At 38.0% G+C, this 144,179-nt stretch overlaps 2 protein-coding genes across 4 annotated transcripts; one reads left to right on the top strand and one right to left on the bottom strand.

Moving 5' to 3' along the window:
• Window positions 1-30,088: 30,088 nt before the first annotated feature.
• On the bottom strand, window positions 30,089-91,626 carry OSTF1 (osteoclast stimulating factor 1). The gene is made up of 10 exons (XM_072597474.1): window positions 91,162-91,626; window positions 57,145-57,191; window positions 42,315-42,365; window positions 41,782-41,845; window positions 39,723-39,776; window positions 38,775-38,882; window positions 38,219-38,268; window positions 37,997-38,075; window positions 35,155-35,253; window positions 30,089-30,628 (listed from the first exon to the last, which is right to left on the bottom strand). Exons 1-10 carry the CDS (start codon window positions 91,193-91,195, stop codon window positions 30,570-30,572), a joined length of 645 nt encoding a protein of 214 aa, XP_072453575.1. The 5' UTR covers window positions 91,196-91,626; the 3' UTR covers window positions 30,089-30,569.
• Window positions 91,627-91,707: 81 nt separating this feature from the next.
• NMRK1 (nicotinamide riboside kinase 1) lies at window positions 91,708-122,338 on the top strand. Of its 3 annotated transcripts, XM_072597473.1 has the most exons (10): window positions 91,708-91,841; window positions 93,660-93,779; window positions 101,328-101,383; window positions 107,822-107,912; window positions 108,210-108,258; window positions 112,350-112,497; window positions 112,571-112,642; window positions 116,110-116,216; window positions 118,576-118,659; window positions 121,847-122,338. In XM_072597473.1, the coding sequence occupies exons 3-10, from the start codon at window positions 101,355-101,357 to the stop codon at window positions 121,897-121,899; spliced, it is 633 nt and encodes a 210-aa protein (XP_072453574.1). In that variant the 5' UTR covers window positions 91,708-91,841; window positions 93,660-93,779; window positions 101,328-101,354; the 3' UTR covers window positions 121,900-122,338. The 3 variants fall into 3 exon arrangements, with proteins under 3 accessions (XP_072453574.1, XP_072453573.1, XP_072453571.1); XM_072597472.1 differs by lacking the exon at window positions 93,660-93,779 and having other exon boundaries at window positions 91,712-91,841; XM_072597470.1 differs by lacking the exons at window positions 91,708-91,841; window positions 93,660-93,779 and adding an exon at window positions 104,248-104,336.
• The last annotated feature ends 21,841 nt before the right edge of the window (window positions 122,339-144,179 follow it).

Below are 144,179 nucleotides of genomic sequence, written 5' to 3'. Positions count from 1 at the left end.
TTTTGTAGGAGGGTCCCCGGTACCTTTTGTTTTTTTCTATTGAGGCACTAGGTCAGAGGGCCATGCCTTCTGGATCTGCAAAGTGTGTAAATACTATGTGGTGAGGTTTTACTTTGGGGCTTAGTTTTTGGAAGAAGGTTTGTGTGCCAGATAGGACTCTGGGAAGTACTTCCCTCTCTGGTAAAGTTGTATTATGTTAATGGTTTGGAAGAGCTGTCTGTTGATTATTGATTTCTCTGAAATTTTGATTTTGATTTTCTCTGATACCTGTGCTTGATTAAAGTGATTGTTAACTCCTCAAAAGTTGCCTTTCCTTTTAGAGAAGTAGATCAAAGAACCTGTGGTAATAGGCCCCTTTGTGTATGTTGGGTGCTTGCTGATACATGTGGCTAGACCACTAGGTGTGAGTAAAATTATGTGTAAAAAAACTAGAAAGATAAGCAGGAACCAGGTTATAAACAGCTTAAAATGCAGGAAAAAAGGGCTTATATTTGATCCTAAAAGTAATATGGAGTCACAAGTCTATTAAGTAGAGAGGTGACATGACTACACCTACCCTTTAGAAAAATCACTTAAGTGGGTGTATGGAGAATGGATTCAAGTGTGAAAAGATGAGATAGGAAGACAAGTGAAGAGGCTAATGCAGTAGTCTAGGTAAGAGGTGATAAGGGCCTGAATTTGGGAGAAGTCTGTAATGAGTGTATAGAGGAGAACAGATGCAAGATATTTTATATGGGCACTATAGAAATGACAGATTTGGCAACCAATTGGATATGTGGGATAAGTGAAAGAAGTGAAAGACTCATCCTTGAAGAGTCAAAGATGGCACTGAGGTTCAAACCTAGGTTACTACAAGAATGAGGTACCCTTGACAATAGCAGAGAAATTCAGAAGAGGGTGAGTTTAGGGGTAAAGATAATGAATTCTGTTTTGGGCATGTTGAATTCAGAATGCCTAAAGGAAATACAGGTCAAAATGTCCAATATGTAATTGGTGAAGTAAGACTGGAATTCAGGAGAAGAACTGGGGTTGGACATGAAGATCTGAAAGTTGTTGCATAGAAATGATAGTGAACCCATGATTAAGGGAGACAGAAAGAAAAAAAGAGCCCAGGATTTAATCTTGGGAGACATCAAAGTTGATAGACAGTAGAAGAATCAATGCGAGCAGAATCACAAAAACTTAGGATTTGAAAAAGTATCCAGAGAAGGAGATAGTCAACAGTATCAACTGTGGCAGAGAGGTCAAGAAGGATGAGACTTGAGAAAGTAGTTTTCAATTTGGCAATAAGTAACTCTGAAGAGAATGGAAATCAATTTGTAGAACATTTAGGAGAGAAAGAAAGAGAGTGACAGAGACAGAGAAAGAAGGAATTAGGGGCAAAAAGTCTAGATAGCTTTTTCAAGGAGTTTGCTGAAAAGATGACAAGGTAATGGGTATAGTAGCAAGATTTCCCTTTTGAGAGAATATAAACAGGTACTTCTCAGAGGAAGAAATCCAAGCTATATGGAAAAATACTCCAAATCATTAATAATTAGAAAAAAATTAAAATGACTCTGAGCTTCCATCATACACGTATCAGATTGGTAAAGATGTCTGGGGGGGCGAGGCTCAGGACAATAGCAATTGTTGAAGTTCATGGAAAGAAAGGCATACTAGTACACTGTAAGTGGATCTATGGATTAGCCATTCTGGAAAGCAGTTTGGAACTATACCTGAAAAAACCATTCAAGTGTGATCCTTTGACTCAGAGTAACCACTATTAGGTCTACAGCCCAAAGAAATCAAATAAAGAGAAAACAGACTCACGTATAAAAAATGTTTATACCTATAGCAAAAAAAAAAACCCCAAACTGGAAATGACCAGTTTATCCAACAATTGAGGAATGGCCAAACAAAGAATATAAATGCAATGAAATATTATTGCCCCATAAGAAGTGGCTAAAAAAGGACAGTTTCAGATAAACTTGGGAAGATTTGTATGAACTGATGCAGAGTAAACAATTTATACAGTGGCAATATTTTAATGTCAAAAAACTTTGAAAAATGAGAGAGGGGGGGAAGGAAAAGAGGGAGAGAGGAAAAGAAAGAAGACAAGGGAGTTAACTGAAGCATTTTTTTAATGTACAGAAAAGAAATTCAGAAGGAAATATAGAAAACAAGGACAGATTTGAAAGTAACATGTTTATTTTATGCCACAGTTTTTTTTTAAAGCAAGTTGCACGTCATTGATTCAGTTTTATATATACTCCTCTTTTTCTGTTCTACTTTGAAAAAAAAAAGGATGGCCTCAACAACAAAAATGTGAAGCAGAAATGTTTTCCTATGGGCTGGTCAATGTTAAAATTCATAGGCTATTTTATTTTATGGGTTTAAATGAAAACCAGGTAGCTTACCTAAGGGTATGAGTGTCAATCTGATATGAAGCTTCAGAGGTTCAAAGGAATCATATCAGGGAGATCCAGTGACGAGGAGTTCAAAAAGAGACCCACAGCAAAAAAGAAGGGGTACCAGTCAGGACAGTTGGTTGCAACTGGAACACAGACACTTTTGCTGGATAGAGAAGATTAGTTTAAAAAAACAAGTTTTTCTGGAATACAACACCCACTGAGCACTTGTTATATACAAGCCACTATTTTAAGTGCTGCTGCATGGCATTGCTCCACTTACAAATGAAAGAATTAAAATCTCGATGGCTAAATGACTTTCCTTAGTGCCTGTATAAGAAAATTCTGGGTGAAAATCTATGGAGGATTCTTAAGAACTGATACACAGGAAATAACTAACGTCTTAACACAGGTTTCACTAAATAACTATCTATTATGAAGTCTTTTGAGTAGACTGGTCCCAGGAGGCCTTTTGGAAACCTTATAATAACTTCAAATGAGCTTGAAATTTCAATGCCATTTTAATTTGCTTCATCTACATCATCCTGCCTTGCTTATTTTAATGTTCTGTTCATATTTTTATTGCAGTGTTAATAACAGTTTCACCTTAATTCATGTCTACTTAGAAAATCTCATTGTGTTGGAATGAGTTCATGAGCCCCTTCTACAGACACACAACATTAAACAGCAATTTAATACTAAAACCATAAAAATTTACTTCTGACATTAATTGATTTTTCCTATTCACCAAGAGACTACAACACACCTACTTTGGCATGGAAGTCATTTTCACTTTATATTTAACATAATTTTTATTGCTACTAAAAGCCACATCATCTTCCATGACTTCATAAATTCTTGGGTATGACATTTTGCCAGACCTGTAACTAAGGCGAGGAAGTTGGGGCTTTATCCCAGGGCACCAATTAGAGGACATAAAAAGCTTTGCAGTGCTTCAGCAGCATAGAAATAATAGAACTTAGCACCTAGTTAGTAGGAAAAAAATAACTGAATAGGAAACTGCTAGCTGGTTGACTTCCTTCCCCTTGTGGCCACAGCCTTGGTGAACTCCTCAGTCCCACCCTGCCCTGATAACTTAGGTCTCCTCTCACAACCTCCCCTGCACCTTATGGTGCTTCAGATTAAAAAAACGTATTTGAAGTGCCATTTGTTTCAAGTTCCAAATGCTGCCACAAGCATAAAAATTAAAAGTTAAGAGTTCTACATTTTACTCTCTTTGCTTTGTCTCTGTGGAGTTTCTTATAGTTACTTGGGGCTTTTTTCTACTCTCTGCATGTGGCTCATTTTCATAAAGTCCCCCAATGCTTCATGGGAGTGAACTGAGACCTGGTAAGTGAACATTGATAGTAGCACCTTACTTCTACACCTAGTGGGACATGTCTTTTATGAGACAACTCAACAAACATTTATGAGGTACCTAGTCTACTCAAGGAGCTATCAAATAGGGATATTCAAGATAGGCATCCAGTCTATATAAAATTAGGGCATAACTAGAGTACAAAAGGAAGAAAAATGTCTACATTAAAGAATATCTGTAGGAAATTGCCTTGCAACCATTTAACAAATAAAAGATCAATAGTACATATTTCTTCAGAAAGAATTTCCAGCTTTTTACTACATATGAAAAACTTAACGGGCCATCTAGGAATAGACAGATCATTGTACTGGGAGCTGAGACCTGGAGGTCTAATCTCAGCTTTGCTATCAATTCCCTGAATGACCTTAAGAAAGTCACTACACATCTCTGGACCTCAGTGTCCTCAGTTTTTTAAACGAGGGCTTACATTCTGGAAAGTAATTTGTAAATAAGCTAAAAAAAAAAAAAGGAACTTTAATTACCTAGAGAAAATACTGGCCATCAATTTATTTATCATTTGCTAGCCTAATTAATAAATTATTAATTACCTGGAAACTCTGTCTCTTGAGCTTTTCATTCATCATATTAAATATAGCAGCAAGTGACCCCAAAGAAGAGAGAGGAGGCTGTTTGGGCCAGGTGGGCCAAACCAGTGCCACCACCTTGACTGTCACTTCCTCTCAGACTCTAGTGGAGACAGCCTAGGATTCTGAGCCTAAAAGCTCCAGGAATAGAAGTGCCAACCTCTCTTTATCTCCAGCACTGGCCCTACTTCCAGTCTGGTTTCTGCAGCCATCATAAAGGAGAGAAACCCTTTTGGACAAATAGCCCACTATCTCCACCATCATAAACAGCTGACAACTCATGTAGGGAAGCCCTAGAGCCCTGGGGACCCCAGAAATAGATATAGTTATACCAATGGAAATAACATTTTAAAAGAAACACTACCATCTGAACCAGAAGAGTCTTTCCATCTGACTTGCTCTTAAAGTCTCCTATATGTGATATGCCCTCCCTATTAGAGGGTGAGCTTTTTCAGAACTAGCATCTTGCTCTTTTATTTGCATCCCCAGTGCATAATAAACAATAAATATCTTTTTAGTTCTTTCAGAAAGAGTTGTTGTTGCTCAGTCTTTCAGTCATGTCTGACTCTTTATGACCCCACTTAGGGTTTTCTTGGCAAAGATACTGGAATAGTTTGCCATTTCCTTCTCGAGCTCATTTTGCAGATGAGGAAACTGAGACAAACAGGGTTACATGATTTGCCTGCCCAGGGTCACATAACTAGTAAGTTTCTGAAGCCAAATTTGAACTCAGGTCTTTCTGACTCCAGACCCGGATTTCTCTTTACTATGCCATCTAGTTGCCCTTTCAGAAAGAAAGAACATGTAATTTTGATGACCAAACTTGACCCAATGAAGAGATGAAAAAATGTATCTCCATCTTCTTTGCAGAAGTGCAGGGTTATGAGAATGGAACACTGCTTGCATTGTCAAAGTTGACCAAATTGCTTTTTTCTCTTTTTTCTTCTTATCCTTTTTTTAAAAATAATATTTGGAGCTGAAAAGAACCTTCGAAGTAATCTGGTCCAGAGGTGTCAAACACAGGGTTATTGCACTGTGGCCTGCAACACTTCAGAGAGTGGCCAGACCCAGATTAAAAAGTAATTGGGAAATAGTTTACAAATTTTAAAAAATACAATAGAACACAAATAATATTACCATGTAGTTTTCTAAGCTAATATGGTCTCCACAGGGATCCATATTTATTATATATACCTCAGTGCTTCCCCATTCTATTTGAGTTTGATGCTGGAAAGGGGATGTGAGACCCCCACAAAGACCAGGGTACCAGAGGCAGGTCGTCTGGAGAAGAATTCACGGACTCAAGTGTTGTTGAGGTCAAGGTCAAGATGTATTATGATGTTCAGCAAGAAAGAGTTCTTAAGGAACCTGCAACCTTAGAGGGGTACAGGGAAAGTTTAGATAGGATAGTCTATAGCATCACTTGTGCCAAATATGCTAACTAGGTGTTTTGGGGTGGGATTAGGGAGTGGTTAAGGAGTGATCAGTTCTTAAAGGAACATGCACTTTTGGTATCTACTGCACAGGTATTTTACCCAGAATTCATCAGGAAATAGCCCAAGGGTAGAGGTGTGGTTTTAGGCCTGAAACATCATGAAGTCAACTAGTGGTCAGGGCTGGTTCAGAAATACCACGTTGCTCTTATCAATGTCTTGTTAGACAGGAGTATGGGAATATAAGTGTGTCTAGGATTCACATGATTTGTCAGTGAGTAGTAAATGTCATTATGATCCAGTGCACAGACAGTTCAGCCAGTACACAGCTGGTTCAAACTAATGAGTTCTACAAGTGCAGCTGGCTACTATAGCAGGAAGGGAGATAATGGTTGTTGCTAGGGCAGGTTGTGTCCTTGGGCTGGGGAGAAACTGCCTGAGATAGTATTTTGAGGCTAGGAGAAATGTGATTTTAGAGTTGAGGCCCAAGCACATGCACCTAAGCACCCCATTAATACCATTGATCTAGAACAAGCCCTGAACTTTACAAATGAGAAAACCAAGAATCCATAGAAGTTAATTGACTTGCCCAAGGTCACACAGTAGCAAAGCTGGGATTCCAACTCAGGTTCATTAATTTCACCTTCAATGCTATGTACACTATGTCACTCTGCCATTCATCCTTACACCATATTGCCTGCATGAGGGAAGGGATATATTTAGTTGCAAAGGTGATCTAAAGACAAAAGTTAACAATAAAAATTTAAGCTTAAAAAAAATGAGCAGGTATTCTGTGGTACAGGAGGAAGAACACTGATTCTGGAGTCAGAGGACATGTATTCGAATCCTAAATGTGACAGAATCTCCTTGAGTTATTGTTGGACATATATTTGGTCTCCTCCCTGGACCTTGGCTTCCTTGTATTTAAAATGATTGTATTGGACTAGCTGGATTCTGATGCTGCTTAGAACTTTATATATCCATGATTCTATGACACTATGTAGGGCAGCTAGATGGTAAAATGGTTAGAATATGAGACCTGGAGTCAGAAAGACCCAAGTTCAAATCTGGCTTCAGATACCTCCTAGCTATGTGACCTTGAGCAAGTCACTTAACCCTGTTTGCCTCCATTTCCTCATCTGTAAAATGAGCTGGAGAAGAAAATGGCAAACCATTCCAGTATCTCCATCAAGAAAACTCTAAAAGGGGTCATGAAGAGTCAGACACACTGAAAAACAACTAAACAGGAACACCAAAAATAAAGATACCATATAGCAAAATAATTACTGAATTGAAAGGACAATGATTAATTATTTCATTGTGTGAATTTAGTCTTGTGTGGCAAGAAATACAGCTTGGATTGTTTTAGAGACCAATTTAATTTAATGCTTAACTTAGGACTCCATGCCAACCTAACCCTAGGAAACTTTAAGGGCCAAGATTGACGTATGGAATTTTCAATTTCCTGATAAATATCTTTTAATTAATCTATGTGCAACTTAATTAATCAATGTGCTTTACTTGCAAATCCATTTGATGCCAACAAATCAGATGACTGTTTCCTTGCTTCTTTGTTTGAAACTAGTCCAATGTTGGTGAACAAGTCACCTATTCTGGCTCTCCCCTCTGCTGGAAGACTTAATAAACTTCTTCCTTAATTTCTTCGGTTCTCAGTTTTATTCTCAGTCAACATCTGTTTGGTATTCAAATCTTTTTACAACCTAGACCCTTCCTACCTTGCCTTTTTTCTACGTATCTCGCTCTTCCACGTACTCTCCACCACTCAAAAAGAAGCAAACCTCTGGTCCTATATTGACTTAGAAAATCACAAATTACCATTATCTATGTTGGATTATATTTTTTAAAACATTTCTCAATTACATTTTAATCTGATTGGGGCAGAACTAAGGAGTTTTGCCCTCTTCAGGCTGCTACTTTCCTCACTACAATACTCTCATCCCTATGCCTTTATACAGACTGCCTTCCTTAATGAAATGCACCTCTCTTCAATCTACCTCTTAGAATTCCTGGTTTTCTTCCAGAGTCATACTGAATCACCACCTTTTATATGAAAACTTCAATAATTCCCTCTACCCACCAGATGCAAATGCACTCTCTTTCAAAGTACATTATGCTAATTTTTGTATATATCAAGTACATGTATCACCAGCTAGGCTTGGGTAGTTCCCAGAAAGATCCTGTGATGACACAATTGCATATATGAAGGAGTATGTAACTCTTGCTTATCTGGGATGCTTCAGAGCCTATGATGCTCTATATATTCAGAGAGACTATGGAAAGAAAGAAACAGAAAAAAAGAATGAGGACCTCTCAAAGGTACATTTCCCTGGAGTTAAAGAAATGTGGGAAAAGCCAACCCTCTAGCACATCCTTTGATTTCTAGCACTTGAATCCCCAGAGACTACTGAGAATGAACTTTTTGGATGAGATCATACCTCTAGACTACAAATAGTTGATGTGTCATAATTAGAAGTAATTCTAGCTCAATATGATTTGGAGATAGGGACAGTAAGAATCATTGCCCAGTCATATTCACCACAAAGGTCAAAATCACAAACTCCCTCAAGTCAGTGGACCATATCTCAGATATTTATTGATCCATGCTACAAAGACCATCCAGGATCTCTGTGACACAGAGATACCTAGCTTCTATAAATACTTCTATACTGTCTCCCTTCTTTGAATATAAATTCTTTGAGAGCTAGCACTCTCTCATCTTTGTCTTTGGATTTATAGAGCTTATCACCTTGCTTGGTATTTAATAAATGCTTGTTGATTGACTGGTAAGAGAACTTTGAGGTAGCAAAAATCTAAAAACAAGATAAGTGACTATCAATTGGAAAATGGCTAAACAAATTACATGACATGAATGAAATGGAATACTATTGTGCCATCAAGATAAAAGAAATATGAGAAATTCAAAGCAACATGGGGAAAACAGAGAAACTAATGCCACTGTGACTATAATCTTGTAAACTATTACACAAAAAAAACAATGAAACTCTGGCTGAATTTTGATAAATAATTTCAGTACTGGAGAGTAGATTACAAAACACACTTTTCTCTCAGCAGAAAAGTGGGAACTATGGATGTGTCATATTCATATATGTGTTGCAAATACCACCTGGCTATGTTGTTGAGTCAGTTATATTTGCTTAAATGCTTCTTTTTCTATGAGGAACAATTCAATGAAGGGGTTAGGGTATGAGGAAATAGTGATTTAAGAGCAAGAGTCTACAAAACTTCTTAATTTTAAAAAATTTTTCAAATAGTAGGTTGAACTTGATGACTTCTTCCAGCGCTGGCAGGATATCCAGAGCTGGGGCCACAGGTGTCCAGATCCTGTTTTTAATGTGTTGAAGTTCCCAGGTCCTTAGAATTTCAAAGGATTAAGAATTAGCATCACACTCTACCCACTTTGTAGCCCATACACTGTTTCCTCCCCTAGCAATACTTCCTTCTTCACCCTATCTAAATATCAACACTATAAACTCTATTCCATTTTTCCCCATGAAAATCTGTATCATAGATCCTCAGCATTTCTGGGCTCTATCTTAAGCCTCTTGGAGACTTTGAAGACTGTCTTCCTTTCTGAAATTCTTTTCAGTATTCTGACACCTGACAGCATAAATTAACTGTTGTGTGTGTTCATCCTTTGCTGCCGAAGAAGACCATGACATCAGAGAAATGATGACATGACTTGCACTTGACTTTGCTTTAAGTGAGGGAGGGTTGTGCAAGATCACCAGCCTCACTTCTCCTCCAGAGCCATCTGGATCCACAGAAAGGGTGAAAAAAACTAAATTAGCTAACATTTATAAAGACACTGTTTGCTTTATAATTATTATCTCATCTGATCTTCAGAACAACTCCTTTTGATGAATGAGGAAACAGGTAGACAGAGTGACTGCCTGGTGTCTTGTCAAGTGACTTGCCTGGTGTCACACAGTAATAAGTGTCTGAGGCCAGGTTTCTCCTCAAGTCTTCCTGACTCCAGACCTGGCAAGTATTCTCTCTATTGCACCACTCAATTGCCTTCAGATATAGTATATTTATGAAGTATAATTGACTTTTATTTTGTCAGCCTCAAATACTTTTATCTTCTTTTAAAAAATAAATTTCAGTCTAAAAATATGAAGTGAGATTCTTATCCCATGAACCTCAGTGGGAGAATTATGATTTGGAGGTTGGGGAGATTAAGATTTATAAGCCATTACATGAATAACATAGCTATAATGTCATTGAGAGAACAGAATTTTCTTTTTGTGACAAATGCCTTGAGAGAAAATTAATATATCTATATTATTTATTTAGAAAACAAAAGCAAAACTTTTAGCAATCCTAATTATTTAGTATTAAAGAATTTTTTTCTTCTCTTACATTCAGGTTCATAAGGAAGTTCCTCCTTGGGATTATTTTAAGGCTATAGTATCCATTTTACTATCAATTGTATTTCATTTTCACTGAAATTTCTTGGGGATACCTATTTCAGAATTTTTCATGGATCCTTCAGAGGGTTTACAGACAGAAATCATGATTGCTGACATTTATATTGCATTTCCACAAATTATCTCATTTAACCTTCACAGTAAGCCTTTGAACATGGCTAAAGAGTCTTCTTGTGTTTCCTAAGTTGTGTTTCTCCATTTTCTATTGATGCTTCTAAAAAAAAAAAAAAAAAAAAAAGGAAATTTCACTACTCACTTGAAATTATAATTCTGCTATTCATATAATATGTTGCAAAACACAATCCCTCCAACTGTAATTCTCCCACTGATGTTCAGAAAATCCACTTCATATTGTAAGAGAGAAAATTATTGCTCTTCTTAATGAAATAAAATCAAGGATTTGTGGTTGAAAACAGAAAACTAATATACAGTTTAGTGCATTATTATTATCCCCATTTTACAAGTGAGGAAACTAAGATTCACAGAAGTTCAGTGACTTGTCAATAGTCAGAGAGGTCAAGTATCAGAGACAGAATTCAATTCCAAGTCTTTCCTATCTCCAAATCCTGGGCATTTTCTACTATGCCACATTATTAACTAATATATTCTCTTAAGTGTCTAAAAGGGAACTCAAAGATCATGTTCCAGTCCCCTTCTTTTTCCAAAATCAATTCTACAAACATTTATGAAGCACCTACTATTTATAGTCCTCTCCACAAAATTCTGTTCTGGTGCCTTATCATGACCAGGACATGACCAAGTTTTTACAAGACTTCTTGTTCATGTAGTTCAGTTGTGTCTGATTCTTTGTGACCCCATTTACGGTTTTCTCAGCAAAGACACTGGAGTGGTTTGCCATTTCCTTCACAAACTCATTTTACAAATGAGGAAACTGAGGTAAACAATTAAGTGACTTGCCAGAAAGTGTCTGAGGCCAGATTTGAACTTGGGTGGTCCTGACTCTACGCCCAGACCTCTATCCACTGCGTCAAGTAGCTGCCCCTATTGAAGGCTACATCAGCAGTGTGCAAGCTCTGGAAAATTCTGTCATGGTTGATGGGTTCTAAACTGAATCAGATTTAAACATTTTTAATTCAACTGAAAGAACAAGAGGTCAGAAATCTAAAGGGAAGTTATTTCTAAAAGTGAGAAGGAAGGGCTCCTTAAACTACTTCAGAGCAGTAATTCTAAAAAAAACAAACCAATTTATATAGGCTAAAAAATAGAAGAGATGAAGTGCACAGCATACAAAAGCAAATAAACCTAGTAGACTATGGTTGATAAAATCAAAGATTCCCGCTACTGGGAAAGGGACTAATTATTTGATGAAAACTGCTGGGAAAGCTGGTTTAAACCATTATCTCATACAATGTACAATGTACAAGATAAGCTCCAAATGGATACAGGAGCTGGATTTAAAAGGCATATCACAAACAAATTAGAGGAGCAAGGAGGAAATTTGCCTTTCAGATCTCTGGATAAGGGAAGAATTCATGACCAAACAAGGGTAAGAGAGATCACAGAAGATACAATGGACAACATTTATTGTTAAAATTTAATTACAAATGAATCCAATGCAGCTAAGATTAGAAAGGAAACAATTAACTGAGGAAAAGGGGGACATCTCTGCCGAAATTTCTCAGAACAACTTCTCACTTCCAAGATATACATAAGAACTGATTCAGATTTGTAAGAAAAAAAAATCTGCAAGCCAAATTGTCAATCAATCAATCAATCAATCGGTATTTATTAAATGCCTACTATTTGCCAGATACTGTGCTTAGAAGTGGGGAAATGGAAAAAAAACAAAAGACAGTGTCTGACCTCAAGAAGTTCACAATCTGGTGGGGGGAAAACATGCAAACAAATGTGTGTGTGTGTGTGTGTGTGTGTGTGTGTGTGTGTATGTGTGTGTGTATGTGTGAATATATATATATACATATGTACATATATACATATATATATATATATAGCAAGCTATATACAGGATAAATAGGAAATAATAAACAGAAGGAAGACAATGGTTGCCCCATCTGTAAAATGGGTATAATAATAACTGTGTGGGCAGCAGGCTGGATGAAATTATCTCACCAAGCTTCTTCTGGTTCTAGGGTTCCCTCTTGCATAGGTCAATATTCCTTCAGTGAGGGTCCTGATATATAGGAGGCTTCTTTAGTGTCCCAATGGTGCTCTGGGAAACTGGAACAGCAAATTTAGACACAATTCCTATTGTAATCTTCTTCCTGCTACAGTGCTAGCCTTCTTTAAAAAATTCAATTAATTGCAATTGAACAAGCATTTATTAAATATCTACAGTGTTCAGAACATTATGCTCTTCAGGGAAGATGAAGTTCAACATGACATTGTCCCTGTCCTCCTGAAACTTACAGCCTAGGTGGGGGTTGGGTGGGTCATTCAAAAATGATGATAATTCAGGGATCAAATGAGACAATACCAATAAAGCATAATTTGGCATTGTGCATGGCACTTGGGAGGCACTTAAAAATGCTTGTGCCCTTCCCCCACCTTCAATATGTAATTTTTATGGAAATACAAAACGAACCAATAGATGAGCTGAGAGAAAGAGGTCACTGCCAGACATGTGCTCCCCTATCAATTGGCTCCCTACTCCTCTTTCCTTTCTTATCTTTCCCATATTGTATGTGGTCTTAATCTCAGTTCACAGAGTAGGTGATGTGCCAGATCATTTCTTAAGCAGCCAAACCAAAGGAAGGACCCCTTTCCCTTTCTCAGCATCATAGAGAATCAGCTAAGCTTTCAGATGGTAGACAGGTGATTAGCAAAGTCATTCAAATCACTAAGGCTACTCTTGAGTGGATCCTGGCAAAGCTGTGAGGACCAGGCTATAGTTTATCTTGGGTTCCCTCTCTTTCACTGTCTTTCTCCCTGACTTAGGCAACACCCCCTCCAGGCATCCTGTACCCCCTTATTGCTTTTCTGGTTGCCCAGAGTAACATCCCAACTGGGACTGAGTTCTGGGGGCAATGCCTCAAAATCTACCCCCTCTCCTTTCTATTAAAACTTACCTTATACAGGTTTTTTCCCCCTCAATCAATCATCACATTGAAAAGTGATGGGATGAACTTATTCTTTTTCAGTGATTACTGATTGATAATGCTGCTTATATGTGGGACAGTTGCATTTTTACAAAAAAAAAAGCACTGGAAATTAGGTTTTTTTTCTCTGTAAAATGAGGTTAGAATAGATTCAAGGTTCTAAACCAGTGGCTCACAGGTAGATTTCAGGAGATCTATTGGTTTGGAAAGGGGGGGAAATAGCATCTGTATTTTTACCAACCTCTAATGAAAATTTAGCATTTCCTTCAGTTATTTAAAAATACTCTTTTGAGAAGGTCTCACCAGACTTTGAAAAGGGTCCATGCCACAAAAATCACTGAGAACCCCTGGACTAAATGATCTGTAGGACTTTTTTTTCAGTTCTAAGTATATAAACCTATGACAAACTAGAACAGTGGTTCTCAAATTTTTTGATCTCATGACCTCTTTACACCCTTAAAAAGTACTGGGGACCTCAAAGAGGTTTGGTATCTGTCAATAGATATCTGTATGTCCTCTATCAATAGATATTTGTAAACATCAATATCAAGTTTTTACATCTATCAATATTTGCCATATTAGACATTTAAACTGATACATTTAAAATATTTATTTATTCACTTAAAATAACAGTAAATCTCTTATGTGCTAACATAAAGAATATATTTTATGAAAAATAATTATATTTTCCAAATGAAAAAGTTAGTGAAAAGAGCATATTTTTGGAAATCTCTTTACTATCTGGCTTAATAGAAAGCAGTTAGATTCTCATATCTGCTTCTGCAATTCAGTCCGTTGCAATATGTTGTTTTGATTGAAATAGACAAAAAAAATCCAAGCTCACACAGATATGTAGTAAAGAAGCATTTTAATAAGCATATAACATCTTATATGTTATATATAAGTTATATATATATATGTATGTTTTATATATAACTTATAAAAAGTTTTGACTTCATGGACCCCTGAAAATGTCTTGGGCAGTACCCGGGGTCTGCAAACCACACTTAAAAACCACTGGCCTAAAGGAATTAATCTCTAATTGTGGAATTTCAGGGACTGAGGTAGGCAGTGGGGGAAGATATTCGTAGAAGATTTTAAGCTGCGGCTTAAAGGGCAAACAGAGTTTTTTAATAGATGGATGGGACAGAAGGACATTTTCAGGTAGCATAAGCAAAGAGACTAAGCTGGAAGAGGGTACTGAGACATGTTGGACTTCCCATCATTAATCATGGGAGGTGATCCAGAACCTAGCACAGGGTCTCCATTTAATGGAGAGAGGACAAGCATTTACCTATCCCCTGCTCACCTCTGGCTCTGAAAAGCTATATAGTACGTGCAGCAGCCACATCCTGTTTAAATCTTCTCAGCAGATAGGTTAACCCAGGTTGAGGTAACTGACAGGCCTCCAACCTACTGTGTATTAGGGAGGTGCCTATACCAAACATGTAAAGACTTCCTCTGGCAGAATGAGTGAATGAGAACAACTTATTCCAATGTCCATGAAGGTGGTTGAGATAGGTGCTATGGAACTTGGTCACACATCAAAGACACCAAGGTCACCTACTGTATCATGGGTCATTGCCCGGACTTTGATGGCTCTGGAAGACAGAATGAGGCTAAAAAGACTTTGCTCAACTCTGCCTCACTTAAATCCAATTCATGAGCAAGTCAAGATATCACTCCATGATGTCACTGGTCCTCTTCGAAAACGAAAGATGAACAACTCTGTTACAGGCACTCTGCTAAACATTTTATAAATATTATTTCAATTGATCTTCACAACGACCCTGGGGTAAGGGCTATCATTATCTCCATTTTACAGTTGAGGAACCTGAAGGAGACAGAAGTCAAAAGATTTGTCCAGGGTCACCCAGGTAGTAGGTGCCTGAAGCCAAATTTAAACTAATGTCTTCCTGACTCCACGTCCAGCGCTTTATCCACTGTACTACTTAGCTACCACAAGTGACGAAGTTGTACTGAATCAAATTTAATTTAATTCAAATTTTAAAGAGAGGAACTTTTTTTAGAGGGTGAGATTGACTAAGGTCATCAAATCATTTCACTAAGGCTAGTCTTTCAATATAAAAATTAGGCTCTGCCTCAGAGAATTTATAAGAGTATGAAGTTTATGGTTCAAACCTTGTCTTTGGCTAATAATCCCAGCTCTCTAGATGAGGCAATGTGGTTCAGTGGAAAGAAGACTGACTTTGAAATCTGAGGACCTGTTTTTAAATCCTGCCTCTGATGCTTCCTGCCTTGTGACTTGAGGCAACTCACTGATTCTTCCTTGTGTCACAGTTTCCTAATCTGTAAAAAGAAGAGATGAGTGGACTAGATGATTTTCGTGGTCCCTTCCAGCCTTTGAGCTATAAACTCTACCATGAAAGCTCTTTTGTAGGGAAGAAAACCTTTTGTTGAGAAGATCAGATGAGAAGAGACATCATACTAGAGGCAGGTAAGGTGAGAGTGCAGAACTTCAGTGTTTCAAAACCCTTGCCAACAGTGGCTGCAGTAGCTGGACAAAAGACAGACCATATATAAACATCCTGGGAAAGCAGAGTCCTTGTTATTAAAAGGTTTTCTTAGTCACTTCCATACACACAATACTCATAACGTCAGAAATGTCTAAGTCTGAAAGAAGGGGAAAATGGTAAGTGTTGGAAGGGATGTGGAAAAATTAATTCACTAATACACTGTTTGTGAAACTGTGAACTTATACAACTATTTTGGAGAGTAGTCTGGAATTATGCCCCCCAAAATAAACTATACCTTTTGACACAGCAATACCACTATTAGGTTTGTTTTCCAAGGTGATCAGGGAAAAAGAAAAAGAACCTATGTGTTCTAAAATATTTACAAGTTTATGTTCTAAACTATAAATAATTTTCTTTGTGGTGGCAAAGAACTAAAAATTGAAGGGATGCCCATCAATTGAGGAATGGCTAAACAAATTGTGCTATATGATTGTGATGGAATCCTACTGTGCTGTAAGAAATGATGAGCAGGGTGATTTTAGAAAAACCTGGAAAGACTTGCATGAAGTAACAGAGTATGAGAACGCTGCATACAGTAATAGCAATACTGTTTGAAGAATAACTACAAACAACTAAGCTATTCTGAGTATTATAAATATTAAAGTAAACTTCATAGGACCTACGAAGCATGATGCTATCTACCTCCAGAGGAAGAAATGATAAATAGTAGTATGCAAAGTATGGTTTTCCACATACACACAGACACACACACACACACACACACACACACACAAGAACACATTTATCTGTGTCAAATGCAGGGTGGGGAGGGACAGTTTTGAACTTAAAATGTAACAGAAAAATAATTAATTTTTAAAACAAGTGAACTGGAAAAAAAAATGCCAAAGTCAGAGTAATGGGGTAGGGATTGGGGGACAGGAATTGGTGGTACCTCTACCCTCTTGTTCAATTGGTGTGATTAATGAGGACAAAGTAGCAGACAAAGGAAATGTTAATGTGTGATGGTAAAAAAAAATACTCATCAGTGTCCTGTTATTTTCCTGAAGAAAATGGAATTTTCCCTGAAGAAAATGGAAGAACAGCTGCCATTTCGCTGGTACTCTTTGGTCAAAGATTAGCTGGATTCCAAGTGGGCTTTAAAAAACCAAGCCTACCAGCCCTGACAAGTAACTCTTTTGTGAAGTATAACCCCTAAATATCTACCAGAGGAGGAACAGGGAAGGCAGATTTTTCTTCTTCCTTTTCCCATTTGTGTTGGGATCTTGAGGAGCTTTTATTGTTCAGTCTTTTTCAGTCATGTCTAATTCTTTGTGACTCCATTCTTGGCAAAGATAATGGAATGGTTTGCCATTTCCTTCTCTAGTTCATTTTACAGAAGAGGAAACTGAGGTGAACAAAGTGAAGTGACTTACCCAAGGTCACACAGCTAGAAGTATCTGAGGTTGGATATGAATTTAGGAAGATGAGTCTTTCTGACTTGAGGCTGACACTCTAGACACCTAGCTGCCCCTATAGCACAGATGTAGACTCAAAGAGTCAAGTGTGTGAAGCAAGTTTAAGAAGTGGGTCCTCTTTCTATTGAGAAGGAAGTCAACTATGGATGTTAAGGAGAACTAATCTTAGCAGGCAAAAGTTGAGCTGCAGAGAGAAGCAGATCTGGGACTCACAAGCCAAAGACAATGAACCAAAGAAAATGTTCTTCAACTTTTTTGTATCTAGGACCCCTCTACCATTTTGATGATGCCTGCAGTTTCCTTCTGAGGTTTTTAAATATATAAAATAAAGTACATAAAATTACAAGGGAAAACAAATATATTGATAGAATCATCAAAATATTAAATGTTCCAAATTCACAGACTCCTTCTCTCCCACTCCCACCCCAAGTTAAGAAACCCTGGTTAAGAAAGGTATTGTAAAGACATAACAAGGTACCAAAAAACGAACAGTACTAGAGGCATGAATTGCCTTGGCCCATGTGTCCCCAACATGAGGACCTCAGCACCAGTGTCTAAGTTTGTGCCCATTTTCCCCAAATGTACTTATGGGAAAAGTGCTTCTCGAGTTTATAGAGGGAAATGTTTTGTTTTATTTTGTTCTTCCTGTCATGTTAGTAAATGTCCACTTTGAGCTGGTTATGTGTACTGGCTGACTATAGAAGGCAAACTTACCAGGGTTGTTCTGTGTTCTTGAAGAGGACTATAACTTCAAGATGATATGACTTGCATTTGACTTGGATTTGAGTAAGGGAGGGCTGGGCAAGGTCACCAACCTCACTTTCTCCTCCAGGGCCATCTAGGTCCAGTAACCAGATATTCATCAGGATGACTGGAGATGGCCCAGGAAGCAAAAACTCATCAGGGTGTTCATCTACAGAGTACCATGAACACTGAGGTACTAAGCAGTCTGTCCCCTGGGGCCCAAACAAATCTGCAAATCTGTGAAGAGCAGCTGGGCGGTCATTCCAAAGGAAGTTCTCCATAAGGAAAAAAGACAGTATCAGAGGAAACCTGCCTGCTGACATTCGTATCAAACACAAGAGAATTCAGGCTAAGGGGACTCCAACAGGGTCCATCGGCCATCCGAAGGTGTGGGCTGAACATTACAGTAGATCATAGTGTTTCTTGCCACAGGCATAGGGGATGGGAGGGTTGAAAGCTGACACTGCCACTGCTCATGGGATAAATCATAGTGTGAGGTTCTCAAAAGACAGGCTTTAACCTGATCTCCCCTGAAAAATTGATGGAGCTGTGACACCTTGTATTTCCACAAGTAGAGAGCTGACATAGCCTTATCTTCACTCTCCCCAAGACAGAGGTTTTGTGGTGTGGTAGAAATGAAAGCTGAAGCAATTAATTTCAAAATTATGCACGAAGTGAGGTCTAAAAAAAAAGCAAGCCTTATCATGCTCAGTCAAGATCCACTCTTATCAATTCTCAGGTTAAACGATTCCACATAGGATTATTTCTGCAGTTAGGAGGTTCAGTGGATAGAGTCCTGGGCCTGGAGTTAACTCCTGACCCAAATACCTGAGTTCAAATCTGGCCTCAGCCCCTAGCTGTGTGACCCTGGGCAAATCACTTCCCCTCTGTTAGTCTCAATCCACTGGAGAAGGAAATGGAATGGCAAACCACTCCAGTATCTTTGCCAAGAAAACCCCATGGACCATGGTTTGTTCCATGGGTTAGTATGGTCCATGGAGTCATAAAGAGTCAGACACAACTGAAGGACTAAATAAAAACAACAGAGTTATTTCCAAACATCCTTCAAGACTTGGGATCATCAGTGAAACCATCTATGTGGTCATTAAGGAAGACTCAATTCTTATATTTTGATTTTGCTATTGAAAATCAACCCCTCTCTGCCAAGTCCTCCATCATTGGCTGCACTGGAATAATAATAAATAACATTTATACAAGACTTTAAGGTTTGCAAAACACTTTACATGTATTATCTCATTTTATCTTTGCAACAACCATACGAGGTAGGGGCTTTTAATCCCCATTTTAAAGAAGAGGAAAGTGAGGCTGAGAAGTTGAATGATTTGTCAAGGGTCACAGAGCTAGTGTCTGAGGAGGGATGTGGACCCAGGTCTTCGGGATAATAATAGTAAGCAGCATTGTAAAAGGCTTTTACATTTTCTCATTTGATTTCCACAACAAGTCTGTAAGATAATGAGCTTATCCCCATTTTGTGGATGGGGAAACTGAGGCCGAGTGGTGACTTGACCAGGGTCACGTAGCTAGTATCTGAGGAAGCACTTGGACCCAGATCTTCCTGATTCCAGGTGAAGCGCTTGATCCATTATACCATATTGCCTCCCTGGAATGGGAGAATCTCCAAAAAGTTAACTTTTTTTTACTCCTGCCTTCCTGTGCAGTATTCAGGATGGGACAAGTAGAGCTTTATTCCAGGATTTGACATCTCAGAAGGCTTGGACAGCATTTACATTACTCCATCAAGGAGAAATAGAATTTAGCATTGTTAACAAGAATTAATGAGTTAATTATTATTAATGACTGGTAAAATAGAAACCACCAGTCCTTTTCTCATATATGGCATGGGGTTTTGGAATCTCCCTCAATTTAACTGTGTACTCAGGGAATACATATATATATATACGTATATATATATATTTTTTTGTGGTGCTTATGATGGTTACTGCTCTTGTTACCCCTAAAAAAGGACTATGTGACACTTCATTTCTATGTTCCTTCGTGCCCATGACTGAAATAATCTCAGTAGATCTTTGAGGCTGATTTTTTTTAAAAGCATGCAAAATGCTTTTAATTCTTAGGAAAAAGGTCGAATTTTTAAGAATGAAGTTTATATGAATAAATTCATGAAAAAATATCATTAATCATTCTGAAGAAATGTATTAGCTAGGGAAGAACATCTGAACGCAAACTAAATAGCATTCAAATTTCACATAAAGTACTAAATGTTTGATCCAGAATCTTTCAGACTCAAGAAAAACATTCCAAAGGAGGCAATAAAAAAAAATGGCAGAAATTTAGAGCTAGGATCCTCGTCTCTAATACTAATCACTGCCATTTCACGCTCACTTGAAAAGTGATTTTTTTTTAAAATGACAATAACCAGGCTTTTGTGGTCACATTCAAAAATACACTCAAGATATATAGTGTACTAGCAAAACATGGCCCCAAGAGTCAGAGTGCTGGAATTCCATGCCCAGCTCTGCTACTAACTAGCTGTTCAACTTTAGGCAATTCAGTTTCCATCTCCAGAAATTAATTGCCTTGTCTATGAAATGGAAAGAGGGGAAAGAAGGCTATAATGGAAGACCTTTCAAGGTGTCTTCTAGCTGTGATATTCTGTGATCCCAAGAGATTCTTCTTTTCACACACATACATACACATACACAGACAAACACAACTATTTCTAGAGAAAGTGTATTGGTTAACACTATCTTTAAAATGAAAAATGCCTCAATTAGGTTTTGCACCAGAAATGTGCATTATTTGAAAAGGGCACACCCATTTCTCTTACCTCTAGCTGTTCACTCTTTTCTCAGTCTCCTCTGCCCTTCCCAGCTTTGTTCACACCATTGGTTTTCCTCCATTTTTTTGTCTCATCCCAAATCTCACCATCTTGAATTGCCCTGGTGTCAAACATCTCACTTTGAACTAATCACTGAAGACTGACTTCATTGTAAGGCAGGCAGAAAACCAAGCAGCCCAGGAGCCCTGGGGCTACTAAGTATAAGAAAGTGAACAAGAGGAGCCTGGGAAAGCCCCTGATTCTTTTTTTTAAATTAATTTTTAGTTTTCAACATTCACTTCCATAAGATTTTGAGTTTCAAATTTTCTCTCCCTCCCTGTCATGTACCCTCCCCAAGAAGGCATGTGATGTTAATTAATGAGAGTTAAAGATCTTCCCCATCCATTAATGGGCCTGCCCATTAAAGGAAGCTTGATTAGGGGAGATTTGTTTGTAGCAAGGCCCACACCTTTTGTGAATTTCTAATGAGGCACTGGTTCTTAAGGGTTGTGATACCCTCTGGCTCTCAAAAGTGCATATATATATTCTGAGGTGAGGTTTTGTTTTGGAGCTTTCCTATTGAAAGTGTTTGTTTGGCCAGATGAGACTCTAGGTAGCCATTAAGGAGCCCACCAGCTTTGAAAACCCCGATATTCGAGCTTCTCTCTCTGATACCTATGTGTATATGTCTGTTGATCTGTGATGTATGTATTGCTTATGGTCAGACAGTTGGAAGCCCAGCCTGTTGGTCTTTATTTCTCTGCTTGTATCTTCTGTTGGTATATGTGTTTGAGTAAAGTGATTGTTGACCCCTCAAAAGTTGCTTTCCTTTTGGAAAGCAGATCTAAGAACCGTACAGCAGACCCTCCTGTGTATGTTGGGGCCCTTGCTTTTACACAGCATGCAATCTGACACAGGCTCTACTTATATATTCACATTAAACATATTTTCACATTAGTCACCATGTAAAGAAGAATTAGAACTAATGGGAGGAACCATGTGAAAGAAGCAGCAAAACAAAACAACAAAAGGAAAGCAAATTAGTCTGCTTCTATATGCATTCAGACTCCAAAGCTCTTTCTCTGGATGTGGAGAGCATTTTCCATCTTGAGTCTTTTGGAACTGTCATAGACCCTTGCATTGGAAAGCCCCTGATACTTTACATCATCTATTAGTTCATATCCCTCCCTAACATCATAACCAGAGTCATAAACTAGCTCTTCAGGTCCCTGAGATGAAGGGCCATAAAACCCATGGCAAAGGCAAAATCATTTGAGCTGCGGAAGTGGGGAGGTGAGACCTAAGGCTTTGTATAGGGACCCTGGAGTGGTGATGTCTCAAAAAAACTCCCCTTGTGAGACAGTCAGAGACTTCAGGGCACAAGGCCATGGTTAGGGGGAACATCACCAGGGGATAGGAAAAGGTAGAGCTAAACCTTGATTTTCCTGGGGCTCAGTCAACATGATGACATGTAGTAGCTTCCTATTTTGACTATTTACTCCTCTTAGTTAGATGCTAAGTATAGCTATTTCTAACTATTAAAGGAGTACAAGTTAATGTCTAAATTAAAGTACCCTGGAGGAAGCCCCAGTAGCCCTGTCCTGGTTACAAATCTAGTCATGGTTCTAAGGATGCAAAGTAATTTTGGTGTTTTATGACATAATATTTTTGGAGCTTCATTTCACCACTCAGAATGTGGTTTGACAAGGAAGTGGACTAACGTATTCTAGGACCAACATACTCTAAACCCAATTCTGTTTTTTGATCTTTTCATAGACCTATATAAATACCACCTACAACTAAGGGCATATACCTTTCTCATTCTGTCTATCCTAATCCCATTTGAGCCCCAATTCTTCTGCTCTTAATGTCAGATTTCTTTGCAAAAAAGTGGAATAAGTCCACACATGACCAAGGTATTTGGGCTAGAAAAAATTTCAGACATCATCTAGTTTTATGATTTCATTTTACTGATGAGAAAAATGAGGCATAAAGAGGTTAAATGATTTGCACTGAATCACAATTAGCAAGTAAGAACACCAAACACAGATGAAATACTTCAGATCTTCCCCAATTTGCATATGGTAAATCTACTGCCACTAAACACCCTGGAGATCCTGCAAGAACACGGGTTTCTAGATCTTTACTACCACAAAATAGATACACATCCACTGGAGAATGGCTCAAAAAATTATGGTTGATGAATATGATTGAATATTACTGCAACACAAGAAAAGATGAACATGTCAAATTCAGAGAAACATTGAAAGACTCTTGAACCAATATAGAGTAAAGTCAGCAGAATCAAGAAAACATAGTACACAGTAACTACAATCATATAGACAGAAAAAACAAATAAAATGAATATCGTATAACATAATCATCAACTTTGAACTCAGAGAAGAGTGGAGAAAATGTACTTTCCTTCTTCAATTGCAGAGATGAGGCACGGTGGATGTGGAATATTATATATGTCCTCATATATACGGGCAATATGTTGTTTGGTTTTGCTAAATTGCCTTTTTCTTTCTTTATTTTTTAATCTTTGTTACAAAGGGAAAAACAATTACAAAAACTGCTGGATAAAGGAAGGAAGGTATAGCACTAAAATAAACACAATATTAAAAGAGAAACTTCAAAACAACAAGTTAGGAATTGAATAGACAAGATGAGATATGCATTTGAATATGGACGTGAGAATTTGTTTTGCTTTAACTATACATAATTGTTATAAGGGTTTTGTGTTTGCTTCTCTTCTTAGTTGGGCATAAAAAGGAGAGAAAAATGCTTATTTAATGAAAAATAAAGGTTTTTTAAGCAATGTTTTATAAACTTTCAAAACATTATACTTATATCAGTTATCATTATTATTATTAATGACCCTGATGAAGCAAGCCAAGAGATGAGAGAGAAGGCACTAAAGGAAGACAGACATGAAGCTTTAGGGCCAACCTTAACAGGAATTTTTTTTTTAATAGCTATTAGTCATCATTATTATTAATAGCTATTAGCTAGCTGTTATGTACTGAAGGAAGATGGACACACATGAAGCTTTAGGGCCAACCTTAATGAGAATTCTTTTTAAGACCCTTGGAAATTAAATGTTCAGAATTTGCCTCCAAATGAGCAGTCTTTAGAAATGTCTACTCAAAATAAATAAAATGATCACTGTTTTATGTTTGCTTGAATCAACATTTTGAATAGCGTGAGCTAATTTATACTTACAATTCTAGTACTGCCGCTGCACAAGCTAAGTTAAAAAAAAAAAGAGGTATGTGTCTAATTAAAGAGAATTGCAGGAGACTGGAAATTCACTGATAAGTCTCATCCTTCTAGTAAATAAGACCCATAGTATTTTTATCTTTCACAATAAAAATAAACAAGTTAGTTTTTTTAAATTTGTCTGCTATTCATGATATACAGGAAATAGGCACAAATATGAGAAGATCTTCCAGAAGATAAAGTATGTTGTGGCCAAAGACTGTTGTGGCATTTAAAAAGTTTGAGAGATATAATTTCTGAGTAAGCTAGTCATTTTATTAATAACACCAGCATTTTAACAAAAGGAGGTCAGTGGCACTCTTGAATGCCAAAGACAATCATGGTGGTGGGTTCATGACTTATATGCTCTTGGAAGAGGGATGTTTCCAGAGAGTGGCAGTCAATGTTTAATATTACAATGAGGGGCTAGACCTATTCTAATGAACTTTGATTGTGTCATTTGCTTCTAAGTTGCCCCTGTCCTTGGGCAATCTATTCAAATAATTTATTCCCACCTGAGCAGACCTGGCTTCCCCACCTGGATGGGGTCTGAACAAGATTGTTAAGTTAATCCAGTCTCATTATTAGTAATGTCCTTTAAGAGAATGAATTTAAGAAGGCAGAAAAAAAGCCAGGAAGTTGCCTAAGCTCTCCCCCACTTCTCTCAGAAACAACACTAAATTAAGCCTCTAAATGGATTCTAGGGTGACAGAACCTACAAAAAGAGAGTGAAACATCCATCCAGCTTAAAATAATTTAGAAGGACTTCAGGAAAGGTCTGTCTCACTTAAGTAAAAGGTGAAGTGCAGTCAAGCCAGCAAGAGGCTCTTAGCCACAGAACTGATCCACAATTGAGGTCCCTCAGTCCTGGCTCACAAGACCAGCTATGAGACCACCAGTCCCAGGGCAGAAGGCAAACTGCTGGCCCTGGAACCAACAGTACAACAAGTGAGACTAGACCGGATCATCCCATTGCAGCACGGCAAGCCACCAGCCCTGGAGACCCTAGTGCAAAAAGCCAGTAAGCAGGCTCCTGATTCCCAGTGCAAGGAGCGTGGGACAGTGCTCACTGCACCCCAGGTGCAAAGCTTAACTTTAAAAGTCATGCAATAGGCTAAAAAATGAGCAAAAAACATAAAAGAGCCCTGATTACAGAAAGCTACTGTGGCAACAAAAAAGATCCAAACACAAACTCAGAAAAGGGTAACAATGTTAAAATGCCTACTTGCGAAGCCTCAAAGAGGAGTATGAATTGGTCATAAGCCCAAAAAGTCTTCTTGGAAGAACTCCAAAAGGATTTTAAAAATCAAATAAGAGAGGTAGAAGAAAAGCTGGGAAAAGAAATGAGAGTTACGGAAGACAGAGTCAACAGCTTGGAAAAGGAAGGACAAACACTGAAGAAAACTACTCTTTAAAAATTAGAATTGGGCAAGTGGAAGATAATGACTCTATGAGACATCAAGAATCAGTCAAATAAAATCAAAAGAATGAAAAAAAATAGAAGAAAATGTAAAATACCTCACCAAAAAACAACTGACCTGGAAAATAGATCTAGGAGAGATAATTTAAGATAAAGACCAATACTATGTATAGTGGGGAAAGTGGAGAGGGAGGGAAACAATTTCTGCAAGATTTTTAGCTAATTAGAAAATGGTTTACGGAACCTTTTTCAGCAATTCCCACCAAAATCTCAACTGTCTGATGCTTAAATAAATTAGAAACTTGATTACCCTATTTCGTACTGCTGTATTAATTACAAAGGGGCCAAACCAAGTCACACCTATTGTATTTACCCAAGACCTCAATCCACTCTAAAAGTCAGATCAGCAGTCTTTATTACTGAGAAATATTCTATTTAAAAGAATCACTAGTCAGTAAAACTGTCTGAACTTTAAGATGAAGAAAGCTTACATTATAAAACATATACCTGACTCATCTAAACTAACTTCAGATTCCATCCCTACTACTACCATTCCCAAATACAAAAGATCAAAGGAATAATAAGTCCCTATTACTGGGCTAATGCTTCAATTGCTTTGTTCCCTATTTGCTCTTTTATCAGGTAACAGATGCAAGGACTAAATAGAGAAATCTGGGACCTTCTGTGGTTATATGGCAGAGTAGATAGGGAGCACTATGAAAATTAAAAATGGTATCAGACCAATCCCAGAAATGAAACCTAACTTAGAAACCTCTCTCCTTTACATTAAAGTTGTAGCTGAAGAATAAATCCACTGACTGTCCAGAAGGTACTTTCTAAATGTCAAAGGGACCCTGATACTCAGAAAGTCTTGACTGTAACAACTTCCAAAATCACTTCCAGAAGATAAATCACAAGCTTTTGTTTGCCTTTGGCAGGGCTATCATTGCAATGCAGTTACTGGATGCTGGAACAGGTTTAGTTTGTTGCTGAATGCAGCACTCCCTTAAGCCTCTGTGAAAATCACAGATTTACTGGGAGATACCCATGAAAAGCCAAGTCAACACAAAAGCAAAACTAAATTTTCCCATGGTGCCTCAGCTGTAACTGGATGAAATCTGTCCTTTTTCACTCCTGAACTACTACATATATGAAAAGACAAACACGTGCATGCCTTACATGACATGACCTCGTTTTTCCCTGATTTCCTTTTTACTTGACAAACTATCACCTGAAGCAGTGGTCCCCACACTAGGATTCCCCCCCAAAGTCTTCATCTAAATATAAATACTTTCTTTGAATTTAAATATATTTATACATATATAAATATATTAACTATAAAGGTTGCACAAGTCTCATGTTTAAAATATTTTTACTACTACTACTACTACTACTACTACTATTACTACCTTAAGGGTAATTTTTTTCCCCTCTCCTCTATTCCCTCTTCTATCTACTCAAAATGTCCTTGGACTCAAAGTCTCTAAGAGCCAGGGGACACCAAAAAAGTATTAAGGGTTGTCAGATTTTTGTACGGCCACTAAGGAGGTCAAGGTCACAATTTGGAGATCTGCTTAAGGGTTACATAGGAAAAGGCAACATTTCAATCTTATAAAAATTTATTAAATACCTATTTTGTGTAGCCAACTGTGCTGAAGATGTTGTGTAAAGGGCCCAGAGAGTTTACAGTTCTTTGGACAGGGTTAAGGTAAGTACACAAATAGCTCTAATACAAGCAGGATGTGGTAAGCAGATTAAATGTCAGTGGTAAAAATGCAATTGTCAGACTTCAGAGAAAACAGATGATTATAGGGAGGTGGGAGAGTTAGAGAAAGTTATATGAAGGTATCATTTGAGCCAAGACTCACCAAGACCATAGGTGAGATTTAAACAGGAAGAGACGTGGAGGGCAACGCTAGTGATGGACTTGGGTATAGGAAGACTTGAGTTTGATTCCTGCCTCGGATACTTCTGTGACCCTTAACCTAGGTCACAGTTTCTTCAGCTTTAAAATGGAAATAATAATAGCACCTTTATCACAAAGTTGTTGTGAAGATCAAATGAGTACAAATGTAAAGTACTTTTGTAACCTTAAAGCAATATATAAGGACTAGTTATTAGGCAGTGAGGGGTGAGGAGGGGGAATGATGGCCAGGAGAGAGAACATTAAAATATGAAAGCAGAAAAGTGTTGAGTATGCTTACAGTGAGCAGTGCAGCTTGGCTGAAGTCTAGGGTTTGCAAAGTTGAGTGGTAAGACTGGGTAAGTAGGTTGGGGGCCTTGAATGCCAGACTGAATTTTGATTTCATTTAGTTGGTAATGGCAAATCACTGAAAGTTTGGGAGCAAGTTAATAAAATTATCTCTGGTAATGGCAGATGGGATAGACTGAAGAGGGGGAAGACTGGTGGGAAGAAGTCTGGTTAGGCTATTGCAAAAATCCAGTCAAGAGGCAATGAAGGGTTGAACTGTGGTTCAACTGTGGTACCACTGAGAATAGGGATGAGTACAAATGGGTTAATTAGATCAAGGGTTCTAACCATTTTGGGGGTCATGGTGACTTTCTCAGCCTGGTGAATCCTATGGACCCCTTCTCAGAATAATGGTTTATTACTTCCTGCATTTATTACAAGTTTGTTAGACATGTTATATAGTTATTATAAGATAAATCTCATACAATTACAAAGGAAACCAATTATATTGAAACAGTTATTAAAATATTTTTCAAGACAAAAAACATGCCTGAGGACCTCAGGTTAAGAATGCCTCAGTAAGAAAGAGACAGTGGAGGTAGAAGTGATAGGTCGTCCTCCTGACTCCAAGTTTGGTGCTCTCTCCACTACCCCGATATGATTACATACAGCACAGGTTTAATCACAAAGCACAGGTTTACTATCTCAGAGATAATTTCAGTTCACAAAGATAAAATGTAATTTTTCCTCAATTTCAAAATTTAATCCTATGACTTGTTACTGCCATTATACATATAGAATATTCATCAACTAGAATTTTGTTTGAGGGACTGATTAGGCATCAAAAATGTTTCCCTTCTCAAGACACTCACAGCAGACAAGGAAAGCCTTGTACCAGCAGTTACTTCCTGAGTTGGGTCACTTCCTTCTTTAAACATTTCCTTATCTTCATCAATGTGTTTTATGAAATTAGCATGACAGATCTATTACAAAATCAACTTGAAACAGCAGATTCTAACATTAGCTCCATAACACAGAATCAGATGATTATGTTCAACAGAACTATTACAGAGGATATCCTGTTACTCTAATTCTGTCTTCCATGAAGAATCTCCTGGTCACACTCACATTTTGGGAAGGTGTGAAAAACTGAATAAAAAAATCTTTCATGACTCATGTCCACCTAACACTAAAAAATAATAATAATAATAAAAATCAAACTGACGATAGAAACTCTCAGTTGAGAGACTGTCTTCTTGGATTTACTGAGGTGTCAGAGCCATTAAGGCTCAGATAACTGGACATAAATTAAAGATGCAATTATTTATTAAATTACACACCATTTTTTGAAACAACTTTTCCATGATCATTGCCTTGACATTAACTATCATGAAACTGCTCAAATTACATTTTTAAGAAGTTTGTAACTGGCATGTGAATTTACTGCTAGTTAAGCTGGGAATTGGGTCACCCACTTCTAGAAGAGCTTGGAATTATATAAGAGAGATTACTGATTTGTTCCTACTTTTTGACTCAGGGATTCCTCTACTGGGGATACATCCCAAGGGGGAAAAAACACACATGTATTAAAACAGTCATAGCAACACTATTTGTAGTAACAAAAAGCAGGTAACACAATCTGGGCTCAAAGTGGCTAAACAAAATTATTTTACGTAAATGGAATAGAATCGGGCAGCTGGGTAGCACAGTGGAAAGAGCAGAGTGGAGAGAGTTACGAAGATTCATCTCCCTAAGATCAAATCCATTTACTAGCTGTGTAACCCTGGGCAAGGCACTTAACTGTAAGCCTCAGTTTCCTTATCTGTAAAATGAGCAGGAGAAGGAATTGGCAAACCACTGTAGTATCTTTGCCAAGAAAATCTCAGATGGGGTCACAAAGAGTTGGAAACAACTTAAATAACAAAATGGAGCAGAATATTATTTTACTAAAAGAATCATAGATGTGGAGCAAGAAGGGACATTAGAGGCCACTGAGTCCAATTCCCTGGTTTCCTGATGAAGATACTGAACCCAGAGAGGGTAAACATCCAGGGTCCCACAGCTAGTGGTACTTGCATCTCAAAAGAAACCTCTGCCTCTGGGGAACTCCTCTGGACTTTTAATCAAATAAAATATTCAGTTTAGTGACCTGCTGCCCAAACTAATCACTCCCCCTTCTCATTAAATCATTAAATCAATCTGGTTTTTGAAGGGAATTACTCTATAAAAAAGTTTCTTCAGGCATTTGAGGGTAAGAAATTTATGACAAAACGTCCCAATAAATTTGAAAATAGAATAATTTGTTTAAAAACTTCTCATTAAAAAAAACCCACTAGGAGCATCCAAGGTCCATTTACTAGCAGACAACTTCACCAAAAAAAGACTACAGGCATAAAGTATCATAAAATATTTATTTTTGTCAGCATTAACTGACAACTTTCCAAAGAGATACTTTTGGTTTGTGTTTATAACAAGCATTTTCCCCTCTAAAGTTCATTCAAAATACTTCACCTCTGAGGTAAATTACAAACTTAAAAAATATACATATATATATTTCCACTCCCGAGTTTTCATTAAGCAAAAAAAAGTTTTTAATTCCTTAAGTAGGATAAATAAAAATTATTCTCTTTTGTGCTAATTTGGTGAACATAAATGCATTTTACACAGCAAAGGAATCTAGTGACTTATTAGCAAATTTAAAGTGAAGACAAGCCATGTACAAATTGTGTCCCAACAGAAGGCAACACTGTCTTTCTCACACACTCTTTTTTACAGTTACCAACATTCTTCAGGCAAAGGCAGGATTGTTTGGTTTTTTTCTTCCAATGGCCTAGACAGCAGAGGTTTCAGATCTCTACCATTCTGTAAAGATATTAATCTGAATCTTCATCATCAAGATAATCTTCGTCATTGCTTAAGGTCCGAACCACATCTAAAAGAGGAGACAAAGCAATCAGAAGTTAACACCTTTTAACCTTGCAAGGTCTATTTATTGCTTGTGGGTGAAGAAATAAGGGAGGTGGAGGAGAGAACGAAGGTCAGCCTAAAACTGGGAGAGACACTCATATTATAATGCAAAAGAACTCAAGATAAGTGCATCTCAAAGGCACCCAAATCATGCCCCCAGGTCCTCTTCCAAGATTCTGTTCTCAAACTCAACATCCAGCTCTAAAGAAGAAACTGCTCCCTAAATCTACAGCTTGCTACATTTTGGGTCACATTTCTCAAGAGATGTGCAAAAAAAAGGAAAAGGAAAGAATCATTAAATACTCCATCCCCTAAAAAATACACACAGCCTACATGTATCTCTACAAAGCATGTAGAGTGGGTCAGTTATATTGAATAATTATGCTCCCACATCTGCAGGTTTCAGTCACCCCATCATGGACAAATCCATGACTGTTCCATTACCTAAGGGCAAGAGAAACTCAAGAGCTTAAATCCACTAAAACCTAAGCTTTTTGAGGGCAGAGATGGGTTCCCTTTTGTCCTAAAATTCCAGCTGCTAGCATTGGGCCTGGAATATAGGCTTTGAAAAAGTGCTTATGGTTTTGCAGATAATGTCAAGTATCATGCACACAAGGGAGAGAGAGATAAATAATGGCCCAAAGGACTGAATGAACATAAACTTGCTCCAGTCAGGTTATACAGGCCACATAACCAGGTGGTGCTGTGGATAGAGGAGCTAGGCCTGGAGTCAGAAGACAAATTGAAATCTGACCTTGGACATTTACTAGCTGTGTGACTTTGAGCAAGTCACCTACTCAGTTTGCCTCTAATAATAATAGCACCTGCTTCCCAGGATTTTTGTGGAGATCCAATGAGATAACATTTGTTAAACACTTAGCCCATTGTCTGGTACACAAGAGGAGTCTAATCAATATTTGCTGTCTCCCCTCCCCTTGAAAATATAAGACAAAACTACTAGCCTAAGAAGAGCTACATTTGATCCTTACAACAATTATATTAAGCAGGTATTATAATCATCCCCATTTTATAGATGAGGAAACTGAGGCTGTTAAGTGAATTGTTCAGGATCAAATCACACATAAGTGTGTGACGTAAGATTCACGCTCTTCTTGACTCCAAGTCCTGAGCCAGCAACACACTGCCCTAGGGAATGGGAAAATAAAAAGAGATTCACTTTGAGCCCCACTAAAAGGTAGTACTCACTAGGACCAGACTTATACAAAATGGGGGCCTTCCTCTAGCCTACTCAACCTTTCCATTCAAATTCCTTCAGTCAAGCGCAAGAGGTGGAATTTTAAAGAGAAGGATGTGAAGACTGTGGTTAGGCAAATGTGATCAGGAAAGGAAGGGTGCAGGAAGGCAGATGGGGGAGGGATGAAGCCTATGCACGCTCTTTAGTGCTGAAACTCCCTCAGCAGACTTCAATTCATCTGTGTCACCATCCCACTCAGGGGAAACCTCTTCCCCGAGGCCCTGCTCTCCTGGTTGGTGACTCCTTTATGGGGATCACTATTTTATGAAGCAAAGACCCCAGAGAGTCCTTTACTCATGTCTCAATTCACTCAACACACTTCTCTTCCCCCCATCCTTCTCCCTTTTATGTGTCATCTTCAGATATTAAAATGCAAGATCAGTGAGGGTAAAGACTGCCTTGTTTGCTTGTATTTCTATCCTCACACTTGGCAAAGAGTAAAAATAAACACTTTAATAAACCCTTTATCTCAGAGTTACGAGTCAGAGCAGATAGAGCACCAGCCCTGAAGTCAGGAGGACTGGGGTTCAAATTCAAACTCACTAGCTATGTGACCTTCCATCAACCAAAAAAAAACCTCTTTGGTGATGTTGCAGTATGTATGGTAATTTGGGGCTCTTCTGGGGGTCCCATCCACCATGCTGCTGCACTGGGCAGTGACTGAGCAATTCGGGGAGGCCACCAGTAGGGCAGATGGAAAGAATACAACAGTCAGATTAATGTGAAAAGTGGCTTAGGCACCTTCTGCTGAAATGCAATCAGTCCGTGGTCCACCATCGACACAGCAAAGCTCTTCCTTTTATTTATTTCCTTCCTTTTCTACATTCTCTCTTCCCCACCCTAAACCCAGATACAATTTGCTTGTCCCCCTTCAATGTTATCCACGATATACATTTTAACTGAACGATCAATCAATAAACATTTATTAAATGCCACCATGTGCCAGGCACTGTGATAAACACAAGAGGCAAAAGAGAGTCCCTATCCTCAAGGCACTTACGGTCTAATGGGTGAGACAACACACAAACAAATACAAATATATACATATATATATATGTATAAAATACAGATAAATATGTATGTATAAAAATATATGTATAAATCAAGCTATATGCAGGGTAAATAGGAAATAATCAACAGAGGGAAGGCACTAGAATTAAGAGGGGCTGGTAAAGATTTCTTATAGAAGGTGGGATTTTAATTGAAAGCTGAAGGAAACCAGAGGAGAGGAGGGAGGACATTCCAGGCAAGGGGAATAGCCAGAAAAAAATTCCTGGAACCCAGAGATGAAACCTGCCGTAAATGGAACAGTCAGGAAGCCAGTGTCACAGGGTCGAAGGGTATGTGGGAGTAAGGTGTAAGGAAACTTGAAAGGTAGGAGAGCGCTAGGATATAAAGGACTTCACAAGCTAAACAGAGCAAGTGGAAGGGTAAAGTTGGGGAGAGAAGGGCCCTGAAACTTGGCTGCCACCTATGCCCCTCAAAGATGACCCTGCTGTTACAGATGACAGCATGCAAGCTTCCTATGGTACAAACCCCATTATCATCCCTTCACAGAAGGACTAATTGATGCTCCCCAAGGCAGAGGAGGTGGCAGGATTCTTTTCAACCACCTTTAAGTTGATGCCCAAAGGGAACCAGGAAAGGAAATGTTTCTGCTTCAATACAGTGTTATTATGTGTGAGAGGCTCATGAGATTCCCCAGAATACTTCATTTCCCATCTGTACCCTTGTATTGGCTGTCCCCTGCACTCCCTTCTCACTTCTGCCCCATATAAACTTCCTCTTCTTTCAAGCAGCATCTTCTACGGGAGACTTCCCTGACCCTCTCAGTGGCCAATACATCCCTTCTTTAACCACCTGGTATTTAACTGTTGTCGTTCAGTTGTTTCAGTTATGTCTGACTCTTCCTGACCCCTTTGGAGTCTTCTTGGCAAAGATACTAGAATGGTTTGCCATTTCCTTCTCCAGCTTAGGCAAGCAGGACTAAATGCCTTGCCTGGAGTCACGTAGCCAGTAAGCATCAACGGCCAGATCTGAACTCTGGTCTTCTTGACTCAAGGCCCTACACACTATTCATGGCAGTACTTCACAGCATTTACCACTCTCTGTTTATTCTGTATATACTGACATTTGTCCTCGGCGTACCTTCCCCCCACCCCCACATTAGAACATAAATTTCTTGTGAATATTATTTATTTTTATATTATTATATTAATTATTTATATTCTCAATAAATGCCTCCTGGTTGACTGAAGAAAAGGGAAAATTATGCCCCAGCACTCTTTCCCCTTTTGCCACCTGAGATTGTGTAGAAAGAAGGAAAAAGAAGATGACAGAGGAAAAGGAAGTGAGGACAGCTGTGGTGCTTGAGTAACTCAAACACATCCACAAGTGGAGGAGAAGAATTAAAGTCATGAAAGAAAAGACATACCATGATCTTTACCTCCCACTTTCAAGTGCTAAAGTAAGTGTGAATTTAATAGTGACTCAGGGAAAAGGCTCCAATGTGACTGGATAGGAATGCTGCTTTAATACCAAAGGCCAAATATTCTGAGGGATTATCCACAGAAAAACTGTGCCCTGAATGCGTTCAGTGTCTTTTCTTTTAAAACCACTGTGGACACAAGCTCTTTTCATGACTGTTATAACTTGCTCTCAAAACCCAAAAGAGATTCCTCTTTTAACACATGTACATAGACTTTGTGGAAATTCATCCAGAGAGCAATCAATAGTTTCTTTAAAGATAAAAATAGGACCTAAGCAAAGGTGTGGGTACTGCTACAAAATAATCAGAGACCTTGGAATAAATTTTGAAACTGTTCTGTACAAAAAGACTTTATGGGTACTTTGGTAAGCATGTATTTTAAATAACAGCTCTAATTATAAATAAGTATCTGTAGCAAGGAATAGGAAATACTATCTGATACTGAGGAGCACTGAGATAAAAGCTTGAGCATGGGCAGGGGAGAGATTGCTGGGGAAACCAACATCACCCAAACAGTAAATTAGGGGAATGAAAGGAGACATGAAATTAATCATAAAAAGCTCTGATTCATTAGATCGCTCATTTTTATGTGGGATTTTTTATTTTTAATGCTGCTAGGAATCCTACTCCTGTTAGAGAAAAAGAATCAATCTTAAGAAACCACCAAAACACCATTTTTGGGGGAAAATAATCTAACCTTAAAGTTTGAAAAGAAGGTGGAAAGGAAAGAAATAATAAATGGAAATACCTGTTCCTTGTTTCTTCTTAAGCAGAGCAGCACAGGCAGCATTGGTGGCCATGTCCAGAGCCAGTTTCTTTTCATTATTTCTCAAGTCTGTCCTAGCACCTTTCAAAATGAAAGACATGGTCATTTTTTGGGGGAGGGAAAGAATATCTATATCCTCAACAAATCCATTCCACCATCACCCCCTTGAAAGCCTAAAGGAAAAGGCAAAATCTTGTCTTTCCCCCCATTCAAATGACCACGTTTGGTCAGCAAGACAAGCAAGAGACAGAAAGAAGTATTATGGAACATAGAATCCAAAGAGTCCTTAAGAGGTCATCTAGTTCAAATTTCCTCATTTTACAGATGGAGAAATGACTTGTCTAAGGTCATAAAGGTGGAAGGGGAAAAGGTAGTTTTGGCTTAAGAGCATTTTGTTTTAGTTCAGTAATAAAACAATAATAAAAACAACAGACAGAGGTTGTAAGAGCATATTTGACACCTTCAGATAAGGAGCTTGGTGCTAATGGTCTTATTACAATCATTTGGGGATACAGACAAGCATGTGATCTGTTATTTCCTTCATGTAGGGCATTTCTGAGTGAGGAAATTCCTTCTACCACAGAAGACAGAACCTTTCTCTGCAACCTCTATCTAAAGCCTTATGGAGCTGCCCAGCAGCAGTGGGAAGGGCAGTTAGGTGGATAGAGCACCAAGACCTGAGTTCAAATCTGGCCTCAGATACTTCCTAAGGTGCGTGACCCATGAGCCTGTTTGCCTCAGTTTCCTCATCTGTAAAGTGAGCTGGAGAAAGAAATGGAAAACCACTCCAGTATCTTTGACAAGGAAACGTCAAACGGGTTCATGAAGAGTTCGATGTAACAACAACAGTAAGTGGTTAAGTGACTTGCCAGGACTAGCTGTCCTACAACCAGTATGTGTCTGAGCCAGGAACTGTTTCAAGGCCAGCTCTCTATTCACTGCTTCATGATGCTTCTTACAATCTGTTATTACTCTTTTCAAAAGGCCTCTTTTCTTGATATTTCTATCAAATTAAGGTTAGAAAATTTGGTGAGTAGTTTACTAACACTCCCCAGAGTAAATCCTACATCATCGGACACACTAAAAAAATAATAGCTATCATTCATGTAGCACTTTAAGGTTTGCACAGGATTTTACAAATATTATCTCATTAGATTCTTATGACAACCTGGGAGGTGGATACTAATATTACTTCCATTTTAACAAGTAAGGAAACTGAAGAAGACAGACATTAAATGACTTGCCCAGCTAGAAAGATCACACAGCTAGAAAGAATCTAAGGCCATATCTGAACTCAGGTCTTCCTGACTCCAGGCCCAGCGCTCTATCAATTGTGCCACCTAGCTACTAATTAGTTATAAAGTTTGAGATCAAGAATGACTGTTAGGATTAATTAAAAGGTGCCCCTTTCCCTCTCCCTTTTCAAGATGTTCACTGAGAGAGAAACGTCAGGGAGGATGGGGAGCGGATTTGATAGAGTGACATTTTACACCTGGAGGGTCTCAAATTAGATGAACTGATCGCACAACAAAATCCAGATGTCATTTGCTGTTTCACATAGTTCTATTGTCTAAAATAATTTATGCAATCATTCTTCAACTCCTCTTTAAAAATAAAATAAAACATGCCAAAAAAATAACACTTAAAGCCTAAAAAATAAACTTAAAAAAAAAAAAAAGTCGAGCCAGACAAAACAGTACATTTTAGGGAACCAGGAAATAAAAATCTCTTGGGCTTTGTCTTTTTCTCCTGGGCAGTTCTTAGTCTTATCTGCATCGAATTTAAGTTCTGTTTCCTTCTACTCTTTTACTCACTTCTGCTTTATATCAGATCTTCTTGTAGGATGCTGAGTAATTCAGATTCTACATGCCCAGAATGCTACTTGCTATCTTCCCCCAAACATCATTCCTCCTTCTTAACTTCCCCATTTCTGTTTAGGAAACTATCATCTCTCCAGTCTAGTATATTTACTGTTCCCCAAAGCCACCCTACTACCTCCTGCCTCTGTGCTTCTGGGAAGGCTGCACCTCTTCCACTTTTCCCCTCCCCAGACCTCTTCTTTAAATGTTTGACTTCTTCTAAGACTCAGCAGCCCATGTACCACCATCTATAGGGAAGTTTTCTTGATAGCTCTAGCTGTTAGTACTCTCACCATCTTTAAATAATTAATTGGACAAAGGCTTATCTGCTGATATGCTTTTTAATCTCTCTCCTCATGTAGAATAAAAGCTTCCAGAAGGCAGATAAAATTTGAGGAGGGGAGAAGCATGTCTTCATATCCCAGCACCTTGGACAGTGTCTTATATGCTCCTAGGATTGCACACTGGAAAGGAACTTAGAGGTCATCAGATCCAACTCTTCATTTTACAGATGGGGCTCATGGAGGTTAAATAACTCAGCTAGTAAGTTTTTGAGGTAAGAATTAGCCCTGGGTATTCCTGACTCTGAGTCTAGTCCTCTATCCACTACCTTCTACTGCCTTATCTTAGAGAGGTATGTAGTAGGTGCTTAATAAATGCATGTGGTATTGGAACAGGTTAAATGTTAGTTTTTTTTTCATAGTTAGTGAGCACTACAGAAGAGAAGGCCAGAAGGAATCTTAAACAGGATAGCTCTGAAAATAATACTGAATTTACTACAGACTCTAAAAGGGGAAAAAAAGTTCACAAAATTAAGATTCACTTTCATATACAATCCTCTTTTTTTGTTCTATTACACATATGGAAATGCCCATTTTGGTTATATTTGTTAAAGTTCGTTTTGTTTTGCTTTTTTAATTGGGAAAAAGAATCAAGTGAGTGCTGAACTCAACTTTTAAGTTTACCTTTTGCCAGAAGCATCTCTACAATGTCGGCATAACCCTTCCAGGAGGCAGCATGCAAAGCTGTGTCTCCCAACTTATTCTATGAAATTAAGAAAAAAAGAAATCTCCTCAAAATACAAGAAAAGAAAAATTCCAAGTCTATGACACAATTAGACTTAAAAAGCACACAGTTTACTAAAAAAAGGCAATTTAAAGGAAGAGTTACGGTATAAATTTCCTCACCTGCTGATTCAGTTCAATATTTGGTTGGGTAAATAACACTTCCACTACATCTGAAATATAAATTTAAAAGAATAACACATTTTAAAAGGAAATTGGGCAAAATAAACCACATAAAATAAAATAAGATGTCAAGAACAGCACTTAATATTTTATCAGTTAAAGAAAATCCATGTCATTTAAGTGCTTTAAGATTAGTCTTAACAGAAAAAAACTGAAAAAATGGAAAAACTCTGAATGAGAAAAAACTATTTTATCAATGTTACTCATCTAGATTTCCATAACTTGTACCACTACAATTTTTGACTTCTAAATTGAATTTTCACGTTCATGTCCCTAAGAATTTGTTTTTTATGTTTCTCAGTTTATATCCATACCCACACACATATATCTATGCTACAGTAAGATATGCATTACTTGGGACAAATTTGCAAAACTCTTCTTCTGGCTTTGACATAATTTGAGGGGACCAAGTTTTTCCTGTTCTGTTAAAGTGATTGTCTCAGGCTAAGCATGTCTTTCATAGCATGGAAACCTAAATAGCAACAACGCCTCATACCTTTGTGACCACCATGACAAGCCCAGTACAGAGCAGTGCTTCCAGCTTTGTCTAAGCCATTGACGCCAACTCGGTTATCCAAGCATTCTCTCAACCAGCTCAAGTTCCCTGAAATGACAGTAAAATGCAAATAAAGGAGATATTTGGTTTTATTTTTAAATCAATACCTTTTTACATACATTTCAGTTTGGAATGGATTAATCTACAAGACCCAAATCATTACCTCTCTAATAATTCTATCATTATGGGCTGTTTGTTTCTCAGTTGTTTTCAGTCACTTCTGACTCTATGTGACTCCTATTGAGGTTTCTTGATAAAGATACTAAAATGGTTTGCCATTTCCTTCTCTAGCTCATTTTGCATATGAGGAAAATGAGGTAAACAGGGTTAAGTGACTTACTCAGTGTCACAGGACTAGTAAGGGTCTGAGGCCAGACTGGAACTCAGGAAGATGAGTCTTCCTGACTTCAGGCCTGGCACTCTATCCACTATGCCATCTAGCTGCCCCTATGATATATTTTGTCAATTAAAGTCACTTATTTTAATGGTATGTTTATGAGAAAAATTGGTATAAAGGCTCCATTAAGTGTGTTCCTGCCTTCTAAATAAACAATCCTTTCCCATGGAGTGTAATAACATAAAAACAAAAGTAGAAGCCAAGGGAAAACAGCAAATTCCAGACTTGTGCCATTGTCAGCTCTTATTGGAAAAGTAGTAACTGTTCCCTTAAAGTAACAGGCCTGACCTGACAGTGCTAATCCAAAATAATAAACTCTAAATGCTCAGAATAATGCCTTTCGTGGACAGTTTGTGTGACCTAAAAAATACCAACTTATTAATAACTCTAGTTCACATTGGCCTGAAGTTATTACCTCCACATAATACCAAGCTTAAGAAATTTATGCAAATTTCTTTGAGCCCCCTCAAACCTAGCAAAATCACACCCACCTCTTTTGGCAGCTTCGTGAAGTGGATTATCTATGGACTCTGCCTGTTCAGCCACTAAAGTGGAAATGAAAAAGAAATACAAACACAAAATCAACTGACAATGCCAACTGGCCCAAATGCCAAACCTGTTAAATACAGCGTGTGGCCTGTTTAACCCAGACTGTCCTCTATCTAAAAAGTCACCGTCATCAGTCTTACGGTTTTCTTTCCTGTTTTATTTACTTAGCCAAAAGGAAGAGAACAGAACATTTCCCAGACACTTCCCCTCCCTAATGGTAATCTAATCCTTATGTTTAGCAAAAGCAACTCAAGTGAAAAGGTAATTATATACCCATTAATTAGGAGGAGAAAAAAATGAGATGTACCACAAATCTGGTCTTTCATCTAACAATAAAAAAGAAGTTACATAAACATCCAATGCCTGTAAGCATTTTTAGTGTCTGTAGCATCTAAAGTGGAAAGAACACTGAATTTCAGGGTGCAATTTAGATTCAAGTCCTAGCTCTTGCTACCTCTGACAAATCACTTTAACTTTCTCAGATTCAGCTTCCTCACCTGTAAAATGAGGAAGCTGGACTTCATGATCTCTGAATTCCACCACCAAATTCCATTACTATGACTTTTCTGAAGGTGTCTGAATATAAGAATTTATTTCTCCATTAATAATGAGTTATTTTCACTAGACAAAGGGATCTTCCTTCCTAATGGAAATACTAATGGCTAATAAAAGCCATGGTAACAATTAGTATGGGAAAAATGGATGCCTATTTTCTTATCTCTGACAACAGCAGTTTCACCTTTCAGAGGAAGATCTATTCATTGCACTCAGGAAGCCAGTAAAACCAACAGTCCAAATATCATCTCTGATAAGAGGTTATACTGTGTTGTGCTCTTTCAGCTGCAGGTGATCCAACACGGGGGCTGGGCTTAACGACCACGAAAAACAACCTGCAGACTCACAATTTATGGGGATTGGGGAGCCACAGAACATGGTGTCTCTAGGGGCTGAGAAGACTGGAAGGGAGAGGGAAACTTCTGTGACATCTTTCTAGAGGATGCAAACAATTCATTTCTTAACCAGAAAGCATGAAAGAACAGTAACAATTCACACCTAACCTCCTTTGTGGAACCCCCCAAATTGGTCATACCATTGTTTCAGTCATGCCAATAATGCCTATAAACCTTCTTCCCCCCTACCTTTCTCCATTGTCTCCCTGCCCTTGATTATTCGATACCTATATGTAAATTTTCTCAGCTCTAGGTGTTTATATATAGATTCTTGGAAAAGTTTTTCCACTTTAATTTATATGTATTTTTCTTTTACATCACTAGACGGTGGGGACCATGGGCCTGACTCCCTAACTCCCTACAACTCATCACCCAGGAGGTCATGGTAGTAATGACAAACAAATGGCACTTAGATAGTTTACCAACCTTAATCTCATTTGACCCGCACAACAACCCTTCTAGGTAGGGTCTTGAGGTATCATTATCTTATGTTACAGATGACAAAAGTGAGGGTCCAAGAATGAAGATGCTTTGCCTACAGTCACAGGGAGTGTTTGAGTCAGAACTAGAGCCCAAGTCTACTTCGGTTCACATCTGGTTCTCTTGCCACTGCCTGACATGGCTTCTTGATGTAGTTACAGAATGGAACTTTGTGAAAAGCACTACAAGATTAGGCTTTCCTTCCACAGATTTCAGGACATACAAACTAAGAAACAGTCAGTAATGCTGCTATTTGACTTAGCAACAGGAAAGTTTAGGCTTTCACATGGAAAGATGGCAGCGATGGCCATGAGATAATCTGTTCTCTACTTCATAACAAGACTTCTGTCCATGAGACAAACTCATTTGGACCACTTCAGGATGATATTATTTGATAAGCCCATCCACCACATTGGAAGGTGACCATAAGGAGTAAAGAATATTCTAGACTGGTATCTACCCTACTAATTCCTCAGTTATAGCCAGGAAAGGAGTCCATAAAACTAAGTCATTAAAAAGGAGGTTGAAATAATTATTCAGCTAACTGAAGCAAAACAGTCACAAAATTTACCATAGTTGCTTGGAATGAGTCCAGTCCTGCCCTTTGAGGTCCCTTTCCACCAGTTGGTATCACTCTAGGGGGCAGGTAGGAGAAAGAGTTAAATTATATTAAATCAATTTCAAATAAATATTTGATATTAAATGTTAATGTTCAATGACCAATTAAATTAACTATTATAATCAATAATAATTTGTAATATTAAATCAATATGCAAATCTATTTCCAAATCATTTGCTCTATAAAAATCTATTTGCTCTATGAAATATAGGCCTACCGATCCACATTTATCAAGGTCTCTTACATTATCTTTTTTTGCTCCCTAAGCCACTAGATTAGCAACATAAATACTTACCTGTAGCAAATATAGTTTTTTTCATAAAAGAAAGAAAAATGAGAGGTAAAAATACATTAATTTTAGACCAAATGTCCAATTTCATTTATGTCTTTCTAGTTTCTTTTGGTCCTTGTATGGACAGGTGCTATTTTATGGTTATATTAAATATAAAAGTCTTTACATCCAGCAGCAACTTATTTATGCTTACCATGTCAGAAATGTAGATAATATCACCTTCTTCAAAGTACAATTCATCAGGCTAAAGAAAAAGGGAGATAAAAGTCTGATTCCATTCCATAAATTATCTATGACTTTAGTTAAGAATAAATAATTCAGAATCCCTAAAATGTGGTTTTCATATGTGGAAAAATCAGCACAGAAGTCATATTACGGAATATGGGAATAAAAATGACAGATACACACAGATGAAGCTGGGTCATGTCTTAAAAAAATTTTGGTTCCTTTTGTATTCTTCCACAGAAGTCATTTGTATTTAAAATGGGATATAAATGAAATTTAGAATTTATAAAAGGTAAAATAAAACGTCTTCATATACAATTTATCTAGCTTAATTTAAGGGAATTTTTTTTTCAGAAATTTACTCTACCCCACAAATAATTAGTTCCCAATAATTATTCACTCATTTGTTTTCATTTATATTTTTAATGCCTATTTCTGCTCTTACAGACTCAGTTCCTCAGCTAGCATGCTACTCAAACTGACAGGACAGGCTTGGTGAGAAAAAAAAAAATCTACTCAGAATTCAATCATTTTGATCCAGGACTGTGATTTCGCTGATGAAGGGAACTCCAAAGTGAGGAAACTCCTTCTAAAAAAGCCAACTGGCTGCTGCTCCGCAATTAATAGCTATGTAGGGCTGCCCCATTAACAAAAGTTTTTTATCATCCAGAAGTTTTTAAGCACTTAGACTTTAAGTCAAAGTAACCATAAGCAGTAACATGGAATCAATCGGTCCTTTTCTGCTGCATAAGTATCAACCAAAGTCCAACCCAACAGGGTTGGAGGTTGTAACAAACTGCTCCCATTTATGGCTGATAGATTCTTATTAGAGGCAACTAGGTGGTAAAGTGCACAGAATGATGAATCCAAAGTCAGGAAAACCTGAGTTGAAATCAATATCAGCCACTCACAGGTCGTGTGACCTTGGGAACTCATTGCCTTTGCCAAAGTAACCCATTCTAACTTTGGACAGTCCTAATTGCTGGAGCTAAAAGCTTTTCCTCTGGGATTACTATTTACTGCTCCTGCTTATGTCTTCCGAAACAAAGCAAAACAAATCTAATCTCTTTCTTTGTAGGGCAGGTCTTCAAAAGTTTGAAGGCAGATCTCATCCCACCCCTACTCCCAACTACTTCCGTCAGCTCCTTTAACAGATCTTTATCTGGCCTGGTTTGCTAGGTTCCTCACTGTCCTTGTCACCCTCCAATGGGGATGCAGTCCAGCATAACAATGTCTTACTAAAATATGTCACTGAAAATAACAAAAATATTCCTCCATTTGTTATCGACATTACATTTTTTTCCCTAAGGAAACGATCCAAACTTTATCAGTCCATGTATAAGGCAGTAGAAGTCATTTTCCTTGTGTTTTCTTTTTTACTTTCTCTGATGAAAATTTAAAAGAATCTATAAAAGACCTCCAAAACGGCAGCTTTCTGGACATTAAGTTCAGATTGTTTCCTGGGGGAAAAAGTAGGGTCAATTACAAATAGAAGGGATAGTACTACTTTATTCAAACCTGAAACAGTTTCATCATTTTGAAGACCGTATTTTAGGAAAGAAAATGATTAAACTGGAGCATATCCAGCTGGGTGATAAGGATAGTGACAGGACTAACAACCAGGCAGCCAGGTGGCATGGTGGACAGAATCCAGAAGAGCTGAGTTGGAACTCTGCCTCATATACTTAGCAGTTCTGTGATCCTAGTCAAGTCATTTAACCACTCCCAGATTCAGTTTTCTCATCTATAAAATGGAAGTAATAACAGCATCTAACTCACAGGGTTGTTTGTTAAAAATCAAATGATTTAGTTTGTGTAAAGTACCCTACAACCTTAAATCGTTATCTAAACGTGAGTCATGAAGGCACTGTTCCAAGTAAACTTTGTTCAGGTGTTTCACACAAGTCTAGCTCTTTGCTGAGTTTAGGGTTTTCTTGAACTGGAGACATTTACCATTTCCTTCTCCAGCTCATTTTCCAGATGAGGAAACTGAGGTAAACAGGGTAAAGTGACTTGCCCAGGGTCACATAGCTAGTAAATGTCTCAGGTCAGATTTGAATCAAGGAAGATGAGTCTTCCTGATTCCAAGCCCAGCGCTCTATCCACTTAACTGCCCAAGTAAATTGTAGATTTATATATTTTATGGATCTCATAGAATTATGGAAAAGAATACCGAGCTGGAGTCATAGAATCTCTGAACTCTGGCTCTGCCATATACTATAACCTGTGCAGACCAATGTGGTACAGTTGAGTCAAGAAGCCTGGAGTCCAAACCTTGTCTCTGCTAATTACTTTCAGGCTGGGTTCTCTCCAGGCCTCATTTTCCTAATTTACAAAATAGGACATTATTTATGTCACTTCATTCTCAGGGTTTTGTGACAAAACAATGCAAATCTTAAATATACATACACATACACACACAAAGACTTACATGATATCCCAAAGACATTAAGATGTATGTGTATGTGCATGTGTGAGTGTGTATGTTATCAATGTGTTGGAGCTTAGCAGAATCTTAGACTTGAGTTTTCATTTTTGTCATGTTTTCTGGATTTTTAAATATATATATGTATATTTTTCATAAATATATATATACATATATATGTATTTCCTTTAGAGGGGGAAGAATGGAAGAAGATGAACAACATAAGAAAAATAAGAAAAGCTTCCTCAAAAAAAAAAAAGCCCATTTTTTTATGGTGAAATGTGACCTGGGTGGGTTCCATGATACAATTACATTTTCCCATGTCTCTCTTATTTGGAGACTAGGGGTAGATCAGCAATTTTCTGTACTCCTGACCACACACTTATTTCTTATAGTGACTTTTAAGCCGCAGGAAGCCGCATCTGCCTCACCACTTCTCTAACAGTCTGACCTAATTTCTAAGTCCTAAAAGACAAGTTTGCTAAAGGCCTCACATTAACAAGACTACCTTCCCAACCAGATGATCTGTGTTTGTTAGGGTGAATTGTCCAGATTATTACTGGATGAAAGGTTTTTTTTTTCCCTACAGTATAATTGCAGATAGATATTTAGATATTATATATTATAAAGATAGAATATGAATAAAGTCAGAGGCAAAAGAAGGTCAGACAGAACAGGAAGGGGACACAGAACAAAACCATTTTCTTTGCTTGTCTGTGAATTCATTTGGTTCTCTCTTATTAAATACTGAGGGATTTAGGTAAGATTTTACTCCTCAATTTTGTATCTGTATATGATTCTTTGTATTAAAGATTAAGCTTATAATTTTTAAAAAGGTTTTTATTTGCTAAATAAATGAATTCCGAGAGACAATGGGAAGGACAAGGCTAATTTACTTGAGAGATGAGTCATCAGGAATAACCTGGGAACATGGACAAAGCTGGTAATCTGAACCAGAAGGACCATTCACCAGGCTCAGTGATGGCACAATTATCTCTCTTGAGAGAAAGAGTCAAGTCAGTGCACCCTACCAAGTAGTCATTTAATATTTGCTGAATGAAGGTGGATGACTTGTCAGAGATACAGAGTTAGGAATGCAGGATCATATGTTTAAAATTGAAAGGGTCTTAGACGTTACTTTGTCCAATACTCTCATTTTTTATTGTGTCAGTTTGCCTTGTTTATATGTACTTCTTTGTAGCAAGAAAAGGTTCTATAGGGAAGTAGAGAAAGGAGGAGCTTAGAAAGGATAGTGATGTTTTTAAAAAGCATCAATAAAATATTTTTAAAGGAGACTAAATGGCAAGAATGTAGGCCAGGGTCTTCAGATGCATGTCAGTCAATTAATGTTCATTAAGCAGTTACGTGTTAAGTGCTAGGAATATAAAAGAAGACAGAAGATAGTCCGTCTGTCTTTGAGGAGCTCACAGTCTAATGAAGAAATTACACAGGGGGATTTAAGAACAGTTAAACAATGGGGCACAATATTAACATCATTTTAATCTAGAACACAGGATAGGTAAGGTGGCAGAGTGGATAAAGTGCCAGTCTTGGAGTCAGGAAGACTGTGTTCAAATCTGGCCTCAGACGCTTAATAGCTGTGTGACCCTGAGGAAGTCACTTAACCCTGCTTGCCTCAGTTTCCTCATTTGCTAAATGAGCTGGGAAAGGAAATGGCAAAACACTCTAGTATCTTTGCCAAGAAAACCTCAAGTGGGTAATAAAGAGTCAGACACAACCAAAAGAACCAAACGATAACAATGATGATGAAGAACACATATGCTGAAAAAATAATATAAAGGTATTAAAAAAAAAGGCAGTTGAGGGCCTAATTTTCATTAAAAACCCCTAGTCATTGGGGAATAAGATTACCTATAGGAAGGTACACAGGAGAGGTCCGTCACTAACAATGATATTTATGGAATACTAAACACAAAAAATAAGAGAATTAGATATGGCAAAGAAAAATCCATCTATCAGACAAGGAGCTGGGATAGAATAAATTCTTAGGTGTAGTGGAAAGATCCGGACTTGTCAAGTCAGAAGATCGGAATTAAAATCCTATTTTTAACACTGACATGGTCAAGTCAATCAACCTCTCTCTGAGCCTAACTTTCTCCATCTATGGAAAAGGATAACAACACACACACATATGCATATAAACTTAACTCACAGGGTTACTGTCATAAAACAGCTTTGAAAACTCATAAAGCACTTGGTTGAAATGTTATTAAGATCCCTTCTGACTATAAGATTCTATTACTATATTACCAGTACCATCCCGCAAACTGGAAACAGGAACTTACTGGGAAGTTCAAAAGAGACTCATGTTTGAAATAAGGGTAGGAGGAAGGAGGGGAAGTATTTGCTGCTGACCTTTGAAGGAAAAAAAAGCCACAAGGGAGAAAGGTTTCAGAGTGACAGAACTGACTACTAAAGTATCTGGTCAGTAAGAAAATTAGATCCAGGTATGAATTAAGGGCATAAAATATTATGTTTTATATCCAACTAATGAACGTACTTCTAGCAAACTCCAAAACAGAGAAATGAATGGGTCCAGGGCCCAGAGCTGCTACAGGGCATGGGTATTAGAAACAACTGCCAAGTCAGAATAGGGTGAATGCCCAGGGTGGGGATTACTGGGAGCCATGTAAGAAAGGATGCTTCTTACTCAGTCTAGTGTCTTTCAATCTAAGATAAGTCTAGGTAGCTGGTTCAAGAATCTCTGAGGTCTTATATTATCAAATCCACCTATGCCAGATATCTAGAAGCTTCATCTACAATCTAGCCTTACAAAACTTTGCACATGAGAACCCAGGAGACAAGAATTAAAAGACCAAGGCAATGAACAACAGGAAGTAAAAAAAATCAAGGCCTAGCTTCATATACATTGGGGACCAGGTCTCTCCAGGGCCTTTCTGAGCCCTCATGTGCAGAAAGAGTTAGAGATCAACTACTTTCATGTCTAGCCCAGGTGAGGGGAGTCACCTCTCATTCCCATCATCACAAATTCTAAGTAATCCATGGGTATGTTTGTATAATTCCTTTTAAACTACTACAATTGCAACTTCTTTCTCATTAAATAATTAGTTCCAAGCCCCTATCAGGTTATTATATATTATGTAGTTAATAAACTGGAGAAATTTCTTTTCACACAAGCTGTTGCCCTTTCCCTCTCTTACAAACACACACACGCACACACACATACACAAACACACACACGCACGCGCGCGCGCACACACACACACACACACACACACACACACCCCTCTAATCTTATGGGGTTAAACATAAAAATCACTGGATATAATGAGTGACAAATAAAAGAAAACAAATATTTATTTATAATTGTTCAAATACGAGAAAAATCAAAGTCACATCCAACCATCATTACATCTTTGAACAGCACCTATAGTCTTTGAGAGGACCCACTGAAGCTGATGTTCTATATTTTTATAACATCTTCTTGTTTATCAATTTAAGCACCTATGTATTTCTCTGTAGTCATATTTAATAGAGGGAACTTCAGAAAACTGGAAGGGCTCTGTGCTAATTTCAGAGCCACCTAGGTTAACTGGAATTGGAAACTCGTATCCCAGGATGAGAGAACCACCAAAGAAAGACTAGCCAAAATGATCCTGAGAAGTCACTGAACTAACTCTGGGAGACCAGTGTGTAAGAGAAAGGGGCTTCCTGAGGGAACAGCAAATGCCTTCTGAGGTTTGAGATCCAACAGGAATGGCACCACACCTTTGAACAAAGATGTCTTATAATTTCACAGGACTATAGTCAAAATTACAATAAAAAAATCTTTGCAAAAGTACTACAAATGTCATATAAAAATTAAAGCCTGATTATTTTTCACGATAAAAATTAATTTGAAATAGATAAAGCATGTATATATATTTAATGTATAGTCAAGTCATATGTATAATTAAAAAAAAAAAAGCAACATCATTAAAAACTCTAAAGTGATCAATACCATCTCTCACTGATGAGGAAAAGTGCCTAATTCTGAAAATGCCATTGAATAAGGTTATTATGGCATTTTTTTTTTAAAACATGAGTGTCAGTTTAATGCATGGAAGATGTGTCACTAGGTTTGGAAATAATTCATCTTGGGCAGCCATGCTACTGTCCATTTTTTAAAAAAATGTTTTTAAAGTCATCCTGTACTCCAGGCAAAACCACTGGGCAACTTATTCTCACCTTTAATGAAATAGTTCCCAAAGTACAATTTTTCTACTTATACAATTTCTTTTCAATGATCAGTTATTGCCTGGACAAATTAGAATAATGACCTCTCCTAGAGCCTGAGCAAACTAGATGTTTCAGATGGTCATTAACGCAAACAATGATTTAGACGATTTCATTACTTTAAAAATCCAAAAAGCTTTGAGGTATAAAGTTTGCATTCTCTACTGAGAAAACCCTCCTGATAGGTTTAGGGAACATTTTTCAATTATTCATTTTAAAATTTTTAACTTCAAATTTGTGGGTCAACATGGAAAAAAAAATGTCATAATAAGGCAAAACTGTTTCTAATTCAGTTCTGTTCTTTGGTTCTCTACATCCCTCTTCTCCATTATTCGTGATGAATCACCAGAAAGGAAAAAGAGGTAAGAACACATCATAAGACATTGGGGATGACTTGACTATATTGCGTATAACTCAAGAGCACTCTTCAAAGAATAATTACTTTCTCACAGTAGTCCTATATACTATTTTTTAAAAGTGAACTGCAGGAAAAACTTAGGCACACTGTAAGTTTTAGTTTTTTCCGTCAACTTAATGAAAGTAACCTCTATGGTTTAAAATAACACCAGAAGCATAGCTCTCTACAGAGTGACATAACACATGAAACTGTAAATTAATATTTATTCCTCTGGAAGTAAAAAAAAAAGAAAGAAAAATCTCCCCACCCCCAAAAATATGAAAAGATATTTACGGCAGCACTCTTTCTGGTAGCAAGAAACTGAAAATAAAGTGGGTGTTGATCTCAAGTCAGTCAACTATCAAGCATTCGTAAGCATTAAGGTCACCGTTCTAAGTGCTAGAAATATGAAGAGTCATAGATTTAGTGTTGAAATGACAGAACATGTAGCTCAACTTTCGCATTCTACAGTAACTGCAGAATGACTGAATAAATTGTAACATGAATATAATAGGATATTACTATATCAAGAGATAAGACAAATAGGAAAAATTTAGAAAAATTTAAGAAGACTTGTTTGAACTGATACAGAAAGAGTCTAATGACCATAATGATAGAAGAAAACACTAACAGACATCAGAATTAGATCAATGCACTGACCAGGAGTCAGGATAAAAAATACACCCCTCTGACTGGTAGAGTAATGGCAGACTATAGGTATGGAATGCAGAATATGCTATCCGAATTATAGATTTGGAGCTAGATAGGACCTTTTAGGATGCCTAGTCCAACCTTTCTCTCTCTCTTTTTTTTTTTTTTTACATCAATTGGTTTTGCTTACATATATTTCTTAGTAACAAATGAGAATTCTATCAAGGCAGCTCAGAAAGTGTTCCTGGGATATGATACCCATATTTTTAAAAACATCAAAAGCGGGACATGGATTAAGGAAGGTTTTCTAATATAACAAAAGTGGAACAAAAGGGCACAACGTAAATGACATTTTTCTTTAGATATCAGAGATGAAACATGAAAGTATTTAAAAATAAAACCCTACTGAGGGGAATCAATTTCCTTATTCTTTTATTTACCTAGATTATAGTATTCTCCCCTTGCGAATCATCCTTAATTCTGCCCATTCTAGGATGAGCTTATGCCTCAGCTCTTTCAGAAAGTCTTTAAATGCCACTCCAGCTCCAGGTAATCTTCTCCTTCCTCTAAATTAAGAGTACTTATTATCTACATACCACTCATTTGGATATCAAATGAAAATATGCATGTTGATACTTGTAACATTTTGTTCATTGCTACCTTATCTTCACATGCTTAAGTTACAACACAAAAAACAAAAGGCAAGTTGTCTTGCCTCCCTCACTACGAGATAAGGCTTCCTGTGTGTGAGAATACCATGCTTTTTTTTTCTCCTACTTGTGTCTTGCACATAGAAGGCACTCAAAAAATATCGTAGTTGCCTCACTAAATGGTTAGTTCATGGGACTCTTGCTTTAAACGAAAGAAACGTAAGTGCCCATATGATAAAATATACAAAGCTATGCTGTCCCATATTTTACTAATAAGAAAGCTCTAAAAGCAAACATTTCAAATATCCCTCAATGAATCAATCAACAAATACATAAGTACCTACCATGTACCAGGCACGGGTACAGGGAATACAAAGACAGAAGAGAATCAGTCTCTATTCTCAAGGATCTTACTTTCTAACAGGACACCATACAAAAATATGCATACGCACACATACATACATACGTTTACACACACATTTTTTTTTCTAGTTATGGGTTAACACAACTCTGAATAATACACAATTCAAATATTCACTCCATTAACAGGTTACTACAACTTTTTTTCATTGAATGGGTATATCTCACTCAAAGTGAGAATGTGATAAGACCTCAGCCTGAAAAACCCAAGGTCTCACATCGCATCCTGGTTCATCTCCAGTCGTCCCAAGGACTATCTGGCCACTGGACCCAGATGGCTCTGGAAGAGAAAGTAAGGCTGGTGACCTTGCACAGTCCTCCCTCACTCAAATCAATGTGAACTGCAAGTCATGTCATCAGTTTGATGTCATGGTCCTCTTCAAGAATGAAGGACAAACACAACAACAACAACTTAAGATAATAAATTTACAGTTTGATGTTTCAATCACTATCCATCTACTATTTTCCTCACCAGGTGGACGGATACAGAGATCTCAAATAGGACAAGAATCTTGCCCCACGACAGAGCTTGTGATCAGTGATCTGTGATGTTACCACTGTAATTATTTAGGGGTTCCATGAACCACATCCATATAAGACATTGAACTTAACTGACAAGTGCTTATGTTCTGACTTCTCCACCAATAAGCCATTACCACTTCTCTATCCCTCTCCTCAGGCCTCCCTATTCCTCAAAACACAATAATATTAAAGAACATTACATAAACTTAGTTGATAAAACAATGGCAATGTTTGAGAAGATTGACTCAAAATTTCGAAGAAGTTCTACTGTGAATAAAATGCTATCAAAAAGTATTGCAAGCTACAGAGAAATCTTTCTGAAAGGAAGAATTACTCAGCACAGCAAACTTCATTGTTGTCTTATTTTAAGAAATTGCCACAGTCACTTCAGTCATCAGCAACCGCCACTCTGATCAGCAGTCATCTCTGGTCAGCAGTCATCAACACTGAGGTAAGATCCTCCACTAGCAAAATGATTATAATGTACTGAAAGCTCAAATGATGGTTAGCATTTTTTAGCAATAAATATTTTTAATTAAGGTATGCACATTTTAAAAAGGCAATATTATTGCACACTTAATAGACAACAATATAGTATAAATATAACTTTCATTTGTATTGGAAACCAAAAAATTCATGTGATTCCCTTTACTGTGATATTCTCTTTACTGTGGTAGTCTGGGACCTAACCTACAGTATCTCTGAGATATGCCTGTACATATATAGGTATATACAAATACATACAAAACAGACACAAGGTATCCCTCAGAGAGGAAGACACTACCAGTTAAAGGAGACTCATACCACCTATATGTAAGGTGTGCCCATAAAGTGAGGAAACTGACTTTGTTTTAAACCACCATGCAACAAACCAACATTTACATCTAAATGAGTCATCATTAACATAAATAACTCATAGGGACTAAGCAGTGAACTCAACTCAAGCTAAAAGGGCTTCAGAGCTTCAAAGTTGCTTTCAATTAAATTCAATTAAGCATTCATTATAGATTGTTTATCAATCAGCTCCACCAAAGAGAGAATCTCAGAGCTAGAATAAGGGAATACTCTGGAATTAGGACATAGGGTAATCTATTGTGATCTTCCGATGGAGGGCATGCATACACATACACACACATACATACACACACACGTACACACCCTTGGAAGGAAAGACAATATAATTCTGTACTATTTACCTTAACTGAAATCTCCTCTTAAAGGAAAAACCAAATGCTCCCTAACCCACCTCTGACATAAATGACTGGGACAGATCAGTATCTAATAGGTGAGTCATTATATGTATACTCAGAGAGGTACAGTATGAGGCAATACACAGCTACAGAGGGAGGTAGGAACACCCACTGAAAGTCCTAGGAAGTTTAATCTTGGACATCTAAAGGTAATTTAAGAAGTGTGGAAAGTAAAAAGCTGGCCATTGTGAGTAGGGTTTCAGTCCAATATTAACTCCCTCCATCTCTGCATCCTGTAAAGGCTTGGTAAACAGGATTGGATCAGGATGAGGTGGTAGTCGGCTTTTTTCTAAAGAGATCAATAGTGTACACTTCACAGATCAGAAGTATGACTTTCTTGTCTGCCCTAGTTTCTCTACTCTGGTTTATCCAGTTAAACCAGGTCTGTATAGGAAGTTATTAGTGGGTGACATAAAATAACCAGGTTGTACCTTACTGGGTCTGTCCTGTCCTCCACTCTTTAAAAACAAAGACAGGAAATGATGACCAAAAGAACCAAATGCAATGAGTCATAGATCAAGAGGTGAAAAGGATCTTAGAAGCTGTTTAATCCAATCCCCTCATTTTACAGATGATGAAAATGAAGCCAAAGAGGTTAACTAAGTCTGCCCAGAGTATATAAGTAGAAGTTTCAGAGATTTGAACCCAGTTCCTTTGGTTTCAGAGCCACTACTCTTTCCACTGTATCACACTACCTAGATAACTAATTAGATATGGTGATCTAGTGACAGTGGAATCAGAGAGAACTACAAAATTAGTCAAATCACTTCCAGAAATACTGCTATCACAATTGTCACCACAATAACAATAGTTCTGGAAAAGGCAACACACACGAATAGATTTTAATAACGATAATTATCACACACAAGATCTGTGATTTCACTGATAGACCAAAATTCAGATGCAAAGCCTCCCTCCTCCACCAAAGCAACTCAGCAGCTGCTGAGCATCAGCATCTGCAATTTATGAGTTGCCTGACGGGAGTGAGAAGTTAAATGATTTCTCCAGGGTCAAAAAATCAGTACATGCCAGAGTTAGGACCTGAATCCAGGGCTTCTTGAGTACAAGACTATTGATCATGCGTAATTTTAATACTAGTAAAAAATATTCAGATAACATTGTATGGTTTACAAAGTGCTCTATGTACAGGGTCTCAAGCATCATGTTTGTCCTTCGTTGCCAAAGAAGACCATGCCATCAGAGAAATGATGACATGACTTGCACTTGACTTTGTTTTGAGTAAAGGAGAGCTGTGCAGGTCACCAGCCTCACTTCTCCTCCAGAGCCATCTGAATCCAGTGATCTGATATTCCTCAGGATATGAGAGAGGCATTAGCACTCCTATTTCACAGAGGGAGCTTGGTGAAGAGAATAGAGAGCTGAGCTTGGAAGTAGGAAGACCTGGGCTCAAATACCATCTTTACCATTTACTATGTGAACTTGGGCAAATTCTTTAACTTCCCCTGAACTCAGTGTCTTCATTTGTAAAGTGGGAAAAGTAAAACATAGATTCCTTCTAGTTATAAATCTATGCTTCTGATTCTAGCTGAGGAAACAAGAGACAATGAGTTACACACATACGGCCATAAAGCTAATAAGTCTGTGTGGCAGAATCTGAACCCAGAACTTATGACTCCATGTCCAGCATCCTCCCTACTATATCATATCAATTCTCAGATATAAAAGGTTGAAAAGTTAACTTTATTTGTAAGAAGATGGATATTTCTAAAATGTGTGTAGCTTGACCAGAAGGCAGCATACATAAGTGGTACTTAGAAATGTGGTTTTACGTAGTCTATTTTTATGCTTAAGATACCAAATGGAAAATTCTACTTGTTTTGGACTGTTCTGGAAATATTTGGTCAAATATGTGTTAATTTGACTATAATGGCATTTAAACCAAACCAAACCAAACCAAACCAAAAGAGCTGTGAAAATGGCCTTGGAGGATTAGCTTTAGTTCCCTGAAGAGTTTCTAATTTTGCTTTTTTTAAATATAGTTGATGTTGATACATTTTTATTAATTTAGAGAAGATAATCAATATCTATGAGAAGACGGACTTTCTTTCAGACTTTTTTTGTGGCCATTTTGAGTGACTGCTTTTTCCTCTTACTAGGTTCACATTCTTCCTTTGTTCTACAACTCAGACTGACATCTAGCTTTGACAATCCTAGTATGTGCTATTTTCCTGAGGGGGGAATTACTTATGATGCTGTTTAGTTTTGTACTCTTATGGTGGTAAATTTTTAAACTGTGCTAACTACAATAAATTATACGACAAAAAAAAAAGAAATGAGAGTATAGATTTTTCTAAAGATAAAGAGAGAAACAAATGGACATGTAAATGAAGATATGTAAATGAATGGATAGATAAATGAACAGATAAATAGGTAAAGAGGTAAGTGAATGAACAAATCAATAGGTATATAGAGATAAGTGAATAAATAGATCAACAGATAGAGAGATAAAGGAATGAATAGATTAATAGGTAGAGATAAATGGATAGACAAATGAATAGATAAGTAGGTAGACAGATGAATGAATGAACAGATTAATAGATAGGTAGAGAGAGATATAGATATACAGACACACATATATGCACAGCTGTGTACGTATTAAGCTGGAGATGTAGACAATGAGTTTGAGGACAATGATATAGAAGTGAAGATCAAGTTGCTAAAATGGATAAAATCCGTAAGAGAGAAAATATGGAATGCTAAGAGCAGAAGCCACAGTTGTAGGTTTGAAGGAAGGAGATAAGTCATGAAAGAAGAATACTCAAGTCTCATGCTAGTTCTGTGACCGTGAAAAAAGCACTTCCCCCTTCTAAGTCTTAGTTTCCTTTATCTGCAAACCAAAGAAAATGATCTGTTATGAGGTCCAAGTTTCCTTCTGGCTCTAAAGTTCTGTGACTCTAGGAGAAGAGATGAAGCAGCCCAGAGAGGCAGAAAGAACCTCAGGATAGCAAAGCATCTAAAAAGCCAAAGAAGGAAAGAATTCCAAGAAGACAGTGAATAATAGTGTAAACCAGAGTTCCCAAAGTAGAGGGTGCTGGAAAGATACAGGGGGGTGATAGCAGCCTCGGGTGCAATTGGGGGACAGTGGAAGCATAAAGAAAGAAGAAAATATTTTTTATAAGTTCATACATGTTTCACCTATTGTGTAACAGAGTTAAAGTCATAGTGATTACATTATTTTTCAAATAAACATACAAAATGCAAGTTATAACAAATGAGTGGTCAAGTATGCTGATAGGTCTTAGCAATCAAGTGTTGGCAGGTGAGTGTGTCATAAAGTATCTGGAAGTCCAGCATGCATTGGCAGGAATATGTGCATGAAATAACTTGTTTACAATCCGATACTATACTGGTTACATAACATAATATTGTGTCATCAAAATTTCAATGCAGGAAAAACCCCACAAATTTACAATAAATTATTAAATTTAAGATGTCATTTTTAAAAAAATTATATTTTTTGAAATGATGCAAATTAAAAGGTTAAAGAAACTAGACTTCCAGGAGGGCACTGAGTAATTTTTTTTAAAAGGGGGTGATAGGCCAAATAAGTTTGGGAACCTCTGGTGTAAATAATGCAAAGGTCAAAGAGGAGGAGAACTGAAAAAAGGCCACTGGATACATGATATTTTAAGTAGACACTGGTCACCTTTGAAAATGCAGGTTGAAGGAAGGCTGGAAGCAAAAGAGGAAGGGAAAAAGAGAGAAAAGAAGGAAGGGAGTATTTATTAATCAAGTATTTATTAAGCCCCAACTATGCAACAGGTTTATGATCTTAAAGTGCTTTTTAAATATTACCTCATTGATCAGCACCAACAACCCTAGAAAGTAGGTGCTACTATCACCCCCACTTTAATGTTGAAGAAATCAAGGCAGGCAGAGGTTAAGTAACTTGCCCAAGGTTATACAGTTAGGAAGTGTCTGAGGCCAGAAGTAAACACTGGTCTTCCTAACTCTAAGCCCAGAGCTCTACTGACTGTGCCACCTGGCCTTAAGAACAGTGGAATAGGAAGAGAACATGTTCAGGAGGTTAAGGGGTCAGTGGATGATAAACGGAGGCAATGGAAGGTAGTTCACTCACTCTATGTGGGAAATGATTAAATAATTATCCTCAAAAATTATTCCTTCTTATCAAAAGACAAAGAATTTTGATAACAGAGTAACAAACCTAGTTTTACACTGTAACTGAATAGAAACTGAATACTTACAGTTCTGGGTTCAAATGTATACAGAGCTCGGAAGACTTTGACCTGCCCTGAAAATGAAAAAAAAAATACAATTAATTACTAAAAGCAAAATCTACGGTGCTATCTACCATTAGTAACGTAAGATAATTCTGTTATCTTATACAAATATTATAAGATAATACCAACAGTAGGATACATACAGAAAGTTAAACAAGAGTGAAATTTATGGTCATAACCTAATATCATTGAGTTTTCAAGTTCAGACTAACCTATTTTCCCCATCTCCTCTTACACTCAGAGACAACTGGACTACTTACTTACTATGCTTCCAAACTCATTCCACCTTTTTCTTCTTCCTCTGCTTTGGCTTTAAACGTCTCCCACTCTCAAAAGCTCATAGATCTAGAATGGTAAGGTTCTTACAGACCATCTATTTCAGGGTTTTGCAAACTATGCAAGGTCCAAATCAAGCCACTGCCTGTTTTTGTATAGCCATAAAATCAGAATTTTAAAAAATATTTTTAAATAAATAAAATCAAAATTTTATATTAAAGTTTTATTATATTTTAAAACGTAAAAACCATTCTTAGCTCTGCTGCTCTACAAAAACGAAATGGTGGGTCAGATTAACCTATTCCATTCTTATTTTACTAATATGGATACTGAGGCTTGGATCATTGCTTCTTAAAAGGTTTCTGAACATGCAACAACCAAAAATTAAAGATCAAATCTGTAATGAATTCAAGGTGTTTCTGGCAGTGCTTCTCATGCTGCATTGTGCAACCTCACTGAAGCCTTGGCTCTAAACACAAAGCATGTGCACTTTGCACTGCACAGCCCCAGGCCATGCAATGCCAACAAATGCCACAACCTGAAAAGGGGCTGAGAGTGGAAAAAGTTTAAGAAGCCCTGGGCTAAGTGACCTGCCCAAAGTTACAGAGATAGTAAGTAAAATCTGGAACCTAGGTACAACCTCTTCCTTTGAAACATAGTTCAACTTCAAGAAAATAAGTGATTTCTTCAGCATGGACCTCTTGAATCAATCACATTCTAATTCACATTGTAATTAGTTGCACCCCTTCTTATATCCTGTACTAAACTCTTGAGGAAAGCGATCCTGTCTTAGATGTCTTCTCCATCTCTGCATTCCTAGCATCAAGTACTATGGACTAGCTTATACTAGATGCTTTTTAAAAAGTCTAATTGCTCTGTCTCTATCTCTCTCTCTCTTCATAAAATCAAAAAGATACAAACAAATAAATATCCAAGGACAACTTGATACTTCTTTCAGGAACTGTTAACTGTTATGTGACATAAACTTTCCTTTTATTGCTTCAGTGAGAAACCCTGAATAATCACATTGGATTATCCTTTCAAAGAAGTAACGCTACTCTGAATATCCTAAATATTCAATACACATTGGGAAATAATATATGAAAACACTTTCTACAAAGCACTATTAAAATAAGTATTATTTGTTCAATGAATGACCTGATCTGCTTCCACCTCAGCCTCTCCCTCTTTCAGCTTAGAAAAAAGTTGAGACTGGTACACAAAGGAGCTAGTTCACCCTTCTCTAGTTCTCTCCTCTGGGTACAGCAGACTAGAGAAACTTTGCAATATACATCTCTACCACTTCAGAGCTTAGCTGTTTCTTGCTTTGTTTTGTTTTCCTATTTTGATAAAACTAAAGTTTTGCTCTCTCTCACCAGGTACTTTACCTTCATTTTCAGTAGAGGTCATCTTTGTTAAAGGTTCTGACAGCCTGCCAGCTTACCTTTTACCTTACTACAGGCTACTTACACTTCCAACAACTTTTAAGCAAACAAAACAAAGTTTAGGATTTAAAACAAGGATTTGGATTGGTTTTATCATTATTAGGATAAATCTAAAATAAATATATTTTGCTATGACCTAAATAAAAGGAAAATGATAGTACCTCTGAAAGTCTAATAGTGACTACCCTTACCTGCCTAATAAATAGAATACCAAATTTTGTAAGTATGTTTGATAGTACCATGAAAAGAATGCTAAATGCCATACAATGCTTAATGGCTTCAAATCAGGAGTTTTTGTTTGTTTTATTTTTTAACTACGACTTACAAGTCTTACAGAAGAGAGTGAAAATTAAGAAAAGATGACTGGATGACAGACCAGCATTGTCAAGAAGTTGTACCATGTAGGGAGGGTAGGGACTAAGCAAGAGGTCACTCAGGGATAATCACTCTTAAATACTCCAAATATACTTTTATCGGTGTAGATATTCCCTTGAACAGTTACAGACTGCAATCCTCCTGAACTGCACTCCCACGCTCCCTTTCCACCCCTCTCCCACCATCCCAACCGCCCACCTTCCCCCCACTTTGTTTTTAAAGAGGACCAAGGATCACAAAGCTGGTGTCAGGGTACAATGTGTTTGGATTTGGCTGATCAGTTCAGTAAGAGTTTGGAAAGCTCTACCACAGGTTGGGCAAAAGTAATCTGTTAAAACATTTGAGAAGGAGATGTCTCTGGATTTGCTCAGCTCATGTTTCTTTTGTGCTACTGCAATTCTGCTTTGCTCATGTAGTACAGTCCTTTTTTTGATGCAGGCATCCCATGCTGGATTTGGTCCTGTGCCAGCAGTCTCCCATGTCTTCCAATCAATACTAAAGTTCTTAATATTTAATATTTTCCCCAATTATATGTCAAAACAATTGTTACTATTTTTTAAAGTTTTAAGGTCCAAATTCTAATCCTGCCTTCCTGAAATGGTAAGCAATCAGATATAAATTATACATATGCAATTATGTAAAACATTTCCATAGTAGTCATTTTGTATAAGACTACAATAAAAAAAAGAATGAAAGAAAGTGAAAAATAGCATGTTTCAATCTGTATTCAGACAATCAGTTCTTCCTCTGGAGGTAAACAGTATGCTTCAAGGTTAGTTCTTTGGGATTGTCTTACATCATAGTATTGCTGAGAACAGCTACCATTCACAGTTCTTCATTGTATAATACAGCTATTACTGTGTACAAAATTCTCCTGGTTCTGATCACTTCACTTTGTATCAGTTCACGTAAGTCTTTCCAGGTTTTTCTAAAATCACCCTGCTTGTCATTTCTTATAGCACAATAATATTCTATTACAATTATGTACCACAGCTTGTTTAATCATTCCCCAATTGATGGGCATCCCTTTGATTTCTAATACTTAGTCACCACAAAAAGATCTGCTATAAATATTTTTATACAAATAGCTCCTTTTTTTTGATGATACTAAAGTTCTTCAGAAAGACCTTGAGAGTGTCCTTCTTCTGACAGAATCAAATCTAATGGCCTTTTCTTGATCCTCATACCCTTCTTGACCTCTCTGAAACATCTGGCAATGCAGATCACCTTCTGGTCTTGGATACTGTCTCCTGTCAAATGTTTTGTGACCTTGCTTGTCCTTAGTTCTCTTCAGTTCCATCTGGCCATTCTTCGGTCTCTCTTATTCAGGCTTCATCTGTCCCTCCTACTAACCCTGGGTTTTCCTCAAGACTCTATACGTGGCCCTCCTCTTTACTCTCTATAGTCTCCCACATCAGTGATCATCTCTCTGTTAGAGGGCTTCCAGATCTATACATCCAGCCCTAGTCACTCTCCTTAGGTCAGGGGTGCAGAACATGCAGCCTCAAGGCCACATGTGGCCCTCTAGGTCCTCAAGTGTGGTCTTTTGACTGAATCCAAACTTCACAGAACAAATCCCCTTAATAAGAGGATTTGTTCTGTAAAACTTGGACTCAGTCAAAGGGCCGCATCCAAGGATCTAGAAAGCTTAGCTACAATCCCATACCAATTGTCCATATTTCAAACTGGATGTTCTACAGGTACCTCATATTCAAATGCACCCAAAATACAACTCATCTTTTCTCTCAAACTCACCTTCTTCCAAACCTTCTCATCACTGTCAAACATACCATCATTCTCTTAGTCACTCTAGTTCAGAACTAGGGTATCATCCTTGAGTCCTCTCACTCATTTCACATATCCAATAAATGGTTAGATTTTGTTGCCACTTTCTCCACATCTCTTAAATATGTCCCTGTCTCTCCACTAACACGGTCACTACTGTGATTCAGGCTTTTATCACCTCTTACATCAGACTCCATTGGTATTCTTGAACCAAGTCTCTCCCCACTCCACACAGCAGCCAAAGTGATTTTCCTAAAGCATTACCTTCAGACTCAAATATAGAGTCTTTTGTTCGGTATTTAAGGCTCCTTAAACTCAGAGCCTCCTCCAGTTTTCTTACCTTCCTCACAATTTCCAGCCATGGTGGTGGACTTACTGTTCCATATACACAACACTCCATCACTGGGCCTTAGCACTGACTTTGTTCAGTACCTCGGCTTCTTTCCCTTTCTTTTCTCTTTCTCTGCCTCTTAAAGTCTCCAGTTTCCTTCTGGACTCAGATCATGCTTCCTTCTACCTGAGGCCATTCACGGCCCTCCCCTGATGCTAGTGCCTTATCCTCTGTCTTGTTTCTACTTTGTGCGTGCTTTAGACTTGCTTATTTTTGTGAGTACCATTTTCCTGGTTTGAATGGAAGTTTCTTGAGAATGAGGACTGTTTGATCTTTGTTACGCTGCAGATATGATAAATGCCTATTGACTGATGGGGTGGTATAGTGGACAGAGCACTAATTAGTAAGATCTGAGGTTGAATCTTGCCTCAGATACTTACTAGTGGGTAAGACCCTGGACGAGTCACTTGATGACTCTTGGCAGCTAGGTGGCACAGTGGATAGAGCACTGGGTCTGGAGTCAGGAAGATCTGAGTTCAAATTCAGCCTCAGACACTTACTGTGTGACCTTGGGCAAGTCACTTAATCCTGTTTGCCTCAGTTTCCTCGTCTGTAAAGTGAACTAGAGAAGGAAATGACAAACCACTCCAGTATCTTTAGCAAGAAAACTCCTAGTGGGCTCACACTGAAATGAGTGAAGAACAATAAAATGAGCAAGTCAGACTCAAAGAACTCTTATGATCCTTCTAGCCCTACATCTCATTATCTTTCCCCAAAACACTCAGTTTTCACCTTTCCCATTACTGTCAAGGGCACCATCATCTTTCTAATCATCCTATGATCTTTTGACTGATGGAGAGTAGAATAAATATCCTGTAAATTAAATAAGATAATAGATGAATGAGGCCAGTCAGAGGAAACAGGCTTCAGAGCTGGAAGGGACCTTACAAGCAACCTAGTCCGGTTCCCTCATTTTACAAATGAGGAACTTGAGGTCCCAAAAGGCAAACCAGTTAGGTCAGTCAGTCATTGTCGTTGTTGTTCAGTAATTTCAGCCATGTCCAACTCTCTGTGAGCCTGCTGGAGTTTTTTTGACAAAGATACTGGAGTGGTTTGTCATTTCCATCTCTAGTTCATTTTACAGATGAGGAAACTGAGACAAACAGAATTAAGTGACTTGCTCAGGGTCATACAAGTAGGAAGTATGTGAAATCATATCTGAATTCAGGAAGCGGAGTCTTCCTGACTCCAGGCCTGGCACTCTATCCACTATGCCAGTTAGCTGCCCCCAATATATGAATGCAGGCCCTCTGGTTTCAAATTCAATTGTCAAATAGTTACCTACAAGCCCCCAAAAAATCCTTAGAGAGGAGAAGAGAACAGAATAGGGGAAACTTTGAAGATATTTCTTCAACAATATCTATGTTCCATTTTTTTAATGACATATGTATGATCATGAGGTTCTCTGTTCTTGTTATATACTCCCCACCAAAAATCTGGCTACAACAGTATGATTAAGTAGCTAAAAATTACAATAAAGCAACACACATATAACACATTTCCTTGTTCACAAAAACTACAATTGTGTATACAACAGAACTCTAATACAGTTTTCTGACCCAGCTAATTTTAAAAACATAATGTTTCTACTATTATCTTGACTAATTTTCCCAAATAATCTATACTGTGTGGGGAGATTTTGAGAGACAGACTTTCTATAACTGCCTATTTTTTGTACTGTTATTTTAAAACCACTCTACTTGTGACATTCTTGAAACCCTCTCTCTGTCTCTTATGACCTGTGACTTTAGGCTCTCTGGGTCTCAGTTTCCTCATCTAGAAAATGGGGATATTGGATTAGACAAGGAGTTCTTAACCTTTTTGTAGGCTGTCTGGTGAAGCCTATGGATTCCTCTGAACAGCATTTTTAAATAAATTTAAAAAAAGACACAGAATTACAAGGAAATCAATTGTACTAAAATATGCCAGCACATGGGATCCCATGCTACCTAGTGGCAATTCTCCTAACTGCAGTCATTTCAGAGTAGGGATAGTTATAAACAACACCCTACAACAACGGTAATGAGATATGAAACGATCAGTGACAACAAACACTACTGTGGTTTGTTGCCTACATTCACAATCGAAAAAAATGCTAAATTTCTGTTAGAGATTACTGGAAATACAGATATCGTTGGTTTTCTCCATCAAAGATCATGGATCCCCTGAAATCTGTCCATGGGCCTAAGATTAATTAAGAACCTCTGGACTACTATAATCTCTGCAGTCTCTTCCTGTGGTCTTGCTTTACATTCTAGTCAGTGGATTCATTAGCCCAGTGGGGTATCTGCCAAACCACCCTTGTCTGCTCTTGTCTTAGCATCACATGGGTCTAATACTTGCTGATAGTAGGAAGTTCTCTCTCCAGTAGAATCAGACTCATTATGAAAGGCATTAGGGCGATGACTAGGCATTCTTGAATTTATGCCAGGGACAAACCTTCCTGGTACTGGCCCTTCTCCACAGACACACCAAGACTGAAGGCAAGTTCATATTTTCAACTGGACAACTCAAGACTAAAAAAAAAAATCCTTGCACACATCGGGAAGAAGGAATGATACAGCTATTATCAGACCATTACAATGATCATATTGGAAACATGAACAAAAATTGACTGGAAGACTGAAAAAATAAGTGGAATTTTATCTATTTTCCCCCTTTTCTGTTACTATTCCATCCCTAGACAAGGGGTAGCTATAATGTTCTATAAGTTAGGGCTGGACTTGTGATTTCAATAGTATAAGGAACTCCCAGATTGGGTAGATCTCCCTCATGAAAGCAGTTTAGTGGCTCTGCAAACTAATAGTCTTAGATCAGGAGTACCTTAATCTGGGGTCTCTGGATAGATTTTGGTAGGCTGTGAACTTAGATGGGGAAAAAAATGACATCTTTATTGTCACTATTTTGCATGACTACACATATCAAATTACCTACCTTCTCAAGGGGGAGGGGAAAAATTTGGAACCTGAAAATTTTAAAAACGAACGTTAGAAATTGTTTTCACATGTAAACTAGGGGGGAAATAAGAAGTTAAATACAAAAAAAAATTAAAATTATTTTTAATAACCTTTGATTTCCCCTGTAAGCCTATATATTTTATTTTATGCATTTAAAAACATTAGTCTGGGGCAACTAGGTGTCCCAGTGGATAGAGCCTCAGCCCTGCAAGTCAGGAGGCTTTGAGTTCCTATCAGGCCTCAGATACTTACTACCTGTGTGACCCTGGGCTTAAGAGGGCCACACTTAACCCCACTGCCTCAAAAACAAATAAAAAACCATTATTCTGAGGAATTGATTGGTTTCTAGAGACTTCCAAAAGGCTCCATGACACAAAAAAGATTTCCTATCTTAGAGAGTTCCACAGAGCACTCAGAAGTTAAAAGTAACTTGTCCAAGGTCACACAGCCAGCACCGTCACAGGCAGGATTTAAACCCACTTTCTCCTGGCTTCAAGGAAGGCTCTTTATTCATCATGCCATGTAAAGTGTTTTAAATAACAATCCCCTATAAACTGAACAAATTACATATTTAAAATGTTCTGGCTGAAGCAACATCTCTAGAAATGTAAAGAAATTATATTTTAAGCCACTTATTTCACAAGAGATATAAAAGTCTGATTGTTAAAAGGCATTTTTACATTCACAGACTTCCAAATATCCCAAGAACAAACTCCTCTATTCAGACATCTTGATCTGCTTTTTGTGATTTCTAATACCAAGTGGCTCCTCCTCCTCAACAGTATTAAGTTTGGTAGATCTGAAGAAATCTGACACTTTCACTATGCTTATGTTTGTTTGTTTTTTCAAATACACACCCACACAACACAGAAAAAGGAAACAGCTCACAACAAAGAGAAGGGCCCCAAAGAACACTTTTCTGCTAACCTGATACTTCCTTCAGGTCCTGAGATTAAGCCATCTGCATCACTTCAAATTTTTTTGAAAAGAAGTTACAAAAAAAGACTTTTTTTCTTGGGAACAAGTCAAGTAAAAAATATTCCGAGTACCAAGTGCTTCACAGTAATTCAGTAATTCAGACAGGTCTGTTACAGCTAATGTTCAACAATGAAAGAAATCTTCAACTTGAAACTGAAGAGCTGGCCGACATTCAACTGAAACTAAACCACTTGAGACTACGCTAAAATTCTACGACTGAATCTTTGGTAATTCACTCTAAATCAGGGATTTATGATTAGATGAACCCACGGTCCATGAATATTTTAAAAATACATATTATGATAAATATTTCATTGGTTTCCTTCGTGATCCTATATATTTTCTTCTCTGCATTTAAAAACACTGTCCTAAGAAGGGGGTCCCTTACACACAGAAATATTAGAACTCTTGCTCTAAACTGTGCACACTTGAAATGAGGGTGAGGTTTTATGAGTATTTTAAAAAAAAGAATTGAACATTAAACTAGTGGGCTAATTAAATAATGGTGAATGTTGAACTTACCTGTAAATGACACATTAAAAAAAAGCTTCCAGTTTTAACATTTTTCATTCTCAAAAACAAGATGGAAATCAAGAGAAAATGAAACAAAGCAAAAGAAAATCCTGGTGGGGAGGGGTTGTTTAAGGATAAGTGGGATAAAAGGAACTTTTATAATAAATGGGCAAGTAGGTGGTGTAGTGGATAAAGTGCCAGGCTTGGAGTTAGGACGACTCATCTTCCTGAGTTCTGCCCTCACCCCTTGACCAGTTACATGTCCCTGGGCAAGTGACTGAGCCCTGTTTGCCTCAGTTTCCTCATCTGTGAAATGAGCTGAAGAAAGAAATGGCAAACCACTCCAGTATCTCTGCCAAGATAACTCCAAAATGGGACCACAAAGAATTGAATATTTGGTTTTAATTACAATTCTTCATATTTAGAAACGTTTATTGATGATATTTACATCATATTTTCTTCTTTTCTGTAGCAAATGGTCTATAGTTCTCCATAGAGGCAGCATAGCATAGTGTCAGGATCACTTCATTAGCCATCAGAAGACTGACAGTCTACAATCCATTTGACCTCTGGGGCAGGTGACTTTAACTTCTAAGTTTCATTTTCTTCCTCTATAAAAAGAGAACTCATGCCCTACCCAATTAACAGGATTTTTAGCAAGAATCAAATGAAATTCTATATATGTGAAAGTGATTTGGAAACTATGAAGTCACATTAGAAAAAGCTAGTATTCTTCAAATTGTTGGAGAATAAGTCACGGAAATATGTTACTTTGTGTATCAATATGGCCTACCCTTCAAAAACCTCAAGGAAGGAAAAAGATCACTACTGGATCACTACATCATTACTGGAGAATTATAAACAGTTGCAAAATCTTTCCAAAGTTCTTTCAAAATAGGACAGACTGACATCTGTATTGTTAAGTTATCTCCAGAGGTGTCAAATGTACTACCAGCCTTTATATAGTCAGTCCTAGTACATCTCAAACCAGATTAGCAAAGTAAGTAAAAATATAAAATATAACACAGATAATGTTAATGTGTGGTTTACTATCTCATTATGTGGCTGGCAGGGATCCTTACGTATGGTTTAGTGGTCCTGTTTCTATCTGAGTTTGAGTTACCAAATTAAGGCTACTAGGATGGATCATGAATTCAGAGCTAGCCAGAGACCATCTGTTCCAGCTCTCTCATTTTATAGATGCTGGCTCAAAGATAAGTGACTTGCCCAAGGTCACCCAGGTAGTAAATGGCAGAGTCGGGATTTGAACACAGGTCATTTGACCTCAAATCCTGCACTCTATCCTCTATACCACATGACCCTTTGTGGCAGTCTTGCTCTGTTGCAAGGGAATTAAACTAACCTTTAAGGTTTTCCAATTTAAGAAAAGCATAATCCCAAAAGAGACGATTCATTTGCAGTCATGCTCAACTGGAAGAGTCCCATCTTTTGTTTAGTTTTATACACTATTTATTGTTTATTATTTACTTACTACTGAAAGGACATAAGTCATAGGAAGCAGATAGAACTGTTCTCATTCCACAAAACAGACAGATTCCTATGGTATTAGAGTCTAACAGAATTTTCAGATGCTACAGGCCCTAGGTTGGTCACCTTCATACAGAAAAATATAAAAGGCAGGTTATTTCACTACTCATTGATCAAATTAACTCCTTCCTGGAATTCATATTTAAATTCTTCATGACCCTGCAGAGTTTTCTTGGCAAAGGTACTGAAGTAGTTTACCATTTCCTTCTCCAGTTCATTTTACAGATAAAGAAACTGAGGCAGAGTTAAATGACTTGCCCAGGGTACACCCAGCTAGTTAAGTATCTGAGGCCACATTTGAACTCAGGTCTTCCTGATTCCAGGCCTGGCTCTCTATCCACTGTGACACCTAGATGCCCCTGGAAATAAGGGGTAAAATAAAGATTTCTCCCTTTTTGTGGTATGCAGAGGATGGTAGGGGGTAGTAATCTCAGATGGCATGCAAATATCTGTTGAAGCAGAAAAGGGAAGACTTTTAATATAGAAGCAGAAAAAAACTTTTAAGTAGTAATCATAAGTTATGAAATATAGGGCGGCACGATATTTGTGCACTTAAGATAACTAAAACGATCAGCCGAAGGTTTAACTTCCACATGGTCTAGTCTGGCTCTCTGTTTAATAGAGTTAACCCTTATCTACAAATGCTTAACTACTGACCACTATAGCATGAAAATACTCTAAGCCTAGGCCCCATTAGCCTGAAATCTCTAGCCTTTTTCCAATTGTAATGGAGGACTAGAATTTTTTGCATATGAAAGATAAAAAGGGGAAAAGAATCCTACCTCTAAAAACACATACACCTCTTCTAAGATTTATTCTAGCATGGAATATCCTTATACTTTGATCATTTGATGAAAGCATGATCTTGATATGGGCATGCCATTTTGGATACAAATCAGAAATTACCCATATGTCCTCTTGCTTTGCAATTTTTCTTCTCTACAAATGCTTCATGGAAAATCTGATTGGCCCAAAGCAAATGTAAACATTGTTTCTGTTATGGCCAGAAACCCTAAGGGTCTTCTCCTCCCAGATTGATTTTTTTTTAAACTAGGTAAAAGAGGCCATTCTTTGCCTCATTTTTTACCTAGCCCACAATTTTGATTCTAATATGACTTGTCATGATGTGACTTTTAGCCATGTTCATTAGGAGAGTACTGGTATTTAAAAAACAACAAGAATAGGTCTTTAGGATCAAATAAAATGGCGTTTAAAGTCTATCACATCCTGATTCGGCTGTACCCAGATTTGTAAAGGTAGAGGAAGCACTCTCAGAGCCTCAGCTTCTTCATCTATAAAACAGGGCTAATGACACTCATACTGCCTATCTCAATAGGTTTTTAATGAAGCTTTAAATACTATATAATTTATTGTGAATATACAAGTTATTTTAAAATAGTCAATAAGCATTTATTAAATGTGTACTATATGTTAAGGACTGAAGATACAAAGGCAAAAAAACAGTCCCTTTTTTCAAGGAGCTCAGTCCAGCTCTAAGGCAGTAATTTACATGTATCCCTATCAAAAGAAGGCTTTCCCATGATGCCATTAAACCCAAAAATGACAGAGCAGTGTGGTGGGTACATAGCCAGGCTTAGATTCAAGAAGAACTACATTTAGGACTTATCTGACTCTTACTGGCTGTTATTATTGCTTAGTTGTTTTCAGTCATGTCTGACACTTCATGACCTCATTTGGGGGTTTTCTTGGCAGAAATGCTGGAGTGATTTCCAATTGCCTTCTCTAGCTGATTTTACAGATGAGGAAACTGAGGCAAACAGGGTGAAGTGACTTGCCCAAGGTCACACAGCTAGTAGATATCTGAGTCTGGATTTGAACTCAGGAAGATGAGTCTTCTTGACTCCAGACCTGGCATTCTACCTACTGCACCATCTAGCCATGTCACCATAGATGAATCAACTTAGCCTCAGCCATTCTTTATGATCATCAATTACTGACCCATTGCCAATGTATCAGTGAAGGGAGTTTTTACAACAGGAGTTATACACACACACACACACACACACACACATACACACACACACACACACACATACACATACACACACACACAGGGTGAAAGGTTCATACCCCCTCTACTCCCACTTCACCCTACCCTCCAAAAACACACATGCACTCACATGATGAAACAGGATGTTTTCTCTCTCACTGAACACAGTCCAACTAATGATAATTAAAAATCAAGGACATCCTTTCTATTGCTAAGTTAGAGGAAACAGCTGTACAATGTTGGCCCAACATGGCTCCCCTGAGCTTTTATGGATTACAGCTACCATAAAATGTAGTGATGAAGCAAGAGAACATTTTTGCCTGCTCCTGTGGATTCATAATTATTTCATTCCACAAAGCCCCGGTTCTTTTTGGAAGTTACAAAAAGAAACTGCATTCCTTGACAAGGAATTAATGTTATCCAATCAGTGGCAGGCAAGAGCTTTAGAAACATGTAAAATGCCTATATTCATAGCCATATATCCTGAAATCAATTTGAATAAAACCAGATGTTTAGAACTAATTACAAATTTAAAAAGAAAAGTTCTGACACCTGATAGAACATTTATATCACCTCCCCCACCAAAGTTAGTAATTTGAAACATTTCTTAATTGCATCAGCACTGCTGGAGGACTCTTGCCTCTTTCCAAATAAGTGACTAGTGTTTTCTGACAAAAGGATACTGTTTCATTAACAGTGAGCCTTTTAAAACTTCCTTTTTTGCCTCCTTCGCCCTAGAATTTGGGGTACCATTCTGCAATGTTTTCATATTTAAACAGTCACTTTTATATACTGGGACCTAATAAATGTCTTCTTTTTCCTTTCAGATTTAAAAAAATAAAAAACTCAGAATTTCAAGGAAAAGTTTCTTGCCAAAATTCTGCAATAACTCTGTATTTAACTACTTTGTTATATGTATATGTTATAGATAGATTATATGTATATAAGGAGTCTATGTGTACATAGTCACATATGTATTTATTAATTTTATTTTGTATATCCTTATATTTGTGCTTGCCTCTCCCATTAGAACATATGTTCCTTATGAGAAGAAATTGTTTCATTCTTTGGATTTGTATCACCAGTGCCAAGCACGGTACCTGACACATAGTAAGCCCTTAATAAATATTCACTGATTAATTGGTCTTCAAATAAAAACAAGTAAAAGTTTTGATTAAGTGAGAAAAACTAGAGACAGAACAACCCTCAATTTGGGACCCGGAGCACACAAATTCACAGATCTTCCTTGTTGAAAGAATTCAGATGCTTAGGAGTGCTGTCAGACGCCTCTGGATGAGCTGAAGGATCAACACTGAAACTTAGGCTTTTCATCACCCTGTACTAGTTTCCATTTGAGAGAAAGTAGGGGCACAGTGAAGAGTGAATTGGATGTGAAGTGAGAGAAACTGAATTCAAATCCTGGTTCTCCTACTTATGAGCTACATCACCTTGGAGAAATCAACTGAATTCTCCAAGCCTTCATTCCTCGCCTGTAAAATGAGGGAAGCGTCTCTAAAGTCCTCTTCCAATCTTTAGTCCATGACCCTGTGATTTTGGGTTTCTGTAAAGCCAACTTGTAAGGAAAGGGCATAAAAGGGGAAACGAGGGTGATGTTTGCTTCAGCAACAGGAAGGGTAAATTACATGGAAACCTAGTTTCAGAAAAAAAAAAAAGAACTATAAGCCTTGAAGGTTACTCTCTGGAGAAAGTCTAGGAAACACTGGAATTAGTAAAAAGTCAACTTCCTGCCTCAGCTAATCCACTCCCTAAGTGACTTCAGGCTCTGGGCCTCAGTTTCCTCATTCATAAAATGCAAGGATTAGACTTTCTGCCTGAGTGACTTTGGGTAACCCCTTAAACTCTCTGGGTGTGGTTTCATTTAGGCAATTTCTAAGGTTCCTTTTTAGCTCTAAAGACAATGATATTCTATGAAATCTCTAAGATCCCTCTCCATACCAGTTTCTATTATTTTAATTATAGTCTCCAATCCACTGTCCACAGCTGCCAAAATGTATATTCCTAATACATAAATCTGACCATGTCACCCCCTCCCCCTCCAAAAAAACCTCAGTGTTTCCCTATTGTCTTTATGATCAAATAAAAAACTCCTCTGGCATTTAAAGTCCACCACATGCTGGTTCCACCCTACCTTTCTAAGCTTATTATGTAGTTTTCTCCTTCACATACCCTACCTACAGTACAGTCAAACCGGTCTCCTTGCTATTCCAAATATATAATCTCCCATCCTTATCTTTGTGACTGCCCTCCCTCCTCACCTCTACTTCCTAAAATCCCCAGTTCACTTCAAAACAGCCCAGGTCTCAACTCTTACTGGATCTGCTCAGGTGCTGGAGCCTCTTCCAAGAAATTACCTTGTATTAATTTGGTATATTGTTTCATATGTACTTACATGTGCATGTTATCTCCTCTATGAGAACTGAAGCTCCTGGGGGAGGAGCGGTGGAGGGGAAGGAGCAGGGACTATTTTATCCAGTTCCAGTATTCCCAGCCCCTAGCACACTGACTGGTGTGTTTTGTTGTTAGGCAGTTGCTCAGTCATGCCTGACTCTTTCATGATCCCATGGACCATAGAACACCATGTCTTTTTATCCTCCAAGTCTGTCCAAGCTCATGTCCACTGCTTCAATAACATACACGTCATGCCTCCTATGGAAGGCACTAAACGCATACTTGCTGATTTCACTATAAATAGAACAGATATTCAATTCCTTTAGCTGTTCCTAAACTAAACATACATTTTCTTTCTCTTCCTCTTTTGCCCTCTACCCTTCTTACCATTCTCCCCCTCCCATATTTTCTAATCCTCTTTTTCTCTCTGTGTCTCTCTCACTGTGTCTCTTTCACTCATTGTTTTTGTCTATCTCTGTCTCTGTCTCTCTCTCTGTCCGTCTGTCCATCTCTCTCTCTCTCTCTCTCACACACACACAAACACACACACACACACACACACACACACACACACTCCTTACTTTTGGCTCTGTCCCTGTAAATGCATCCCCTGTAAGAAGATGAGATGCTCAAATTCTGGCCCTATGTATTGGAGAATTTATTATAACATCTCAGAAAAAATTTCTTAAGTACTATTATCAAGTTATAATATTACCCTCCATTTGCTTTGGTGGGTTTCTAAGTCACATATGGACTTAAAATAACCATTTTGAAAATAAACTCTGTTCCAAATCTGTAGTTACTTCAATATAACAAGCATCCAGAATTCTGTTTCTCTGGTACACTTTCTCCTGCAGAATGTTTCCCCCACAGACCTTCACAGATAATAGAGTTTCTATGAGGAAAAAAAATGCAGCCAGCCCTTTGAGAATGTGCCTGCATGGCTTAGCTCAGCTGGTTCTCCAATCCTAGACATCACTAGGCTTGTTTTCAGCTTGGTAGGATTTGCCTTCCCCTTTACTGGCATAATCATTAAGAATACAGGCAGGGTCACCTCCCCACCTAGTAAAGCACCTGAGTAAGACAATTACAATGGGGGAGGAGGGAATTATATTGGCAAATTATGCTGAGAGCATGAAGATGGGTAACATGAGACAGGTCGACTCATGTAAAGCTGGAGCCAGACTGAAGGGGACCTGGAGTGAAAGAATCAATACAATATATTTTATTTAGCAAGCAATGGAGAAATCACTGAACATTTTTAAGTAGTAGTGACAGGATCAGAGCCGTTCATTAAAAAGAATACATTTTCCCATCATACATATTAAAAATTCTACCTCTCACACTTTAACGCTGTCACTCTAGATGACTTTGGAGTCATTCCTATTAACCGTCTCCTACTTCTCATCATATTACTACCATGCTAAGAAAATGAAAATACAAATAATACATGGTGAGTTCTCCCACCAAAAATAAACTCCATGAAAATCTAAAACTACTATTACTTTTATTTCTCTCTACTGATTTTTCTAGTCCCTAGAAGTCTCTGCAATAGGTAGCATGACCTTTTAGGCACTGAGAAGTCAAATCAACCATAAAGACTTGCCAATACGCTTGGGGAAAGGTATAAAGGAAACAAAGCAACAAAGTTTAAAAAGTGGCCTCTGGTTAGATTTTCTTGGAAACGAATATTTCCCTTCTAGGTAGATAACTATATTCTAGTAGCCTTATTATAGAGGAAAAGAAAGGGAAAAAAACAATCAAGAACTGGCAAGAAGTGAGTAACATTGGTAAATATGTGTAAGATTAATGCATTTTTAAAAATTAAAGAACTATTTTTTAAGTTTTAAAAATCTGGAAGGAATAATATTCTCTCTATATATTGTCATTCACTTCCTTTACTTCAACTGTGATGTTCATTCAATGCTTCAAGGACCCAGCTAAAGGCACTGGCAGGACTCTGGCAAGGAATCAGAGATGGAGGAGGCTATAGCTCTGGAAAATGAAAGGACTAGAGATTTGGCCATTATTTGCAATGAATGGGATAAAATCCAATCCACTAAACTCTCTGATGCTTCATCACAGCTTGGAAGTGATCCTGAGTTTTCCAAAGGGCAATACCAGTGGAAAGGCAAGTACTAGCAAATACTACAAAGTTGCAAAGATCTTAAGTATAGGTTTGGACTACAGATGAAGTCACAAAGGTCCAACTTTAGTAAGCCTAAAGAGGTTTAACCAGGTTGACTTCAGAGAAATGAATTTTGGCTTTTCTATCTATTAAATCACAGAAAATTTGTCATCTGTGTAGATAGAATGCACATAGCCATGAGAGCAAAGGATGCACCTTAGAGGTCATCTAGTACAAACCCCTCATTTTACAAAATAGGAAAATGAGACCCAAGGAGGCCTTGACCAAAGTCACACACAAAAGGTTAAGCTACTGATCCAAATGGTACACCCAGAATATAAATCCAGGTCCTTCTTTTATGCTGAACTTAATCACCACAATCATGCTTCCTGGTTCTTTTGGAGTCCAGGATGGATCCAAATCAGGGCTCTGGCACTTACTACTTGAATGACCTAATTCAAGTCATTTACCTCTTGGTAGCCCCCCAGGAAATGTTCTAAGATTAGAGTTGCCAATCTACATCAGAGGAAGAGATTTCAGGAATTCCCTGCAGAGACAATTGGATCCCCCAAAAAAGGAGTCTTTTACTTTGGGTTAAAAACAAGTCACTAGTACAAGATAGCCATTCAACTGAAAAAGATCTGGGAGTTCCAGTGCAAGCTGAATATGAACCAGTATTAAAATATGGCAGCCAAAAAAATCTAATGCAATCTTAGGATTAGTTGAAAAGCCTATCAACCAGGACAAGGGAGATGATAGTCCTATTATACTCTGTCCCAGTTAAAGCACATTCAGTTTGTGGTATCACATTTTAGAAATGACCTTAATAAACGAAGAGTGTCTAGAAGTAGATGGTCTTGCCAGGTCTTAAGATCATGCCATATTAACATAAGGAAACAAGTGACTTTTAGGCTGGAAAAGGAAAGACTCAGGAGATATAACAGCTTTCCTCAAGTATCTGAATCTTCTTTTTGGTGTTCCAAGTCCTTCTTTACCTATCTCCTTATCTTTCCAAACACAACTGCCTAGCATATAATAAACTCTATATAAATGTGAGCTATAATTATTATCATCATCATTATTATTAAATGTCTATTGACTGATTAGCACAATGCTTGGATTCAGCAGGAGTTTAATAAGTGCTGTGAACTGAATTACTGAAAACTTATTTATGGTATCCCTTTTTAAGATTTTTCATTGAATTTCCTTTTAAAGTAAAAACAATCATAATGGTCAGAATTTACATACTGCCTCATAGGCAACAGGCACTGTGCTAAGGGCTTTACAAATATCTCATTTGATGCTCACAACAACTCTGGGAGGTGGGTGCTATTATTATCCTCATTTTACAGTGCAGGAAACTGAGGCAGACAGAGGTTAAGTGACTTGCCAAAGGTCACAGAGCTTGAAGCAGCGGAGTAACAGAGAGACAAGAATAACAATTTATGTAAAAAATAGAAACACAGACTACATATAATAGTGCTGAGCACGCTGCAGACATGGGGGTGTGAGTAGCATGTCCTATGAAGAGATTTATAAGAGTTTTACTTTATTCGGTAAATTATGGTAGGGTCCAGATGAGGTGATTTAGGGAAAAGCATTAACCAAGTGATAAAGGTGAGACTAAACACATGGGAGAGGAAAGAAAAAAAGGATACTTTGAAAATGAGACAAGGATAATCAATAGGTTCTTGCCCCTTACAATTCAGAGAACTTTCAAATTCTAACTGTCCACATAACAGAAGAAATCTTTTCGGTCAATCCCAGCCCCTTAAGGTTTTTTAAAAAGAGCAAAAACTATCAAAACAGGTTCAGACAACCTACTTCTAGGAACAGAACAGGAAATCAAAAATCTGCAGTTTCTACAACCAATCTGGTAAGATACCGCCTCCTTTAAGTCAGAAATTGCAATGTTAAAATAATATTTTATTTGCCCTTTCCTTCAATATGCAAACAATTATTTTAATAGAAGATCTCTAGGGAAGATTCTATGCCAATTCACCACTTTAATCTGGGTGGTGGTTACTAGTTGTGTGATCACAGGACAAGTCATTTAACTTCTAAGCTACTTAACCTCCACCATGATAAAAACCATGCTGTGTCTATCACTCTGGCAATATTTTTCTTAACATTCATTTTTTAAAACTTTTGAGTCCAAAAATTTTCTGCTTCCTCCAGGCCTACCCCACCCATTGAGAAGGCATGCAATATGATGCCAGTTTTATACATAGGAAGTGATACATAACATTTCCACATTGTAGCAATGTTGCAAAAAAAAAAAAAGGCAAGAAAAATAAAGGGGAAAAATGCTTTAATTTGTACTCAGAGTTGATCATTTTTCTCTCTAGAGATGAATAGCATTGTTTTCATCATGAGTCCTTTGGAATTGTCATGGATCACAATATAATACTTTGATCAGAGTGCTAAACCTTTCACTGTTGATCATCATTACAATACTGTTTTTACTGGGTACAATGCTCAGGTTCTGCTCACTTCACTTGGCATCAACATTAAGTGTTTCAAAATTTTGTTTCTTCCAGTACAATAGTACTCCATTACTTTCATATACCACAACTTGTACACTCATTCTCCAATTGACAGGCATCCCCTTAATTTCCAACTCTTTGCACCATGGAAAGAACTGCTATAAATATTTCTGCCAAATTTCAAAGGGTATTCTGGTTAGGTATCCCAGCAACTTCCCCAACCACCATCATCCTGTGAAGAGGCTTATTTATTGATTTATTCATTTTATGCTTAGTTTTCCCTTTCTGCCTGTCAAATTAAAAGGAGCACTGCATCCAATTCTTCTCCTTAGATAGAAAGCTCCACCAGCCGTGATTTCAAGCTAGTACTAGCGATCATGTCACCTCTATGAAACATTACAGAAATGCCCTTAGTAATGTCAGTTTGCAATCCTTGAACTCTTTTAAGTGTTGGTTTTTTTCAGTGGGGGGGAGGGCAGAAAGTGAGGAGAATGAACAATTAGAAGGACATTTATTTAAATATCTACATTTTCTTGACATCTATGTTTAGAGTTGGGTTCCTAAGAGTTTAGGAAAAAAAGGAATACTAACTGTTCTTTTGGAAGAGATTTGATAGAACTGCTAACAGTTTTAAAGAACTGCTTCTTCCCAGGCACTAGGCTAAGAGCTAGAGATACCAAAAAAAAAAGAAAAGGCAATCCCTAGAGCTTATATTTTGTTACTATTGTTTGATAAAATATTCTGAACTTTTACTGCAATAAGTGAATAGATAAAAGGAAAATCTAAAACATTTTAGCATAAAGAATTCTAATGGAATGTCAACTCCCAAACTAATGGTTTTTATTTATAGTGGATATAGTATTCCTTGATATTAGAGAAGCAGGTTGGATACAGTGGTGGGCTTGGAGAAAAGAAAAACCAGGTTTGACTCTTATCTCTCACACAACCGTGAACAAGTCGGAAAACTTCTGTGAGCCTCAATTTTTTCATCAGTAAAATGAGGACAACATGACCTCTAAGGTCCCTTCTAGCTTTGAATCTATGCCTCTATAAAAAATAGCTGCAGTCTTTTAGTATTTAGTCTACTGGGCACACTCAGATCACTCCTCCAACCCAGGGGTAATTCTGAAGGCTTTCATGACTGTCACAAGAGGATGTATGAAGTTTTCTCTGGTCCACAGCTGTAGGGGGTTGGGGGTAAGGAGTAAAGGAAGCCCCTTCTAACCCTGAAAAACAGACGAGGGAAAAGGGAAGAGTAAAAGATGCAGAAGAGAAATAAGCTTGGTTCTGGAGAGTACCTGGAAGTCCACAAGGATCCCTGGGGAATCCCAAACCTAAAAAGAACCATCCTCAGTCAAACTGCTTCTCTGACTTTCTCATGAGATTCCTCCCATTAGTTCTATTTCTTCTTTACATCATGACCAATGTGAAAATAGGTTTTATAAATGTATTAGTAGAGCCTACATCAGATTGCATGCCATCTTGCGGAGGGGGGAGGAGAGGGAAGAGGAGAAAATTCAAAACTCTAAATCTTATGGAAGTGAATGTGAAAACTAAAAAGAAATTAATTTTTTTTTTAAATTGCTTCTCTTCCCTCAAGACAGTAAAGATGATAATGATGATGATAATGACAAATGCTGACATTTATAGAGGGCTGTAACACTCGTGAATCACTTCACATACATCAATATCTGAGCCTTATAAAAGCTCTGGGTGGTAAGTACCACAGGTATCATAACCTACAGTTTACAGAGGAGGGGCATGGCCATACTATGAGAGCAGCTAACAGAGGCAGTATCTAAAACCAGCTCTTTCTGACTTCAAGTGCTTTATTATTATACCATGTTGGTTGTCTAAAGGTTTATCTGTAGTGGGAGATTTTCAGGGTTATCCCAACCAGAGTTGACCCCCTAGGGCAGGCCTGCACAGCATCGAGCCAATTGCAGGATTTCAGGTGGTGCATGAAAAATGTAGAGGATAGAAAAGAAAGTAAAGATGTAACGAGTACTTTGTGCCCTGCTTAAACCCACCTTCCACTAGTCACTATTGTACCCATCATGTAACTTGGTGGGTGGGTTGCCGCTGCACACTTTTTCTTGTTTGTCACGTGACCCGCAGCAATCAGCCATCCAGAGTTTTGTCTCTCGTCTGAGAGAAGGAAGAGTCAGTGTGTTTTCTGGTTGTTACTAAATGTAAACGGTAAGAAAACCTAAAAAAGGGATTAAAACTTGTACCACTTAACAAAGTAATTTTTTAACATTAATGTGATTTCATGATAAATAAAAATCTTAATAAGTGTAGTTAAATGATATTAATTGAAATTTCTCTTTTTTAAAATATGGTTTGTTTTCAGAATAGTTTAATTATTAATTATATCTCTACTTGGAAAGTGAGTTGCTAAAAACCTATCTGTGGCCTGAAGAAGTGTAGCCTACCTACTGCCAAGTTATGTAGGTCTGCACTGAAATATGAAGGCAAATTTATTTTGCTTCCCTCCACTTCCATACGTGGGCAATGACTTAGGCAGTAAACCAGTAAACCCAAACTCTACTCCACCCCCATATCACTTCATAAAAGCAAATTCCCTTCACATAAATGCCTGGGGTTGCAGACTACATTTCTGTAATCTCTCCTGCCCTCCTGGATATTTATTTAACTAAGTTTTACATGTACAATTTGAAGGACATGGGGAGAGCAAAGAGTTACAATATGATTGCCCTCCATGCCATCCTAGTTCTGGTGCCAATTCAAACTCTTTGGGCTTCAGAGTTGTCCCAAGTTCAGATTGCAGAAAATGAGGCAATGAAAACAATATCTCCATTACACTCTGTTATAACTCACTGAGGGCAGGGACAGGTTTGTTAAAATTTTGCTATCTTTCTTTTCATTGCCAACACTTAGCAAAATGCCCAGCACACAGGAGGCACTTAATAAATGCTTGTTGACTGACTTTCCCTAAACAAATAGAAAAATGTGGCACATATTTATATAAGTGCTAGAGGAAGACTTAAGATACTTCATGACTGCAGATCAAGCAACTTCAACAGAAATGCACAGAATTAGTTTAAAATCATGGTTTGTTATTGAACTAGGGCAGACTGCAGATTGTGATTCTGAAAGAAATGCATATGAATGAACTAAGATCTTATCTCTGTTCTTAGAAATCATCTCCAGAAAAAGAACAGTTATAAATAAATTGCCAACTCTGTAGACTTTGCAAATGTAAATGTCCCCAGAATCTTGACCAAACCACTGAAAAATATTGTTAGGTTTCCATGAGGATCTGTGTGTTTGTGGAAATTCTCCATATATTTTCTTCAGACCATCACTTGTGGTCATAAGTTAGTGCAGCCACAAAAACAGGCACTGACCTAAGTGAAATCAGAACAGACCTAATTTTTTAATATGCTCTCACTTGCTTTTCTTCTCCCTTTTTGGTCATCATGGGACTCTGGGCTTTTGGGAAAACCGTGAATGTGCTTAGTTCAGCCAGATGTTTGTATTCAACTAAACCTAGAGATCTGGGAGTAGCAAGAAGAGGTCAGCAGCAGATTACGAAAGTTAGCAAAAATTTTGTGAGCCCAGAGATTTAAGAAAATTATTTGAAAGGCTATTCTAAGGATCAGTAAATCAATAAATATTTAATAAGCACCTACTGTGTGTAGATTATTATTTGTCATTATAGTTTTCAGAAAATTTATTATTATAATGTTCAAATCCACATTCATGAGATTTCAAAATTATTTTAATCCAGAATGTCTTCAAGACCTCAATAACTCTCCAGGAATGCCAGAGACAGCAACAAAGAATTTTGGTTTCCCCCTGGTCTTGGATCCACCCCAAATGTCCCTACGCCCAAATCTTATTTTGGGTCCACCCACACAAGCCTGTGTTTTGGGTTTCCTCAAAGAGACTGACTTACATGCAGACATACACCTCAAACTGCCCTTCTTGTGAAGATTACCTACAGCCTACTGAATCAATCAGGTGAATATCTTTATACACCAGTTTAAATCCTATATAATGTAAACCTTCCAGAACCAGGATGATAAGGAACCTGATAGGGAGCCACATCTCCTTTCCAGCATGCTTTCTTCTACCAAACATTTCAGATTCGGGGGGTTGTTCTCACAAAGAACATATGTGACCTTGGGATATTAAAACTGAAGGCACTGGAATAAAAATAGAAAGAAACAATCTTTACTCTCCAGTAGCTTGCATGCTAATGCACACACAACAGTTGAAGGGGAAATCTAAATTGTATTTCATGAACATTTTGAAGGAAGGCATTGTTCCATTTGGTTTTTCATTTTTTTTGTCTGCTGTACAGACATTTGAATTTTTCAGCAACAAGACATTTTAGCTACTGGGAAACACTAGAGTTTAACTGCTATTAATATTATTTAGTGAGGATTCAGTTCAACAAAAAGAGTCAAGCACTACTTATGTGCAAAGCATCAGAGATACAAATACAAAACCTCCAAACAGTCCCAGCCCTCAAGACGTTTACAGCACAAATAAGCAGATTCCACATAATGTAGAAGTGATCACAGGACGGAAAGAGTGATTTTTAGCACTCTAATAAGAGTTATTAGTACTCGAAAGAGTGGGTGAGATGGACAAAGAAGAGATAAGAAGAGTTTTCATTTCAGAGGAGGGAAGGAGTGGGTAAGAGACTAATCCTAAAGGCACACAGGTGGGTTTCATGTACCAGGAAAAGCTAGCAGTCCAGTTTGACTGGTATGAAGAATGAGTGAAGGAGATTAAACATAAAACTGAATAGGAAGACTTGTTCTCATCATTCTCCACTCCATTCCCAAATATCAAGAGAATAATGACCATAATACAATCCTTCATACAAGGTCCACTATACCAGATAGGGCCAGCATTGAATATAAGCACAATAAGCAATTGCCTCCTTGGTGTGATATAAAGGCTGGTGGAGTTCCCCACTTCCATAGCCATCTTTCCCACTAGCCAGTAAGGACATGTAAAATTTCACCATTGGACAATTAGTCCTCTAACTTAAGGTTCTTTCTCTTCCAGAGCCCCAGGTTAAAAAGTAATATAATACTCCTGCAAAGAAGTATCAGTTAAAGAAAATCATTAATTCTTAACAACTTCCTAAGAATGAGTTTATCAGTCATAACAAGCAGAGCCTTCTGGCAATGAAAGACTCTACAGAAAAGAATCTCTCAATCTATAAGTTCTAAAGGGAAGCAGAAAGATGGGTCAAGAGCAGAGTGACTTAAGACAAAAGACCTAGCTCTTACCTACTCAAGACATGGATAGTTACATTTCCGGTGAGCACTTATACCTAGGAAATTGGCAAATGCTACAAAAAAGAGCTTGACTTACTGTTACGTGGATTGTCCAGACTTAAGAAAGTGATGGAAAATATGTCAATAGTAAAGATTTGCAGATAGCTAAATGTTTCCTGAATGAAAGTTTAAGGGGACTGACTTACCGAGAGTTTTAATCATTAATCAAAGCTCTGACAGTTGCAAAAAGACAAGATCAACCAAAGCTGAGGATCAGTCGGTCAAGAAGAGGTGACAGGATGGAGGACAGCAGGAAAAGGAGAGAGGATGCCATACTAGATTTGAGTACCGAAGGCCTCAACTCAATGTCAGTGAAAAAAATCAAGACAGCAGTCTCCTGGCAAAGCAGGGAGAGGAGGAGATTCAACTACCATTAGCCAAATACTCAAATTTTGAAAGAGAATCAGAGTACACATGCAAATAAAGGCAGGTCAGGATATCAGTTTAGATTCAGGTAGGAAGTTGGGGGATCCTGATATCAACAAAAAAGAGACTGTGGTTTAGGGAAAACACTATAAATCTAGAGTCTAGGCTGGAAGGAAGGTGTTTACCAAGCAGATACTTAGCTACAAATGAACGAAGTAAGGGAGGGAGGGGGAAAACAAAACAAAACTGGATATTGATAAATGAATTTCATTAGAAGGCAGGAGAGGAGGAATGGGGGAGAGGGAGACGGGGGAGGGAGAAAACAGTGTTTTATTCACTCAATCAAAAATATTTACTAAGTACATACTGTGTACAAAATATTGTACACAGTAAGTACAATATCCAGTTTTAGTTTGCATCACAGTCATTTATTTCAATTAAATAAATAATTAGAAACCTGGTATATTGGGGGTAGGGGGGTGGGAAGCACTAGGTGCTAAAGTGAGAGGACAAGGATTCCAATCCCAGCTCTTAGAAGACCAGGCTCTGATAGGGGAGATTTCTGCCCTATCTTGCCCAGACCAGGCCTCCACACCACTTCTTGGCCATCTACTCTTCATGCTATCTCCACTCAGGCTATCATCCTCATATTCCCAGCCCTTTCAAGCTAGGACTTAGCATTTGAGATGCCATATTGTTCAGCTGTTTCAGTTGTGTCCAACTGTTTGTGATCTCATTTAGGGTTTTCTTGACAAATATACTGGAGTGGTTTGCCATTTTCTTCTCTAGTTCATTTTACTGATGAGGAAAGTGAGGTAAACAGGGTTACATGACTTGCCCAGGGTCACACTGCTAGTAAGTATATGAGGCCAGATTTGAGCCTAGGTCTTCCTGACTCCAGGCCTGGCACTATTCACTTCATCACCCAGCACAGGTTAATTTTCATGAAACCCTTAAAACTATTCTGAATACCCCCAGCAATACTTGGCTTTAGAGTATTTTCAATCTTTGCACCCATGACAAAGCGTGGACATACAATCTTTGAACCTCTCCTCCCCTACAAGTATAGATCTGATCCAAAATATTCACACTGACTATCTGTGCCCAACCTGTGGTGGAGCATTCCGAGCTCATGTTGGCCTGATAGGCCACAGTCCGACACACTGAAATTTCACTTTATCATGGTGATGTGTCATTTTAGTCCTCTTCAAAGATGAAGGAGAACAACCAACCAACAGATCTGATCAGTTTACCTAAAATAGAATTGCTGCTACTACAACGAAACTCTCCCAAATAAGATTAGTTTCTAGTTAGAGGTAGCTTGTGGGTGTCAGTGGGCACAGGTTGACTCAAAGGATTTGTTCTCCACAAAAGGAAAATTTAGACTTTCTCTTAGAACTTATACAAAGCCCCCAAGAAAGGCATCTCTCTCTAAGCACTCCTTCAGATATTCAAAGAGGGTCAGCCTCTAGTGAGTTTCCTAGCAATGACCCCTAGAAAACTAGGCTCCAAAACCTAACAGCCTACAGGATGAAGTCAGCTGATGTAATGGAATAAAGTGATGAATTCGGAATCGACAAGACTTGGGTTTGAATCTTGCCTTAATCATTTAATAAGTATATAAGCCTAGTCAAGTCATATAATCTAAGCCTCAGTTTCTCCATTTGTAAAATGGGAAGAATAACAGCACCTACCTCACAGGAACAAATCAAATGAGATAATAAATTCAAAGCACTTTGAAAACCTTAAGGTACTATAAAAATATTAGCTGTCATCACTACATTAGTTGAGACCTACCTCCAACCTCCCTAGTAAACTTAAAACAATGTTAGAAAAGTCACATGACAGGTATGTATTAGCTAATCTAAATTCTTTAACTAAAAGATTCCCCTTTCCTTTTTTTTTAAGGCAAAAAGATACATCAAAGTAAAGTTTATGTCATAATATCCTAGGAAAACATGAGACGCTTCTGTTAAAGTATTTGGACCATGGTCTTTCTTTTCCCTAAACAACAAAGTAAGAAATGTGCAATGTGATAGTCCACAGACTACAAACAGTCTACAGAAACATAAAGAGGAAGTGACTGGCAGGAAGGGAAAAAAGGAGATGGTAGGGGCAGTAAGTAGGACCTAGGAATTCTATTTAGTGTCATGAAATCACTGGATCTCCCCAACCCTGGAGGCTGAACTCTAAACACACAGCTAATTCTTAATAGTCTCAAAAAAAATTTAAAAAGCCTTCGATGCAGGCTGCTGAAGTGCATGAAAACATCCAGTTCCACATAAACTGTTATAGATGGTGCATGATTTTCTCTCCATAGATTCTGTATCTACTTCTAGGTGTGTGTGTTGTTTCCTTGGCTAGCACATAAGTTGTTTGAGAGCACAGATTTTTTTGTTTTGTCTTGAATAATGCCCACTACATTCATGGGGTTTAATAAATGCTTGGAAAATTGCTTATTGATCAATTTCTCTAGCTCACTTTTCTATTTATGAATACAAAGGTCCTGACTATGAATGGAGCTAAGCACCACTGATGCTAACTAAACATAGCTACTCATAATATACTTACTTTCATATTTACAGTAACTGGGTCCATCATTATAGTGTCTCTCTCTTGGGGGGATAAAGAAAAAAAATCATTTAAAAGACACATGCACAGATTCTGAAAGTGATCAAACCATCCTTGAAATTGTTCACCTTGAAACAAATTACTAAGAATTAGTCAAATTGGAAGCTCTCAGATGGCAAAAGCTAGATTTCCTACTTTTGTATAGTGAGTTTCCAATAAGGTTGAGTGGAAATAAAATAGAGGCTTTTCAAAATTGCTTTTTAAAAAAATCATCAATCCACACTAAACATCCCTTGTTATATTATGCATACTACCATATTTACATTTTATCTATAACATGATATTTTGATCTAAAACAAAGAACTTTACCTATTTCAAACCCTCCCCCAAAGTATCTAATTAATTTCTCATTGACATTAATCCACCACCAATTTCTAATGAAATGTCACGTCTAAAGGCACAGAGGTAGACCCTGGGTTCTTATACGCTGGGCAAGGAGAGCTTAAGGTCTGGCTGGTGGGTCCTGCCCAAGATGGAAAGTTAAAGATAATGGATTTATCTGCCTTCAGATCAGCATAATGAAATTGGGAGAGGTTTGTCACCAGGAAGTTGGTAACCAAGTGATTAATGTTTTTTAGCCACAGAAACCATGGCATTCATGACAATGAATTTATTAACCAAGGCATGAAGGAGTTCCCATAGTAATGAATCTTGACTTGTGGTTAAATTAACCTAAAGAAAGAATCTGTAACTTACAGTTAATTCTTAACCCACTGATAAGTGTGTATGAGTACATATGTGTATGGATATGTGTGTGTGTGTGTGTACACACACTCGAGTGTATATAATTTTGTCTTCCTCTCATTCTACACACAAGAAAAGACTCCTGTCAATCCTGAGCAGGAAATGCCTGTTCCAGTTGGGGTACAAGACAAGTATTACCTGTAGTTCTACTAATCACATCTAAGTCAAATCATTAGATTGTAAAAGCTTCTTGAGGGGTCAGGGGCTGTTTTTGCCTTTCTTTGTAACCCTAATGCTTAACAAAGTTGAGCACACAGTAAGCACTTAATAAATGCCCAGGATTGAAAAAGAATAGAGGTTGTTGCTGCAATAGGAGGGACAGATTGTAGTGGCTAGGGTTACCATCAATTGAAACAGACAGGAAGTATCTCTTTGGCCACCTTTGCATACAACGAAGTTAGATCAGTTACCCAACCCCTCCCTTACCCAACGTTTTGTCCATCAGTTAAGAGCACTTTCCGAGGTTTCATCTTTCACAAATATTATACTATATGTTGTGCCTTTACAAAGGGTTGGAACAAAACTCAGTTTCCAAGAAATTTAATATCTAATGAATGAATCCATAAGAAAGAGAAATAAGGATACCAAAGAGCAAATAGAAAGTGACAGCCATGGAAAGTGAGTGGACAAAGATGGCTCATGCACCAGAGTAACTAAGGATTCTAAAATTTCTTTTAAGAGAACAATTACTGCTTTTTGATGTAAATAAGATACACACATTTTAGATTTAAGTTGCCCATGATTTGGATCTGACAGAAAATCTGATTCAGGGTATAGTTTTTTTGGTGTGTTTTTTTTCCTAATCTAACCTAAGATTTCACCAGGGGCCAAGAAATCTGTGGTATGGAAATTTGCTCAACCAAAGTAGATCCAACAGTCTGTAATTTATAACTTAAGAGAGTTGCCTAGAGAACTGTGAAATAAAATGACTTGTGCAAGGACATACAACTTGTATGTGTCAACCTATCCACTATTCATGCTTCTGCTACAAGAGATTAGTATACAGCTAAAATGACAACACCAAAAATAATAACTCCCAGGGGTAACTAATACATAGGATGATAGATCTAGAATTGGAAGGAACCTTAGAGGTGATCTATTCCAACAACTTTGTTTTACAAATGAGGAAATGAAGCTCAAAGTGACTTGCCCAAGGTCATACAGGCAGGAATGAACAAACAGAACCCAGAAACTCTACAGTTTCTACTCTTCAAATCCAGAGATCTTTCCAATGTAGCATCACTGACTCTATTGTAGCTGACTTTTTTCCACCAAAAATGTAATTTAAGCAGAATTCTTTAGTTTTCATGATCTAATCATGAATGCTAGAATGATTTTTAAAACACAATTTTAGTTTTTTTCTGATTTAATTTCAATTTAATTTTCTGTATGACACATCTTTAGTACTAAATAATAACCAAGAACATGGAATACTTATGATGCTTTGCTTTCATCCATAAAGTCAATATGCCATTAGGAAAAAAAACAGTGCAGGTCGGTGACCAGCCAGGCTTGTGGCTGACAACTAAAAATTTTACAAATTTTATCTCTGTTCAACTTGATTAAATGGGAAATTTCTTACAAAATTCAGCTCCTGATATAATTTCTTCTATTACTTCTAACTCCCATTCTTTACACTAAATATTGAGATGAAGTTTGTAAAAAGAGTCTTCTTGGATAGCAAACCTTTGTCTGCTATGCTCTGACATGCTAAACAAATTCACTTATTCTTATCCAGCCTTCAGAATACAAAAGGACCTAAAAATAGTAAAACTGGTGGTATAGAAGTATTTTTACAGAGTATTTTTACATAAATGGGGAGGAGGGGACAGGGAAGACACAGACTTCTGGTTTGGGTCTGGGATATATTCAATTTAACAAGCACAGATTGAAGGCCTACCACAAAAAAAGGCACTATGCAGGGGGGCTGTGCTAAGGAATGGATGTGGTGGTGACAAATATAAGTATTACCTCACTCTTGGCTCTGCAGGATTTTAAAAGTTAGAAGGGAAGATGAGAAATGAACACAAACAACTCTAAGTCAGAATGTGATAAAGGCAGAAACAATGCACAAGGCTAGGGATGGGAACTGAGGCTGTGATTTTATTGACTGAGGTAATTCTCTAGACCAGAAGTAGGGAGGTATGGTCTCTGCAAGTTATAGTCTTAGAAAGTTGCAAGAGGCATAAAAAGATTAAGTGACTTGCTCAGGGTCACAAGTGTATAAATGAGAGACTAGACTTAACTCAGACTTAACCTAGCTACAAAGCTGGTTCTTCTCCACAGAAGAGTAGGAAGGAAGAAAGGAAGGGAGGAAGGGGTAGAGATGGGGGACAAGAGGGAATAAGCATTTTTCATTGTTTTTCAGTGATGTCTGACTCTCCATGACCCCATTTGGGGTTTTCTTGGCAAAAATAGTGGTTTGCCATTTCCTTCGCCAAATCACTTTACAGATGAGGAAACTGAGGCAAACAGGGTGAAGTGACTCACCCAGGATCACATAGCTAGTAAGTGTCTGAGGCCAGATTTGGACTCAGGAATATAAGTCTTCCTAACTCCAGGCCCTGCACTACTCTACCCAGGCCACTGCACCACTTAGAACATTTATAAATGGCTTACAGATACTAAGCTAAACACCAGTCATACAAAAAAAAGTAAAAAGAAATATAGTCCCTGCCCCCAAGGAGCTTACAGTCTACTTGACATTTGAGCAAGGTCTTGAAGAATAAAATTTCAGAAAGCAAAGAGACTGGGGGGGGAGGAGAATTCATGATCTGAGAATTCAAGGTAGAGAGATACGAAAGCAAGAGCAAAGGCAGAAGTATTATAAAACAAGAGATGCAGAGAAAAGCAGGGGGGAAGTGTTGTACCGTAGAGTTAGGGAAAAAACATAAAGGGCCTCAAAGCTAAGCTCCAAAGTTTGAGACATATATCTTTAGGGGTGAGGAACCTGCAGTCTCAAGGCCACATGTGGCCCTTACATCCTCAAGTGTGATCCTTTGACTGAATCCAAACTTCACAGAACAAACCCCCTTGATAAAAGGATTCCTCCTGCAAAACTTGGCGTCAGTCAAAAACGTAGCACCCAAGGTGCATGAACTGTCTAACTGTAAAAGTGTATGAAGGAGTTACTTGATACTTTTAAACAGGGGTATAACAAAATGATCCGAGTTGTGCTTTAAGACACTAACTTTAGTAAGTGTGAAAGAGGGATTAGAGAGCACAGCAAACGAGGCAGACCATTTAGGAGTCTATTGCAATAGTCCAGTAGCACTGGGAACAGAAAGCAAGACAATGAAATAGTGATCCATGTTAGTGGGGCTTAATGGTAGTAGACAAATAGTGTCCATGTGAATGAGTACAATGACTCAAGTTTAAGAACTAGAGATTCCTAATCTTTCATAGAAAAAGAGGCTAAGTGACTGATAGATCCTGTACCATGATAATAATCCATTAAGCAAATTTGAAAAAAAAAATGCAACAGCCTTTTTTTTTCTGACTCATAGAGAAGGAACAGACATCATCACAGACATTACTTAAACTGTCTCTAGATCCAGAAGACCATTTGATCGATTTCCAGGACTTTTTTTTTTTTTAAATAATTGAGTGCCAAAGAATAAGACATTATTTTCATTTGATAAGTTGCTTTCTCCTGGCAAATAAAAATCAAATATCCAATGGCAAAATTTGATCTCTTGTCTAAAACACTTTCAAGTCCCACTGTTTCACTCTTAAGAGATAATGTGGGATAATTGAAAAGATGGGGGAACTGGGAGTCATGACACCATATATATGACCCCGAGCAAGTCACCAAACCGATTCAACCAGAGTTAATTCATCCATAAAATGGGTATAATTATAATAGTACTTGTTCTACCCTAGCTTACAGGATTGTCATGAGCAAATGCTTTGAAAGCATTTTCAGAAAACAGAAAACTTGAAATCAAAACATAAAAATGTTATTATTCACACCCAGTCTTTGGTCAAAATAATAAAGTCTACGATCACTCTTCTTTTGGTATGGCTTTCCTATCAAGAACTACTTCACAGTTTTAGGAATTCATCAGTGTCATCACCCCTCTGATGCCTCAGTCCCCCCACTGCCTATGTGGATGCTGCTTGGGAGTTGCCATGCCCAAAAAAATATCATTATCTGGTGCTGAGCCTGTGTCTGAAGTAGGCTGATCCTGGGACAACAACCTGACTCAGAATCCGTTGCCAAAATCACATGCAAAGCATTTCCAACATGGTAGACCATAATAGGACATATACATAGCCTGCAAGGCCTCCATACACCAGGAAGCACAGGGTTAAGATTTAGTAGGGTCTATGCAAATTTAAATCTCAAGAAACTTGCAAAAAAAAAAAAAAGCAACCAATAATTTTGAGAAGAGAGCAGCCTGGCTTAGCAGCTTAGCAGGGGAAGGGGCTCCAAGACAATGGTTCATTTGTCACAGACATACTGTGTGACCCTGGGCAAATCATTCAACCTCTCAGTGACAGAGACTAAAAATTTCAGAGAAACTGCCAATACACTGGTCAACGGAATCTCCTTACTGGGAGTACTGGCATTCACCAATAACATCACAAGGGTAGTAATTTTTTTTTTTCAAATAAAAGGGATTTACGGTACTCTTATTTCCCATTTTTTTAAAGGAGGAAAATTATACTATGTTTGAAAACACTATAAATTTAGGGAAAAAATACAATAACGAAGGATGTACAGAATAAAACCAAATCCTTGACATTCCTGAACAACAATAGAAAACATGTATTCTGAACTTTGAAGATGCTTTTATTAAAGTTCAGCAAATCCCCCGATTTCGGAATTCCGACTTACTCCATCATTCATCAGTATCCTACTGAAACACACTGGATTCAGAAATCAGCTGTCCCTTTCCTTCCTCTCTCCCAAGCGCACAGAACCCTTCGGTAGAGAGGATAAAAGTTTACTAATGAATAAGGACTATCTGCCAGGGTGCTTTCGGAGGCTTCTCTCCACTCGGGAGGGCAGGCTCCGCTTCCCCCTCGCCCCCGCCGCCCATATTCACCCCGAAGCCTTGATGGCGTATGTATAAAAGTGACAGCTTGGAGCCGCAATGGCCAGGGCTGCCGGAATCCTTCCGGCCCTGAAGCATTAGGCCGCTGGAGCTGACTACAGGCTTTCCAAAAATGAAGCCGAGATCAATGGAGTGCATTTGCTCTTCCTTCCGGAGACGTCCCGCAGGACTTCATATACTTACCTCACCTCACCCCACCCACCCATGCACTTCCCACTTTTGGGTCCGTCTTGACTCTTGACAAGGATACAACTCCCCCCCCCCCCCCCAAAAAAAGGGAAGTATCTTTAAAAGTCGTTTGGAGAATTTTTTTAAAGGTATAATCAAGCGATTGACTTTATGTTACAGACATCCCCCCAGGAACGCTGCAGAGCTGCCAGTGCGTGCGCTCACCCCCAGATCTCAAAACTCTTGTCATCAAAAACAATCCTGTCATTTCTTGAACTTAAAAGTCATCGATCACCCTCCAAACTGGTTCGCTCTGTAAAGAGAAGAGGGCTCGGCGGCAGCGCAGGGAAGCAGGGCAGCCTGGCACCCGGGTGGAGCCCCTCCCTTACCTGGCTTGACGGGCTTAGGGGGCGGCTTGGACATCTCTCCAGCCGGGGCGGCGAATCCGAAAGGCCGGGGAGGGAGAAGACCAAGTACAAGTCTGAGTCCGGCTCCTCGGCCGCTCTCTCCTGCCCAGCCCACCCCTCCTCGAAGGGGAAGAAGACTGGAAGGGGGGCTTCCTCCAAGCGGTGCTCAGCGTCCCGAGCGCTCGCTCAACGAGGAAGTGAAGGCTACCTCAGCAAACGCTAATTGGCTCGCGGGCCCCGAGTGCTCCAGCGGCTGCAGCGGCTCATGCACGCAGCAGGGATGCGGAAGCGGCGGCGGCGGCAGAGGCGGCGGAGGCAGCCCAGCCCCAAGCCGAGCCCAGGCGGGACGGAACGGGCCCGGGAGGGAGCGCGCGGGCGAGCGCGGGCACGGGCGGCGCGCCCCACCTCTGAGCGGGCGCGGAACCCGAGCTGGGGCCCCGCCCCCAGGCCGGAGCCGGAGCGGAGGGTCAGCCGACGGGACTGGACTGCGCGCTGCCTGCGGCCTGCGTGCCTCGCGGCCGCCCCGGGAAAGTGCCGGAGCCCCCCGGCTTTGGTGTCGAGGGTCTGAGCTGATCACCCGCGCTGACGGTCTGCCCTGAAAGCTGCTCGTACGCTCTGGGGGACCGGTGGCGAAGTGGTGCCCGCCCGGGACTACCTGCCAGGTGAGTACCTGATCGGTGCGGCGCTGCGCCTGCGGGGTCTTCACCCAGGTGCTCGCTTGGCCACCGCGCCTCCCCCTTTTAGGGGTGCCTCAGGTCGCACTTTTTCGAGGAGAAGGTTGTTGTCACCATGAACATTCCACCAGGAGAGCTGCCGCCTGACGTGGGGAATAGAGGAGGCAGAAAGACCTGGGTTCGAGTCCTGTCTTTTACACCTCGTGGGCAAGTCTTTCAGCCTCTTGGTGACTAAGCAACTCTGCGAAGTGCAAATTACCTACAATGACCAGCCACTTCATTGGTGGAGGGAATTTCCACATGGCGTGGTTTCTTCCCAAACAAACGAGATCAAGGTTCTCTTCTTCTGTCACCACCACCCCCTCTGTAAAATAAATGATTACCTGGCCTTCTTATGTAAGACCTGATGGTAGGGGTGGGGGAAACTTCCTAATAATATAAGCTACCTAGGAGTTGGGCTGGTTCTGTTGCTAATAAGCTTATAAGCTCCTCGCTGGACCCCTTCCAGCAACTGGTTTTATATTATATATATATATATATAGTGTGTTTCTGTTGTGGAGAGGTTTACTTTTCAACTATGAGTTGGACTAGATTGCTTCTGTGACTTTTAAACGTCTAAGGCTCATAAATTTAGAACTGAAAGTAACTTAGAGGCAATTTGGTCCAGCCTTTTGATTTTGAGTAGGAGGAAACTGACTTGCCCAAGGTCACTTAAGTAATGAGCATCAGAGGTACAATTTTCCCCCAAGTCCTCTGACTCCAGAGTCAGTCTCCTTTCCATTATATTATTATTACCTCCCAAAATGTAGACTATCGGTAACTACTAACTGGTATGCTTTCTTTCCTGTCTCTACAAAATTTTCATGAATATAATCTTCAGATGAACTGGAAACATCCTTGTTGAAGGTATGAGGAGGTTACAGGCTTTTCCAAATTCTACAGCAAACTGCATCTGTACAGTCACATTTGACTGAATATACCATGGAAAATAAAAGATCCCAATGTGCTTGTTATTTGACAAATAGAGGGGAGAAAAAAGCAAAATTTCACTTTGAAAACTGCTCCAGTGAAGCTCTTGTATACATAAATACAGTTTGTACAAAATTCCTTGAAACACCTAACAACAGAAGCACTAAATCAGATTAATATCAAGCAGGTCAGAAAAGAGGCAGACATTCTCACCCAAGGTATTTGCCAGTATCATGTAGTACAGTGTCCCAATGAAAAAAGCCGTGCCCTACAGATGAAGAAGTCTTCTCAAAGTCACCCATTTGCAGGTAACATTCTGCTGAGTGCATCAAGCCTTGCAGCATTTTGCAGTGCTCCTCCCCCACCCCAACAAGATCCATAATCCCTTCTGAAGCTTGGGTTTACAGTTAAAAAAAGTGGATGAAGCACACCTGTTGTTCGGTAGAAGTCATCTAGTTAGATGGCCAGTCCATATTGCTGATCCATCATTGTTACATTGTTGTTCCATTGTTGTTGTCTGCTTCATTCTTGAAGAGGACCATGACATTAGGAAGGTGATGCCGTAACTTGCAAGTGAATAGGGTTTAAGTGAGTGAGGGCTGTGCAAGATCACCAGCCTCACTTTCTCTTCCAAAGCCATCTGGATCCAGTGGCAAGATACAGATACAAGATACAGGAGAACTGGAGATCCCACCTCCCTCATCGTTACATTGTGTGTGTTAGTCTTTCGTTGCCAAAGAAGACCATGCCTTCAGAGAGATGATGACATGACTTGCACTTGACTTTGTTTTGAGTGAGGGAAGGCTATGCAGGTCATCAACCTCACTTCTCCTCCAGAGCCATCTGAAACCAGTGACCAGATATTCAGCAGGATGACTGGAGATGACCCAGGATGAGGCAATTGGGGTTAAGTGACTTGCCCATGGTCACACAACTACTGAGTGTCAAGTGTATGAGGTAAGACTTAGGTCCTCCTGACTCCTGCACTGGTGCTCTTTCCACTGCACCCCTAGCTGCCCCTCATCATTACATATACCTTGGCCAAAAACTGGGATTTGTTAATGAGCCAGGCCTAGAACTGAGTAGAGGGAAGGAAATATGGTAGATTACCTTTGGAAAAATTGTGTAGTGCCTTTGATGACCCTGAACTTCTCTCAGAAAAAAAAAAGCCTGTTATTTTTACTCCAATATTATTTTTTATTAAATTAACAAATAATCATCCAATATGAATATTAATACAGTTGTACTTTGCATGAATTGAAAATATATTAAAGATATCCTGTGACACCCATGCAAACAGAGGACGGGGAATGACCAAACAGGCAAAAAATGGGGGGAGGGAGAGTGGACCTGTGGCAAGTAGAGGGCTGAGGTTAAATTTTACCGCAAATTGAGTATGAGTGAGCAGTGGCCTGCTGTTGTGAAAAATGCCAACTAGAATCATGCTTTCACTATATGCTGAGTTTAGAACAACCTTATAAACTTTTTATAAATATACTTCAAATGGGATGTGGAGAAACTGAAGCAGGACATAATAATAGTAACAAGGATAATTAGAATGGCAAATAGGTCTTAACAGTACAGTTTAAAACAATTGGTATTGTTTTAGTCTAGAGAAGGGCAAAGCTAAGATGTGGCTGTGATAGAAGCATGGGGTTTTGCTTTGTTTTTTCAACATAGGAAGGCTAAGCAGGTATTTTCCACATCTTTGGAAGACAAAACAAGTGGAAATTGACTTACAGGAAAATGACGAAGATTGTGATTAGACATAGGGAAGAAACAAATTGATTATTACAGTAATAAAACCGTGGAATCACTCATGAGAGGTTGAACTCTCTTTGATATACTGAAGAATGAAGCATGAAAAGGTATTTTTTCAGTGCCATCTATTTTTAAGATATTGTGCTAGGGGATGTGAAAAATATAAAGAATATGAGATACTCACCACAACTTATTTTCTAAACCTTTTCCAACCTCCCAAGGTTCCATCATCCCCCACTCTTTCAGCTGAAAGCCTTCACTTATCTTTCACCGAAAAATTTTTCTAAAAAATATTTGCTGAAAGCTCACTTTTTTTCTCTTCATGCCATATCACCTCGATGCTTTCTGCCACTATCTCTTCCTTCACTCCTGTCTCATATGAAGAGGTGTCCCTTCCGCTTGGCAAGGCTAATTTTAGGTGTGCAAGTGATCCCATTTCATCCCATCTTCTGTAGCAGATTGCTTCCTCTATCATACCAATTGCCTCATTTGTCTTCATTCTCTGCCTGTTTACTGCCTGCTTATATACATGTTCATATTACCCTATTATCAAAAAACTGTCACTAGATCCATCCATCCCCACTATCATCCCTTGTCTCTCCTTCCTTTTTTTAACATTTTAATTGTATTTCTTTTTAAATTCTGAGTTCCAAATTTTCTCCTGCTCATATCCTCCCACATCCACTAAGAAGGTAAGTAATATCATATCAATTATACATGTGAAGTCATGTAAAACATATTTCTATGTTAGCCCTATTTTTTTTAAAAAAAAAAAAGCAAGAAAAATAAGCGGAGAAAGTTATACTTCAATTTGTACTCATAGTTCATTGGTTGTCTCTCTAGAAGCGGATGGCATTTTTTCATCATAAGTCCTTTGGAATTATCTTTTAACATTGTATTGGTCAGAGTACCAAGTCTTTCACAGCTGATCATCATTACTACATTGGTGTTATTGTGCCCAGTGATCTCCAACTTCATCCCACTTCACTTTTCATCTGTTCATATAGTTCTTCCCATGTCTTTCTGAAATCATCTTCCTCATCATTTCTTATAGCATAATTATATTATCGTAGTCATATGACACGACTTGTTCAGCAATTCCCCAATTGATGGGCATCCCCTCCATTTCCAATTCTTTACTACCACCAAAGGAACTACCATAAATATTTTTGTACATATAGTTCCTTTTCCTTTTTTTCTTCTCGTTGGAATACAGGCCCAGGAGTGGTATTATTGGGTCAAAGAAAATGGACAATTTTATAGCCATTTGGACATAGTTCCAAATTGTTGTCCAGAATGGTTGGACCACCTTATTATTCCACCAGCACTTCCATTAGCGTACCTATTTTTCCCTCATCTCCTCCAGCATTTGTAATTTCTGATAGATGTGAGCTAATACCCCAATATTTTTCTGATGGTACAATGTGACTACAAGTCATGGAATACCACATATAGTCTCTGAAAATTCAAACTGCAGGTCACCCAGAAGGCTATGAGGAGGCCCATGCTGAGTGTAAATAGATCGCAAGGTACCTCCATTGCTGCCATCAGAGATATACGTGACTGAAAAAGAAGGTATACATGGTGAGGACAGTAACTAACTACTGCGCCATTGGTATCTGTGCAGCATCAAGAGACCAAGAGGAAGGCCTTTGATATGTCTCCTTGTGGAGAATTTTTGGGAGGACATGGATAAGAGTCATCCAGGATGAGAAGCTGTGTAGGGGCTGGGATCTACTTCAATGAAGGGAGCACCCACAGTGAAAAGATCCATCCAGTCATCAATCCATCAAAATATCGAAGCAAGTCTTATAACTTTGTTAAAAAGAAATGAAATAAGGTTATTTTGACAGTCAACATTTACTTAGTGCTTACTATGTGCTCAGCATTATACTAAGCACCTGGGATACAAAGAAATACAAAAACTGGCCCTGTCTTCAAGAAGACAATAGTTTCCATGTAAAAATAACTACTTGCATACCAAGTTGAAAGAAGGTAATCTCAGAGTAGAAGGCACTAGCAGCTGGGAACACTGGAAAATGCTTCAGGCATAAGATGGCATTTGAACTAGGTCTTGAAGGAAGCCAGGAGAACTAAGAGGTAGAAGTGAGGAAAGAGGACATTCTAGATGGTGGGGCAACAGATGCAAAGGCATTGTTGGGAGATGGAGTGTTGGTGAGTGAAACAGTGATTAGGCCAGTGTAACCTTATAAAATAACGTCACAGCTAGGTGGTACGGTGGATAGAATGCTGGGCCTGGGAATCAGGAAGATTCATCTTCCTGAGTTCAAATCTGGTCTCAGACATTTCCTAGCTATGTGACCCTGGGCAAGTCACTTAACCCTGTTTACCTCAGTTTCCTCGTGTGTAAAATGAGCTGAAGAAGAAAATGGCAAACTGCTTCAGTAATTCTGCCAAGAAAATGCCAAATGGGGTCAAGAAGAATCAGACACAACTAGAAACAACAGCTGGATATAAAGTCTGTAAAGGGGAGAAAAATATAAGAAGTTTGGAAAGAGAGAAAACCCATACCACCTTGAAGTCATCACCACTTCCTTATCCTAATAGTATATGAAGCTAAATCCTCAAAGAGGATTTAAAGGTTTTCATTGCCTGGCCACATCCTGCATTATTTCACAACTCCTCTCCATGCACTCTGAGGTCCAGCCGTACTGAATTTCTTGCTGCATTTCACAGACAGCAGTACATCTCTCATTTCCATTTCTTGTCATTGACTGTCCTCTGTCCCCAGAATGTTCTCCATCTCCACCTCCACGTCTTGGAATCCCTAATTTACTTTAGGACCCAGCTCAAGTACCACCTTGCTCAGGATGTCTTTGCTGGTCACAACTGCTAGTGCCTAAGGTTACCTAGTGTCTGTGTGTGTGTGTGTGTGTGTGTGTGTGTGTGTGTGTGTGTGTGTGTGTGTGTATGTACACAATATGGAGAAATTAACTAACCAGCTAGGAAATAATGACAATGCCAAAATTCAAACCCCGGTCCTTTCACTCCAAATCCAAGGGTCTTTCCACTACACAAGAGCTTCCTCCTGTGTTCACAATTTAATATTTAATTATTTAACATTTAATATTTTTTTCTCAAATTTTGCTGGGACTCATCACTAAGGACATTAGCTGGTGGTATCCTGTCTATAGTTTGTAGTTAATTCTTTGCTTCTTGTGTCATTCATTACACTGGGATCTCCTTGAGAATAGGGACTATTTTTCACCCTTTTTTGTATTTCCACTACTTAGCAAGGTGCCTGGTACGTAGTAGCTGCTTAATTAACATTGACTGACTTTTACCCATTCCTAAAAGTGGGACATTGGCCTTTTTCCAATACCATAATACCGGTCTGTAATTGTGTGATGATAGATAGATTAAGGGAGATATTTGGACAGTAAAAAACCATCCCTGCTCCCCTCAAATCAGAGCACATTATCTACCTATGAGGTATGGGTCTAGACACTACTATACATATAGACTGAATATACAAGAAAAATACAACTAACAAAAATCAGTACAAGAATATATTGGCAGTTACTAGATTCTGTTCTCTGACTCCTCCAAGATCACCATCAGTTCTTCTGCCTCTCAGCTGTATACAAGGTATGTCAACACTCACAGGTGCTAAAATTTAGTACAGCTAATTTTGAATTCATTTGGGGCAGTTAGATGCCTTCAGGACATAGTAAGAGAATAGCTCATTTAACTTTTTTTTGTTCTTTCTACCGAAATATTATTTAATACATGTAAATACATATCTATTTCACTCTTGCTCTCTCAAAAGGATCTCTCCTCCATCCTGATTCTACCTGGCTCTTAACACTAAGCAATGCCTTCAAGAAGTGTTTGGGGATATTCCTAATTAGAAATCCATTTTCATCAAAAGTATTTAAGAACCTTATGATACACCAATTAGCCAGATTAAGTCTTTGCTTCCCAGGAAGAGAGAACAGTGAATGGTTTATTTCCCCAGTGTCTTCACTGGGTATCTTCAAGGAGTGTTAAAATTTTTTCAGAACTAAATTTAGTTCACTTTAGAGTCTTGTAGAGTCTTGTGTGAGTATTTATGAATGTATCCATGGGTGCATATGATTATTTGTTCTTGTATATACATGAATAAATTAATAAACATATAATTATGTATAATGGGCACATATCATAGAACAACTCTTTGAGGAGTCCCTGAAAATAGGATTTAAGACTCAGAACTTCAGATAGGCTGGCATAAAGATTTCTGAATGTTTCAAAATACTAAAGAAAAACTAGCTTCTTAATATTCCATCGGATTTCATATCTCTAATTGAAACTCTGTTTCCAGACTGACAGTCTAAGAAGCCTTTTCTTAAACTTTCGCAATAAACCTTAGGTGGAAATTGCGATGTAGGTGAAATTCGTCTTTAGCCCCTCTCTCCTTTTTGTCTTCTTTGAGGACTTCTCCCTGCCTGGTGATCTCGCAGCTGCTCCTTCTGTCAGAGCCTCTTGAAAATGAATTATACCACTAAAATGTGAATGTACTCACCATCATTCCTTCAAAGGAAATCTGAACTTAAAAAAAAAACTGTAGAAAGAGATGGTAACATTTAACCTAAAGAAATGTCTGTGTGACTATAGGCAGTGGTATACAGACCATCCCTGCTCCCCTCAAATCAGTATATATCTCTATCACTGTATATCTATGAGGCAAGGGTTTGGCCAGTACTATACGTATATGCAGAATTTATATAGAATGTAATACAGAATAAACAAGCAAATTACAAATAATAAAAATTTTATATATGTATATATACACTTGCAGTTACTAGCTGACTCCAATTCAATAAGTATCTATGAAATACCTCCTTACAGTGCAAAGCCTTGCCAGTATACCAGGCTACAACAATAAAACAAAGTATCTCCTGTCTCCAAGGGATACAACCCAGATGAGCAAAAACAAAATAACTTGAAAAATGAGAAGGCACTTCCACCTATGGGGTAGCAGAAAAGGCTTTCCTTTGGAGGTGGCCCCCAAATTAACACGTAAGTGAAGCTAAGGTTTTGGAAGAGGTGGAGCTGAGGAGGGAACATATTCCAGGCCCTGCGGACAGCTTATACAGAGACACTAAGTCTGGAGATGGAGTTCATGGGGTACATAAAATGGGACAGTGCAACACATCTAAAACACAACTCATTATCTCCTTCAAAACCCTTCTGAATTTCCCTCTGGCTCACAGCCTCTGCCATCTTTGGCTTCTCTTTCCTGCTCACTCTATCCAATCTTTTGCCAAGTCATGTCATTTCTACTGTGATAGCATCTCTCATTTATGTTCCCCTCTCTCCATTCACACAAATAATAGTCTAGCGCAAGTTCTCCTTATAGCACACCTGGGGTATTTGTATTAACCTTCTATTTGGTCTCTCTGCCTCCAGCCTTTTCCACTCTAATTCATCCCTTACTCAGCTACCAAAGTGACTTTTCTAAAGCACAGATATGACACTCCTCTCCTCCCCCCCCCCATTTAATAAACTGAAGTGGCAACCTCTTAGTAATACTCCAAGATCAAATATAAAATCATTTGTCACTTAAATCCCTTCACAATCTCTCCCCTTCCTACCTTTCTCATCCTCTTATACTTGATAATCTCTGTGTCCTCTGTGCCCAGAATCCTCTATCTCTATGCCCACCTCCAATTCCTGGCTTCCTTTAAGATGAAACTCAAATTCCACCTTTGTCATAGGATCTTTCCCACCCTTATCCTTCCCTTCCCCTGCTAGTGCCTTCCTTCTGAGATTACCTTAGATCTATTCTGTATATATCTTATACATACCAAGTTGTTGGCATGTTTTCTCTCCCATTAGAAAATGAGTTGCTTTAAGGTAGGGACCATGTATTTGTTGTACTTTGTCTACTCAGCACTATGCCTGACATGTGCGTGTAAGCGCTTCCTGTATGCTTTCTCACTGAATGACAGCAACAACCACATCAGAGGAACAAACAGGCTAAGAGAGAAGGAGTAGACTCAGCTCAGAACACTGTTCCACCTGCTACAGTAGTTACTTGGTTGAATCAATTGGCCAGGTTACGCATGATTCAGTTTACTGAAAGAACCAGCCTCCAGATGAGCATGATGGCACAAACCTGTAATCCTTTGCTACCACTGATAGATCACTTGATCTTGATAGGTCTGAGCAGTAGTAGACAAAGCCAATCAGGTGTCTGCAGTAAATTCCACATGAATATGTTAAGCTCTGGGAACTGGGATTGCCCAAGGAAAAGGCAAACTGGTCCAGATGGAAAACAGAGCCAGCAGAAGCTTCCCTACTGCTCAATATTGGGTCCAATCCATGCTTAACCATCATGTTTCCAGCCTCCAGATTAGGAGACCCAGATTCAAAAAACGAAAATGTGGTTATGGTAAGTTACCTTCAACTATCTGTGATAAGAGAAACTGGCATGAACAGTATTTTTAATCATTTGTTTTGTGCCCTGGATACATCATGTGAATTTTTTAAATTAACTAGTGAATTGGTCAGTTTGAATTACCTTAGCCCAACATTAGTTGTTAGCATCCAGCACTGGAGCGTATGAGAGAGAACACCACCTATGTTAAATATCATCAATGAATAGTCAATAAGTTTGAAAATCCTTACATGAGTAACAGAGGTGAATGTGATAATTTTTCCTGTGTTAGTTCATTTATCTTATGATTATTTTATTTCTTAAAAATTGTCCTTTAACAGTGTATTTTTTTTTTATTTTAGAAAGTGGAAGTAATTTAAAAGCACATTATGAAAGCATTTGTCGTTGGAATTAGTGGGTAAGTAGCAATCAGATTGATTTCCTCTGAGCAACTGGCTGAGAGAATAGCTTTCACATGTGGTGTTCAAGAGGGAATGAAGGGTGATTTTTGAGGACTGGGGCACAGTCCAGAGAGGGTGGGCCTGAGTAGAACACACAAAATTGTGGAGATCCTAGAAGCCATGGAGCAAGGGAAGCACAGGATACTGAATACCTAATAGAAGCAGGGAGAAGGTGGATGACAACAGCTAAAAGTGTCTAGAAAGAAGCTGGGAGAGTTGGAAAAGTCTAGCTATACTAGTGATAAACTCAACAATGAAGAATCTCTCAATCCGTGGTGATTTCTCATATCCTTCTCCCCAGCTTTAGGGACCTGACAACTTAGTGGAGAGAGTCTGTCTCTTCTTCTGTGTAATGTCCAGTTTTAGATATCCAATGACTCTGAAAACAATCTCAGCTCCTCTTTATTTTATGCCCTAGTATGTGGGAGACAGGTACATAGATCAGATACCTGGAATAGTTCTGGGTTTTATGAACATATTTCTTTTCCCACCATCACCCTTTTTCTGTTTCCCCAATATGTATTCAAATTTTATGTTATCCAGTTGCTAAATGAAAGGCTGAACAACTGTGATGTTTCCTTAACAGAGGTTTTTGTTTACATTATTACAGCATACCATCAATAGGAAGTAGATTTAACCTCTGAAACATCTTGAACTCTTTTCCTCTACACATCCAATTAATGATCAAGCCTGGACTATTCTACCACTGCAGTCTCTCATCCCTGTCCTTCCTATTCCATTCTCACTTTTCTAGCTCAGATGTTTTATTTACATCCACAATGGGTTATTGTAGTGGTCTTTTACTTGGTATCCATGATTCCAATTCTTACCCCCTATTATTCTTCTCTTCCAAAACATCCAGTGACTCCTATCTTCTACTTCACAGTCGACATTCAGGCCTTCCGTGATCTGGCCCTAATCTTAGCTTTCTTCCTTTTTTCCCCCCACTATCCATTTATATGTGGGTACTCTATGTTGCACTCTTATCTTTTCATGACTCTTCACCTTTGATGCTGTCATCCTCTTTATCATGAGTGCCCACCTTCATCACTTAACTGTCAGAATTTTAATCTTCCCTTGAATTATGGCTTAAATGCCCCCTTCTATTCAGTTCATCCACAGAGTTCAACACATCTTTTTTAAGTAGTTACTTTGTGAAAGGCACTTTGCTAGGCACTGGAGACACAAAGACAAAAATGAAACATTTTCAGTGCCCTCAGTGAGCTTACGTACTATTCTATACACAGATACATGTGATACAGGGTAATTTGAGGGCGGAAACACAGGGAGATAAGGAAAGGCTTTGCATAGGGAACATAGGAATTGGCATCTGAGTTAAACCTTGCGGGAAAATAATGATCTATTATTTGATATGTGATATATTGATATCTTTGATATATATATCAATATAATTGATATATAATGATATATTGATATAAGAGAAAATAATGAGACAGGATAGGGAACAAATGTGTTCCAGCCCATAAGAAAACACAAAGACAAGAGATGAAATGTTGTATTTGGGGGAAATTGAGCCTAGTTTGGACAGAACAAAAAGTGCACAAAGAAAATTACAAAATAAGGCTAGAATATTGGTTGGACCCAGACTGGAGAGCTTTAAGTGCTATGGTCAAGAGTTTGCATTTTATCCTAGAGGAAAGAGGGAACCACTGGAAGGTTTAAAGGACAGTACTTACATGGTCAGACTCATACATTTTGCATTGTATCCAATTTCATCCGTTTTGTAAAGGATGAATTGAAGTAGGAGGAGACTGGTGGAAGGGAAGATAGTAATATGGCTCTTTTAACAAACCAGGTGAACATTAGATTGTAAGTTCCTTGAGGGCAGGGTCTACCTTTTGCTTCTTCTTATGTTTCCAGCACTTAGCACAATGCCTAACATAATGGAGCTTAATAAATAGTTATTGATTGATTATAGCAATGGTATCCTGAACTCAGTTGGTGGTCAAATGAGTAACTAGGAAGGAATGCTTATTAGAGTTGAAGAAATGGAGAAGAGAGTACACGTTAGTACAGTGTAGAAGTATAGGCTATAGACAAGCTTTCTCAAAAAGTTTATCAATAAAAATGAAATAGATAAAGGATGATAGTTTGAGAGAGTTACAGGTTCAAATAAAGTCTGTTTCCTTTCAAGAATGGAGGAAATCTGAGTTTGTTGTGTTTATCCTTCATTCTCAAAGAGGACCGTGACATCATGATGATGACATGACTTACAGATGACTCTGATTTGAGTGAGGGAAGGCTGTGCAAGGTCACCAGCCTCACTTTCTCTTCCAGAGCCATGTTTGTTTGTAAGTACCTGGGAAGGAATGCATAGACCAGGAAGACAAAGAGAGAGACAGAGATGGAGAGACAAGGAGAGAGCAAGAGAGAAAGAGGATCTGGGGATGACTGATTAAGGGAAGATCCTAGAAGAGAGGGGAAGGTAGTGGATCCAAGAGCACTGATAGAATCATGAATTTTGGTGAGAAGAAGGGCCACCTCATTCTCAGACAGGAGCAGAGGAGGAGAAAACAGGCGAAAATGAGTTCTGAAAGCTAGAGAAAGAGAAATGAGGAGTTCATTGTGGATGACTAGTTTATTCAGCAAAGTAGGAGGCAAAGTCATCAGTTGAGAGACAGGGGATAAGAATTGTGTTAGGATTAGAGGGGAGAAGAGGAGATATTGAAGAACTGCTATAGAAAATATGATAGAGAATTAATCAGGGAAGAATAAAAGGATTATAGTACAGCCAGGAGAGCCCAGTTGAGTGTGGGTAATATGGACATGATTCATACAGTTGCATGCTTTCTTCCAACAGTATACAGCAGTTCAGGTCAGGGGGTGATCCATGGCTAAAAATTTGCAGAGTGTGAACAATGGAAGTCTAAGAAGAAAGGAACTTAAAAAGTAAGACTCAAAGCTGGGATGATGGATTGGGAAAACATCTGTGGAAAGAGCAACTGGAACTCAGAATGATGATAAATACTTGGTTTAGGAGTATGGCAGAGAAAAAAAATTGGACAATAGGCTATGAATATCGGAAACTTTAGAGTTCACAGTTATAGAGGTGGCATAATTTTGGGGTTTGGTAAGGTCTGATATGTGACCTCTGTAGTTGGTAGCTAGGGAATAGTGGAGATGGAGGTCATGGGAGATGAAGAACTTAATAAATTGGGAGATTAGAGCATTCAGGGTGATGGTAAGTTGAATATTTATATTCTAAAGTATGAGATCAGGAGTTGAGGTGAAGGGGAAGACTGAATCCTGGAGAAAGAAGCTAGAATGTACCAGGGACCGATATCTGATAACAAGTAGGAGATGAAAAGAGTGATGGAGACAGATGAAATAAACTTCAAAGAAGGAGAGATTGTTGAATGATGATGATAGAGAAAGCAAGGAGTATTCCAATACCTCCTTTTGTGGCCCAATGTTCTAGGGGAAATGAGAGGAGCCACAAAGACTAAAGAGGGTACCCAGGGATAAGGTACCCCCCTAGGAAATTCTGGTGAGCATAAGAAGATGAAGCGTGTGAGAAAAAGAGATAGAGTATATAGAGGAGTTTAACAATGGAATGGAAGTCACAAAGTATAAGGCAAAGACAAAAGGAGTATGGATAGGAGTAGGGCCAAGTGAGAGTGGGATGAGGGTGGTGATCACCTTGACAGAAATCAAGTCTGAAATTAGGGATCAGGGAAACTGCTAGCCAGAGAACAGGGAAAATGCTAGCTGATCAATTATTCAGGCAACGAGAGCACAAGCTCAGAGATAACAGCACTCGGGAAGGTTCTGTTTCAGGAGAGGCCCCTTGTCTTTGGCAGCAATCAGTCGAGTCAAAAAGCATGTTTTAAAAGCCCTTATTATGCACCAGGTACTGTGCTAAGTGCTAGGGATACAAAGAGAAGGAACTCACCCTCTAATGGAGAGGCAACATGTAAATATGTACAAGATACATATAGAGTCAATAGAAGCTAAAATTATTGAGGAAGGCACTAGACCTGGGGGAGCCAGGAAAGGCTTCCTGCTAAGGGCAATGCTTGAGCTGAGCCTTGAAGGAAGGCAAAGATTCTAAGAAGCTGGGCTGAGGAGGTAGAGCAGTCTTCATTCCATTATCCCTCTCCACCACAGTCCTCAGGAAGGTGGTGGGGCACTGGTTTCAAGCACAGTGGTGGTAGCCCGTCCTTAACAGCAGTGAATCTTGCCCAAGGTCACACAGTCAGTAAGTGTCTGAGGTCCAATTTGAATTCAGGTCTTCCTGACTCCAGGCCCCCCAGCTGTGCCCCCTAGCTGCCTTGGACCTAAGTAGAACCACACTAGGGGTACTATGAGCTAGGTCCCTTAGAAACTACATTAATGTTAACTGACAGGTCAACACTGTCTGATGCCATATGCACCATGTTGCATGAATTTTTCAGGTCTTTGGTAGCTATTGCATGAATAAGACAAGCACAGGTTACAGACAGACAGGTAACACTGCAGCTTATTTATCCACTCAAAAGTGTGACACACTCCATCAGTAGGTGAGGGACATATGTGTCTCACAGTTACACAGATGACTTAGAGATTGTCTCTCCTCCTGAGCTATAATTTGGATAGGATCAGTTACTTGTTAGGTCTTTAGGCAGGCTTACAAGGAAGTTTGGGGTAAGACAAGGTTAGGGCACATGGATGGGAAAAGGTACATTTTTAGCAAAAGAAAAAAGTATGTGAATTTAGGGTTATGGTTAGAAGGGTTTGTTACAGAGATCTTCAGGATGGCTATTTATACCAGTCGAAAGAAAACAGTATCTTCTTCATTTGTCAGGTAGTTAATCAACATTTGTTAAGCCTTATTAGAATAAAAAGAAGAGGGTGAGTCCTGTGAGTTTTCTTAAAGTGATATGAGGTAGTGTGGCTTTACATATATAAATACAACTATATCTATGTCTATCTATATCCACGTCTGTATCTACATACAGACGTGGATATAGATATATGAAATTTGTGTTTAATTGTCACCTTTTCTAGGGCGGAGTGGAGAGGGAGGAAAAAAAGTGCACAGTAGAGCACAAAAGAAAAAATTTAGAAGGAAACAGAAAAACAGGGTAGCTTTGAAAACAATGCATAGAATTTATTACATAGTTTTTGGTGGTTTTTTTTTTTAAACCTACAGTTTGAAGTGGGAATTTATGGTTTTATACTGAATTCTTTCTCTATGTTGTGATGTGTGTATATGTATATATATATATGTATATATATATATGCGTATATGTATGTAGGTATAGATATATGTATGTGCATATGTTCTTTTTCTTGGTCTTTTTGTATTTAAGTTAGAAATGAATAAAGATTTTAAAAATAAATAATAATTGATGTGAAAAGGGGAAATGCTGAAAAGGTATATGAAATGTTTAGGGAGGACTAGCATCTCTGGTATGAGGGCTCACTAAGCCCTTTTCTGGGCTTCTCATCCATCTTTGGTGTCCACCTGTCTCCCACCTCTCACTTGTGGCTCCAAGAATTTACACCCTGGTAAAATCATCTTGGCAGACAGGCTAAACCAAGTTGAGGGTAACTGACAGGCCTCAAACCCATTTGGTGAGTTAGGGGGCTCTCTGCCCAAGTTGGGCAGATGAGAGTAATTTGTTTTAACAGCCAGGGATGCGGCTAAAGCAGGTGCTGTGGAGCGCTTAGTGCTTGGTCAGACTTTGAAGATGTCATCCACTGCATCCTAGGCCATTGCCAGTCTTGATTTTAGCCTTGCCTCTGAACTTTGATGACTGGAAAAAGAGAATGAAGCACTTTGTGCAACTGCCTTACTTAAATCCAGTTCACACACAAGTCAAGATGACACCCTGTGATGTCATTGGTCCTCTTTGAAAACAAAGTAGGAACAGCAGTAGCAACAGTGGGTCATTTATGCCATGCCAACTAAGGAAACCTATTGCTTAATACTTAACCCACATTTAACTGTTTTGCCATTTTCCCCATGGATGGTTGTTTACTTCTTCCAGTATGCCTACCTATTTTTATTGAAATAGCATCAGGCTTCTAGGACCCCCTATTACATATTCCTAGGTAGCAGCCATTGTGTTGAAAAAATTTCATTATTGTTGTTTGCGTGTGTGTGTGTATAGTTTTAAAGGCTGTCATGGTGTAGAGTACCAGACTTAAAGTCAGGATAACCTAAGGTCAAATCCTACTTTAGACACCTGCTGGACATGTGAGCATGAGCTAGTCATTTAACCACTTTCAGCCTCAGTTTCCTCATTTGTAGGATAAGGAGAATACCTGTAACACTGACCTCTGAGGCTTACTGTGAAGATTAAATGAAGTAATTAGGTAAAGTGCAACAAAAATGTCTTCTTGTTGTAGTGGATGAACTTTCCTTATTTTTTTTTATTTCTTTGGATCAGTGTGACAAATGGTGGGAAGACAACCTTGGCCCAAAAACTCCAGAAACAGCTTCCAAATTGCAGCGTTATCTCACAGGATGATTATTTTAAGGTATCTTGGAAATGTCATTGAGGGGATGGGTGAACCTTAAGACAAGTATTTATATTCTAAGTATTGTGCCTGTTGTAGTGAAGGTAGATTTGGGTCATTTAGCAGATTGTCCACTAGGTGACGCTATGAACTAGTCATTTCTGTTTGTTTGTTTTTTTTTTTTTTGTCGTTCATTATATTTTAATGTCATCACCAGAATCATTCGCTAATGATGACACTTTTTTATTTTTAAATTTTTTTTATCATTTATGCTACATTTAATAATTTCTTCTGATATGCATATTCATTTTGTTCCAGCCAGAGTCTGAGATTAAGGTGGATGAGAATGGATTTCTACAATATGATGGTAAGTTGATTAGTAGTAACATTTACAAATTTATGCACTAATGTTCATTTCCTTTTTTTTTTGGAACAAAATGGCCTCTTCTGAACCTAAAATGAATCTTAAAATTTGTTTAAGTGTGTCTCTTAAATCAGTGCATGCTTAATCATGCTGAACAGTTTTAATTAATTAAATCATTCCCCCAGTTTTGCATGTGAAATGTGAATTTTAAAAGCAATGGTGAAATTAAAATATTCTCTCATATCATATTATCCTCTTCATTATGGCTGGGCTGAATTCTTTAGTTTCCCCTTTCCTAAAGTTATTGGAAAGGGAACTGTAATATAACACTTAGTCTCCGGGACCTAGCCTGGGCTAGAACACTCTACCTGCTGTTTGGTCCTGCCCTAATTCTCCTCCCCTCAGACCACCTTCCCTTTTTCTGGCCCTCAGACAACCATGCCATTTTCCCTCAGCTGCCTGAAAAGAATTGTCCACAGACCTTGGAGACAAATTTCACTCTCTCTTAGAGAAGCTGACGTTATCCTGAAAGTAAAGAATTTTAAAGACTATAACACAGTCTTTTTGTCCCTTTACACATCATAGATCTTAGGATGTGTTAATAGAATGTCTTGTCATAAAGGAGTCTTTATGTGTATGTGTGTACACATATAGACAGTACATCAGAAATTAGTAGCAAACTCTTAAGGAACTTTAGTGGGGTTTGTTTTTAATTGTTTAACCTTGACAATAATACCTATTATATGACACTTTAAAGTTTTCAAAACATTTGCATATTTTTAGGAGAGAATAATTAAAATAGTACAGATATTTACTTATTTTCATTTGATCTTCACAACAACCCTGTGAGGTTGGTGTGGTTATTATCCCTATTTGGTTATTATGGGGTTTTTTTTGTTGTTGTTGAGTTATTTCAAGTGTCTAACTCTTCATAATCCCATTTGGGGTTTTCTTAGGAAAGAAACTGGAGTGGTTTGTCATTTCCTTCTCAAGCTCATTTTACAGTTGAGGAAACTGAGGCAAACAGACTTAAGTGATTTGCCCAGGATCACACAGCTAGTAATGTCTGAGGCAAGATTTGAACTCAGATCTTCTTGACTTCAAGTCTAGCACTGAGTGCACTAGCTGTTGAGGTGAGATTGGAACAAAAGTTGTTCTCTCATCCTTTCCTTTAAATATGTGTGTGTATGTATAGATATGTGTGCATACATACACACATATTATGTGTATATATAGACAGAGAAAAAATTATTATTTCTCTTTTGTTTTTAATAAGTAATTGCTGAATTAGGACCAAGGTTTTTCCCCTTTTCTTTCTACTTACTCATCCAGAAATCAACCAGTGTGGGAAATCTTGCTCAAAGACTTACCCCAGCCATTGAGGCTAAGATCTAATCAAAGACAGTAAAGAAATTCTAAGTTTAGGCAAATGGGTGAATTCCAGCTCATTGTGTCCATTAGGTCTGGGAAAATGTATATTCTCCCTTTTGTCAGATGGGTGATATGGAAATTGACCAAGATTTGGGTGCTCAATGCCAGTACCCCAAGACTCTCTTTGTTCCAGCTGTTTATTATACCTCTCATTTTAATATTCATTCTCTCATCAATTGTTAACCAATCAGAATTGATTGTCACCCTCAAATATACCCACAATTCCAAGGACATATAAACTGTGAGTCCACTACCATGAGTCATCTTTGGTACATGAGAGACAGCAAAATGACCATTCCTTTTATTGATAATATGTTAACATTATTAATAAGATGATTAATTAGCCAGAAACCATATCTCTCTGGCTTTTTAAATATCACAGTGTATGTGTGTGTATGTGTGTATGTGTGTGTACACACACACACACATGCATATATAATCACTTAGAGAAACAAAAACATTCATTCCTTGTTTATGCCTACTTCTTTAGCTGAAATGCAAGTTGAAACCCTATTTCCCCTCCATCTTTTCCAGGGTTCATTCAATAGCTTATTATGTGGTAGGGAGTAAACCTAATTGTGTAACTGTATTTTCAGCTCATTGAATCTTGCTAAAAAGAAATTCAGAACGTACAGAATGAAATTGATTATGTCCTTAGGAGTCAGAATTTTACATTGTGTGCATTCTTTTGTCCCATACATCACCCAGTTCTGCCTCACCCCAAGCTTCTCCTCCCTGGCTTGCTTGCTTTCAAAGGAGTATTGTGATATAGTGGTTAAAGTGTAAGACCCAGAGTCAGAAACACCTGGGTTCAAATCCCACCTCTGATACTTAATAGCTGTGTGGCCTGAACAAGGCACTTAATTTCTGATTCTTAGTTTCTTCATCTCTAAAATGAGAAAGTGGGACTACATGGCCTTGAAGATTTTTTTCATCTATAGTCCTGTAACCATTTTCTGAGTTTGTAATGGTACATATGCGGTTAAGAATGGATCACTCCTGAAAGGCAAAAGAAATCATCTTTCTAACATGAATCATAATAATAATAAACTAGGCATAATATTAACAATTAGTCAAGGGCATCTAATTTTTCTCTCAAGAAAATAAAAGTTTGTAATTGCCAAACAAAAATTCAACTTTTAAAAATTGAAGACGTTCAATACAGACAGCTATAAGCTTTGAGGTATTGGGTATTATGATGAACGATGTAAGTAGAGTGACCCAACAACCAGAGTTATTTGCCATAAGGAAATGAAGCATGGTCAACCCTTCACCCATCTTTTTAATGCTACACAAGCCCACATGAAAGGCTAGCTATAATGATCCCTGTGTTTTTAATGCATATCAGCTTAGCTCCCCTTCACTGGGAATTTTTTTTTTTGGACTGGAACTATAATTTCATTGATATGAAAAACTCCAAGGGAAGAGATAAATTCCTTTTAGCACTAGCAACTGGCACCTCTTGTACAGCTTCTTCTACAGAGTTGCCTGGAGCACTGAGAGGATAAGGGCCCCACAGCCAGTTGATTAGCAGAGGCAGGACTTGAACCCAGGTCTTCATAGTTCCAAAGTCACCTCCATATCCATTTACACTACATTGACTCAGGGAATTTATATAATTTATTGATGTTAAAGCTCTGGACTTGGAGTACCTGAATTCAAATCCTACCTTGATACTGACTAGTTGTATAAGACTGGACAAATCACTTAATCTTTTTCAGCCTCAGTTTTCTCATCTGTAACAGAGACATAGCTGCCTATCTTGCTTTGGTCCCAGTGTGGAATGTGCAGTAACACATTTCTGGAACTGATCTGTTCTCCCACTTCTGAAGGCAGACCTCGCTGGCTCCTAAACAGAATGAGACTTAGATTGCTTTATACTCAAAAGAGTAAAAGAGGGGATGACTGGCTGGGAAGGGAAGAACATTGGGGAAAATTGTGATGGTTTTTTAAAAAGCAAATGATATCAGTAAATTCAGCAATTTTAGGTAGTGACTTCAGAAGGCAGCATGGCAAAGAGAAAAAAATATGGAGGAATTGGCATCCAAAGGTCTGGGTTCAAATTTCAGCACTATGACATTTTTTGTCATCATTGTCATTATTTTAATGAAACTAGAAGAAATTAGTTTCAATAGTTGACATTGAAATTTTTAAAAACATAGTTTTTGACTTGCTTTTTAAGAAGATGAACTAGATGACATATTTCCAAAGTTTTCACTAATGTTCCAAGTAAGTATTCTAGAATGCTAACTGGAAAAAGATAATATTTTCCTCTCTCCCCTCCCTCCACTTCATTTTAGTTTGTTTTATAGAACAGGGGCTCTTTTTCTCATTCTTGGGCAATAATGCATCTTATCTAATGGTTGTACAATCTCTAAGTTACACTGTTGCTTATAAGTTTTTTTCTTTCAAAATGCTGCATATTTAAATTCTACTTTCAAATTAGTGGATTCTAGATACATTTCCTTTGTACAGATACATAAAATCCATTCCTCACGAAAGATGTTTCAATTCCAAATGTGGTGCTTAAAATGTTTATACTCATTTTTTGAAAGGCAAATGCAATGATGCTATTTCTGTGACATTTACAGAGCTCCAGAAATACCCAAAGCATCTCATTGTAGGTATCTTCCTCGCTACTCTTTTATATTTTGCCTTTTTAGTGCTTGAAGCTCTCAATATGGAAACACTGATGTCTTCTGTGTACTCCTGGATGAAAAACCCAAGAGATTCCCCAGAATCCGATGACCTGGAAGGTGCTGAGGAAGTCCCTATTTTAATCATTGAAGGTTTCCTTCTCTATACTTATAAGTAAGCATACTACCCTACCATTGATTCCAAATAGACAAGGAAAACTCAAGCACTAAATGTGTTATCATCTTAGGCCTCTTGATCCTCTGTGGAATAGAAGCTATTTTCTGACCATTCCATATGAAGAGTGCAAGAGAAGAAGAAGGTAAGATTTAAAATTACCTTTATTTGCATTGTCATCTGTAGTGTGTGTGTGTGTGTATAAAAATACTTGATCATGAATCTGGACTTTTCAAACACCTGCTTCAGATCTCTACTTGTAGCTACTTGTATATGTCACCATTTAAAATAGAGAGAAATCCTATTTCTTGACTCTAAAGAGATAAAACTGTTGATTAGGTTAGTTTGGTTTGATTTTTACTGTCCATTCACAGGGATGAATTTAAATCTCTATTCAGGGCCCCCTGTAAAGTGTTCCTCTAAGAGAAGTGACCAGAATACCTAATATTCTTTAGCTTATTTTTTCCCTTATTCTTTAGGTTATACACCTAAAATTCATAGCATTATAGAATGTTAAAACTAGGAATATAGGTGTGATGGTTAATGTCTAACAACTGGCTGTCCAAGGGAAAAAAAAGTATGCCCAACTACTTTTAAGTTTCATCTGTATTATTCAAATTTTCTCCTTGTTTCCTTAACTCCAATGCTCCAATAAATGAATAATGGAATGAATAAGTAAATGACATCCTAATTTAAATAAACAGACAAGCAGATAAATAAATAAATGAAGCCCTGATCTGTAGCACTTGCTGATTATCAAGGTACAAATGCTCTGTCAGCTGGACTCAGTTGGAGCTGGCACCAGCTGGAAGAGATCTTTGTGATCACATAGTCTAACCTCATCATCCAGCTCTGAGCTTGGTGATGCTCAGTTTCCCTATAACTGAATTTCTTTGTTGTTCCTTCCTGACTGAGTCCTCATCCTCTACTACCACCTTCTGCTCTGTGTAGCTAGATCCCCATTAGTGTGAATAATGAATTTCGTAAAGTGGTCATATTATTCACATTCACACTTCATATTTCCATTGGGCTGGAACCAATTACCATATTTTATAAGATTTTAACTTTGAATAGTACATATTGGAGTATGTGACCACTTCATGGAATTCATCATTTAGTTCATAATTGGGACCTAGCTATACACCAGCTGCCCAGTGATAGGGGCTTCTTTGTCCTACCTGTCATTCCGGTGGCTTCCTGGCACTTAGGAGGTGCTTAATAAATGCTTATTGACCAATTAAACTCTAACCTCTTTGTGACTGGGACCTGTTGCTAGACTCTCTCACATGTTGACTACATAACTTCCAATGAGACCTTTGCCCCAGTGGACTTTGGCTACTTGCTTGCTGCTTAGATTTCCACCCTGTGCCTTAGTTCTGGCTATAGACAATTATCCTGTTCCTTCCCTCTAACACTGTTAACAGATCCCATCCTTTTTCATATATAACCCAAAATGAACCTCCCCCAAAATGAAGCAGCCCAATTGCTTGCTAAGCAAGCCCTCCCCTCCACCTCTAATGAGGAAATAAGGAATGCAAATGGATACGGGATAGAGAAAGCTTTAGATTTGTGAAAGAAAACAATTGAACAGGAATCATTTTATAATTACTATAGAACTGCTGCAAAGTGCTAAAAACTGATTGGTCTTATTGTTAAGTCTAAAGCGCCTAGTGCAGGGGTGAGGAACCTGCAGCCTTGAGGCCACTAGGTCCTCAAATGCAGTCCTTTGACTAAATCCAAGCTTCACATTCTGTAATTTGGATTCAGTCAAAGGACTGCACTTGAGGATCTACGAGGCCACATGTGGCCTCGAGGCCACAGGTTCCTCACCCCTGACCTAGTGTATCTCAAAAGCAGTAAATTTAGGCCAAATAAGAGTCCTAAAATCTTACCCAAATGCCTTATGGTAGCATTTTCCTCAGAACCCTATGTTTTTAAAAGTTATGTCATCATAAATACTTGCTGATTGATTGATTGATTGATTGATGCCAATGAAACATGAGCTGTGCCAGGTCTGGCCATACTGGAAAGGCTTCATTTACAGGTGGGCAGTTATCCAATCATCTGAGGATCAGCCTAGCTAAGTATGAAAAGATCCATCACCAGAGAGTCAGATACTGGGGGATAAATTGATTTTAGTCATGGCAGTTCATGAAGACTATCTATTAAAGGATGGAGGAAGGATTACCACAATCAAAGTTAAAAACAAAACCAGCTATAAAATGGTGGGTAAGAGCAGCCTTAGTATCTATGATAAAATGGCAACCAAGTGACAACCCTGCACAGAAGAGTCAAAATCTATGACAATGAAAGAATTATACATACTCGTTGTTTCCATTTCTAATTTTTTTGTTATATCACTTTTTAATTTTCATTTAAAGTCAGCATTTTCCAAGATCCATTCCTTAGGATGGGTCAGGGAGGGGGCAAAGTGGTCACACAAAAGGATATGTTTCTCTGCTGAGAAATTTAAGGAGGAAATATGGCCATAGGTAGCTCCAAATTCACACAAACAGGGAAGCATCACAGGAAAGCAGGAACAACACCCCTATTCCCCTCTTACATCCTAAAACCATTACCTCCCGGACCAGAGACAAACCCTATCAATGCTACTGGAGGGCAAAAGGGGACTTTTAGGGAGAAAGAAGTCAAAGCCTCAACCATCCCATTTATAATTTACAATCTAATATACAAATTAATCTAAGTTTAGTCCAACCTATAGTTGGACTATAGTTATCTTCATGTATCGATACCCTTATCTCTACCTTGGGAATAATGAAATCTGATAGAATTTTCTTTTACAGATTACCAAAGGGGAAAAACAGGTGACTGTTGATTAATGTTAATGAATTTGGTAGATTTTCATGACCCTAGAATATATTATCTTTAGCCCATCTGCTAGGGATGAGTCTTTTCATAACTAACCAGCTTGGTCCTTGGACAATAGACGCAATTTGTTGTAGGGGCTATACTCACAGGATCATATTTTTCATGAGTTTTTAAACGTCGTTTGGCCTGACAAATTATTTTATGAGTTTTTCTCTGACACTAAGTTTTAAATAATATAAACTGAACTGTTTTTAATTATTAGAATTTAAGTGGCAGAAGACAAGTTTGGAAAAATTTATATCTGGGATACACTAATGTCCATTAAAATCATTTATTAAGGCATATTTTATTGCTTTCATACCTCCAAACATTATCTCAACTATATCTTCAGGAAATATATCCTGCTATAATCATTTATTTTTTATAAGTGGAAAAAAAAAAGAGTAAGCATGATATAGCAAATAGACAGCAGGCTTGGAGTCAGGAAGACTTTGTATGGTTCAGATCCTGCCTCTGACACACAATGGCCGTCATCGTCACTGCACTGGGCAAATGATTTCACTTCTCAGTACTTGAGACCACTTCCTTACTGGAGCCTTCTTCTACTGGTGAAATTTCTGGTCTGCATTACACAAAAAACAGGACCTTTCTATTTCCTAACCATTCATGTTGTACTTAGTTGTACTCATTACCGGTTTGTGTAAGTGAATATGTGCACTATGCATGCATATATGCATATCTATATACACATGTATCTATAAAAATTCCAATTTTTGTATAAAGCACCAGGGTCTATGAACCACCAGATCCTCCAGGATACTTTGACAACCATGTGTGGCCAATGTATCTAAAGCACAGAAAAGAAATAGAAGACATTGCAAGGAATATAGGTATGTGATTTTTCTCTTTGGTCAAAGTATTTTCCGAAATCATTTTTCCTAAAGGAGAGGATGGAATTTTTAAGAAGAATTTTCTGGACAACTTTACAGTGACTGTACCTCGTGGCCAAAATAGTGCTGCCCTTTAGGCTTCATCACCTTGTCTCGAGGACGCTGGCTATTTTGGTCTCTGTTCCTAGTGTTTTAACTCTTGCCAAAAGCCAGTCAACATTAGGGCAGCTCTGTGTGCCCAACCCAGGAAAGGGAGGAGAGCAGAAAGAGCTTTGAAATCTGAAGATAACAGGACCTTGGTCAGGTTGAAGTCTGCTACTTAACAGTTCTGTTATGTTATACAAATCATTTAAACTCTCTGCCCTCAGTTTCCTAGTCTGAAATCTGTTATATACATACATTATGTAATGTATATTATATATGTGTGTGTATTATATATATTTTACTAGCTAGCTCACAGGGTAGTTGTGAGAAAAATGCCTTATAAAAAATCTTAAACTGTTATACAAATGAGTTTTTGTTAATAAGAGGTGAGAAAAGAGATAGCTGAATAGAAGTAGGGGGATGAATGTTCCCCTTTTCTTTCTTTACCACCAAATGGCAGGGCAGCAACTTTTAATTTAACTCTATTTGCCCTTCCAAAAATGAAGTATGGTCTCCTGAGAAGCCGCTGATGGTATCCCCAGTTACCATTTTAAAGTGGGGAGGGTCAGTCAGGGGAGAGGAATGTCAGAAGAGGAGAATTATGCAGAAGTAGGGGGCATTTTCCTTAATTTTTTCTTAAAATATTGTTGAGTGATTAGAAAACAACTTAAATAAAGTATCTGTCTCCTACTTTTAAAATGATCATTTCTGCCCTGACCTTGAAACTAAATGAGATCTTTGTTCTTTCCTCTCTCCATGTACCCCTCTTCTGGATCATCTCCCTTCCCTCTCCCCTCTCTCTCTTTCTCACCTTTCACAAACTTTTTTATTTCTCACCTGTTTTCCAATCCTTCATCTTCACACCCTTGCCCATCTCCAGCTCTGTTTTGGTTGAGTATTTTACATAATCATATTCCAAATCATGGAAACATTTAGATTTTTTTTTTTATTAAGCCTCCCAAAAAAGACAAATCTTACCTTGTTTGTTTCAACTAGTCAGCCTATGGAGCCATGTTGATAACGCCATGTTGATAACCCTAAATAAAAGTGGTTGGTTAGATCCATTTCTCTTTCTTCTCCTTTTCCCACAAACCACCGCTTTTAAAATTTTTTCATGTTCAGATATCACGCAAGTAAACTTCATCTTAAGTATGGTCTCATGTCCAGGTTTGGAGTTACAGAAAAGATGGAGATTATTGCAGAAGCCACTTGATAACATTTGCTTTGTTTTGTTTGTGCCTTACTTTCCTGTGTCTCTTCCCTTAATAATATTTGATTTTGCAAGGGAAATAAATTTGACAGAAGCAGGCAGGAATTTAAGAAAAAAGAAGAACCCTACATATTCTGTAATGTTAAATATTTACCAAGAGAGACTGATGACTCCCTTACACCTCAGACTCCAGTTTCATTGATCTAGCACTAAGGATTATTACAGAGATCTATCTTATTCAAGTCTAGGGGAGAGAACAGAGAAATAAGTTTTACATAATTCACTTAATGCATCTATCATCAATAAAGAATAAATTCATATGAAATTCAAGTTAGTGAACATTCCTGCCTCACAAAAAAAACTTTAAAAAATTATAAATTATCCCAGCAGAATAATCTTTGAACTGTTTTCTACATCTTCTAAGACAGTGACCTGTGATTTATGACCAGCTGTGTCAGTTTGGCTGTGAATCTGCTTGGATGACTTGACTGACTTAAAATAGATTTTTTTTATGGCCATAATCGTGTGTTCTTTATTTAAATTCATTGACATTATAGAGAGATGTCAATTTCATCAAATGAGATAATGTGTGCGCCATAAGGCTGTTGTTTCTGTTATTAACAACAACAATAAATTACTCCATGAAAGTCCCACTCTTGTAACCCAGTGGGGTATGTAGGTGACCTTGGGTGTGAAGCTAATTCTACCAAACTGGAAAGGCCTCAAGTACAGTCTCAGCAACAGATTATATGCCAGGTTTGGACAGGCTCACCACCAGATGGCTGGCCACCAACTGGTGAATTCTGGCCTCAGGAGTTCTCAGAATCCATCCACAAAGATACTGATGAGACTTCTCTCTGTATCTATAGAAATCCCAGCTTACTGAAGGATTCAGTTATTCAACATCCTTTTTTGTTGTTCTTAGCAGATGCCCAAAATGAGCCTCCTTTTAAGTTTTCATAATCCTGAGGAATTCAGTAGGTTAATGTCATTTTTTTCCCTCAGTTTATTTAGATGGGACAAAATCTGAGGAAGATCTTTTTTCATGGGTCTATAATGACTTGGTAGAAGAAAGAGCAAAGCAGAAATGTGAGTATAGCATTGTTAAATGGGCTTGGAGAGAAAGGGGAGAGACCTCCCCACATGGTTTTATAACTTGTTTTTGTTAATAAAAGTTAAACACTTCACGATGAAAGAAAAGCTTGGGGGAATTGCCTTCAGACTTAGGGGTTCTTAACCAGGGGTCCCTGAGCTTGGGTTTATAATATTTTAATAACCATATTCCAATATAATCAATTTCCTTTGCAATTCTATGCATTTTGTTTTATGCACTTAAAAGCTTAATTCCAAGAAGGATGTTCATATGCTTCACCGGACTGCCAAAGGTCCTTTAGACAGGTTAAAAACCCCTGCTCCAAGTGCTGCATGTATGCTGTGGTAGGTGCTTAATAAGTGCCTATTGAGATAACTCACATTTGGCACTTATTAAGTACCTACCATGGCTAACAAATCCAATGAGAAACTGCCCTTGAATTCAAGTCCTATCTCTGACACCTAGTGGCATTGTGACCCTGGGCCACTCACTTAACTGTCCCCAGGAAACTCTTGCAGAACATTTTATTTATCATTAACAGATTGAGTATCTTCACTAGGGAAAGTTCTTATACTTGATGAAATCATAGATATGGACAGAAATTTTTTTTAATGTATTGGGTGCTAGATTACAAAGACAAAAACCAAATAGTCAGTAGTCAATTTACATTAGAGGCTTACTGTGCTAAGAGATACGAATACAAATAAGAAAAAAGAAAAACCATCCCTACCTTCAAGGAGCTTATCATCTGATGGGGAAAGACTGTACAAATTGAAGCTGTGAAGGTGAGGAGAGGGGACACCAGAAGGTATCTTGGATACTTACTAGTGTGATCTTGGGCTCATTTTAGAAATGAGGAAACTGAGGCACACTGGGTTAAATGACTTGCCCAGGATCACACAACTAGTAAGTGTCTGAGGCTGGATTTGAACTCAAAAAGATGAGTCTCTTTGACTCCAGGTTTAGCACTCTATCCACTGTGCCACCAACCATCACTTAACCTCAGTCTGCTGCAGTTTCCTCAGCTGTAAAATGGGGATCTTAATAGCACCCACTTCCTTGGGTTGTTGATGAGGATTAAACGACATAATATTTGTAAAGTGCTTAGCACAGTGCCTGGCACACAGTAGGAGCTTATTTCTTGTGAGATAAATTTGATTGTAATCCCCATTTTACAGATCAGGAAACTGAGGTTGAAAGGATCACACAGCCAGTATATGTCTAAAGCAAGATTTGATCTCAGGTCCTCTAGGCTCCAAGTTCTGTGCTCTATATACTGTCCCACCAGGTGCCTCTAATTATCAGTATTATTGTTGTTAATTTGCTGCATTGTTTACATTGTATCATTATTATAATTCACACTGATAATAGTGTTTTACCGTTTATAAAGTGCTTTCCACATAATAGCGCAAGGAGAGAGTAAAGGAAGGACAAATGTCCCAGCCAGGTTTTTTCCCCTATTCCATTTGCCCTGAGCACTTGCCCAGCATGGCCAGTGCCAGAAGGCCATCTGAGGGCAGTTTCTCTACGTGCCTGCTCTTTCCTTACTTCTTCCAGGAGGTTGGCAATGAAAGCGACATCTGTGCAGCTTTTCACTTAAGTGCCTTCCAAGAGTGTTTACCTCCCTACCACCCATTAACTTCATTAAAAAAAAATCAATAGGCAGAGGAGAGGGGGACTGAAGAAAATTATCCCAGGGTACCACAAATGACATAAATAATTTTTTTAAAAATCACTTCTATAAATGAAATACATTGGCATAGCCCCCAAATTTGGAAATGTTAGGGAAATTCTGCCTACTTTCCCTATTCCAGTAGAATAGTGGAAATATTCCAGTAGAAAGTAGAAAATCTTATTTGTTTTAAAATTTTCTTTTAGAGAATATGCCATTCCCTCAGAGAAGCAGGGGGAAAAAACAATAATAGAATTGCTCCAATTATTGCTTAAAAGCTATCCCTGACTAGTCTTGCCTTTCTTGATCTCACAGGCTCTGGCACATGCTACATACTTAATAAATACTTGTTGACTGACCAAATGACCATGGGAGAGGATACAGAGAAATTATAAATAAATGTAAAAAACAGAGATAATTTACAGACCACTGTGCATAAAAATACAAGAAACAATACAGACGCGGATGGAAACTTAAACACATCTTGAGTAATGGGGAGGAGGGGGGGAGAGGTCAGCGAACAAAACATATTCCAAGGCAGAACTTAGCCATGGGATTTACTAGTGATATATTGGGGGGATTATGAGCAGCTGCCTTTCATCTGGACTCAACTTGGGCATTTCAGAATTCATATGCCATATTAAAAAGTTATGATTCTCACTCATGATGGTTGTAGTCATTGAATACTAAATTTATCACTCTGCTTCCTAAGACACTCATGAATATTCAGCCCAGCCTTTGGAGCTGTTTCCTCCTTTACGATGATGAATCTGAGTCAGTAAAACTATTGCTGGCAGACTAGGGATTGTACTACAACCCATTAAGCATTTCAGTTGTTTAATCAGTGGCTCCCTCTTAAAACTGTGTACCTTCTGTAAAGCTGACTCATGTGAATGATGTGCCACAGAATATGCCATAGTGTCTCTAGATGGGGTTGAATTAAAGTTATGTGATCTAAAAGAAAAAATAGTTGATTAATTCTTTGAGAAAAAAAGCATACCATCATGGGACCCAAGCCCACTGTGACAGGACTAAAAGAAAGCACAATTTTGATTAATTATAACGAGCAACCATGACCCAGGAAAGCTAACGATGAAACTCTCTTTGCCTCAGTAAAGAGAAGGGGAACAGAAATGCAGAATGGAGAAGTCTTTGTCAGATGCTCTTACTCTATTGATTAATCTTACTTAAATGTTTGCCCTTGTTACGAGGAAGGATCCTGTGTGTATGTGTGTGTGTCTGTGTGTGTGTTCGTGTATGTCTGTGTGTGTCTGTGTGTGCATGTTTGAGTGTGTGTGTTTGTGTATGTCTGCATGTGTGTGTTTGTGTCTGTGTGTCTGTGTCTGTGTATCTGTGTCTGTGTGTGATATGATGGAGAGTTAAAAATATAAGGTTTTGTCAGAAACAAAAAACTTTTTTAAAATCACTGTAATGTTGTGGTTCTTGCTCAGTAGGGTACACAGCTAAGTATTCTCCATTGACAATTCAATCTCTTGATATTTTTCCCAAAGGTCTGCAGATAACGCCCACCGTGCCTCCCAGCCCAACATCTAGGATCCTGTGAAAAGCATCTGGAGGGGATCTATCAGAATTCTTTCCAACATGGATTTGAAGAATCCAAAGAAGCTATCCAGTCATATAACCAATAGAATGAAAGATACAATCACCACCATAGTGTAAAGGAAAGCAGTACTAGAGACTTCAGATTACATAATAACCAATCTTGATTACAAAAAACCGATGATGAAATATGCTTCTCTCCTCTTGGTAGAGAGCTGATGGACTAAAGATGTGGAAAGCCTCCCCTCTGTATGTGCCATCATCTGATGATCATGTGTTGGGGGTCAGAGCGTGGGGAGGGGCTTGCTCAACTGTCTTTTGTTTTTGTTTGTTTTTTTACAAGGGAGAGTCACATGGGAGTATTAGGAAGTGACAATGTAGAAAAAATGAAACCATCAGTAAGACATTGAAAGAGAGAGAATAAAATTATTTTTATTCTAAAAGTTCAGTATCTTGGTAAAATTGTCAGCCCCTGATGGGTTGAAGTACATATGAAAAGCAGATGAACCCTCTAAGCAAATAGAAGTGTTGTCTTCCACCACCTGCAGGCCCTATCAGAGATGGGGAACCTCCAGTCTCGAGGCCACTCAAGGCCTTCTAGAGCCTCAAGTGTAGCCTTTTGACCATAGGTTCCCCGCCCCTGCACCAGATCCTCCACAACTTCCTCACAATTTCACAATGTGCTCAGGTCTCTCTACTTTAAAAGGCATTTCCCTTGCCCCTGCCACTTACTGACACCATCAACCCAATCATTCTCCCTCCCCTTCCTTGCCAAGAGTCTAGAAAGAGGAATTTACACCTTCTGTCTCCTTTCACTCAATTCATTGCAATCTGGCTTCCTTATCCCCTGCTCTACTAAAACAGCTCTTTGTAAAGTCGCTAAGGAAGCTAAACTCAGTGACTTCTTGTGGATCCTAATCCTCTTTGGTCTTCCTGCCTCATTTGGACCACTCCTCTTACTGAATAGCTGCATTGCCCTTGACTTCCACAACGCTGAGCTGTTCTCTCATTTCTCTGACCATCCCTGTCCTGTCTCTTTTGCTAACTTCTTCTCTGGTAATTTAATGTAGATGTCCCCCCAGGTGTCTGTCCTTGGCCCTCATATCTTCTTTTGCTGTACTTAGTGATGTCATCCCTCTGCAGATGACACCCAAATCTATACTGTCAGCCCTACCCCTTCCCCAGAACTTCCTTCGCATATTTCCAGCTTCTTGCTACATCTCTCTGTGAATGTAGCTTGGCAGTGCTTTAAATTCAACATGTTCAAAACTGAACTGACATCTTCCAAAATCTAGCCCTCCTCCTAATCTCTCTTTTTCTGTTGATGGAGCCTCCATCCTCCTGGCCACCCAAACTAAGCACCTTAGAATTTAACTCTTCCCTAATCCTGACCCTCACATGACACATTCAGTCATTTGCCAACTCTGTTGATTTTATCTCCACAATATCTCTCCACTCCAATCCCTCGTTTTCATTCCTACTAAAACTGTACTTGTTTATGCCCTTATCTATTTTCACTTTTGTAATAGCCTTCTGACTTGTCTCCTTGCCTCCAGTTTATCACTACTGTCCCCATAATGTTCCTAATACACCACTCTTATCATGTCTCACTCTTGAAGTTTCTGCGGTTTCTTTTACTTACCACCAAATCAGATATAAAGTCCTATTCCTAGCATTCAAGTCTCTCCACAATCTGGTTCCAACCTACCTACGCAGCCTTTTATTATATTCTATGTCCCAAATAAACTGGGCAACTTTCCTTTCCCTATTCTGGTCCTGCCTTCTCTCATCTCCATTGCCTTTGCTCACACAACTCCCTATACCAGCAATATGCTTCCTACTTCTATGTCCACCTGTTGATGTCCTTCAATACCCAACTTAGACACCACCTCTTCTATTTACAAACCTCCATCCCAAGTGAAAATAATTTCTCTTTTCTTAGATTTCTCCTAGCATTTTGCCTGAACCTGTCCTTTCTACTTAATTATTTGTGTTAATTGCCTCCCTGATAATCAGATTTTTAAGCTCTTTAAGAGTTATGTTCTATGTTGTATGTGTGTGTGTTCGTGTGTCTGCACCTGTCCCCAGCACCTTTCACAGTGTCTTTGCAAATCAAGCGCTTAATAAATGTTTCCTGAAATTGACTGATTCTTCCAGTCTGATCATCTAGATTCTTTATGACCTTCTCCCCTTCCCCAGAATACTAATTGATTTACAGTGAAAAGTGTCCAAATAATGTGAATTTGTCCAAATAGTCTGGAAAACAATTTGGAATTGTGCTTAAAAGAATAAGGTGACTAAGTTGTCCAAGTCTTTTGACCTAAACTTCCATCTGTTAAGCTTCTATCCCAAAGAGGTTAAAGATGGAACAGAAGGTCCAAAATATATGCCAAGATAAGAAGGGGGAAAAGGAAAAGAAGAAAAAGGAGAAAGTAGGGAAAAGATATAATCTTTTATATCTCACAGAAAAACAACTAACTTGGAAAGCTAATTGAGAAGAAGAATCTTAAGAATCAATGAAGTACCTAAAAGCCATGACCAAAAAAAAGATAGCCTAGTTATATTTCAAGGCATCTTAAATCTACCCAGATCTGTTAGAACTAGAGGCTGCAACAGGGATAGAAAGAATCCATCAAAAGAAATCCCAAAATGAAAACTCCTAGGAGCATTATAGCCAAAACCCAGTTTCCAGATCAAACAAACAGTATTGCATTGCAAGCAATCAGAAAAGTATTCAAGTACCAAGAAGCCACGGATGGGATCACATGTGATTTGGCACTATTCTTATAAATGAGTAGAGAGCTCAGGATACAATATCCCAGAACTCAAAGAATATAGGCTTAAAACCATGAATTACCCAAGAAAATGGAATATAATCCTACAGGGGGAGTGAATGGATCATTAGCAAAGTAGAAGACTTCAGAGAATTCCTGATCAAAAAAACAGAACTATATAGAAATTTTGACATGTAAACAAGAATGAAGAGAAGCATAAAAAAAAAAAACCATGAATAAGCAATCATAGGAGACTAAACAGGTTTAAACTGCTTCTGTTCTAAAATGGGGAGATGATGCATGGGTCCCCATTATCACAAATCGTAAAGGGAGTCTAGTTAGATAGAAGGCCTGAGAGTGATTCTGTTATGTCTTGATGATCTTAAAAAAAGAATAGAAAGAATACAAAAAAAAAAAAAAGAAGAAGAATAAGGAAATAAGAAATAAGCATTTATATGGTTCCTACTATGTGCCAGACCCTGTGCTAACTGCTTTACAAATATTCTCTCATTTAATCCTCACAATGATCTGGGGGGTAGCTTGTATTATTATTCTCATTTTATAGTTGAGAAAATTGAAGCAAACATGTTAAGTGACTTTCCTAGAGTAATAGCTAGAAAATGTCTGAGGCTAGACCGACTCCAAGTCTAGCACTTGAATCCCTCTAAGACCCATTTATTGGACCACCTAGCTGAAAGGGTTGGGACAGGGAGAGAGAGAGAGAGAAGGTAAGGTTAAGGAAAATTATCATGCATAATCAGGGTTTGCCAGCAGAAATTTGTACAAACAAGGAGATAGGCTTATCATGTAAGGAAAGACAGAGAGATTACAGACAGCCTGAGTGTTGTCCTAAGGCTTATAAAACATTTTAAGTCAGAAGCTTTCCAGTGCATTTGTAGAACATCCTTAGAAGATTTATGGAAAGAGAGGTATTACAACCATACTAGATAAGAAAGCATGAATACATTTCAACCTTCACCCATGGGGGAAGGAACCATATCAGTTATATTGTAGGATTTAGAGAATCTTAGACATCATCATATCCAACCCTTTCATTTTACAGATGAGAAAATTTAGGCACAAAGAGAACAAATGATTTGCCTCAGATCATACGGTCCAAGAGTGATGAGATTTGAACCCAAATCTATCCTGACTGCAAGTCTAGTTTCCTTACCCCTCTATACCATACTACCTCCTTAATGAAGGATTGACATTTAAAACATCAAAGCATGTTGAAAGTACTGAATATCAAAACAGGAGGTTTCCCAAGTATTTCACAGAAAGGAGAAGGTATGCCTTTAAAAAATCATGAAGGCATATCATTTTTAAGAAAGTGGAATAATCTGCTTTTCTCAGGGTTAGGGCAAGTATTTGATTGCTTTTATGTCACTCATGGCAATAATATTGTATGGAAATTTATGCAGTTCTAAAATGAACTATCACTGGAAGAAAATAGTTTTCAAGAAATAGGCATATACAATTACTTCTACAATGATTACCTCTTAATCAGCACAGAGTTTGTCTCCTGGGACTGAGTATGATTTAAAATCTAGAATGCCATTGGGACAATTATCACTACTATATAGACTCGAGTTTGCAAAGCCATCACTCAGAAGTGATTTTGTTCCTCCTAGACATTTCACTACATTTAAACTTTGATCTCCCCAAGTTGAAGGTAGTGTAGGTGGATATTGTGCTGAACTAGGAGTCAGGAAGAAGGGAAGTTAAATCCCTACCACTGACATATTCTAGCTGGGTGACCAGGCATAAGTCATTATTCTCTCTGAACATGTTTCCTCATCAGCAAAACGGCAATAATAAAATATGCAGCATCTTCACAAAATCGTTGTAAGGCTTAAATGAGATAATGTATGTAAAATGCATTATAAATGTAGTCCGGGTTTTCAACCTAGATAAGGATGCTGTTAGACTTAAGGAAAGATGATCAATCTTTTGAACTTAGCTTCAGTTCAAGAAGAGACAAACACGACAATTTTCTTCCTACCTTGTTAAATTAGATATATGCATTCCATTTCCCCTCAAAAAAAAAGATGCTTGTAGGTTGCCTAAGTTCACTGTTTCATATACAAGCTTTTTAGAGGAAAGGAGGGAGGGAAGGAAGGAAAAAGGGAAGAAAGGAGGGAAAGAAAAGAAAGGAATAGAGGAGGAAAGAAGCAAAGAAGGGGAGGAAGGAGATGGGAGGAATGAGGGAAGGAAAGAGAGAAGGAAAAACTCAAGTAGAGTTTCACATGTATCAGAATTCCCATTTCCACCCTGTCCCTGCCAGAGCTCAGAGACTCCTTAGTCAGTTAGTCAATATCATCTACCAAGGTTATTCATGTTGGCCTTCCCTGAATTCTTGCACTCATTTCATACAGAGGGATGTTTTTAATTATTCCTGTTTTACTGCCGTAATAACTCAAGAAGCTGTGTGTTGCAACCTTACTGTGGGTGTGTTTAAACTTTTGTTGTTCCTTCAGCAGGTAGAACTAACTATGCTTAGCTTCTAATTTAAAAATTAATTAGTTGAAGTAAGAAGCTGCCCACCACTTTACATACACACTCCTGTCCCTACAATCATTTCAGGTGAATGCCTGTTTAATTTACCCTTCTCCTTAGTATTTTCCTTCCTCTGCATCCAACAATGGATTCCCCAGCAATAGTCTTAAGTTATTATGGGTTCTCTGTTTTCTTTCCATCCCCACCCCCACACAAGGTGATATCCTGGAGTCTCTCTTGTTGTGGGACTTCGGGTTTGATCTTTCTCCAAAGTCTCCCCTCCCCCTTCCAAAACAACCATGTTTTGTACTACTTGCTTCAGGAGGCAGAATTTACTTGTCTTAGCTCAATAATGTAACGTTGTTTATTATGCCATGTATATGTGTTTACACACAAGGCAAATATGGGTTCCCTGACTCCTTTCAGTTCAAAAGTTATTACTCTTGGGCAGTGAGAACTGCCTACTCTTCTCAGTCTTGGATTCCAGAAGCTTTTAATGACTCATCCTTTTGGATATCACCTATCATCAGTTTCTTTAAAGGGCGTGCAGAAAGATTTTATAAACCTCAGACTGACTGACCACAACTTAAGTAACCTCATAGAACGATGCCAAAAATGATGGTATTTATAGCATACCCTTCCAAAGACTCAAGTTCAATGATGTTCATAGATTCAGAGCAGGAAGGGGTTATTTTAACAATTTTATTTTACAAATGAGGAAACTGAGACCCAGAGAGAGATGAAATGACTTGTCCCATAGTTATACTGACTGTAAATGTCAGAGGCAGGATTTCACCAGTGCTTTGACTCCAAATCCAGGATGACCACCCGTATTCCACAGTGTATTTATTCTTGCTTCCGTGATCTCTTGGGAATCTGATTGTCTCATCTAATGGTGACCTATAATTTGCATAGTAGAGATGGAAAAGAAACAATAGTACTTATCCCTGGAAGCTTTAGATCTTCTGGCCTAGGGGGATCATGGCAACTAGGCTTTTTATTTTATTGAGGGAATTTATTAAGGATTTTATTTATTTAGGATTTGATGGGGATTTATTTATTTATTTTATTAAGGACTTTATTTAAGGGAATTTATTAAGGTTTTGGTGGTTTTAGAAATAGAGGTAGGAAAAAATGCTATGAAAAGTAGATTCAGACTTCAGGATATATTCCTAGTGTTATAGGAATTTTTAATTTCCCTTTGTTATTCAGGACTCAGGGCCATTCTTCTTGCAAATTTTGGTTAACTAAAAGTCTGTCTTAATATTAACTTTACCAGACTGAAACTTGGTCCATGGGATGTGAAAATTTACTTAGAGCTTTAAACATTCCTTGGATAAGAAGGCAGAGGAAAAGTCTCAACTGTCCCGGAATCTTTGGTAATGTGTAGATCCTCCTCTTCAATCAGTCTATTGGTGAACGCTCTAAATATAGTTTGATCTTAATCTGACTTAGTTTACCTACAGGGTTTATATAATGAAATTTGTTTCCTTCGGGGATGTATGAGATTTTTACTCTATTTAACTAAGTTTGTTCAACTTTTATGATATTGAAGGAAATATATGATTGTGAATCTATCTTCTTTTAAACTTGTATGGCTTAAGAGGAATGTGCAAGATTGCAATAAATTAAAGAATTATTTCTCTATCACTCTGATGTGATTTTGCCTATAAGAAGTCTTGTCAGAATCCTCATGATTGTTAAGGTTTTCTCTGGGGCTTTCTGAACCTGTGCTTGAGCATAGTAATAAAGCCTAGGTTTTTACTTCTATACTTTCTGGTGCCCTCTATCATGTCTGGTATTGTAGTAAATATGTATTTGGCAATAGTTGTCCACCACATGAACTCAGGAAATATTCCTCCCATAACACTAGATAGAAGTGGTTTGTTTAGTAGACCACCTGCTATCTCCAATCCACATGAAGATTTTTGCTTTATTCAATTGACTAAAGGTTCATGAATAAGTGTGAAATAGAGGAAAAACAACTGCCTATAATTCATACAAAGCGCATTGCAAGCTACAAGGTGTTATGTAGATGCCAGCTGGAAAGACTGCACAAAGTAGTGGATCGAGACAGGAATATCTGATTTTGAGACCTATTTCTGACACATATGGCTACGCAACCCTTGGACACAGCCTCTCAGGTGCACCAGCCAATTCTCTTAAGACTATAAATTGCAGAGAATATGCAGATCTGCATTTCTCATTGAGAGTTCCCTAGACCAATGAAATTACAGGTCCAATCCAAATGTTAAAAGTATATAATTATTATTATTTATTATTGTTGTTATTATTATCTGATTGAACTCTGTACCAACAGCACTAAAGGAAATTTAGATTATGGGGAGGCAAGAGAAAGAGAAGATAGTTACCTTTACACAATAAACCCTTTAAAGTATAATAAGATCTGGGTAGGACAGTGTAGTGGGGGACTAGGGGCAACACAAAGACCATGGGAAGAAAAACACAAAGGGACAAGGAAGGTTATAAAAAGGGAGTGGGAGAATGCTTATTTAAGCTCTCATCTAGGGCTAGCTGGCCAGTTCTCCTTCCTCCATTTGTACTGTGTTGACTTCCATTTCTAAGAAGTGTATCTAAATATGCTTATATATTTGTGTATAGAAAGACATATAAATGACAACTAAAAGGTGATATGTCACTATAAAAAAATTAAGTAGAGTCACTTTTGTTGTGTTCATTTTCTTGAAAAATTAGTTTTCTCAGGGGCGGAGCCAAGATGGAGGAGTAACAGCACAGACATTCTAAAGTGCTCCTGCCAAGCCCAGCCAAATACCTGTAAAAATGGCTCTAAACAAAATCTGGAGCTGCATGACACACAGAATGATGGAGTGAAGCAAATCTCCAGCCCAAGACAGCCGAGAAAGTCTCCATGCTGGGAGCAGAGTGGCCAGCATGGGCAGCACAGACAGGACCTGCGTAGGCCTTGGGGGGACTGAATCTCTCACACCTGTGTTGGTTTCCAGACTTCAAGACCCCAAAATGCTGAGGACAAATTGGAATGTCAGTGGAAAAAGTCTGTTGCACCAGTTAGACAGAATGGAATGATCTGGCTCCAGCCTCAGGGTGGTGGAGGGGGAGTGGGTAGAGAAACCCACAGGAGCCACAGCAACAGCAGGAGCAGCTGCAGCAACTGTTTCTGGAGCTCTAGGCCCACAGATTGTGAGGGGATTGAGTGGCTGACAGTACACTCCCCAACCACACTGGAAGCAGAGATCTACCTTGACAAAGAACTCATAAGTCAAGTAAATGGCTGGGGAAATGAGCAAGAACCAGAAAAAGAATCAGGCTATAGAATCTTACTTTGGTGACAAGGAAGACCAAAACATTCAAACAAAAAAAACAAAGTCAAAGTTCCTCCATCCAAAGCCTCCAAGAAAAATATGAATTGGTCTCAAGCCATGAGAGAGCTCAAAAAGAATTTTGAAATTGAAGTAAGAGAAGTAGAGCAAAAATTGGGAAGAGAAATGAGAGTGATGCAAGAAAATCATGAAAAATGAGTCAACTGCTTGCTAAAGGAGATCCAAAAAACTGCTGAAGAAAATAACGTTTTAAAAAATATACTAATCCAAATGACAAAAAAGATCCAAAAAGCCAATGAGCAGAATGAATGGCCTAAAAAGTAGAATTGGCCAGATGGAAAAGGAGGTCCAAAAGCTCCCTGAAGAATATAATTTCTTAAAGATTAGAATGGAGCAGATGGAAGCTAATGACTTTAAGAAAAATCAAGAAATTATAAAATGAAACCAAAGGAATGAAAAAATAGCAGACAATGTGAAATAACTTATTGGAAAAACAACTGACCAGGAAAATAGATTCAGGAGATACAGTTTTAAAATTATGGGACTACCTGAAAGCCATGATCAAAAAAAGAGTCTAGACATCATCTTTCATGAAATTATTAAGGAAAATTGAACTGATATTCTAGAACCAGTGGGTAAAATAATTATTGAAAGAATCCACCAATTAGCTCCTAAAAGAGATCCCAAAAAGAAAACTCCTAAGAGTAGCCAAATTCCAGAGTTCCCAGCTCAAGGAGAAAGTATTGCAAGCATTCAGAAAGAAACAGTTTGAGTATTGTGGAAATATAATAGAAGGATAGCACAAGATGTAGCAGCTTCTACACTAAGGCGTTGAAGGACCTGGAATATGTTATTCCAGAGGTCAAAGGAGCTGGGATTAAAACCAAGAATCAATGACCCAGCAAAACTAAGTATAACACTTTGGGGGAGGGGCTGCAGGAAATGGTCATTCAATGAAACAGAGGACTTTCAAGAATTCTTGATGAAAAGACCAGAGCTGAATAGAAAATTTGACTTTCAAACACAAGAATCAAGTGAAGCATGAAAAGGTAAACAGGAAAGAGAAATCACAAAGGACTTACTAAAATTGAACTGCTTACATTCCTACATGGAAAGATAATGTTTGCACTCTTAAGACTTTTCTCAGTATTTGGGTAGTTGGAGGGATTATATACATGTAGACAGAAAGCACAGGGTGAGTTGAATAGGAAGGGATGATATCTAAAAAATAAAATTAAGGGGTGAGAGAGGAATATACTGGGAGGAGAAAGGGAGAAATAGAATGGGGCAAATTATCTCTCATAAAAAAGACAATAAAAAGTTTTTTCAATGGAGGAGAAAAGCGGGGAGGTGAGAGAGAAAAAGTGAAGCTTACTCTCATCACTTTGGGCTTAAGGAAGGAATAACATGCACACTCAATTTGGTATCAAAATCTGTCTTACACTACAGGAAAGTAGGGGAGAAGGGGATAAGTGGGGTATGTGGGGGAGGGTAATAGAAGGGAGGGCAAATAGGAGGAGAGGGTAATTAGAAGTAAACGCTTTTGGAGAGGGACAAGGCCTAAAGAGAGAATAGAATAAATGGGGGCAGGATAGGATGGAGGAAAATATAGTCTTTCACAGCATGACTTTTGTGGAAGTCTTTTGCATAACTATACATGTATGACCTATATTGAATTGCTTGCCTTCTCAGTGGAGATGGGTGGGGAGGTAGGAGGGGAGAGAAGTTGGAACTCAAGGTTTTAAAAACGAATGTTAAAAATTGTTTTCACATGATACTGGGAAATAAGATATACAGGTAATGGGGTATAGAAATCTATATTGCCCTACAAGAAAACAGAGGAGATGGGGGTAAGGGAAGGGAGGGGTGTGATAGAAGGCAAGGCAGATTAGGGAGAGGGATAATCAGAATGCACACTGTCTTAGGGTGGGGGAAGGGGAGAGATGGGAAGAAATTTGGAACACTAAATCTTGTGGAAATGGATGTTGAAAACTAAAAATAAATAAATAAATTTTAGAAATAAAAAAATAAAGATAAAATTAGTGTGCTCAGACCTTCATAATCTTAGCCTCATTCTTTGTATTCAACCAGTCTTCACCAGTCCTGAGCTGATCTTGTCATTGTCCCTCTCCTCAAGGGTTGTTCCTATCTGCCTACATGTGCTCATAATGTATTACTCCATTCGCTTCCTATTGAGTAGCTGTGATATTATTACTATTATTGAATTTACTGTATCATTTAATAAATATTTTGTATTTGATAAAAGCTGAAGGTGTCATGGTGGCTGATTTTGCATGAACAGGAATCACACCAGTGAGAACTCTGGAGCTACAATGGAAAGTAGTGGGAATGTTTCCACTGGGGTAACCAAAGTTACCCCTAAGGTCCTGAGAGCATTTGAGCTGTAACTACATGGTTATGGACCATCTCCGAGAACTTCAGACCTCCTGGTGTGAAGGCAGATCAGAGAGAGCAAACTAACCTAGAGTGGAGGTAGGTAAATGGGCTCATTGAGGAGCTTACACTAAGCTACCCCATTTTTCAGAGACACAGAGCTAGTCCGTGAAACTTAATATGTCCACTCCAGGATATATCAATATCTTCCTCCTATGGGGAAATATTTATCACTCATTTTTATACATCTAACTATTAAAACCATTGCTTGGTCCAAGGGGCTTAGGGATTGCACTCTTTCTCTTTACACTAAAACTTCCCCCAGCTCTTGCTCTAATCTTGTTGATTAGACTATGTTCAGTCTTAGGGGAAAGCTTGGCTTCTAATGGGAAGAGATAGGCTGCTTTGTCATATTCTTTGGTTCTTCACCTTTCCTATCCTATTGCCTTAGGGGAAAATTGCTTAAGGTTTAGATTTTGGTTCAAGTCTAACCTCTCTCCTCAAAGTTAGAAGGATAGTCATTGTACAATATGAACTAAGTATAGAACAACTATTTATTTCCTATTCACAAAAGAAATGCTTAACACAAAACACACACAAGTTCATTGACAGAAAATCTTAAAAAAGGATTCAGTAAACATAAGTATCATTACACTCTACCAGTAGGTTGAGACTTAAACATCATTAGAACATAAAGCAATTTATGGGGAGTGCTGAGTATACATTGTTACATTTCACACTGACTTTATGGGGTATGTGGGGTATTCAGGGAGGACTAACAGCTCTGATGTGAGGTCTTTGGTGTCCACCTTTCACCCAACTTTCACTTGTGGCTCCAAGAAGCTGTAGCATGAGCATTGGTAAAACCTGGTAAAACCCTGGTAAAACCATCTGAGTAGCCAGGTTAAACCAGGCTAAAGGTAATTGACAGGCCTCCTGCCTGTCAGTGAGTGAGGGTAATGACTATCCCAAGCATGTAGAGATTTTCCCCAGTGGAAGGGGAGGATGAGAACAATTCCTTCCGATGGCCATGAAGGCAGCTGAAGCAGGAGCTGTAGAACACTTAGATCTTGATCAGATAGCAAAGATACCAAGGTCATCTCCAGTCATCCTGACTTTTGTCTCACCACTGGACTTTAACTCAAGAAGAGAAAGTGAGGCTGATGACTTTGTGCAGCTCTGCCTCACTTAAATCCAATTTGGGAGAAAGCCAAGGCATCACCCCATGATGTCATTGGTCCTTTTTGAAAATAAAAGATCAACAATAACATGGTCCCTTCAAAGTCCGTGTCTTCTGGCCAACCAGACAAAGTCTTGCACACCTCTTTTAGGTGCTGGTAACCTTCTCTAATGCAGAAATATCCTCTATTGATAGCTTTTTCTTATGCACCCCAGACCTCTGCTTCACAAACTAACAGATCTTTGGTCAGTCAACTATATTCAAGAAAGACACAGAAAACAGAAGAGACAGCTACATCTCTGAGATCCATTCCCAAGCTCATTTGGGCAGGCCATTTGCTTTAACTGCTATGAGTTCATAATTATGTGGTGATTGGGGTGGGGGAAAATTTCAAGCTGCTCTTTTTCCCACCCCTCATAGGAAGTCCCAGAGTTTTTAATGCCACCTGAAAAGCCAAAGAAAGAAAGGAAGGAGTAGAGTCACTCCATTTTTAAAGATCCACTGAGTCAGCAACTCTTCCTGATTAGTGGCCAATAAAGAGTTCATTTCATCATTCCCAGAGAACCCAAATGCTAAACCACACATGTGGTCAGCTGCAAGCAAACAAAACAGCTTGTGTGTGCCTTGGTCAACCTCTAGTTAACCTTTAATTATAGTGCCAGGTTTTGGCATTTAGAGTTCCCCTCAAAAGAAAGAAAGCATTTTCTTCTTTTGTTGAATCCTAGCTAGGCAAATAGTAGTACCTACTCATTAATCAGTAAATACTTACTAATTACTTCTCATCCAAGCTAAGAATTGCCCTTCTCCTTAAGAGCAACCAGACTATGGCTACAACTCATACTACAGCTTCTTGGAGCCACAGGTGAGAGTTTAGTGAGAGGTGGACAACAAAAGTGGATGAGCAGGCCTTGAAAAGGGCTTGGCAATCCCTTACTCTGGAGGTACTACTCCTCTTCCCTGAATACCCCATGCACCCAGACAGGCTAAACCAGACTGAGAGTAACTGGTAGACCTCAAACCTGTTAGTGAATTAGGAAGATGTCTACCCAAGTATGTGAAGACTTCTGATGGAATGGGCAGATGAGAATAATTTGTTCCGACACTGAGAAGGCATCTGAAGCAGTTGCTGTGGAGTGCTTGGAGCTTGGTCAACCACTGAAGACACTAAGGTCATCCAATGCATCCCAGACCATTATCAGTCATCTTGACTTTTGTCTTGCCATTGGACATCGATGACTCTGGAAGAGAGAGGCTGATGACTTTGTGCAACTCTGCCTCATGTAAATCCATTTCCCAGGCAAGTCAAGACATCATCCCATGATGTCCTTGGTCCTCTTGGAAAATGAAGTATGAACAACAACCACTACCATAATACTAACAGTAAGTCCCCTTTCTCTACAAATATGGTACTTGAATTTCAAAAGAACATGTAAATTATACAAGTCTTTTCTTCTAACTTGACCCCAAGCCTCACTATTTTCTGGAGAAAAGGGATGACTCTTTAACACATCTAGGACTTTGTAATACCAAGTCTGCTAATGCCTTTGTGTGAACTTGTTTAACCTTCCTAGCATGAGTGATTTGCAGAGCAGCAGAGAACATCTGAAGTCTAATACAAGGGAGGAAAGAACTCAGAGGTAAAAAAAAAAAAAAAAAAGAGAGTTAAGGAGAGGTCACAGAATATAAATCCCAGGATGGGGAATGATTTAATGATAAGAGCAACATAGAGAGAGGCAGGAGTCCTGAGTTCTAGTCCTGGCACTGTCTCTTACCAACTCTATACTAGCTATCCAAATTTAAACAAGTCATGATCCCATGAGATTGGGAATCGAGAGTTCTGTGTTCAAGTCTCAGGTGTGCCACTTACTACAACCTTTGGACAAGTGACTTCCTTTCCCTGCGTCTAATTTTACTTATCTATAACATAAGTGGGTTGAATTAGATGAGCTCTAAGGTCCCTTACAAATCTATACTACAGGATTTAAAGATATAAGGGGCATTAAATCATCCATTTCAACTCCTTCATTTGAAAGATGGGGAAAGTGATAGAGAGGCTTGCTCGGTTACCTGAGGTTATATTACTAGTAAGCATCAGAGCCAGGATGAGCCAAGGTTTTCTGATTCTAAATCAAGTGTGCTTAACAGTTTACTACTTGAATCTGCCCACACCATAATGATGGACTCAGACCTGTTTGCCTCAGCTAACAGCTTTTCCTTCTCACATTTATTTTTGTCCAACATATTCCAAAGTGTCAATGAGGTTGTTTACCGAATCTCAGACTTTGTTTGAAAGGAGCTCAAAGGCTATCTCAGGAGGCAGCATGATGTACTGCTCTGGAGCCAGAAGTAACAGGTTCAAATCAGTCCTTTGATGCCACTATGAGGACTTTGGCAAATGTGGATTGTAGTTTTCTAATCTGTTAAAAAGTAGAGTGTTGGACTAGATTGCCTTTGAGATTCTTTCTACCCTAAGTCTACGAATCTAGTTCCTGGGTGGTTGTGAGGATAAATGAGGTAGTATTTGTAAAGTCCAATGCAGACCTTAAGGCATTACAGAAATGCTAGCTATTGCTATTATTACAAGTCCAACTCATAGCTAACCAGGAATTCCCTCTTCAACTTCCTTGAAAGCTTCCTTTTGAAGCTTCCCCTAAAAGACATTCAATGACAGACAACGCCATACCTCCTGATGCAGACCTTTCTTCTTTTGGAACACTAATTGTTGACCATGTTTTGCTTAGCATCAAGCCTAGAACTATAATTCCCCTTCTCTGTAACAGCCCTTTAAATACCACAACATCCTTCTAAGTCTTCATTCTACAGACTAAATAATTTCAATTCCTTTAGTGACTTGTCCTTGATGCAATGAAAATAATAGGCCTAACGCTAGTCTTCAAAAATATAATACATAATTGTTTCCTTTTTCTGAGTCTCTAAGAAGAGTCTTATTCATATCTTTTATTTTTGCATCAATCATTTCTGGATTTTGCTTACCCTTCTGGCTGTCATAGAGTTCCCTCTTATAACAAAGAAAACTAGTTAAGCCAAGTGAACTAGGGGCAGCTGGATTGTTCAATGGATAGAACTTCTGGGGCTGGAGTCAGGTCGACCTGAGTTCCAATCTGGCCTCACTTTGTTGGTGTTTGTTTTTTGTCCTTTGCTCTCTCACTCTCCTGATGTAAGTAGGGATTCTAAGAGTTAGCGGTGAGGAGGGAATATGTTGCAGGTATGGGGGGATGGCACCTTGACTCCTCAGTTTATTTAGACCTATAAAACTAAAGGAACTAAATTGTAAGGTTTGGTACCTTAATAAAAAGGTAAGAGAGATAATGTATAACATCTGAGTATAATTTTATTTCATAAAAGCATGGAAAATTATACCTTAGCTTTAATTAGACCTTTCTTCTTAGGAAAAGAAAATGCTGCCTCTTTTTTACTAGCCCATTTATCCACCACATCCCTACAAGGCAGGTAGAACTCAAGAAATTGTTGCCCCATTTGCTGAGGAAACTGAAGGAGGAGTTAATAAATTACTCATAGTCACTCAGCTAGTCCACCCAGGGATGGAGTCAAGTTTATTTTGATAAAGATCTGATATTCAAGTTTTACAAGGAATTAAGACAAATAATATAGCTAGCATTCATAAGACATTTTAAGACTTACAAAGCACTTTAAGTACGTCAAGTCAATTTAATTATGGCAACAACTCTATGAGGTAGGTGCTATTACTATTTCCATTTTAAAGATGAATAAACTGAGAATGGTTGTGACTGACCCAGGGTCAAACAGCTAGTAAGCATCAGAGGCAGCGTTCTAATTCAGGTCTTCCCAAATCAAAGTCTAGCACTTTAATATGTCACCCAAATGGCATTCCCCAATAGATAATAGACTATGAACAGTGGTCTTTTTTATTATTTTTAATTTTTTATCTTGAATTTAATAGATATTAAATGAATTAAGCATTTCCACATGTAAAAGTAGGACATAAAACCATGAATCTTTATGATCTTTTCTTTTAAATATATAATAAATTTAGCATGTAACTTTTAAAACTATCCAGCTTATCCGTTTCCCTTTGTTCTTTCTTCTGTTTTCTTCTGGGAATTTAAACGTGTTTTCTTTTCTTTTTTTTTTTACTTTTTGCAACTCTATATGTAGTCCTCTTCCCCCCCTTACCCCCCACAACTGCCTCTTTCTAAAAAAAAAACTTGGAAAGAAACAATAAAATTCTTGTAACAAATTTGTATAGTCAAAAACAAAAAAGAGACCCCCTCCCATTGGCTATGTCACAAAAAATTGATGGTCACCTATTTTGTTCCCAGTCTTTTGCAAAAGTAGTGTTTTAAAGTTTTTATTATATCTTGATCTTTGCCTCTTTCTTTTTTCTCCTTGGGATATATGCCCAGGAGAGACATCAATAAAAGAATACATACAATTTATTGAATTTTCTAATATAAATCTAAATTGTTTTTCAGAATGTTTGGACCAATTCACAGTTCTACCAATAGTATACTTGTGAGTCTGCTTTTCCATACTTCCTCCAGCATCTACCATTTTTACTGAGCATTACCATTACTGAGAAAAGGTCATTAGATTTAGTATTGAAGAGATCCTTGATAATTTTGGAGAAAGCAGTTTCAGTTGAATTACAAGGTTAGAAGCTAGACTGCAGAGAATTAAGGAAAGAGGAAATGAGATGAAGGCACCAATTGTGGACAATGTTCTCAAGGAGTTTAGACACAAAAAGGAGGATATGTGTGTGTATATGCATATATATGCATATACACTCACATGTAATGATAGGTAGCAGGGATGGATGGATCAAGTGATGGGTTTTTGTACATTTAAAAAAAAAAAAACAGAAGCCAAAAAAGACGCCAAACTCTAAATAATTGTAGTGATCAGTGGTATCAGAGAACAGATGATGAAACATCCCCCTCCTTTTGGGAGAATATAGTAGACTATTAGTGAAGTTATATTGTATACATTGTCCACTTGGCTGGCTGTGTTAAATAATACTAGCTAACACTTCTATAGCACCTACTATGTGTCAGGCACTGTGCTAAGTGCTTTAGAAATATTTTGATCTTCAGAACAACCTCAGGAGAAAGGTGCTGTTATGGTAATAATTTACATCTATAAAATTCCCATTTTACAAAAGAGGAAACTGAGGCAAAGAGAAGTTAAATGAACTACCCAGGGTCACATAGCTACTAAGTATCTGAGGTCACATTTGAACTCAGGTCTTCCTGACTCCAGGCCCAGCACTCTATTCTCTGAGGCACATAGCTACCCTTTGTTCACTTGGGGACCAAAAAGGCTAACCCTTTTTGTTTGTTACAAGGGAGAAATCTCTGGGTGTGAAAGGGGTAAGGGAGAAGAATATCCAGAAATGACTAACATAAAAATAAATGGCACAAGTAAAAAAAAGGATAAATTCAGAAAAAAAGGAAAGTTATATCTTATTTTTAAATATTATTATCAGATTTGTTAACAATAATTTTCACTGCATCAGGGTCAGTTTTGACATATTTGTACATTTGTATTGAGCTCAGAATTTTCCTGATATCCCTTATATTTGATCATCTCTATTTCATATCTCTTTTTCCAGCAAAATTATGTGTTTGTTAATGCAACAGGGACCCGGCTATGTTGGCCCCTATACCAGAATACTGGATCACTTTCATAATATGTGCAGCATGCTCTGTGCCCGACCACATGGGGAAGCCAGGGAGCCAGCTTCTGGAAACATCTGTTGATTTGGAATGGACAGTCTTTGCTGTTCCTTCAGAGCACAGGCAGTGATTCTCCTTATTTCTGATTTTCATACCACACGAAGAAGAGGAGCCATTTCATTGAATGTTATACTGGAACAGAGGATGCTTCTAAGAGCACCACATACATAGCCAGGGCATTTCTTTTCCTTGCATGACTATGTTCTAGAGAGAGACATATGTTATGAAACTCTGGGTGGGAAAGGGTCTTCAATCCTCCCCACTCAAAGCCAGTCCCTATGAGTGAGATTTTAATACCTCTTTATGATGGTTCATTTCTGCTTTGAGGGGAAGTTTTGGAGATACATAAGACCTTGTTGATTTTGAAAGGTTGAAATAATCAGTGTCAAATCAGGAAGCTCTGGTCCATGTTGGGATTGGCTCAAAATTGAGCACAAGGGAGGGAGAGAGGCAGTCAAAGCCTTGGAGAGTGACCTCTTTGGCCCAACCCTGAGGTAGAAGTGGGCAATTTCACCTTCAGAAGTGAATGCGCAGTAGGAAAATGTTTTGTGGAGAGCTTTAGGTCTGAAGGTATTCTTTCCACAGCAGAAGTAGGAGACAGGAAAATGTGACCCACTGGTTTAGTGGAGGAAATCCTTGGCAACTTCTAATCATGCTGTATCTTCACAGGAAATATCCCTTTTATAAAAGCTAGTTGATGCTAATTGGTTAATGATAATTATCAGAGAGGATTAATGACATAAGGGAGATGACTAACTATAACTTGGTATTGGGGAAGAATATATCTGAAAGGGGGAATGAGCTTATAGCAGTGGAGAAAGATGCCCCCAGTTCCTTAGGGGTACCCTTAGAACTCTGATGGGGAAGATAGGGCCTTGTTCTGGGAGCCCCCACCACCCCTATCTGTCTAAGTTGGAGTTAGGATGAGGATCCTCAGAGTTTGTATGGGCTATGTTAGTAAAGTTCAGCCTGCCAGGCATGCTATTGGCATTATCAAAAAAAAAATCCCTAGGTGGAAAGAGTATAGATTGATCTGGGTTATCCATGTTATCCCAGATAACTTGTAGAAGATGCTCAATATGTTTGTATTTGTTGTTCAGTTGTTTTCAGTCATATCTGACTCTTTGTGATCCCATTTAGAGTTTTCTTGGCAAAGATACTGTAGTGGTTTGCCATTTTCTTCTCCAGCTCATTTTACAGATGAGGAAACTGAGACAAACAGGGTTAAGTCTTAAGCCCAAGGTTATGCAACTAATAAACGTCTTGAGGCTAGATTCAAACTCAGAAAGTTGCGTCTTCCTGGCTCTGGGCCCAGAACTGTATGTACTGAACCATTTAGCTGCCCAAGGACTCTCTTATCTTTTTTTAAGCATTCAATACAACCTTCCTTCCTTAATTTTGTGAGATACATGGCTGCAAGTGGAGACAGTGTCATCATATAGGGTGATGTCAGGTATGATTACTATAGATATTCTAGACCAAGGATAATACATTAGAGAAGTGAGAAATATCTGAAACTAACACCAATCTTTTGTATTATAAGAAACTCTGACAAAGCTTACAATAGTGTGGAGAATTTTAAAATATCAGTATAAATATCTAAAAACCAGATTAATACAATATGAGGTAAAATGGCAAAGAGAGTGTTTAAAATAGAAAAACATGCTCAAAAGTAATTCAGTTAGAGAAAGCTCAGGAAGCAATACAGATAAGAGTAACACATTTGGAGGATGAATCGAAGAGAAAACCTCAGAATTTTTGGAGTCCAGGACAATATCTTAGGTGAAAACAATTTGATCACAGTTAGAAAATTATACAAGGAAACTTCCCAAAAGTATCAAAAACAAGTAATTGATAAAACAGCAGTGAGAATCATCTCAAAATTCAAATCATGTGAGAACATCATTGTCAAACCTTAATGCTACAATGACTAAGGAAATCTCTTTCAAGCTGACAGAAGGAAGAAAAACATCACCTGTCCAAAAAAAAAATGAATTATAGGTTGAGAAAATTTTCCTATAAAATTCAGAAATGACCTAAGAATTTTGGAATAAAATGCACATGTATATGTGTGGTATGTATATGTATGTATGTATAGACACATATACCTATATACATAATTAAAATATAATCATGGAAGAAGTAAAACTCAAAGGCATTTTCTATTGCCTTTATCAGCAGGAGAAAAAGTAAAAACTCAACAAATTGAGTCTAAATTTAAAGAAATTGACAACAAATAGCATCATGGAAGCATAGAGCTAGAGCTGGAAGAAACCATAGAAATCATTTAGTCAAATTTTCTTATTTTATGTTTTAGGAAACTAAAGCCCAGAGATGCCAATTTACTCATCTAAGGTGATATAAGTAATAAGCAGAAAAGCTGAGATTCACATCCCAACAAATCCAGCGATTTTTACACTGGGAAAACAGAAAGCAGATTAGCAAATTCAGTGGAGAAGTTAATAAAATAAAATAAATGAACAAAAAAACTAAATAAAATCAAAGTTTTTTTTTCAAAAAAAGTTGTTAAACTAACAAATTTACTGCATAAAACAGAGAATGATTTTCTCAAAAATTAGACATTAGTAGAATTATTATAATGATTGAAAATAAAATTAAGAAAATGTTCAGAAATTACTTCATTAATTTTTGTGAAAATAAAATTATAAAACAGTTCAATGGATACAAAAATATAAATTACCTAAAGTAACAAAGCAGCAAATAGATAACTTAAACAGAACAAATCTTATGAAAAGAAATTGAAGCATTTTAATTAGTCGTCATGCAAAATGGCACCAGACACAAAGTATCACAAGTAATTCTTCCAAATTTTTGAAGATTATTTAACCCTATGAGACCTATAATGTTCTTTAACATGGAGAAAATTGTACATTACCCACTTCTTCAAATGATACAATTATGGTTTTAACTCCTAAACCTGGGGAAGATAAGACTAAAAATCAAAATCATAGATCAATATCATTAATGCATATTACAATTATCTGAATATTGGAAAATAGAATACTACAATATGTAAGAAAAAATTCATTAAAATCAGGTCATGTTTATAGTAGGAATGTAAAGATTTTTCAATATGAGAAAAAATCAGCATAATAAATAATATTAATAAGAATTATTAAAATATGTGATTATATCAACAAGTACCAAAAAAGGCCTTTGGCTAATTTAGTAAGCTTTCCTGTTTAAAATATCAGTTATCATATCACACCCAAAAATGGATTTTTCAAAATATAATTCTTAAAATATCAATTTGAATCCAAAAATCAGCATTATATGTGATTGATGAACACTGGAGACATTCCCAGCAAAAACCACTGTTGCTATTTTATTGAATATAATTTTTTAATTCAGATATAATAGAAGAGCATAAAATAATTTTAAAAAACTATCATATCAAGTTCAACTAAATATTAAATAAACGAAGCTTTTCCTTCCATTTTTAAAAACAGACTAAAAGGTGATCATTCTACCTGGTAATGGAAAAATAGATTAATGGACTTGAACTGAGAAACTAGACACAGAAACAAACGTATGCATAAATGAGTATAAAATCCTAGAAAAGAAAAGAAAAGAAAAATATTCGAACAATCTGATAGCAATCTGACAAAAAAGAAAATGAGTATAATATTTAAAAACTAATTAGATTAATATCTAATTAAAAATAATTAGAAGAAAAAAGAATTGTATTAATATTCTTTCCAATTTTGAAGAGACAAATTTTAATCTATCAAATGGATAAAATTGTTATAGACAAAAATAGATTAATGTAATTTTGCAAAAATAGAAGGATTTCACAGAATAAAAATCAGTATATTTAAAAAAAGATTTTTTTCAAAAGTATTTTTATTAATATGCTTGAAAAATGTTGTCAGTTATCTACGTGGAATTGATATATGTATTTATAAATGCAATACTCATTCACCAATGAATGAATGGCCAGGATATATTTGGGAATACGATGGAATTAGGACTAGAGAGCTGGAATTGTTGTAAGACCTATTTTGACCACTTCCTGACTAGATGATGTCAGGAAAGTCATTTTACCTCACATTATATGATGAGCAGTTTTTGAATTATATTTATCAATGCTCACTTAAATTTCTTTAAACTGTGTCAGAAAATTCAAATTAAAACTACTCTGAAATAATCCTTATACGTCAATTTTGCGAAAATAATTAAAAATTATAAAACTCAATGTTGGTAATAGTATGGAGAAAAGGGTTGTTATTACATTATTGTTAGAAGTGTGAACTGGTACAAGACAAGAGTTACATGATTGATTGTACCTATTGATCAGTGATTCTGCTGTTATATTGCTTCCCACTAGCTGGTGATAGGAAAGGAAGAGCTAGTCAGCATTC

This window comes from Notamacropus eugenii, chromosome 3 (assembly GCF_028372415.1).
Source record: "Notamacropus eugenii isolate mMacEug1 chromosome 3, mMacEug1.pri_v2, whole genome shotgun sequence".
Taxonomy (NCBI): domain Eukaryota; kingdom Metazoa; phylum Chordata; class Mammalia; order Diprotodontia; family Macropodidae; genus Notamacropus; species Notamacropus eugenii.
Note: the sequence above shows the minus strand (reverse complement) of the source record. Positions and strands in the feature narration are given on the sequence as shown.

Bases quoted from the DNA above. Each gene is read 5' to 3' on its own strand.
- OSTF1 (XM_072597474.1), bottom strand. From the start codon at position 91,195: ATGTCCAAGCCGCCCCCTAAGCCCGTCAAGCCAG. The intron at 57,192-91,161 runs GTAAGGGAGGGG...TTTCATTTTCAG, and splicing joins CCCTAAGCCCGTCAAGCCAG to GGCAGGTCAAAGTCTTCCGA. The intron at 35,254-37,996 runs GTAAACTTAAAA...TCATTTTGAAAG, and splicing joins AGAGATGCTTCTGGCAAAAG to GTGCTAGGACAGACTTGAGA.
- NMRK1 (XM_072597470.1), top strand. From the start codon at position 104,278: ATGGCTAAAAATTTGCAGAGTGTGAACAATGGAAGTCTAAGAAGAAAG. The intron at 104,337-107,821 runs GTAAGACTCAAA...TCTTTGGATCAG, and splicing joins AGAAGAAAGGAACTTAAAAA to TGTGACAAATGGTGGGAAGA. The intron at 116,217-118,575 runs GTATGTGATTTT...TTTTTCCCTCAG, and splicing joins AGACATTGCAAGGAATATAG to TTTATTTAGATGGGACAAAA.